The sequence below is a fragment of the Choloepus didactylus genome, chromosome 16, assembly GCF_015220235.1.
Source record: "Choloepus didactylus isolate mChoDid1 chromosome 16, mChoDid1.pri, whole genome shotgun sequence".
Classification (NCBI taxonomy): Eukaryota; Metazoa; Chordata; class Mammalia; order Pilosa; family Megalonychidae; genus Choloepus; species Choloepus didactylus.
In genome coordinates, this window is record NC_051322.1 from 53,236,819 (window position 1) to 53,380,997 (window position 144,179).

The 144,179-nt window shown below is 39.3% G+C and overlaps 1 protein-coding gene across 4 annotated transcripts; it reads left to right on the top strand.

Annotated features, from left to right (window-relative positions):
• The first annotated feature begins 4,403 nt into the window (after positions 1-4,403).
• On the top strand, positions 4,404-81,233 carry AQP4 (aquaporin 4). 4 transcript variants are annotated; one of them, XM_037805591.1, is made up of 7 exons: positions 4,404-4,554; positions 7,023-7,449; positions 8,384-8,548; positions 8,857-8,937; positions 12,348-12,512; positions 71,865-71,997; positions 81,175-81,233. In XM_037805591.1, exons 1-7 carry the CDS (start codon positions 4,523-4,525, stop codon positions 81,216-81,218), a joined length of 1,047 nt encoding a protein of 348 aa, XP_037661519.1. In that variant the 5' UTR covers positions 4,404-4,522; the 3' UTR covers positions 81,219-81,233. The 4 variants fall into 4 exon arrangements, with proteins under 4 accessions (XP_037661519.1, XP_037661520.1, XP_037661522.1 ...); XM_037805592.1 differs by lacking the exon at positions 81,175-81,233 and adding an exon at positions 79,219-79,247; XM_037805594.1 differs by lacking the exons at positions 71,865-71,997; positions 81,175-81,233 and adding an exon at positions 48,048-48,220.
• Positions 81,234-144,179: the final 62,946 nt, after the last annotated feature.

Below are 144,179 nucleotides of genomic sequence, written 5' to 3' on the forward strand. Positions count from 1 at the left end.
ACACAATCTATGCACTTGAGGTCCGCTTAAAGAATCATCTCAATTGACTCAGAGGTGGGAGATAGCAAGGTGTGGCCATGGCTTGATCCTCTGCAGCAGAAATAGAGACCAAGGTGAGTCAGAGATAAAAACAATTAGATGAGGTGAAACCAACGATGACGAGACTTGATGCCTCTGACAGACCCTGTGAATTTACTCAGTGATGTCTTTCTGATTCCATGAATGTGGAAAGAAGGAAGTGTAGAGATTAAAGAGAATGAAGGATAGTCATTTAGAAAAGAAACAAGAGCAAGTTTTGCTGAATTGTTAGAAAGGTCATCCAAGGAAATTCCTAAATAACTTGCCTGTTGATGGTCAGTCATATTCATTTGTGGTCACAGGTTATGGGCATTTCTACTTCATTCTTAGAAAATGTTTTGCTTCTAATGTTATTCTAAACACATTTTAAGACTGCCTAGTTATTTGTCTAATCTTCCAGTCATAGTAACATTGCCCAAAGAATTATGAACACCCTGCTCTGTCCTTGAAATTGGGAATATTTTTATTATTAGTCTGTTGAGGCCATGAGAATGCTGAGCCTTTCTGTTTTATAGATGGTAATGATCAACAAAATGTTGCTTTAGCTCTTAATATGTCAGTGTTTAACTTAAATTTTAAAACAATCACTGGTAGAGATTACACTTAGATTATTGAACATTTCAAACATTTTGGCCCAACCTATTAGATCCCAAAGTTCCTTGCTTCCCAGAGAACTAGTTTTCTATCTGTGGATGTCTCAGCTGCCTTTAAAATGCTCAACCAAACTCGGAACTGTCATATCAGCTGGGTAACAGATAAAGGGTAGGAAAAGTATCCAGTCATCCAACCACATTTCTGGGTTTTTGTACAAGCATCAGATGAAATACAGTCACTCAATAAAGTCCTTCTCTCTCTCTTTCCCTCCCTCCCTTTCTCTCTCCCTATTTGCCTAGAGAGGGGAACCCTAAACCCTTTGGAGCCCTGCCAGCAGTACCAAAAGACTCTCTTGACTATTTTCCCAGGAAATTCCTGCCTTAAATGTCAGCAGAGTGCAACTCTCCAGCCAAAGCAGAGTCTGCCTGGATCTGGATCAGGGAAAATGTGCCTGCTAGACCAAACGGGAAAACCTGCACCAGAGGGGCATGGCAGCAAAGGAGAGAGTTTTATTTGTGAAAGGTTCAACATCCATTGGAAAGACCCAGGTTTTCCCAAATTCACCTCTTGGAGGAATAGAACGCTAAGTCAAACATTTTAGTTTCCTGCTGTTGATGGATCTTATCTTTATTTTACTCTTTTGGTGGCTGAACTATATTTCTGGAAATCACTCTGGATTATAACAAGAAGGCTGCAGCTCCTTGAAAAGGGAAAAAAACTCCATTAGAGCCTGCCTGTTGTTGTTGCTGCCGCTGCTGCTGTTGTTACTTTGCTTATGTGTTTGTTTTAATGAACATACTGATATATATGAGTGCTCTGGGGGGAATCCAGGATTCTGAGATTCATGAAAAGCAAAATAAGATTTATGAGTTGCGATCGAATCTGCCCCTACCAGCCTGAAGACACTTCCCATTTGGTATTGAGGCATTACTGGCATTTTTAGTGCTTTTGTTTTAGTCTTCAATCTCTGAACTTATGAAGAAAAATCAAAAGTTCTGAGGGCAAGGGTGGGAGGAACCAGAGATAAACATCAGCACAAAAGAAAAACAGTATGGAGGTGTAGGTTAAAAATTAAGAAACAAAGTGTGTCAATAAACTAGTTTTTGCTAGGTACTCTTGTAACTTTCATTTACCCTTTTCTCAGTTTCCTGTCATGCTGCTGACCTGCAAGTTCATAAGGCTACTCATTCAAAAATTAACATGGTTGGCTGGTATATAAGATGACTTTAATCAATGTGCCTTGCAACTACCCTTCCTCCCCCCCCCAAAAAGATCATAGCACTATAAAATAAGGAAGTCAAGAAAATTTAATTAATAAACTATTCCTCCATTTTTGAATGAATTTAGTCCCTTTTAAAGTTACCAATGGAGGGAAAAAAGATTCCAAATCCCATTTGGATCTAGGCCCAGATCAAAACAGTTCAGTTTAGAATATATTACTTATATTAGCAGGGGATCCCCCACCTCATATTGTCCCCCACTACCACAGCAGTATTAGTTGCTTTCTGCCATCATATTATGCATGCCTCATCTTAGGCAATCATATCAGAAATTTCTGTCCCTATCCAAAGAAAAACCAGGCAAGTGGCTGGTTACTGCACAGGACTAAAAGTGAAGGCAGGATCAATAAAACCATGTCAAATATAAAAAGAATAATGCGTAATACCTAATAAGATAAACCACCTCTGGTAGGTGAAGGGTTAACCCTGGTTGATCTTATTGTGCACTGCTGAGAGTACTAATAAGTGGATGAGTTTTTGCCAGCTGGGGTGACCCTTCCTTTGATGGGAATAGTCATCCCTTAGGAACCGGACTGTCAACACATTCTACCAGGGCAGTGATCAGCCATCCAGAAGAAAGGGAAAGGGGCTGAGAAACTGCGGTAACCAAGTTTTGCTGGCACTTTGTAAAATGGTGACGGGAACTGCTGAGGGGCACAGTAAATGCTAATGAAGCCTAAGGCAACTTGCAAAGAGTGGACCTGGATAATGTGCCCCAAACTACTAGCAGCCCTCCTGGGCACCCCTCTTTGTGGGTTAATGTTGGATATGACCATGGGGCTGCATCAAAGAAGGAACCTAAACACTACAGCATTGTCCCACAGGTTATAGACTTCACAAACACTTCACACTCAATTTTCTTAAGGCCAGAAGTAATTATATTCAGCACTTCTGTCCAAAATACCAGCTTTTAGGTTTTTAAAAAGCATTTGCACCTTCTTTGGCTCATTCTAATATCTAAATGGTAAACAGCTCTAAGAATCAATATAAAATGTTTAAGGTGTTCTCTGTGGATTCAAATAAATTCCTCCTTCCCCGTTCATCAGAATTTATTCTGACTTTCAGGGAGCCTATTTTTAAAAAGGCAAAATCCACTAATGTACAATAACCAGTGTGCAATCACATTCTTAAGAATATAAATCCAATCTTTCTTATCTGAGAATGCTTTGAAATAGTAATAAAGTGTTTCTCCCAAATTCACACTCAAAATTTTAAATCTTCTTTCTAATGAGAGCTTTTCATACATTCCCATGTCTCAAGTATCCAAATAAGAAGGCAAAACAAAGAATTCTTCATAGTGATTTGAAGGTATGATGGCTTTTCTTCCTCTCTCTTCTGTATTGTTTCTAGTCATACTTTATTCCAGAAAAAAAAAAATCCAATTGAATTGAGATGGTATGTGAGGAAGCAAGACAAGAGATGGGGAGGATCCGATAAGCAGATGTGAGTTATTGTCACAGTTCTAGTTGTTGCGTTGAGTGGCGGTTTCACGGTGTTCAAATGCATTATTAAAAAGTAATGAATTAATGTAAATAAAAAGGTTCATGTATGTACCAGAGATGATAAATAGTCACAAACCAAGGATTATGATAATTCCAATCTATGTACCTGAGGTCCATTTAAAGAAAAACAATTAATGAGATGGTGATGCAGGCACCTAATTCTGAGAACCGCCTTCCAGAGTTCACCTAACTCCCTGGGCACGGGTAGCTTCATGGGTGCTCACCTGTGCAGCTGCAGAGGGCTCCACATTTACAAGAGTCTCACCCATGACCTAACATTCTGCTATTGCCATCTTGAAACCCTTAATAATTTTTGAACAAAGTGCCCTGCATTCATTTTGCACTGGGTCCCACAAATAATGCAGTCAGCCCTGTTCCTATGTTTCTAGGCTTAAAATTACCTGCAGTTCCTAAAAATTTTGTCCCTGCCAACCTCTATATTTTTAAAATTTGCTACTTCTTACCCAACAGTTATTATTAATATAAGTCAGGTAAGCACCCTGGAATAGTCTCATTTCCTATATTTCCCATTTTTCCTTATTTTTTATTGTCCCAATAGATGCTGCCTATATTGAGCTTCTAATGCTGCTTCTCACATCAAAAATACCAAATATCACTAGAAGACACTGGATATTTTGCAACTCAAAAACAAATGCACTGCAGCCTATATCTTAATTCATCTCCATTGCTGGATAACACAAATCCATTTTCTAATAATTGCCCAATGTCAACTATAATACATAGCCAAACAAGATAAATCCCAAGCAATACTTTGTGGCAGGAAGAAATAAAACAAAGATTTGTGGAAGTCCTCATTTGAAAGATCACTAGCTAAAGAAACACAGTGTAAGCGAATGTTTCATGTTCCTGAAATGCCGAGTGTCTCTGGTGATCAGGTAGGGGAAAGTCACTTCAAGTTCAAATATAACCTAGCGATTGCCACATGGTGCAGAATCTTTCCACCCCTGCACTCCAAAAACCCAATCAGACAAGTGGCCGTAATCTGACTCCCAGTGCACAGGGAACCGCGGGGCAGGCAATGAGAGCCTCACTCTGCCCAGGGAAGGAATGAGTGACAGACCCGCAGCAAGGCGGTGGGGGTAAGTCCTTCTTCACCTTAAGGTAGCAATGCTCAGGGCCCAAAGATGAAACTTTCTCTTTTATCACAGATACATGTTACTTATGCCTTCGCAGGCAGAATCTACAAGGCAACTATATGCAGGTGGGAGGTTCTTTTAGATCTGGGTATACTGGCCACATTCAGCAGAGAGACACAGAGAAGGTAGGAGAAAAGAGATGCTTTTTAAAATGCAAATCTTCTGTAGATCCTGGATCTGGGAAAGCACAGGATTATTGCCCTATAGAGGTATTTTTCATCAGAAAAATTACTCACCCAGGAGCTCAGCTGTCCAAGAGCAGATCGGGCTGGGTGTTCGGCTAGAAAGCACTGTGCGTGATTCAGTGCAACCCAGCCATATCAACAAACCTCCTTTGTTCTGGGGCAAATGAAGCAAAACAAATCGTGTTGATCCATTTCCAGTGAGTGTGAAGATGTAAGGAAAGACTGGTGATAATACTAGGGGGCTACAGAGACGCTGGAGAGAGCACCTGTAAGGCCGGAGGATATTCTGCCAGAGGACTTTGGGGTTCACAGGCAAACAGAGACTGGTCACTCTGCCCTGGAAGGAGATCAGACCGTGTGGATTTTCAAAGAGAAGCTAATAGCACACTTAAGGAGTATAATTGTTTGGTTTTTATTGTGTTGTTTTTTGTGGTTGTTTTTGTTTTATTTCTCTGGCTGAGGAAAATTTGGAGCAGAAAGAACAACTGCATTTCTTAAATTTGATCTCTAGAGAGGGAGACAGGTGTGTGAGAGAATGAGAAGGGAGAGAGAACCTAGGGGACTGGGGAAAGTGAGAGGAGAAGGGGGGCACCCCGGGAGGCTGGCCCTTTCCTGGGCCCTGCCTCTCCCAGGTGCTCTCCTGTGCTGACTGAAAAGGCACCATTTCCTGCCCACCCTGCTTCCTTGGCTTTGTCCTTTTCCTTTTTCCCACTAAATGCAGCCACAGACAGCCAGCACCTTGTCCCTCTGCCATCCCAGCTACAGCCATGAGCAATTAGTGAGTTTAGAAGAGACCCTCAGGACTCCTTTTTCAATTTGAGAGTTTGAGTTTTCCCCCTTGGGGGATATTCTGAATGTCTCTCCAGGACGCACTGCTCCGTGCCCCACTGCAAGGGCTGTTATTGCTTCTTTATTTCCTATTCCTCTAGGGAATATGATGCCACTATCCTCCCAGATGGGGGTTTTCATAATTACCTGATTCACTTAGGAGAATGCACTTGGGCAGGAGACGTTTAGCCAAAGGCTGGCTGTTCCCGCCCAGGAGCCAGTCCTCCCTTTACCCTGTCTTTCCGGCTTGCAAAGTTCAGAATCAGACCAAAGGCTGAGCTGAGACCCTAAAGGTCAAGGGAGTGGCTGGCACTGGAAGCCTCCAGGATCCCCTGGGGGAGATTTTTCTGAGGGTCAACATCGAGGATCAAGAGAAGGAAGGGCACGAGGGAGGGTGGGGGGCGGCTAGCACTTCCAAAGCCCCCGCCTCCGAGGGGCTGGGATGTGGATTTCCCCCGCGAGTTCGTGGAGACGCGCCCCCCGCGCCGAGCTAGGCACGGGACCCGCGGGTTCCCGGGGCCGGCAGCGCGCGCGGGCCGCAGCGATGGGCCGCTCTGCTTGTTCGCCTGCCCGCTGCCCCGGAGCCTGGCACCTGCCCGGCAGTGGCTGCTCCCTCGCCCTCTGGGAGACGCTCTAGGCTCCCCCTGGGCCTGAGGCTGGCACGTCCCTGCGCCGCGCACCCAGATCTGTCCCTCGGCGGGGCCAACTCGCGAATCCTCCTGGGGGTCACCCACTCCCTCCTGGCGCAGAGCGAGAGAGAGAGAGAGTGTCGGGGCCCAGAACCTGCCCGATCCCACCGCTGATGCCACACTCACCATGAGCATCACTGCCCCCAGCGAATTTACCTATTCAAAAGACAGTCTTCTGGGCCTCCGGGCTTCCCAGCAGGCCTCCTCTCAAACCGGGGTTTCTCCTGGCAGGGGGTGAAGGGCTTGGTCCTCTACAAATCCATTGTCAGAATGCCATTTTGAAGCAACGAGGAAGAAAACTGACAAAGACTATCCCTATTGCTTTCTGTTCAAAATATAAATGGCATATAAAAAATACATTGGAAATAAAAAAAATTGCTCTGAGAGTAGTAACTACAAAATAAGTGTATTTTATCGCTAATTTTTTAAGGAACATGATTTAGATATTTTCCTTGCCAGGGACAATTCAGAAAATTTTCCACTGAGCCTGGATGATCCCTGAATGTTAAGTCAAAAGAGAGTCTGAGAACAACCTCTGGACTATTGATTAAGAAGCATTCTTTATTAGTATGCAAGTAATGTTTGGCAGTCTCTTCCCACAGTAGCCAGCAGGAGTGCAGGCCTGACCTTCTTCACTCAAATTCATAAACCCTTCCAAATGAACAGGCTGGTTTGGTAGCTTCTGATGCCATTTTGTTTTTCTTTTCAGTAATTGTGGACCTTTGTGTGGACCTTTGTGTCGAAGAGAGAAAATCATGGTGGCCTTCAAAGGGGTCTGGACACAAGCTTTCTGGAAAGCGGTCACTGCAGAATTTCTGGCTATGCTTCTTTTTGTTCTCCTCAGCCTGGGATCCACCATCAACTGGGGTGGAACGGAAAACCCCTTACCGGTAGACATGGTCCTCATCTCCCTCTGCTTTGGACTCAGCATTGCCACCATGGTGCAGTGCTTCGGCCACATCAGTGGGGGTCACATCAACCCTGCAGTGACCGTGGCCATGGTGTGCACCAGGAAGATCAGCCTCGCCAAGTCCCTCTTCTACATCGCAGCCCAGTGCCTGGGAGCCATCATTGGGGCAGGAATTCTCTACCTGGTCACACCGCCCAGCGTGGTGGGAGGCTTGGGAGTTACCACGGTAGCATCTTTAGCCCTTATTTTCCAACTAGGATGCCAAGCTTCTTGCACAGTCTACTAAATGACACCCAAGTAGCATGAGAGACCTTCCTAAATTTGTTAATTTATTCCCAGGGAATTTATATGCCCAGGGGGATATGCAGATGATTCTTCATAAGGGTGAAAACTGATTCTGGGAATATTGAATGTATCAATATGAAATTATTTGCTTTTGAGTGATTTGACTAGAACGCAGTCTGAGAGGCCCAAAAACTGTGTTAGTTTTTTCCTACCTCCCTTCCCAGTTACTATATTGACTATATATTTAAAGGCATTTTTATTACATTCAATAACATTATATAAAGTAAAATGAATTAACAACTATTTGTCATTTCACTAGCAGAAGCAGTTTTGTTTCCTGTCATGTTCTTGAGACTTAAAATGATTCATGTAAAGGGTCACACATACAAAAATGGGTGTTTGATCCTACTTTGGTTCTTAGCTGAATAGGAATATCATTTGTTAGCTCAGCACCAGAGTTGATTAAAAAAGCCACACACTTTAAATTTTAATTAAAATATATATTAATTAATATAAACCTAATTAATGGATTTAATCATGCCTTATAAAATTACAAGACTCTCAAGAAACTCTTTAAATAAGTTAAGTGCAGCAGTGACAGATTTTGCTTCCTTTGTAGAAAAGGCCATTCAGCAGAACTACACTTGGCCAGTGTAAAAGCAATTATTTGTAATGGCTCAAAACGAGTAGAAATTAATTATTATCTATTATTATTATTATTATTTGGCCTCAATTAGGGGAGGCAGGGGGAAAGACACAAATTCACAAATTAACCATCACTTTGCACAGGGATAAAACCTGCCTTTCACAATGATACAATGTCATAGAAAATGTACTCTTGCATCAACTCAGATGGAGCATTTTCCTCTTTCTAGGTTCATGGAAATCTTACTGCCGGTCACGGTCTCCTGGTGGAGTTGATAATCACATTTCAGTTGGTGTTTACTATTTTTGCCAGCTGTGATTCCAAACGGACTGATGTCACTGGTTCAATAGCTTTAGCAATTGGATTCTCTGTTGCAATTGGACATTTATTTGCAGTAAGTTTCCAAGTCCATTTAAATAATTGATCCATTTCATTTCTCCTCACCCTAGAGCTGGTCTGAAGTTGTGTTTTACAGTTGTAGCTCTTTAGTATTTAACCACGTCTGGCCAGTTTAGGTTTTTTTTTTTGTTGTTTTTTTTTTTTTTTTTTTTTGCTAACTATCTGATGAGAATGTTGATATGGTTGCTAACATCTTGCTAGTTCCTCTAAATGACTTGGCAAATGGTAGCAAATTTCAATGAATGATGCCTATTAGTAGCCCCATTTTAGCGACATCTAAAGTTGTTTTCTTTTTTCCTATAGATCAATTATACTGGTGCCAGCATGAACCCTGCCCGATCCTTTGGACCTGCAGTTATCATGGGAAATTGGGAAAACCATTGGGTAACCATCATGTTGAGAGCTCCTATCTTCCTAGAGTTGAAGACAATTTCCCATAGGGCTCTTTTTTTCCCCCTTATTTTGCTCACTAGCTTCTCTTGCCTCCTCCCAACCTTAACCCCCACTTTATTACATCTTTCATAAAGGCTCAAGCTAGCACAGATCTGCTGCAAAACATCTCATCTTATATATCTGTTTGCGGCCTTCAGGAGTAGTCTCTTGTTTTTAAAATGCTGCTCTGGGCACTGTATCTGACCGATTACAGCAGAATATATTGTAAATGGAGTTGCCTATGAGAAACAAGTTAAAATCAGGATGGTGTAGTGAATATAGTGCTTAAATAATTGAAAGTAAAGCTTTCCCAGCAATAACAGAAAACATACTTGCAAAAGACAAAAATAGAATAAAATAAAATAGAAAGAAAGAAAAAGAAATGCTTATTTTGCCCATAGCAAAAATATTTACCTTTTGTTTACAAAAGCATGAACCCAATTAATAGCATGCAAGTTGGAAGCATCTGAACTGCACATGGTGCAGAATAAATGGTGCAAATGTTTACACTATTACCACTATAACCATAGCTGAAAAAATAAATGACTCTCTGAAAAGGCACATTTTTCAATCTATGCCTAATCGACTTAAGAATGTTGGGACAATGCTTCAAGACAGTAGTGTTATCTATTTTTTAAAATCACAATCAATTTTATTTCAATTGTTTCTTGCAACAAAAGGATTTAAATCTCTTAAGTAACGTGGCAGTTTTGAAGGTCACTTACACACTAGCTTAAAATAATCAATAAAAATATAAGCAATATGCAAGCCAGCTTCAAATGGGGCTAACTTTTATGGTCATTTATTTTACAACTTTTACTTTCAATTCATGAATATAACAGAATATGTCACCTGTGTTTTAAGTTTATGCATATGGCATTTATTGATGGAGTTACACCCACCTAACTACGGTGTTCATTGCAAATGAGAAGAAATGGCATCACTGCTATATGCATCCCTGTCTAAGTAGAGTGTTCCATAATTGAAAAGTAATCAATACCATTAAAAAACACTGTGAGAGTCAGTGCTGAGAAACAAAATTTGGGACTAGGACATGCCAAGACTTGGCCAACAATGTCATCCATGAGATTGGTCAATTTGCCACTGATATTTCCATTTCCATTGCAAAAGATTTGTCAACTAACTGTAATGGAAATTTTTAAAGTTTCCTCAGTAAATGGCCAGTAAGTCTATGATAAAATTATAACTTTTAATTCAACTTATTTAATTCAAACTTTTGTAATTAAAATATAGAAAAAATGACCTCTTTTAATTTAATCTGAGGAGTTGAAAATGTGGATAAAATATGTTTATATTAATTGTTAGCTGTGGTAAACTAAAGATTTAAGCAATAGGAAAAGTCTTAGCTTGTTCATTAAATCAAATAAAAATCTTGTTTTTATTATATAATAAATTTAATTCTACTGAAAATGAATGTTTATTTTGTAGGAATGGTTTTGTGAAATTTAAAATGAATTTAATATATCTTCATAGATGCATAGATAGATAAACTAGAAATAACATGAAAAAATCAATGATGACTTTTTGTTTATGGTGGAATGACATTCTTTTAGTTTTCTTCCTTATACTTTTCTGTATTTTCTAGATTCCCAGCAATAAAATTTCTTTATCTTTATAATTTTTAAAAGTTACTTGAAAGTATATCGTGACTTGGTTTTGGAATAGCAACTTCAAATTGACATTTGTTTTATTTTTCAGAACCTGCAGCTAGATGTCTTTTTCATAAGTGTTCTGGGGATGTGTAGTAATTACTTAGCGGTCCCTGTGGGATTTGTAGCATGTGGATCTTATCAAGCAAACAAAGAGCAAAGACATTTAGAGGAGGGCTCTGGTTTCTCCTTTGAAAGGGCATAAAGAAGATAAACTCTCATATGGTTTCTTTCGTGTTGAGATAAGGAACTTTGTTCTTGCAGCCATTCTACTGACAGTTTCCCTATTCAGTGTATTGTGTTCAGCTTCAGCTTAAAGTTTGATTTTTCTTTAGCTTTTCCAGTGAAGATGCTAGTTGAGATTAATTTCCAGAAGCTGTTTTACGCAAGAAGCATTAGCCATGTGTCTTTCAAAGGAGAGAAGTGTAATGTACTGGAAAACAGTATAATGGTTCAAAAGAGGGGCTTGAAGTTAGGCAAGCCTGAGATCACAGCACAAGCTCTTAATAAGCATGAAATCTTAAGCAAGCTTTCTGTCCTCTCAGAGTCTCAATTTTCTTACCCATAAAATGGGGATAAGAATAATACCTACCTCAAGGGCTATTGTTAGAATAAAATGAGGTAATACAAGATAAGTACAGCCAGCTTAGAAAGAGTGCTCAATAAATAGGTTTCTCTTGCCCAAGTGAATCTGTCGAATGAATAAATATTCTACAGCACACACATGCTCTAAAGCAAATGTTGCTGTTTATCCAGGCACATGGTGATGTAATAAAAACTTCCTTTTATTGAACTATAAATCCTATGGAATTGTTAATCTTCAACAAGACATTATCCATAAACTCAGTTCAGGTTTTTTTACCAAGCCACCATCATAAGAGCCATGAGGATTAAAGCACTCTGCTAGAAGAGTAATAAACAAAACATAGAGTTTTTTATTAAATCAAATCATCAAAGTGTAGAGAAGAAGAACACGTGACATGAGGAAAGCCATGACTAACTACAGCCAACCTACTCACGTACATCTTCGAATTGTCTAGGAAACATGGAATAGAGTAGATTATTATTAGCTAGAACTATTAAGTACTTTCCAAATATTATTTCATTTAATCCTTATACCCCATGAGGTATGTGTTTTTATAATCCCTACTTTGCAGATGAGGAAATTAAGTCCTAGAAAGTTTAATAACTGACCCAAGTACACCCAAAATTGCTAAGTGGTGGAGCTGGGATCCATTATGCCATACTGAATAACTACACCCCCAAATAATAAAATCTGTACTGTGATCATGATTATGCAGAAAACCAATGTAAGATGGCAACATTGAGAAAATAAGGAAAGTTCTCTCCAGAAATTCTTTTCTATTTACGTTGAAGAATTCTTAGTGTCTGCTTAATTTGCAGTACCAGCAAAGAGGCATTGTCCTTATGTTAAAAATTATCAGAAAATGGAAAGAAAGTAATTAATGAACACAGAAAAGGAGAAGAGGGACCAGTCCTTTCTTGTTTTCTCTTCCAATGTTACTTAGCAAGACATGATTTAGTATATTTTCTTGTTTTCTTCCCAGTTCTCTTTTTTATGCATGACACAATTGACCTCTTAATTAACCCAGCTAAGTTCAATATTTATGAGTTGTTATGATGGAATAGTTTTTTCTACTTACAGACCACACTCTTCCTTCTTTCCTCCAGATATATTGGGTTGGACCAATAATAGGAGCTGTCCTTGCCGGTGGCCTTTATGAGTATGTCTTCTGTCCGGATGTTGAACTCAAACGTCGTTTTAAAGAAGCCTTTGGCAAAGCTGCCCAGCAAACAAAAGGGAGCTACATGGAGGTGGAGGACAACAGAAGTCAGGTAGAGACTGATGACCTGATTCTAAAACCTGGGGTGGTGCACGTGATTGACATTGACCGAGGTGAGGAGAAGGGGAAGGCCCCATCAGGAGAGGTGCTGTCTTCAGTATGACTAGAAGATAGCACTGAAAGCAGACGAGAACCCTTAGAACGATCCACAGATTACCTTCCACCCATTAAGGAAACAGATTTGTTATGAATTAGACATGAGCAGGTTTTTACAATATGAAAATTGGAAGCAACTTATTTGTTGTTTCATGTCATATTCCTCAGTCTAAACATTAAATATTTCATTATTTACCAAGGAGGAAAGGAAGAAACATATTGTGAATTCCAAATTATAAAAAAAAGTTAAGTATATCCATAGCATGTATGTATAACAGTTTTTATCCAGTTGTCTTTCATTAATAACCAATTTAAAATGCATATCAAGATTTGGTTAAGTCTTGCCTGAGAGAATTTATAGGCAAACCTATCAGCTTATCCTTCCTCTACCATGAAACTGGTATTGCCAATCTTCATTTGAATATTTATTCCATAAATTAAGTTTATCTGTGGCAAAGTACAATAGGTCACAGAGTCATTCACATTCAAGAGAGGAATTATAGCATTTTTTTTTTAATGGGCAATACCTTATTTTAAAACTACCTCGGCAAAACAATATTAACAAAGGTCATTGCTAATGGGTTGTTTCCATTTATACTGCAAGTGTCCTGCTTTCAATCCCATCTCCAATTCATAATATTCCTCTCTCCTCCTCAGCGTCCAAGGTAAGGTGGGACTAAAGCCTAGAAATTTGGAAAGAATGCTCAGAAACCAGGTACATTTATTAGGCCTATCTAACAAAACATCCAAATCACATCCAAATCAGTGTAAGCAGAATTGTTAAGTCTCTTGGAGGTGGGGAAAACTTACCAATGCACAAAAGTCACAAGGGACAGGAAATCTGTATTCTATCAAATGGCTGTTCTGTTTTCAGTGCAACTTCTCAAATATATCACACTAGGTTAACAGTCTAAGCTTTTAACCACTTAACCATCTTGCTTATTTTTTTTTTTTAATTTATTGGCAAAACTGGGGGGAGGGGGTGTTTGTTTGTAACTTGGGTTATCTCTGTTTAAACTTAGCTGAAACATACTTTTGATAACAAGGACATAACTAGTAAGTCCTGAATTTTTGTTGATTATATAGCTCTGCTCATTCTAGAAGGTGTAAGTTGGTCCTGCCCAGTCCCATTCTCTGCTGAGTTCTCACTTCTTGTGACATATGTTGATAGTCTTCACTGAGAATGTAATGATATTTGAGCGAATTGAAATGCTTGATAGTCATGGAACGACATCATTGCAGAATAAAAGGCTAGACCATCAGAACGCTATATTCAAAGCTAACTAGGTGACCAGTCCCTTATTTGTAGAGATGTTGTACATAACCCAAAACCTATTTAAAGTATTTTCATTACTGACTCATTTATTTGTGAAAACAGTTTGTTTTTCCTGTACTGCTTTGCCTTATGTCAGTAGTATGTTCTCTGGAAACCCCAGTTTTCTAGTACCTTAACTGTCTAGGCTTTATTTTAGACAAAGAGCTGCAAATGTCAATTTCATTGGACAAAAGCTAGTATTGGTGAAGCAAAAACATATGACAGCAAGTAAAGGCTTGTAGATAGTTGATAATCAAGGGCTTTCTTCTTTTGAGCATAGCTCCATCTGTGTGCCATATTTTACTGTTAACGGCAGTTAAATGTCTGTGGCAATGAAATAATGGACCACTGTTAGACCTGATTCACTTCGGTGCTAGGAAAGAGTGATGTGGGAGGTTCCCAGAGAATCATCAGGACAGTTTGTGGCTGGGAGTGCCCCTTGCATTTCCTAAGGCAGGTGCCTAAATCCCAGGCCCTATTTTCAGGGGTGTGGCCATACCACACACTGCACCAGGGACACACAGTTACTTCCAGAGAAACACAGGTGCAAATCTTGCAAGGATGAAATATGTCCATCATTTCGAATATTTGCATGATATACTATTAAAGGTTTAAAACCAGGGGTGGTTCAGCTCAAAAGGTAATGCTATCAACCATTTCCAAACATATCAGTTCAAAAATAAGTTAGGTTAACAGGGAGGAGGAAAAAGACTTTCCAAATAACCTTATAAAATACTGGCTTATAATCATTTTTATTCTGCCATAAGTTTTGCTTCTGATACACTGACACTTCCAACTACAGCATTCAATAAATCAGTAGTAAAAAGAACGATATTTTTGTCATTTGTTTTCCAGCAACAAGCAGAGTGCCTGGCACACAGTAGGTATTCAAAACAAGTTTGTTGTTCATGAAATTATATAAACTTCATTTGGGGTGTAAGAATATAAGTAAGTTTCTTTTCATCTTTGTTTTGCTTGATATTTAATAAAAGCATGATTTCAAAGACTACTAAAAGAAGGCAATATAAATGTGAAAACCATAAAATACATTTTTGCATTCTACTATTTTTAGAGGCATGAAGTGAAGGAAAGCTTTAATGCTTTTTTTTCCCTGCTTATGAGACAACTTATTTTGTATTTCACTCAAGGCTCTGCCAGTAAAAAGTAATGAAATTGTACCTTTCTAATGACGTCTATGCAGCAGGGGTCTATTGCCTTGTGGGTGGCACCAAATTATCCAAGTGTATTAGGAGACTAGGGCTTTTTCCTTTAATCCCTTCTTATTAATGAAGTGCAGAGTGCTACTCCCAGGAGAGCACTGCTGACGGATATACAGAAAAGCCATCAGAGACGAAAAACTGGGAGGGACATAAATGAATTATATCCAGCCATGAAAACAATGCCAACCATCTCTTCCCTAAGGAAGAGTACAACATGCATCCCCAAATTGTGAGGTGGTCCCTAAACTGAAAATGCATCTGCAGATTGCCAAAGAGTACAAAGGATAAGAGTGGTTTTTTAAGTTTACAGGGCTTTCATAGATTTTAGGATTCAGAGTTTGAATGTATATTTTCATTGTCTTAGGAAGACAACATTTTATTCAGAATCCTGACCTTTTAAACCAGAAGGAAATACTTTCTGGTAGCTAAATAGTTGGCAAAAATTTAAGATTCCTACCCTTGGTTTCTGTCATTTGACTCGTTTCATAAATCCCTATACTTTCTTTCTATAGTTTGACCATTTTCATAATGCAGCTCATAGGAGCAAGCTAGACCTTCTGCCCAGTCTTGAAGATTTTACAGAGACTAGACATACATGGATAACATCTATGAAGGAATTGAGTTATCTGATTTAAAAAAGATCTGATTCCAAATAGCAGAGAACAGTCTCCTCAGACCGTGAAACAAGGCAAAACACTTATTGATTTAAATTCAGTAAGGACAGGAAAATTCAAAAGTAGAATAACAAATTCAAATGCTAAAATAAATCCTGGTGAGGGATTTTGCTGCAGCACGTTGACACCAGCCCCACGTGTTGGGAACATTTGACAGAGAAATTGCCCTTGTGACAAGTGAAGACGACACTGTGAGCTGAGAGAAAACTATATCAAACAATATATAAGCCAATATAAATTCTCAACATAAGCACCATAGAATATCAAATTACTAACATTTTACACCTGAAAGTAATTATGCTTTTCTTAATGTGTTTATAGCTGGAAAATTATTAGGAAGATATGGTGACTCTCTAGAAAGTGTAATGTGACAAAACTTACCCTCTCTACCACAAATGTTCTGTTTGCATTTGAATATTAGTAGTTTACAGAATGCCCCAGAACAGCAGTAACTTTTGAAACCCATAATTCTCTAAAATAAATGGAAGGCATTTAATTCAGGAATAAATATATGGCAGCTCACTTTCACAAAGGATTGTCTATAGCCCGTAAAACTACATCTGAAACAACATGTACAATGCACATTAAATTTAAGAGCAATTGTACTGTTACCCATTCATGTTAAAAATCAATGAGCTGAAAAAATACACCTAATTTATATAATCACTGGGATGTGTTGCTAGATTCTCTTCAGGATTAATTAAATAAACATGTGATTCATGGAAATACATAAACAATTGTTCACCATGTTTATGACCCAAATCACAATAAAATTGTAATACATGATAAACTGGGGAGTAGAAATTGAACATATGGCTATCTTTGCAGTTATTTGTTAACTGAAATGTTATGCCAACATTCAAGCTAATGTTAAAAAGATTTAAATTGTAATGTCTAATATTTGAAATAATCTATTAAAATATTAGCATTGTAGTTGATTTCCATGAATTATGTTCAACTCATACTACTAAGTTTTTGCAAATAAACTTTTGTTTTAAAAGGTAAGCATTGTGTTTCATGGTGTTCAAAATTTCATTCATAGTTTTTGCAAGCTGGATCTCAAGATCTAACTTTAGAATAAGCAGGAGGTTGAGATAGTTCAGTATAATCAACACCAAATGAAATGGTGGTGAAACCCATATAATCAAATGTATTTTTTTTAAGAGCCTACAGAGTATACCCTATGGTAGGCCCAGATGTCATCAGTGAAAGTTGTATCTTCACAGTCTTAATTCAAAATGTCCACATATATGCAAAACAGATCACTGGATATCAAGTATAATTGTGTAAGTCTAAACGTGAAAAATTAAACAACTGTGACTCAAATGAGATTGGTACTGCTAAATGGATGATCCATCCTCAGGGCATTTGGCAGATTCTGCCTACCCAGATGGATAATGTAGGCTCAACGACTACTTGCTTACTCCCTTGGGTTACTGGCTTGAGGAGCTCCCTCAATTTTGAGAGGTTATAGACCCTCAGTGAAGGATTGAGGACAATCATTTATGCAGTATGCAACCCATCAGATGAGTGGTGAGTGATGCCTTAGGAGCCATGCGAACGTGTACCTCTCTTACTGCATTTATCACATTGGAGTGAAATCATTTGTGTAGGCGTCTGTCTCCCCCACTAGATTCTAAACTCCTTAAGGGCTAAGATTGTATTTTATTTATTCTATATCTTTCATTTCACTCAATAAATGCTTGTTGCATGAATGAAGAAAGGAATTAATGATTATCTTACAGTCAAAAAACACCACCAAGTGGTATCATTCAGTCTACTTGTTTTATGTTATATAGATCTGTGCTAAATATGTGAATTCTTATACAATTAGGAGTTCCAAATTAAGTCAAGCACTAAAGAAAGATAAAAGGAAAAATTTACAGAGAGAATGAAAGAAACACTAATTGGATTTCTAAAATTTATACCTAATGAGTAGGCAACAAGACATGTTTTCATTGCTATATTTATATAATAGCCAGATGTTAGATGAAATTTAGCTCAATAAGTGTTTCAGAAAAAAAAAAAAGACGAAGAAGCATTTTAACAAGCTTGGGAAGTTAGAGATATAAATGTCAGCCTGATTTTAGATAACTATTCTGCTTGGAAAATGTCCAAAACTATGTCACCTGAATTAATGCTTATTATTTTTTAGTTTTTCCACCTCTTCACACCTCAGGTTTAAGGAGACATTAGGACCCTAAAAGACTTGGTTGAATGTTTCTACCTCCAGGTAGTCAGGAATCTCTGAGAAACCAAGACACTGATGTTTGTAACTTTTTTTGCACAGCGTAGTGACAGCACATTGCTGGTGCTCAATAATTGCAAGATGAATGAGTGAATGAATGAATGAATGAATGAAACACTCCAATCTGTAGGCATTAAGTTAATCTGTGAGCAGATGGAAAGCATAACCTATACTCTTTCTTATGTTTCAAGAACCACCTTTCATAAAAGAGTTCTGTATTTACAAAAGTGTTGGCCAAGGGTCAGAATGGAAGAGGAGGAATGAATGGATTAGAATGGCTTTCAATCATGAGCACACAGATAGGGCATTAGCATTTACAAATCATTTAACTTTCAAGGCACATGATGGGGTAAGCAGTACTATCGTTCCCACTTCCAAAGAAGAGGAAACCAAGAATCAAAGAGATTAAGAAAACTAGGTTAATTACCTAAGATTGCACCCAGAGGTAAAGCAAAAACTGGAACCAAGATCCCAATTAATATCAATCCCCTATGTTATATCCCTACATCACATAAATTCCTCCCATTCTTTCATCAACCTAATAATCATAAGACAAGAGCTATATTCTATCCACATGAAGTAATTCCTCATGTTCAATACCAAAAGGGGCAATGAATTAAGTACTACAGACCTGGAGTGTTAGAAAAGGTCTCAAATAAGAGAATAGGGTTGACTGTTGCAATGAATTTACTTTAGGATACTTAGAAAATCTGGGTATATTTTCCCTTAGAAAGGAAAGGACCACTATTTAAGATATTTCTATTTGGTCCAGAAAAGAGTTGAGAATTTATTGCAAAGTTACTAATAAGGTCTTCCATGTTTCAATAATAATACTAGTAGTGATAATAACAACAGCACCTTTTAATTATTGAACACTTAGTTTGCACCAGGCATGTTGTGTACCTGCATGTAATCATTCCTCATAACAATCTAATGAGGTAGGTGTTGCTATTACCCCCATTGCACAGGTGAGAAAACTGAGGTGTAAGGAGGGGGTAAGTAACTTGTTCAAAGTCAAACAGTGACTAAGGGTAGAAGGGGGATTTGAACTAAGCAGTCTGTCCATAGAGCCTGTACACTCTTACCCACTACACTTTCAGCCACTACCCAATGCTGTCTCTTCTACCTGTGGTGGTTTAGGGTTTCAGTAGTTCCCACTTTTAAATCTGCTTTGAAAAGCCTTTGATTTTTCATATCCAATAGAGATTGCGGTGTGTTTGAACCTCTCAGTTGTGCCCAACTTAACCTCTGATTATCATTTTGACCACCTTTGAAGGAAGATTTAAACACCCAAGTGCAAATGCCACAAAGATAAATCAGCTAAACTTACAAAGAATTTTTGATAGGTACTTTGAAAGGCCAAGACAACTCTTTCTTTAGTGAACAGGAGCATAACAGAAACTTCTTATATAGTATACCTTTCTCTTTTTAGCTCAAATTTTCTAGGTGGTCAATATTTTCACCTAATTTCACAATTTATTTTTGCCCTTAATTGAGACTACTAATATGTATTTTAATCCTTATTTACCTATAAACCAACAAATCAATATATGCTTAAGAACCTACTTTTTCCAGGCTCCATAAGAATTTTAATTAATTTATTAGGTATTTGTTTATGTAAATTAAATTTTAATAAGGGAATCAATAAAATCAGGTTTGGCAATAATCTGAGCTACTGTGTGATCACTTGCCCCAGCCCAGTCTATAAAATTAAAATGCTCTGGGTTTTTTGAAAGAGTTTTTTAAAAAGGCAATTTTCAGTAGGTTGAGTTGTAACATTGTCACAATGGCGAATGCTTTGGAAAATAATTGAATAGAATGAACTCCTTATTGTTCCTCTTCTTCAGTTATAAGAGGGCAGAGATCTACATTTATAAAATAGAACTGACCTCACCCAGTACTGCTCTGTTTCCAAACTACAGGATTGTAGCTTAAGTCCCCAAATATTTTGACTCAAGACTCTCAGAAGACAAAGAAATCCTTTAAAACGTAGAATTTACTACCAATGATGGTGAAAAAAAACACTTGTTAAAATGTGGGCATCCAGACAGGAAAGAAAGGAATAGAAAAGAAGAGTGAATGAAGGAGAGAGGGGAGGAGAGAGGGAGGGAGAGAGGGCCGGTGAGCACTAATCTGTCACTAACAGCAAAGGAAGTGAAGAGGGGCCCTTTGTTCTGCTTATCTCCCAGTGCAGGGGCTGCCCTGCACAGGAAAAACGTCCCTGTGCTAGGTCAGCACGTCCTTTTCATCTCACATTGTAATTAGTGTCCCAAAGAGAACTGGACTATGCAATGTCTTTCAACAAACTTAAGTCCTCATCTCAATTTTAATTGTCACAATGTCAGGCTAAAGGGAAATGGACTCTTCCATGGAATAAAAGGATTCATTGAATCTTGATTTTCAGCAATGAATACAGGATGAAATCAGGATCTCCCCATTTCTTTCAAGCAATCTAGCTTCTAAAATTTATTTCTTAAACAAAATATATTACTTCTTTTATATCTCCTAAATATCAACACACAGTTCCTGGAAATAATTCTCCACATTAAGCTACTCCAGGATTTCAATGTCAAAACTTATCATAAAGGACTTGAGGCTTATCTTGTTGTTCCAAAGACCATATATGGAAAGAGTCACAAAAGAACTGAAGAACAAGAATGGTTGGGATTTCTCTAGTGACCTGCAGTAAGGAAGATTTGAAAAATACTAATATAGATTATTCAGCCCCGTGGTGTCAGTACATTGTGGTTAAATCATTCATATTCTTTGAACTCTAATAAAAAATTCTCATCAAACAATGATGACATTTTCATCTCATCAAAGTTTAATCACAAGAGTATTATAATTCAGAGTTTCTTCACCTCGGTTCAAATTGAAAGTAATTGTCAGATGTCATTTTAATTTTAACCACTACATCCATTCTTACATGTTCTCCCTAACGTTACTATGGCCCATTTTGTTCTCTAAGAGGTATACCACTTTTTCTATTATTCAAGCAGTTTTAAAAGAACTCTGTCACCAACTTACAAATGTTACATTTAACATTCCTTTTCAAAAGCTTTTGATAATAGATTGATGTGAATGGGAAATGTTTCCTTGAGACATTGAGAGACGCAAAGATTAATAAATTCTGACTACTGAATCGTATGATATTGGAAAACCACTTAATTGTCTGAACTCTTGATTGTTTCAAAAAATTTTTTCTTAGCAAATCCCAGAAAAGGGGACTTAAAATACACAAAAGCAAAGAGATAAAAACAAACTTGTTTAACTTTTTTCCCTCGTAGTTTTGGGAAAAATAACTCAGCTTTAGTCATAAAACATTATGGGATCTGGGCTAAGAAGTAGGAATAAATTTATCCCAACTGAGATGGCACATACATACTTATCACCATGTCCAAGAATATATGGAAAGCTAGCAACAAAATCCAACAGGATTGCAGAATATGGGATGATCTGTAGACCGATTTTTCTGTTTTTCACAATGAACATGTATTACTTTCAGAATCAGAAGTGGAAAAAATGAATAACATATTCAAAGATATCTAAGAGGTCTGATCTAAATATATGGGTCAGAGGGGGATATACAGAGATCTTTTAGATGGTAATGGCTCTCATGTCGGCGCCTATGTCAAAAAAACAGAGAGATCAAAACAAAGCAGGAGTTCTAAACTCAAATTCTTACAGAGCCCGGTGGGCAAGGAATGAAAAAGAATCAAGAAAGCTATGGAGAGAGATCAGCAAGGGGGTCTTCTGAGGAAGATGGCAGGGTAGGGAGCTCAAAGATTCAGTACTTCTCCCAAAACACCTAGTAAACAGGCTGGAACTGTCTGAAACAACTGTTCTGGGGCTTCAGAAGCCGGAAGAACACTGTACAGAATCCAGGAAAAGAGTGGGAGGAAGAGGCCAATAAACCACAGTAAAAAAAAGACTCAGTAACTCTCTCCAAGCAGTGGCTGCTGTGCCCGTCTACAACTCTCATGGCCGTCCACCTTGGGACTCTGTCCCTGGCTAGTTGCTGCTGACAGTAAAGGACATAAAAAATTCTCTTCCCCAAGAATAGAGGTGGGCATGGCAGAGCAATGATCATGGCTTTTAATTTACAAATTCTGATTACTGGATTCCCAACTCTGAGCTAGTGTTTCAACCCACCTGGGGTAAAAGCAGTGGCAGCCATTGTTTCAACCAGCCCCAGAAAGAAGCAAAGGTGGTAGAGATCTAAAGGCACAGGGCCCCCTCAGGGAGTTGCTGAAGGGTGCCATCTGCTGGGCAAGCCTGAAAAGCACAGCCTCAAGGAGCAATCAAACAGGCTGTTAGCGTCCATCCTGAGCCCTTCTCCAGGGCACCTGGGAGCTGGTCAATTCCCCTTTTGTGGGTCCCTCCCTGGCCATGTTTTGGCTGAATAATACTAACTTGGGAAGTCCTCTTCAGGGTGACCCTTCTCCCAGAATTTGCCCTCCAAGCAAAAGCAGCCAGAGACAATGAAAGGAGTGAAAAAACTCTATAAAGGTAAATCAAAAACAGAACAGATCAAGATTCTCAGAGAAAAGAACAGAGGAAAGGAAGCCTTCTCCTGGTGGGGGGTGGGGGTGAAACAACTGCACAAAAACTGCAATCTTAAAAATTGTACCACATATCCAGGTCAAGAATCAGATGAAGAGCTGAAAAAAATCTCATCAGTTAAACACAGGCTAGTCTAAAGATTTAGAAAAGGTTTAACCAAGTGTCAAGCAAGTGCCTTAACACAAAGCCAACAAATATAAAATTCTAGGCACAAGAAAGAAACTGACCTTCAGAGTAAACGCATCAAGAAAATCAGATGCCTAGACATTAGCAAAAAGTTATAAGCCATACTAAGAAACAGGGAGATATAACCAAGTCAAGGGAAGAAATTAAAATTTGGAAAAACTAATCAAAGATGTTCAAACAAATCTTCTAAGTCAATTCAAGAAGATGAAGAAAATATATTTAAAGAGATAAAGGATATTAAGGAGACTGGGTGACCATAAGTAAGAATTTGAAAGTATGTGTTTAGAAAAGTCCAAAAAAATCTACAACAAAGCTACTAGAGCTAATAAACAAGTTCAGCAAAGTCGCAGGATACAAGAGCAACACACAAAAATCAGTTGTGTTTCTATACACTAGTAATGAGCAAGCTGAGGAGGAAATAAAGAAAAATTCCATTTACAATAGCAACTAAAAGAATCATATCTAGGAAAAAATTTAAGAATGTGAAGGACTTGTACACAGAAAACTACAAAACATTGCTAAAAAATATCAAAGAAGACCTAAATAAATGGAAGGACATTTTGCATTCAAGAGTTGGAAAATGAAATATCAGGAAGATGTCACTTCTATCCAAATTAATTTATGCAATTGCAATAAACATTCCAACAGCCTTCTTTTCAGATATGTAAAAGCCAATGATCAAATTTATTTGGATGGGTAAAGGGTCCTGAATAGCCAAAAACATCTTGAAAAAGAAGAAAGAAATTGAAGGACTCACATTCCCTGACTTTAAAGCATATTAAATAAAGCTACAATGGTCAAAACAGCATAGCACTGGCATAAGGAAAGATATTGACCAATGGAATAAAATTGAGAGTTCAGAACAGACCTTCACATCTATGACAATTGATATTCAACAAGGCTGCCAACTTCAGTCAAATGGGAAAGAATAGTGCTGTGAGAACTGGAAATCCATATGAAAAAAGATTGAAAGAGGACCCTGTGCCAGTTTGAATGTATTCTATCCCCCAAAATGCCATGTTCTTTAATGCAATCTTGTGGGGGCAGAGGTATTAGTGTCAATTAGGTTGGAACCTTTCGATTAGGTTGTTTCCATGGAGATGTGACCCAACCAATTGTAATACCAATTGGTTGATTTCCATGGAGGTGTGGCCCAGCCCATTCAGCATGGGTCTTGATTTAATCATTGGAGTCCTATATAAGAGCTCAGACAGAAGGAGCTTGCTGCTGCAGTTTAGAGAGACATTTTGGAGACGGCCGTTGAAAGCAGACTTTTGCTAATGCTTTGGAGATACTAGCCCAGAGTTCGCTCTGAAAGCTAAGCCTAGAGACATTCTGGAGAATGCCATTTTGATACGCAACCTGAGAGCAAGCAGATGCCAGCCACATGCCTTCCCAGCTAACAGAGGTTTTCCAGATGCCATTGGCCATCCTTCAGTGATGGTAGCCTCTTGTTGATGCCTTAGTTTGGACACTTTTATGGCTGTAGAACTGTAAATTTGTGACTTAATAAATCCCCTTTATAAAAGCCAATCCACTTCTGGTATTTTGCAGCATTAGCAAACCAGAACAGATTTCTGTCTCACACCATGTATTAGTTGGGGTTCCCTAGGGAAACAGAACCAACAGGAGATATCTGTAAATACGAGATTTTATAAAAATGTCTTACACAGCTGCCTGAAGGGCAGGCTGCAAGCTGGCAACTATGATAAAGGTATTTGATGAATTCTCCAGGAGAGAGTAAATCCTCTCTTCTGACTGCTGATATCATCACTTCTCCTTTTAAAGCCTTCAACTGATTGGATTAAACATCTCTCATTGAGGAAGACACTCCCCTTAGCTGATTGTAGAAGTAATAAGCCATAGATGCAATCAACTCACTGACGATTTAAGGTCATGAAATGCCCTCACAGTAGCAGTTAGGCCAGTGCTTGCTTGACCAGACACCTGGCCAAGTTGACACATGAACCTAGCCATCACAAACCATATACAAAAATTAACTCAAAATGGATCAAAGACCTGAATATAAGAACCAGGACTATTAAAATCCTAGAAGAAAATGTAGGGAAGCATCTTCAAGACCTTATGGTAGTTAATGGTTTCTTAGACTTTACGCCCAAAGCACAAGCAGTGCAAGATAAAATAGATAAATGGGACCTCCTCAAAATTAAAACTTTTGTATATCAAAGGACTTTGTCAAGAAAGTAAAAAGACAACCTACTCAATGGGAGAAATTATTTGGAAACCACATATCTTAAAAGGGCTTAACATCCAGAATATATAAAGAAATCCCACAACTCAACAATATAAAGGCAAACAACCTAATTTAAAAATGGGCAAAAGACTCAAATAGACATTTCTCCAAAGAGGAAGTAAAAATGCCTAAAAAGCACATGAAAAAATGCTCAATATCACTAGCTATTGGGAAATGCAAATTAAAGCCACGAAACAGAAAACTACAAGGATATGAAGAAAACTCTTTCATTGCTGGTGGGAATGTGAAATGGTGCAGTGTTTTGCTTCTCCAGGAAGCTAAGTATAGAATTATCATATGATCTGGTAATCCTGCTAACTAGATATAAATCCAGAAGGATCAAAAGCACGGACTTGAACAGATTATTTACACACCGATGCTCATAGCAGCATTATCCACAATTGCCAAAAGATGGAACAAACCCAAATGTCCATGACTGATGAACTGATGGTATATACATATGATGGATTATTATTCAGCTGTGGAAAGGAACAATGTCCTGATGCATGTGACAACATGGATGAACCTTGAGGATATTATGTCAAGTGAAATAAGCCAGACACAAAAGGACAAATATTGTATGATTTTACTGTTGTGAACTAATTGTAATATTTAAACTCATAGAGTTAGAATCTAGAATATAGATTACCAGGATATAGATTGGGGTTAGAGAATGGGGAGGTGATGCTTAATTTGTACAGATTTTCGATTTGGGCTGATAGTAAAAGTTTGGATGGAGGTAATGGTAACACATTATTGTGAGTGCAATCAACAACAATGAACTGGAGAGGTGAATGTGGTTAAAAGAGGAAACTTTAGGATATATATATTACTAGAATAAAAATTTAAAGGTAAAACAGATCTGTACAACACAGTGAACACTATTTTAGACAATGGTCTACAGTTAATAGTACAAGTGTATGTTCTTTCATGAATTCTAACAAATGTAGAATACTAATACAAGGTGATAATAACAGGGTAGTTTATGGGGACAAATACACCTAATATAAATAATGGACAATAGAACTATTTTAATAAGCATTATTAGAAGTATATATTATATAGAAATGTCTATATAGTGAGTCAGTAGTCACAGTCATTTGTTAAATCCTAATCTCTCAGTTACACCTCCTCCCTCTCATTTGATCTTTCTCTCAATCTTCAGGGATATCTGGGCAATGACCATTTTAATTTCTTTATGCTGGAAAGGGGTGTTGACCTTACGAGGTAGAGGAATGAAACTAATTGATGTTCTTGAAGAGATTGTTATCTCTGGGCTTTAGGGTTTATCTGGCATAGGATCAATCTGGAGGCCTTAAGTTTCTGAAAAAATAAACTTACTAAGAAAAACTTTGATAAAGACTTAGATAGAGCCCAGAGCACTCACTAGGGTTTTCAGGAATAGTGTTGGTTGGGGCTTGGCATACTGTGGTAGTTTGCAATATCTGGCTAAAGCTTGCGTAAGATTAACCTCCAGAATGACCTCTTGACTCTATTTGAAATCTCTTAGGCACTAAAATTTTATTTTGTTCCATTTCTTTTCCCCCTTTTTGTCAAGAAGATATTCTCAATGCCATGATGCCAGGGCCAGGCTCGTCCCTGGGAGTCATGTCCCACATTGCCAGAGAGACTTACACCCCTGGGAGTCATGTTCCATGGTGGGGGGGGGGGGGGGGGAACAGTGTAGTGAGTTTATCAAATGTATTTTTTTCTCCCTTTTTGTTATTCATTTTATTGAGATATATTCACATATCATGCAGTCACACAAAACAAAGCGTACAATCAATTGTTTACAGTACCACTATATAGTTGTGCATTCATCACCAAAATTAATTTTTGACATTTTCATTACCACACACACAAAAATAATAAGAATAAAAATTAAAGTGAAAAACAGCAATTAAAGTAAAAAAGAACACTGGGTGCCTTTTTTGTTGTTGTTGTTTTGCTTTGTTTTTTGTTTTTTTTCCTTTCCCCATTTTTCTACTCATCCATCCATAAACTAGACAAAGGGGAGTGTGGTCCATATGGCTCAAATGTATTTTTAATACCAAAAAGAAAAACAAAATAATTCTGTGGTTGAACTAAACTCAAGGACCACCAGTTTGAGACCTCTTCTCTGATGTCTCATGAGCAGTACAGGAAACTAGTCGAACCCAATCAAAGGAGCCAGCAAGGATTAACGTCAGGGACAAGTCCACAGTCAACTGGCCTGGGAAGCAAGACCAGGGGCCCAAGGAGAAAACTAGCCATGCATACCAGTCAGGTCAGTGTTCACTCTGGATACTGGTGGGATGAAGGTACCCAAGACCCACCAGTCCTATGGAATGGATGACGTTCATTGGTGGAGAAGAGGTCCTAATAACCATAGTACCTGCTCTCAGTTAATCTGATTCTAGAAGGAGCTGAACCTATGGTTCAAAGCGAGGGTGGACAGCAATGGATGGACACACCATAAAACTCAGCATATGCCTTAAAGACACTTATTAAGTTTTCTCAATAAGTTGAAATATTTTTATTTTCCTGGAGTTACATAGAAATATGTGTCTGTGAAAGCATCTGGGATGTTTGACTATGGATAAACACTAACATATGACAAAAAAAGAGACCATATTGTGCATGATTTTTGCTATAGGGATATTTTGCTTATTGAATGGTTAGTGTAATTGTAGAAACTGTAGTAGTGTACTGTTGAATCTGTAAAGGGCTAGCCCTTCTCTGTAAGCAAACAATAAAGCTTTATTACTGACTGAAGTATTTTCTTGTGGCTGTAATCAAGGTAACTGTTACCACACCTCCTAAACTAAAAAGTGAATGTCAGGCAGAATCATGCTCTTGGCCTTGACAGTAAAGAGTCAATGTGTCTAAAACAAGAGCTCCTATGTGGTGCGGAAGTTAGATGGTGTCCTCCAAAAAGACTGGGAACTAGAATCAAGGAATCCAAATGTGGTAATCAAGAGTGTTTTTAGCCAAATATTTCCAGTTCTCACCTCCTACCAAGTATGGCCTCCCTGTTGTTGGATGGGGCCATGAGACTAGTCCTGCCCAGTGAGTTATGAGCAAACTGATTTGCATCCTTTCCAGGCCAACCAACCAAAGGCTAATGCGAGACTTCAGAGTTCTCCCGCCCTTTGACATCGTGACCAGCACTATGATGAATGGGGTTCCTCTATCAGTTGGGGTTCCTGAGTAACTACAAGGAGCAGAGCCCTCTCCTGACCTGAAATAGGCATATACCTTAAGCAGGAAATAACTTGTTAAGTCTCTGAGGTTTGGAGGTTGCCATAGCATAACCTGGCCAATCCTGACTGATACAAGAAGTAAGTCCCCAGGATTCAGAACCAAAGTATGGCCATCTTCTGGGACAGGAGTTAGTCAAGAGACTTATAGGTTTCACTCTCTTACCCTCTTAGACTGCATTGAGGCTGTAACATAAAGAAATCCAGTCTGGTCAAGTAGGGATAAGAGACCACTTGGAGCTGGGAGGCCAGCTGTCCCAGACATCCTACTGGGGCTCATGAAATGTAGGTGAGGCTGTCTTGTACCATCCAGGCTCAGCTAAGTAACCAGCTGACCGACTGCAGGTGAATGAGTGAGTCAGGAGAGAGCAGAAGCAGAACTGTGTAGCTGAGCCCAATACAAATTGCTGATGTTTTGGATATTATGTGGAAGTTCTTTGGGTGATGAGGCACAAGCAGATAACCAGCCAATCGAGAATGCAGGAAAGGACAGCTTTGTTAGATCAAAAGGCTTGAGTGGGAAGGGGTAGAAAAAGGACAGCAGAGGGGCCTGTTGGGCTTACCTAACCTAGACCCCTGTGGGGGTCTGTGGAGCGGGTGGAGGGGGGAACACATATGGTTCCAGGCTCTTGCCTTTATTGTGACCCAGAGGGAAGGAATAGGACTTTCTTGTGGATACTGGGGATTGGAAGTTTCAATATATGGCCCAAAAAGCAGAAGCAACAAGGGCCTTTCAGAGAAGCTGAGAGAAGCTTCTCATCATCCAAGCCATCTGAAGACACAGGCCTTGCTAGTAAGTTATTCAGCACTAAAGGGCAAGTGGCCCTTAGGAGAAGCAGCAGCAAGGGCCATTCAGAGAAGCTAAGGGTGACTCTTATCATCCAAACTGTATGGAGGTACAGGCCCTGCTAGTTGAGGTTATGCCCAGGGCAGCGCTAACTGGGGTGATCACTCAAAGGGAAACTTACGAATAAGCTAGGCAGGATGACGAGGCACCCAATATAATTTATTTTATGCCATTATAGCTGACTCAGAATCATGTGCAAATATAATGGTTGTTGATTTAAGCCATTAAATTGTGAAACTGGTTTGTAATGCAGCAATAAATAACTGATACCAAGACATAAAGAAGGCGCATGCTTTCCCCACCCTTCTACCTTTTGGCAATTTTGTGTGAAGAAGCAGTATCTGGCGCTTTTGCAGCTATTCTGAAAGGCATAGCTGGCACACAGAGAATAGCAGAGTGGAAAGGTGAAAAGAGACTGATCCTTGAATGAAATTAGTGGGCTGCTGAATTATCCACCCTATCTCTGGGTTTCCTGTTATCTGATGAAGCATATTAAAAGATAAGACTTCCTAAACCCCTGCATGGATAGTAAAGGGGCTGTTCAACATCTGGAAGTGAATGTGAGAATAAGAGCAGGAGTGGTCTCAATATGTAGGATTGTATACCTCACTTAACTCCCCATTTTCAGTGTAGTATTTTTATCCTCAGCTGAGCCCAGTTTCTCTCTCTAGGAAAAATAAGTACCCTATCTTTTGCCAGGGTTTGAAGGATCTGTTGCCTGGCTACATAGAACTGGAAAGGTGATCTGAAGATCTAACTACTTCAAAAATTAACTTTTAATCAGTCCTTATCATTGTAGTCCCTCTATTTACCCTAATTCTAGAAGTACCAACTGCTCAACTGCTACCTATTTGTGAGCTGTTGTATTCTGAGAGGTAAATCGACTCAGATTCTGCCTTTCCCTAATTCATCTTAGCCTTCAGTTCTTGCAGGTCCTTTACCATCATGCATCTGCTTTCCAGGATACAAAATTTTGTAGTTACTCTCTCCTTTCTGTTCTTCTCATCCTTTGGGGTTTAAAGCTTTCTAAAAAAAAATTTACTTCAGAGTAGTTTTATGGGGATCTTGGGAAGCAGTAAAAGTGTTTAATCTGGCATCTTCACAGAGAAATCCTCTAATCTCTCCCACTCTTTGTTTAATGTTACTTCCTTTGAGAACCCCCTTGAGCCTATGTTGAGTGCCTGTTATGGGTTGAACTGTGTCTCCCAAAAAAGAGATGTCAGAGTCCTAACCCCAGAACCTCAGAATGTAATCTTATTTGGAAATAGGGTCATTGCAGATGGAATTAGCTAAAATAAGGTCAAACTGGAATAGGGTGGCCCTGTAATCTAATATGACCAGTGTCCTCCTAAGAAGAGAGGAGACAGATACATGAGGGAATAAGGCAACGTGATGACCATGGCAGAGAATAAAGTGGTGTAACCACAAGCCAAGGAAAACCATGGGTGGCTGCCATACTCCAGAAGCTAGAAGAGTTGAGGAAGGATTCTCACCTACAGGTTTCAGAGGGAGCATGGCCCTGCCAACACCTTGATTTGGGACTTCTACCCTCCAGAACTGTAAGACAATAAATGTCTGTTGTTTTAAGCCACCTAGTGTGTGGCGCTTTGCTCTGGCAGCCCCAGCAAACTAAGAGAGTGCTTCTCCCGTGTCGTTTTTAACACACTGAGCTTCTCCTGTCAGACATGTGGATGTGGGTGTGGCTGTGACCAAAACACAAATTTTTTTAACTCTTTCTGTTCCCTTAAATTTTAATTCAATGGAGATGAGGTTCCTCTTCCTCCCTGGAAGGAAACTTGGCAGATCCCATGATTTTCTGCTAACTCACAAAAAAGACAGTCCCATAATGAATTTAATTCACGAAACCATATTCACTAACTAGAATGTGTCTAGCCCAAAATATTAAGCAACTCATTTTCTTTTTCAAATTTATGAATTCTCTCACACGCGCTTGCTAATGCCTGGAGTTGAAGCTGCCTGACTTCCAGGAAGGGAGGGTGACCAGTTTCTGCTCTCTCTCTCCCTGTTCTCCAACTCTCCCTCAATCAGTTGTGGGCAGGGAGGGTAAGCAGACAGCATTGCCAGATTTATCAAATAAAAATATTAGTTAGGTGCTTTTGAGAATTCTGGGTCTGGCAAATGATTGAAGCTGACTCTTAACTCTACAGAGTTTTGGATTATTTTATGGTGTTTTTTTTTTTAATTCCCTTCCCTAGGGACTCCTCACCTGCAACTCTCAAGATGCACTAACCATAATGCACTCCATCCCCCAGACATGCCATCAGCCCTCTGCCCCTAGTTAATGGCAGGAATTTGGATGACCCAGCCTGGCCCTCCTCCCACCAGAAACACTGACACATCTTCTATTCTAGTGAATTCTCAGCATGAAGGCTGATCCCAAGAAGCACCAAAAGAACTCATTGGCCTTTCTCTCATCCTATTGATTTCCCAAGTAAAAATTATACCCAAGTCTAGGGTGACCCCATTCCCAAAGCACACAGCAAGTTCTCCAAGTTAAACCACTGAAATTCATTCTCTCTAGACTGACGGCAAAGGGTGTGATATTCCCTTCCCATCCCACTGCTTGGGGTAAAAATTGGGGATTCATAACACCACTTCCTCTGAAGATATCCTTCTCAAATTCTTCTTCCTGCTCTGTAGACTTGTATAGCCTTCATCTGAGTGAGGAGGAGTTCAAAAATTAAGGAACCATTCCTAGAGTATTATGTTATAAATTCTGTGTCAAGGAGAACCTCTTTCACATTGACTTTGATATCTTTTGTCTATTATATCAATATCTTGGTTAAAATGGAGGGAGGGGGAATTACATTTCAAAATTCCTTTTCACTTCATTATTTGTCTCCACTCATTTTTAAAACTCACTGAGGATAAAGAGTCATCAGAGAGTCTCTAGAACCTGCCACAGGCATAGCACATAGGCAGCGGTCAATAAATATTTATTGATTGATGAATGAATGAATGAACAAATGACCATTACTTGTTATCTGCAATGGGCTATGTTCTAGTTTGCTAACGCTGTCAGGATGCAAAACACCAGAGATGGATTGGCTTTTATAAAGGAGATTTATTTGGTTACAAAGTTACAGTCATAAGGCCATAAAATATCCAAGGTTTAAACATCAACAATCAGGTACCTTCACTGGAGGATGGCCAATGGCATCCAGAAAACCTCCATTAGCTGGGAAGACACGTGGCTGGTGTCTGCTCCGGAGTTCTGGTTTCAAAATGGCTTTTTCCCAGGATGTTTCTCTCTAGGCTTCAGCTTCTCTCCAAAATGTCACTCTCAGTTGCTCTTGGGACATTTGTCCTCTCTTAAATTCTCTAGAGCAAAAGTCTGCTTTCAATAGCCATCTTCAAATTGTCTCTCATCTGCAGCTCTTCTCTCAGCTACTGTGCGTTCTTCAAAGTGTCCCTCTTGGCTGTAGCAAGCTCACTCCTTCTGTCTGAGCTTATATAGTGCTATAATAAACCAATCAAGGCCCATGCTGAATGGACAGGGCGACACCTCTATGGAAACTATCCAATGAGAGTTATCACCTACAGCTGGGTGGGTTGTATCGCCATGGAAACACTCAAAGAATTACAATCTAATCAACACTGATACATCTGCCCAGACAAGATTACATCAAAGATAATGGCATTTTAGGGGACATAATACATTCAAACGGGCACAGGCTGTTACACAAGAAATGGTCACAAATTATTTCTTCTCTCCTTCCCCAGTAGAAAAAAAGTATAGATTTAAACTTCAATTAGCAGGTATAAATTAAACAGAACAGTAATGCTAGGTCTTGAAACAAATTACCAGTGAAGATTTTTTTAAAGCTCTCTGTCAACAGATTTTAATGTGGGATCAGTATCTTCCTATTTCAAGTGGTTCAGGTGTTTTCCTACCTACAGAGAAAGACAGGGAGTTAAATGAAAAAGCCTACTGGGAAGATGTTCCAATGCCATACGTTTTATGAAAATACAATAGCTTTGTGTCATTTCTAAGAACAAATGAAACTAGATTAGCAGAAAATTAGGTTGGTCAGGCCTCTTTTTATTGTTCAAGCCAAGGGAAACATGAAAAGTAAACAAATTATATCTTATTCTAAAATTCTCTGATTCTATTATATGAATAGTGGAAAATAATTTGGACCTTTCAACTACTTCCAGCAATAATTTTGCAATTTCTAGTTATAAGCATTTGGAACATATTATATTAGAATTTCTGTACTGAGTCATTCCCACAGTAACATTGAATTTGCTTGTAGTTACTCAAAAAGGGAGTGAAGAAGTCTATAGAGGATTATAGAGAAGATTTTGGATCACATAAAATTTACCTGATGTAAACATTCACCTAAAATGTATCTTTTCTCTAACCCATTTTTATGGAATTCACAAATTTATCACCTGTACCTCCATATCCTTCCCAAAAGGATTTGAGGTGGCTTTCAATTAAAAAAAGAAAAATATATCCAACAGTGCAAGATATTTAAAAATAAGAAATCATAAAGGTTATATAGAGAGTGACAATTGTATACAGAGAGTCAAAGATGAGATGCTGAATTTAAGCACTGAATTTAGCTTTAAAATTCCTGATATTCAGTCAAAAGAGAAAATGTAATGCCTAAATTATTTCTGCCATCAAATAAAAAGAAAAATACAGGCTCTTCAAGAATGATTTTTTGTACTAAATTCCAGGAATAATCTATCTTGTGGGTCTTTACAAAATAATAGCTAACATATATTAAATGTCTATTATGTGTCCCGCATTCTTCCAAGCCATTAACATTTCTAAATTCATTTAATCCTCATAACAGCACTGCAAGGAAAATTATTATCCCTCCTTTACAGATTTGAAAATAAAGGCACAGAGAGATAAGTAAGTTGCTCATGTTTATAGCTAGAAAGAGGCAGCCATAATCTGGACCTAAACAGTTGACTTCCAAAGCTCCTGCTTCAAACTGCTATACTGTGAGCAAAATCTTCAGCAATAGTTTCCCAGATAACACAGAAGGTCTCTGTTTCTTAAATCAACCTCAGTCAAAGCCCAGGTGGAAAGCTTGTCCAGTTTTTAAAATTTAGCTAATGACATATAAAATATTCAATACTCAGTGTTCTATGGGAGTAATTATTACAATACGCATTTATTGAATGCTTACTATATACCAGGCACTGTGCTAAGTGGCTTAGATGCATTACACAATATAATCCTTAAACAGTCTTATGAAGGATATATTTATCTCTTAACTCAAAAATGTTGATCACATACCTCCTAGGTCACAGACACTATGCTAAATGCTGGAGCTACAGTGGCAAGCAAAACATTCTGGTGTTGGAAGCGTACTGGAATTAAATTATCGCACAAATGAACACAGAGAAATGCTGTGAGGAAAAGGTGCAGCATAAATGACATCATTTCTGGACCAAGTCAGGGAGGGTTTCTCTATAGAAGTGGCATTTGAAATGAGATCTGAAGGCTCAGTTATTAGATGTTAATTAGGTGAAAAGGGAGGAGGAAAAGGCTCTGGGACAAAGGAAGCAAGAGAAAAATCAGAGCAAGCCAGAGAGCGAGAGAGAGAGAGAGAGAGAGAGAGAGAGAGAGAGAGAGAGAGAGAGGTTAAATTTGCCCAATGTCAAGAGCTATTAATAAGAGAGAGAACCTGGATTCATGTATCGAGGTGTCTGATGCATCTGAGCTCATGCTATAGACCCCTACATTATAACGTCCCCAGCACCCACGGGTTTTTCTGTTAGATACGCACTGACAGCTAAAATAATAGTCAGCTCAAAATGGAGTTTCTGTGTAAATATTCTGTGGGTGTTCTGAAGGTATTTGTAAAAGATCTCTCCGTTGAAGTTGCCTCCTTCTTTCACTTAATTTCCCCAAATTCAACTCTATGTACTTGGCATTTTAAAAAGAGAGAAAGATACATTTAATAGTACAGATAATTGCACCCAGCATTCCTCACCGTGAGTGCATGCCCTAGAAAGAGAGTGAAACAGCGGCCGTGAATCAGCTCGTCCTCAGTCAGCTTTCCTCCCTCGAGCCTCTCTAAGTGAGAGCAAGACACATTTTGCAACAACAGTCAGCTTCCTTTCCTCATCCAGAAAAGACTCCAGTATTGGAAGGAATTGTCTGTTCATTAACAACAGTCTCTGGTCAGAAGGCACACAGGTCAGTCCCCAGGCGCTGGTCAAGAGGACAAGAGGACGCCCACTTATCCAGAATAAGGGCCCTGGGCCCCACCGAGACAACTCCACCCCTGCCCCCTCCGTGTCGTTAGCAGGCCGCTGTTGTGGGAAAGACAGACCCCAGAGACGACCCTGAGGCAGAGATCTGGGGGGTTGTGTTGGGGATGGGCACTTTGTGGTGAATTCTACAATGAAGGAGAGCCCCATGCGGATCCTCCAGAAATCAAGGTTTAAACCACAAATAAGAGAAAGAATAAAGGCCAATAACCCTAATAGGCCCCACAAGTCCTTCTCACAGTTGGCCAAGACCCGGAGGGAGCGAGGCCATCTTTCCCAGCAACTGGAAGATGAAGGTGGTGAGGAGCAGATCCTGGCCCTGGGGGTGGAGAAAGTGTGGCAGAAAATCCAGACTGGGAGTGGTGCTTGCTTTTGATTTACCCTCAAACCCTGATGCTGCTGAGTTAGAATCAAAGAGCTGACTAGTCCTGGAAGCCTAAGCTCCTTTGAAGCCTCTCCTAATGCAGAGGATGCCCCAACCTGGCTGGAATATGGGGGGGCTGGCATCACAGACGGGAGGGGAAAGCCTGTAACTAACTGACACCCAGTTTCCTGCCTGGTGCCCAGTGAGCTGCAGGCTATGCCTGTCCCTCACATGGCTGGTTTAGCCAACAAAACATTGTCTTGCACAGGGTTTATTTCCTTTTAAAATAACTGTCAATATTTAAATTTGATGGAAATTTTATATAAAAATTCATAGCTCCAAGTTGTCCTTAAAAATTGGGAGACAAGGCAACACTGGCCCCCCATTCTCGTAAGCAGCATGTCTTAGTGCTAAGCAGCTTATCAAACCTTTAGATGAAACATGTCCCTGCACAGGTCCACTCTGTCTCACTCCAGACTGTCTCTTCCAGCAGATCCTTTTGGTTCAGGTATGCCACCTGACAGGCTCCCCAAGGCATCTGAGATTGTAATTCCCCACAGCAAGGAAGAGGCAGTGGGGCAGGGCTTTGGGCAATGAGCTGAAGCAAGCTGTGGTGCCACCAAAAAGTTACTTAATGTTGGGTTGTGTCTTTATCCCCTATGTGGGAGAGAGTATTTGCAGCAGGTGCTACAAATATTGAAGTGCAAAATGAAACCGAGTAAAGAAAACTAGGTTCCTTTCAGGGATTGCTGCCCTAAATGAAATAATGAGAAGAGATTTATGCATGTGCTTGGAGGAGAGGTGGAAGGCAGAGCTGATAGGTAGATGGTGGAAGGCTGTACCCCTATCCATGATAGGATACCTCCCTATGACCCTCCAAATCCTCAGTCACCCTGCAAAAAAGATGAAGAAAGGGGGGTAGTAAAGGAGGGGGAAAAAGAAGGAAGGAAGAAAGGAATAGAGACAGAGAGGGAGAGAGAATGGAGGGAAGAAGGGAAACAGAGCCATATAAATTAATGTAAGTGTTTCTTCTAGAAACAGGCAAAGAGGCTGAATTCCACATTCAGGGTTTCACTCAACCCAATAGAGCAGCCAGCATCAATGCAGAAGTCCAAAGCTAGAAAGACACAAAAAAGATAGCTGTGGGAAACTACCAGAATTGAAAGGAGGGCTCTGGACTCTTGCGGCCAGGTAGGATTTCTAGCCAGGTTTAAGCAGCTCTCAATGGTACGAGGCATCCAGCTGGCATCTGGCTTACACAAACTTATATGTCACCTCAAAGGAAGCCTATTATCCCACCTTGGCCTTGAGGAGGGTCACAGGGTTGGCTGCAGGTATGGTAAGATCAGGAAATCATTTTCTATTGAAACTCAGTTTCTAAAGAACATTTAGTGAATATCTCCTTTGGAAATATTTGTAAGCTTTGGACACATAATCCACCCTCCACACAAATGCACACATGGGCACCCAGGCACGTTTCTTCTCTAAAAACAAAACAACAGTAGCAACAACCATGTATAACTTGGTATTGTGACAAACTTATCCACACATATTCTGGAAGGATTTCAATGAGTTGGTTAGGGAAAAAAAAAGGAAAGGGGGAGGGGGGAAAAAAAAACCTGATGTAGGATAATTGCACCACAGGTAATCTCTCGGGATTCATATTATTATTATTCTTTTTTTTTTTAACTTTTAAACTGTTTTTGAAAAGACGTTCCCCCAGAGGCCAGGTGTTCAGGATCAGGATATGATCAACCCACAGTCCAAAGGATGTTGATGACAATAAGCAACAATAGTAATCAGAAGAAAGAACTGTGATGATAGTAATAATCCTAGAGGTGCCATCAGAGCAAAATGTTGCCATGGAAACTGCAAAAATGAGGTGGGGGAAGGGAGAAGTGTTAGCAAATCCTTTACAATGGAATACTGCGTTTCTGCTACTTCTGGGAATGAGCTTGTGTACTGTATCCTAAAGAAGAGTCAGATAAATAGTAATCTTTTGTGATTATACACAACAGAGTTGAGGCCAAAATGGCTTGCCAGAATCAGAAAGGATTGCTGGGGTGATGGGCTGTGCCATTTGCCTTCAGGTGCTGCCTTAGAGAAACAGCTGCACAACATCTTTTTAGAGAGAATTCAGACCAGCTGTGCTGTAAAGAATATATACAGCACAATAAAAATGTTCGGAGCCTGGTATTTCTTTTCCATCTTCACAGCTGTCCAGAGCAGTTCAAGTTTAATAGTGGCACACGATGCTCTTTAAGACACACTATAGAAACTTTCTGAGCCCCAGGATTGAAATGTGAATGGATATAAAAATCTCCCCAGCTATTTCCAAGAGCATAAAGGAAATGCTGGTGCAGACACAGGTCAGAAAATCCATCTGGGTCACTTTTGAGCTTGGCCATTCTATCTCCAGGGTGTTTTTTTGTTTAAAAACATTCGTCAAAATGTTGTACAATTATATATAAAATTGTTCTTCATGTTAGGCCACACCCTGGCAAACACCTGCAAAGAAAATCGCTCTTGTTTCTTGGGATAGCTAGACTGAATGTGCACTATTAGACTGCTTTGGAAAGCAAACCCATGGAGAAGCTGGGCCACGGAAGGTGTGCTGCCCCTTCCAGCCAAGAAGTCCATTACAAAGGTTACCAAAGAACAACAGCAGGCGATATGTCACCTTCACCAAGCATGGCTAACAACAAGCACCCAGAGGTTGACAGCTGGAATGAGACAGTGAGCTGGCAGTTATTACACAAGCAAGAACCAGTCTTCCCTTCTTAAGGGCTTATGCTTTGTTAGTAAACATTCTCCATTCTCAGTCCTTCATGTTGGACAAATGGCATAAGATTCCTCATCAGTTAGAAGCTGGAAGACTTCTTATGCCATGGCTCTGTCTTTGAAGAAATTTTTCCTTCAGTTTGTTCCTTGTCTATAAAGATCTCGCAAAAATTCTGTTGGCTTTGCATGAAGCACACAGGGGTCAAAGCCATCAGACAACAGAACTTTCCACACATCCTTTCTGGATAACTCCATTTCCAATCTTGGCTTGTACTGAAATGGTGGTTGGGTTCCATGTTTGGTTAAATCTTCACATGGGGCTGTAACTTCTGTGGTTCCACCCCCTGCAAGCCTGGAATTTTCCAACCCATCAGTTTCTGGTTTCTTTGAACCCAAGAGTTCATTTCTCAGTTTATCTCTGTCCTCTTGCATTTTACTATAAGCTGGGTCGCTTATAGTACTTATAGAAGACTACTACTTCTATATTTTGCTTGGAGATCTTATCAGCTAAATATTCTGGGTTGTTGCTTTCAAATTCTGCCTTCCATCTGACACCAGGATTCCATTTTGCCAAATTCTCTGCCACTTTAAAACAAGGATTGCCTTCCTTCCGGTTTGCAACAACACATTCATCATTTCTGCTCAAGTCCTCATCAGAAGTATCTTTAGAGTCCATATTTCCACAAACAGTCTCCTCAAAGCAGTTTAGGCCTTTTCTACCAAGCTCCTCACAGTTCTTCCAGAACCTTCCCCTTATCCATTTAAAAAGCCACTCCAACATGTTTGGCATTTGCAAACACAGCAGCACCAGCACCCCACTTCTCCGGTGCCAAAATCTGTTCTAGTTTGCTAATGCTGCTAGACTGCAAAACACCAGAAATGGATCGGCTTTTATAAAAGGGGGTTTATTTGGTTACAGAGTTACAGTCTTAAGGCCATAAAGTGTCCAAGGTAACGCATCAACAATTGGGTACCTTCACTGGAGGATGGCCAATGGTGTCCGAAAAACCTCCGTTAGCTGGGAAGGCATGTGGCTGGCCTTTGCTCCGTAGTTCTGGTTTCAAAATGGCTTTCTCCCAGGACATTCCTCTCTAGGCCTCAGCTCCTCCTCAAAATGTCACTCTTAGTTGCTCTTGGGTGTTTGTCCTCTCTTAGCTTCTCTAGAGCAAGAGTCTGCCTTCAACGGCCATCTTCAAACCGTCTCTCATCTGCAGCTACACTCTCAGCTTCTGTGCATTCTTCAAAGTGTCCTTCTTGGCTGTAGCTCCTCTTCAAAATGTCACTCTCAGCTGCACTGAGTTTCTTCTGTTTGTCAGCTCATTTATATGGCTCCAGTGATTTAATTTAGACCCACCCTGAATGGGTGGGGTAACACCTCCATGGAAATTATCTAATCAGAGTCATCACCCACAGTTGGGTGGGGCACATCTCCACAGAAACACTCAAAGAATTACAATCTAATCAACATTGGTACATCTGCCCACACAAGACCACATCAAAATAATGGAGTTTTGGGGGACATAATACATTCAAACCAGCACAGCTATCTCTACCTTTCCCTTTTGCCAAATAAATATATTGTGAAGAATGAAGTATGGTATCTGTTTAGCAGCATGCAAGCTGATGTGTTGAGAATACAAAAATTAAAAGCATCCATCTCTTCATTTTGCTCTCTTTTCCAGTAATTTCAGAGGTTGGATGGAATAATTTGTGCCTATGTTTCTTGGGCTCAAAAAAGTACCCAGTGACTAATACTGAAAAAATCTTCACAATGATACTCTGGGAGAGCCGTAAAAATGTCTCCTAGTTAAAACCACAGTTTTGGGAGCCAGATAGAACTACATTTAAATCCTGGCTTCACCACTTAACAGTTGTGGGACCTTTATCTTTCTAAACCTCATATACCCCCTTCATAAAACAATGATGACAAAATTACAAAAGATACAGACTGAAGGAAAATATATATGTGACATGCCCTGGCCATAATAAATCTCTGAGTTATTACTATAAGCATCAAGTAGACACTGTTGACTTTTGCTAGTGTAAGTCTCTGGGAGATATTTGTTCATTCTAATGTGAAGAATACTGAAACAGCATCAGTCTATAGTTTTGTGCTAAAATTCCTTTCCTTTCCAAGAGGAGGCACTTCCATTAGAACCAGATCACCTGCTCCACAGGGCTTGCAGATAGAGGAAGGAGATTCCTTCCCAGGAGCCAGCCCAGTGTGGAGGGGAGGGGTTTTCCACTCTTCCTACAGAAATCTCCCAAAAGACACCGCCACTTCAAAATGTTCCCCAAATGCAAGTGATTAAAAACAAACAAACAAAAAAAAAAACCCTCTAAGGAAAGAAGCCACTCTCATCTGCTGCAGCCCTGGGGCATCTGGCATCAACAACAACAAAGAATTCTCCCCAGCCCAATTTGGAAGCATTCTTGAATCATAAAACTACCTCCAGGTTACTTCTGAGGTCTCACAAAATGGCCACTTCCAATAAGCACCTTCCTGGTCGTAGTAGGAATTCTGCAAACAATCTAGAATGCAGGGCCTTGTCCTCTTCAACCCTAATGATTCCGTTTTCCCACCCATCCAACCAGTTTGCAAAAGAAATACTGCAGTAGTGTAAAACACACAGTATTCAGTTATCAGAGTTTTTGGTTCTAAAGTCACTTTGATGTCACTAAAAGCAATCATTCAAAGGACATGTTTTAAACTGGTATCCCAAACAAACAGGCTAACATGGAGCAGGGGTAAGTCATTGAATTCTAAGAGATTTTCCCTTGAAACGAGCTTTGCAGCAGAGGTTGTGACGCCAGGAAAAGATAAAAGGGAACAGAGTTGCAGAGAGAGTTCAGAATGACTTAAAAATCAAATATAATCATGAAATGTTAGGAGTTTAGCCAGATGAGCACACAGCACAATCTCAGCCCTCCCTTCTTTCATTAAGATTTCTATTTCTCATACTCTGAAGGCTGATGCCAAGGAGTGAACAAGCACAGAAGGTCCCCTGCGGAAGGTTCAGAGGGCTCCCAGTCAAGGCTGGCCCTATCATTAGGCAGAACAGGCAGTTGCCCAGAGCTGCAAAATATTAGGAGCAATGAAAATACGTGGTGACTGGCTATTCTGTGACTGACTGCAGGCTCGCAGGCACATTCTCCAGTCCACCTGAGGCCATAAAAGCCTCATCTACACCTCTCAATTCAATCAGGGACACAGTATTGATATCCAACATTAAATTACTCTGAAGCTTTTTAATGATTTTTATTGTTAAATACAGATATTCCCCATGGTTTATAATGAATATGTCTTAAGGAAGGAAGGGAGGGAGGGAGGGAAGGAAGGAGGGAGGGAGGGAGAAAGAAAAGAACTCAAAGGAGCAACATAGCTTGAACTACTCTGCACTCAGAAGTGTTTTAGTACACATATCTCATTGACTTATACATTTCTAGGGTCTGAATAAAGACTCACTGACTCCCTAAAGCAAAACTAGATTGTAAAGGTCTCTAAATTGCATTTATTTAAAGACAAGAGGCATTCGCTAAGGGCTGCCATTCTGTATGTTGATGCAATCAAAGAATATGGAAGAGTTGCTCATTGACCTACAAGGACCTTCGTACTTGATGGCAATGACTCAAAAACCTTCTCAGTAAACGGCACTGTTTGGTGCCCATGGAATGCAGAATTGTCACCACTAGCAGGCCATGCACTAGTGCACCAACACCCTTCTGCTCTAGCCTGTGCTGATGCTTAGCAAGAGGTGGGGACACTTGTTCCTAAATCCAGGGATGCCAGTTGTACGTGTAACTGTGATGTAATTTAATTAAATCATTACTAAAAATAATTAGCATGAAAATGAAGAGCCAGAGATCTACTGTTTCTATGAAAGCCACATCAAATGCATTGGAGAGAGGCAATAAAGATAGGTTGCTTTTTTTAAAAAATGCTGTCAACTGTAAAGGATTGAGAGGAAAATCATAAAATCTACAAGAATGCTGATTTCAGATTGCTTTGTAAGTTTCTGTACGTTCTCCCTTCACTTAAGAAACCAACATTGAACATCGTAAAGGGTCATATGGGTGTCACTCATCTGCCAAGGAAGAGCCAAGGAAGAACGTTAATCAGCAAATGCTCACTCAAGAGCACAGTCTTGACCTACTTCACAAGGTTTGTGAATTAGTATATAATTATCTGTTTCAAGTTTAAATACAATGTATAAGATTTTCGTAAGTTATTTTTTAAGAGTCCCTCCTTTAACTGGCTTTTAGTTGATGGGTCAACTAAGGCTTCTATTTTGGTTAAATAAGAGGGATTTTATGGTATTATATGTAAAAATGATATTTGGGGATTATGATGAGGTAATTTCTCCTTTCTTTTATCCTCAGCTCAAATGATAGAGAAATCTCTTTATATCCTTCCTTGTGATCTTTCCAATCAGTTGACATTAGCATCTATTTCCAGCTTAGATGGTACACAATTCCCTTCCCTACTACGAGTTACTGTTTTTGTTTCTCTTCCAAATGATACAATAAAATAACATGAAATGGCCTTTTAATCTTGCAATCATAAAAGAAATGTCCAAGGTTGGGGGCTCAAACCACTCCCAGATGGGACATCACAACTTGAGAAGAGACAGAACACATGGTTTTCCACATGTAAGACTTCCTCTGGGAGAACAATAAAGGCAAATCACAGGGCCAGGAATATTTATTCCTGCTTTTGTTTAATCTTTTATATCTTAGATTCTGGGAAAGAAAAACATGGCAATATGCTTCACTCTCTTTGTCCAGAAAAGCTATGATTGTTTATATACAGACGATCAGAGATAGTTAGGATGACTGTTCTGAGATGGTCTCTCCATCACAGTCAACAATGACCAAGCCACAAATTGATTTCCACGTTGCCAGCCCTAATGGGACACCTTTAATGATTGAACAACTGAACCCAATCTAGTTACTTTGTAGTTAAGTTGACTGGATCATCAACTATATATGATCTGAACAGTCTACTCAGAAGAAAAAGTTGATTTGTTTGCTCTAAAATATGTACCTGTGTCACTTATATGTTCTAGTGACACATCAGAAAAAATTTTAACTAGCTAATTATTTGTAACATTTTCCCACGAATATAATAAAATTCTATTATGATCTGTTTTGACATATCCAGACAAGGAAATATCCAGGTTAAATCATGGCCCTGCAAACATCTGCTAAATGTGGATTCTATTATGCAACTTTATTTTTTCTTGCTCCCCATCTCAGGACTTATCCCTTGTTTATATATCTATAGTCTCTCACATTGTATTTAATGGGTAATGATTACTACAAAACTTTTTTTAACTGTACGGTTTTACTCAAAGTGTTCTCCCCATAAATTCTAAAAGCATCCACCGTGAAAGTTGTCACCCTGAAACCAAACCATTATGGTAATTCCCAAGATCACCCTGAAACCAACCCATTATGGTAATTCCCAAGATCACCACAGCTTCCTACCACCAGATACAGTCATCTTGGCATTAACAGAGTTCTAAGAGGAAATCTTAGAATCACCTTGGACTACTGTTAATTGCTGACAACTGGTAACCTCCTAGAGCTCCAGTGATCATTACCTACCAAAATGGAGATATCAAAGAAATTGCATATTGGCTGTCTGTTTATATTGATTTTAGACTGAGAAGTTCCTTGGTAAAATGTAATTCCAATGTGAGCATTCCAAAGGCAAAAGCCTATTTGATAAAGTTGTATTCTCAATGTTGAGGAATGAAGGAAATGGAAGGAAGGAAAGAAGGGAGGGAGGGAGGGAGGGAAGGAATATGAAGAAAAAAAAGAAAGTTGACACTTTCCATAAATAAATTAAATACTTATAACAAAGTGAATAAGAAGAAAAGAGGTGGGGGAGGTCACTGACTGAACAGCTGTAGTTTTCTTGAAGTAATGACTATATAATATAACACTCCCAGAGAAAACTCTAAGAGGTGAAGGGGAATGTTAAATAGAGGGAACTATGGACTAACTCCCCCACTATACTCCACTGACAGGTTTTTAACTGGTGTATTCAAATTGTGGCTTAGATCAGGGGCACCACCAAAGATCTGCAAAGATCTGCAACTGGTGTATTCAAAGTGTAGCAATTGGTGTATTCAAATTTAAGCTTAGATCAGGGGCACCACCAAAGATCTGTGGTTGTAGACAACCACAAAGGGTAGCCTACAAAGTAATGTTGGTAAACACTTAAATGTTAGGGAGGTTTGAATGTTAGGTTCTATACCACATTATTTTCCTCATATACAGTATCTCCAATTTAAAGAAGTTCATAGAGTGCAAAGATAGATGCATTTTTGATGTTAACTGTATTAGCACTTATAAAAGCAAAAAAGGTGACCATCACAAAAATTAACATCAATATAAAAATGGTGAAATAAATTGTGATACATCAGTAAAATGGAATACTCTACCACCATTTTTTTTGATTAAAGAAAAGAAAGAAAAGAATTGTGTGTGTGCTAAACATGCAGAGAAAGAGAGACAAAGATTTTTATAGAATTATAGGAAATTAGGAAGCAGACAGAAGGATACACACCATACTTAACAATCGCAACTTCTGATGAAGAATGAAATCAGAGGAATAGACAAAGAATGCATTTTACTTCTTATTTACAGAATTCAAAATTTGCAGTATTGTGTATTTCCTGTTTTGTTTTGTTTTGTTTTTCTCAAATTAAAAATGTAAAGACATTTTGTGACAAGACCTATGCATTCTCTGAGTGGGAAATACAATTTCCACTATCCCAAAAGTTCCTACGATGGAACCTGAAGAACCATGGAACCAAGAGGTGTTCCCTTTGTAGTGTGGACAAGCCCTAGCAGAAGGAGATGCAAGAATCTGATTGTGCCCAATCTCCCAGGACCTCCAGGAGGAGAAGTTGCCTAAGGCCATACCTGGTCTATGACCACATAAGGTTAAAATGCCTAGCATGTGAATGGCAAAATTGAGAGCTAAAATATCAAAGTATGCATTTCCTTCCAAGACAATACCACCTGGAGAAGATTCTAGAAGCTAGCCACAAAACATCTTGGAGTTACATCGCTTATTAAATTAAAATTTGTAGATTTCAGAGGTAAATAAAACTGCTATCCAAAAAGGTAAGAGAAACTGCATATACTGCTTTTATTAACTTTTTATCCTGCCTGAACCCCAAAATCATTTGGGATGATTAAAAAGTAGTATGTCATATGTAGCAATATGTAATGGAAAACAACATCTCTAATCTTCAATTAAGAAGTCATCTGGAAACAAGAAGTCGTACTTAATTAAAACAAAACTTTTCTTTCAATTTACTGCTAACAAAGTAACTTCTGTCTAACATCTGATAAAGTAAACATATGATTTTATATGTTGTATTTATCAATAACCACACATGCTGTCCCATAGAAAATTCAACCTCTTTTCATAAATTAACTGATCAAAAGTCGAGGTAGAATCAGCTAATTATCTCTACATATAGTACTTTATTTATTCATTCAACGATTCTCTGGCAAGGACTTACCTACTCTACACCAGGAACTCTGCAAAAGTTCTCTGTAAGGTGGAACGTGCTATTCAAATATCAATGGTTGTTTTTCAGTCTGAGGGGCCATTTCCCAGTCTCTGCTTCCTTACAGCAGTTACTGACTACTCCTGCAAAAATAAGAAAGAGAATCTGATAAGTTTCACAGGGGTGATAGAGAAATTTCAGCTACTTCTACCTTTTTAAAGAGGATTGTATATTATTCTCCATTGTACCCACACTAAAGGCAAAAGGATTAACCTAGGTGGCTTAAAAAAGTGGGGAATGTTGGGTAGGCAGCACCACCTAATGGCTGCTGGACAGAACCTGTATCCTCCACCTTGGGAATGTGTGCAACTCTGTCACTTTTTCCTAGATGGACTTTAGACTCGGGCAGAATAGGCAGTGACCCTATTATGTTTGTCAAGGTCAAAAGAGGCACATTGCATGGACCACCTCCTTAAATGCTGGTAGAAATACAGTTAGACAACATCAGACTTATTTAGAATCAAGGGTAGCCACTTATCCTACTCAAAGCTAATAAATTTAGGGTACCACAACTTGTAAGACTGCATTGGTCTGTTTAAACGCACCTCTTCTGATTCCTGCTGTAGCCGAGGAAATAGAAATTTCCTCAAATAAACCCTGCTATAACTTAGCATATATCTGAAAATGAATTCTAGGAGAAATTGAGCAGATTCTATTTCTCAGGATTAACTTCAAAGAATAGGATTGAGAAGATGGATAATGCCCCTTCCTTCTCATTGCAAAACATACATCTAGAAGAAATGCTTTCTTCAGCTCTTTCTACTCTAACCATACATTGTTATTATACAGAAACAATAATGCATACTTTTGTGTCAGAAAGTAAAAAAGGGTGTCATTTACTGGATTAATCCATGAAAACTTCCAGCTTCTTTAATTCCACATTTTTTCCTGGGGGAAGAAAAAGAATAACTAAATCTGATGAACAGATTCTATTTCTCCCATCTTCTCACTGCTACATAATCTGGTCTTTGTCTTCAAGGCTTTCAATTCCTTGATCTTTACCTCCTCACACAGTCTCCTACTACTCTTGCCACATTTTTTCAAACATATTTACAATGGAATCCTAGTTTTCTTAAGCCCATTCAACCCTTTCATACCCTTTCTTCCAATTTTTAATCTCACATTATGCCAGCCGGCAATTTTGTGCTTGATCCCCATTTTCAACACTAAGCATTGTTGGGGGGGGAGGGCAGGGAGGAGAAAATAACACAACTGAGTGGACTGGATCTACAACATGTTCATTCTATCTCATTCCACCTCGCCTTAGTCCACTGAGTAACCCTGCCATTCTTCTAATTTGATTGACCCTTTTTGAGTTTCCCTCCACAGCTCTTCCCATTCTTTTCCACCCTTCTCAGATCCCCAACACACCACAGTTTACCTTGGTACCTACTTCACTGAGATGGTAGGTGACTTCCAATTGGAACTGCCTCGACATCTTCCCCTAGCTATCAACTTTTTTCTACTTCTTATCATTTTCATATTTTATCCTCATACAACCACAGGTGTCTTCCAAATCTACCTTCTTCTCTCAGGGTTTAACCTTTTTCTTCCCTCTTCATGTATTTAATGGATCATTGTCTCTCCTCACATCTTCCAACCCCCTCTGACTGAACATCTTCCTTCAGTGATATAAAAATACAAACCTTCCTTTGGACCTTTTTGGCCATCAAGATAAAGTCCCATCCTGCTCTTCTTTGCCTAACTTCTAGAAAGAGTAGTTGTAACTCACTATCACCACATCTTTCCATCTCTTTAACACTCTAACCACTTACTATAATCTTTTGCTGCCATTATCCAATGGCATTCAGGCTCTCAAGTGGCACCAATATCGTCCTAATTAGCAATCCAATTACCTCTCCTTGGGTCTCACCTTCTTCTGTCTCTCCTCAGGATCCAGTCCTGTTTTACCATCTCCTGTATGAAACCTCTTTCTACATTGGTGTGGTGGTTTGAAGCCCATCTCACAGGAAAAAAAACAACAAACATGTTCTTAAATCTAATCCATCCCTATGGATGCAAACCCATTGTAAGAAGGACCTTTGATAAGACTACTTCAGTGAAGGTATGACCCACCTCATTCAGGATGGGTCTGAATCCTATTACTGGAGTCCTTTATAAACAGCATGAATACAGAGAGAGAGAGAGAAAGTCACAGAAGCAAGAAGTTGAAATCAATGAAACCCAAATGAGAAGGGAGAGACCCAGCAGACAACATGTGGCAGAGGTGCCATGGATCACCAGCAGCCGGTCTTCAGGAGGAAAGCATTGCCTTGATAATGCATTGATTTGGACATTTTCTCAGCCTCAAAATTGTACTAATAAATTCCCATTGTTCAAGCCAAATCATTTCATGGTATTGCTTTGAGCAGCCTAAGAAACAACAACAATTGGCTTCCAAGACCATATGCCCATTTTATTCTCCTCCTACCTCCCTAATCATTCTGGACCACTGTCCCCACACCCCTTGCCTTGTTGTTACCTCCATGGTAACCATGTACCCAGCACATGGGATACATCAGGGAATGATGCAAATCAAAATTCCTGCCCCCGCGAAGCTTACATTCTAGGAGGGGGAGACAGAAAATATCATAGTAATTAGGAAAATAATTTAGCATGTTCAAAGGTAAAATAAGCAGATTATTATCTCTCTCTTATAGATGAGAAGATGGAAGGTAGTAAATAATTTAGGTTTACTCCAATCCAGAGCTCTGACCACTGAACACACACTCTTTTCCCCATTCTTTACAAAATTCCCAATACCAAAGCAAAGACCTCTGAAAGAGGAACCCACAGGTAAAACAGGTTTTCTTTATAACCACTGGCTTTCCCCTTCCTCTCTTAAGTGCTTATCCCCTTTCTGTACTCTCTTACCACCATGCTTAGCCCCTGGATTGTTTACTCTCCATATAAAACTCCAACCCAAAGAAAGAAAAAAAAAATCAAAAATTTATCTTGTATTCCTTCATGCACTTAACAAAGATAGGCTAGAATTTTGAAAAGTTCAACTTGGAAGTACAAAGAAAATACAAGAGGCATAAATTTGGTTGATCTTCTAAAGTACAGGTTTCTGATCTAAAAATACATAAGTGACTCCCCCAGCTCACTCCACCATTTGGAAAATGTCCATATATAAGATATTGAAGGCTCTTGATTTCACTGTCCATTTCCAGGCTGAGGGACCCAGCAGGGTGGATTCCCATTGCACCCCCATGACCTGCTCTTTACAGCTGGAGGTTATTAGCTCCACCCTCCTGTGGAACAGATCTTATGTCTCCACCCTTTCACCCCATCCCCATCAAACTAATGGTCTTTCTAAAATCTACCAATTAGACTTCTTCAATATAACGACAAATTATTTGGAAATCCATAAAAGTTAGTTTAGTTCAGTTAAACAAAGCTCATATTGAGCTCCTTCTATATGCCAGCCCCATGCCTGGTACAGAGCGTTTAATCAATATTTGCGGAATAAACAAATAAACAAACAATAAATAAATGAATCACTGTGACCTGAGGCTACACAGATGAATGCAACATATCCCAGCCCTCCAGGAGCAAGTTTAGCTCACTTGCGGAACATGTATACACACAAAATTCAACATATTCAAAAATCAATTCTTCATCTTCTCATTAAAAGAAAACCTCTTTGTCTCCTCCCTCAACCCCCATTAAGTTCCCTCACTTATTTACCTGCAGAGTCAATAACTTCCCTCTCTCTGTGCATATGTGCAGGCCATTCCTTCCTCCTGTAAAAATCCTTCCCTGAGTCTGCGCCTGCTATGGCTCCACACCTCCTCCAAGGCCTCAAGCAAATCTCTTCTTGCCCCGAAACATCCTCACCCTCCTTTGTTTCTCTTAATGAACTCAGTCGTGTTATAGCATGTTTCACAATCTTTCTTGTGTCCAAATAATTCCTATTTGTCTCCCTGGCAGAATTTTGAGCCCTGGTTAATCTCTGACTCTATTTAACCCATCTTTGGAGTCGCCATGGTACTCAGGCCAATGGTGATCAATTTGGCTTGGAATTAAAATGGTTTGTCAGTAACTAAAATGAGCAGAGTATGGTGTTAATTAAGAATGACTGAGGTTTAAATTCTAATAAAAAAAATGAAGAAGAAAAGAAACAGCTTTATAAGAACAGAAGACAGTACCCTAATCATCAACTGTGTCTCAGTCTCATCAATCCTCCAGCAAATGCATAATCTTCCAGGAAATCCCACTAATTTCTCCAACAAATGCAAAGCCATATTCACAGAGGAAACAGGTGAGAAAGTTTCACTAACTCAAGCTTAATTCATCATTGCTACTATAAACACAACTCAAAGTATATGCCCTGCAGATAGTAGGTCAATAACATCAACCCTCATATGAAGGATGATCCTACCAACGAAAGAACTAGGCTGGAAAAAAATATAAAAACAAACTTTTAACTTGTTCAGTGTCAGTTTCTGAACCAGTCCCAGAATAGAGCCCCCTGGAAGCCTAGAAGGCAATGGGAGAGAGAGTAGGGAAAGGGGAACTGAAACTTTAGGGAGACCAAGACAATAGAGAGTACTTGCTACCTTCTGCTGGTCCCCAACCAAAACTTTCCATGTTCTGCACCCTGATTTTTGCTCTGCAGATACTGATGAAGCCCCTTCATGTTCTCCTGACATGAACTTCAATTTCTCCATCTCGTCCTTGGCCACACACACCTGGTTGGTTTGCTCCTTTCTTGAACAACATCATGAGATGCCGTGCCCCCTGATGGTCTCTGACTCTGGCTATCAGTCATATCCCTGGTAAGACAAAAAGGAATGATGTTCCTGATCCCAGACATATAATCTTCTACAGCTTATTGCTCTAGTGATAAAAAGAAACTAGAAAAGACAAGCCTAGAGAGAAGACTGCCAAGGACAATATATATTTGCTTGATGGGTTCCCTCTATGTCTACCTCTCTACATAACCAACCACAGTGGCCACAGTCCAGGAAATGGGAATATCTGAAAATGCAGGGCCACCTCTGCAATATAGGCATGATAAAAATTGACCATAATTCCTATTTGCCAGATGTCGTGGCACTGACATCCAGGTTGAATTCATAGTTACCAGTCAGCTTGGGTCATTTCTGAGGCTCTTCACAATCAAACCTAAACCCCAATATAACCTCCTCATCAAAACTCATAATGTCAATGTCAGGCACCCTTCTTTCATATTTTCCCTAATGTACATCTCCAATCTCTCCCCATATTAACCATTTTACTGTGCAATTACCAATGCGAGGGTTAAATGGTTTACCAAAAAACATAAAGTCTTCTCTAACCAGAATCCAGCTGATGAAAATACCTGATTAAACTTTTTCTGCACTTTTTTTTAAGTCAAAAGACCATGAAAATGAATAGAAAACAGATTATTTAGGGGATAAAAAACTTATAGAGAATATCCCAGGCCCAATCCATAGTTAGCCCAATCTCCTGCAACTTCTCCATCTACAGAGTTATACAATGAGAATTTATAGCTGACTGATAACCCTGAGGCACTGTAAAATTCTTAATCATCAAAAATGCAATTATGTTCACTATACTGTAATTACAAAGGAAAGAAAGTGCACTCATACATTTTACAAAGATATTCTGAAGAGAAAAAATCATGGGTGCATGTGGGAGAGAAGTTTCTAATTAACTTTCAATTAATCAGAAATTCAAGTAACCAGATAACTCCATTTCTTAAACATTCTGTAATTCCATGAGCACTTGCTATGTGCTGAGTATTGAATTACTTTATGTTGGTAAAATGCAAGAAAGGTCAATTCCTAATTGACAAATGGAGCACCTTTCTGGAAATCCAATTTAACAAATGACTCCACTCTGGATTTGCATATCAAGAGAGGTCATTATGTAAATATGCCAAGCTTTGAAATTTGTAGATATTTTATACCTCTGAGTACAAATGAGATACCAATAATAGCTTTCAAGTTTTATCTTATGAAACCATGAAGTATTTCTCCCTGCCATAGGAATGTTTTAAATGTAATGCAGAGCATTAGTAGGGATGAATAGATGGACCCTTTATGTTGCAAGTGATAAAAGTCTCAACTCAGACTGATTTAATAAAAAATTTGTTGAGTTGTAGCTGAAAAGGCAGGAGGAAGCCATGGTAAGGCTGGATCCAGCAGCCGGAAAGATGTCACCCAGGACCCGGTTCTCTCTTTTCTACCTGGCACTGACTTCCTCCTCAGGTTGCCAAATTCTAGATTTCATATCCTCATGCCTTGACACTCAGAAGAAGAAAAAAGACTCTTCCTATAGTGTTGGAGAAGTAGTGGTGCATTTTCTTTCTGATTTGAAATTCCAGCAGATGTTTCCTTGGGTCTCTTTGATCCTGACTGGTTTAAATATCCTTGACTGAGTCAAGCTCAGTAGCCAGAGAAGAAAGGGCAGCTTGATGGCATAGGCCAATGGAGGGCCATCCCTGGAACAGGGTTAGTTTAGTTCTATTCAATGCCACAAGGCTGAGAATGAAGGAATGTTGTTTCCCAAAGGAAATTCATGGTACTCTTAGGAAGGAGAGAGGGAGATGTGGTGGCTTTACCAGTCCAAGTTTTCCAGAGAAACAGAATCAATGGACAATAGATAGATGATATAGATAGATAGATACATACATACATAGATAGATAGACAGACAGGTTTATTTTAAGGAATTGGCTCATATGATTTTGGGAGCTGGCAAGTCTGAATTCTGTTAAGGCAGGGAAATTCCGATAGGAGTGATATTGAAGCCTTGAATCCAAATATCTTAAAGGAAGCTGGCAGGTTGGAAATTCCAACGAGAGTTGATGTTGTAGTCTTGAGTCTAAAATCTGTAGAAGAGGCTGGAAAAATTGGAGAGCAGTAGAGATGTAGCCTTGAAGCAGAATTTCTTCTCTCTGTAACCCCCAGTTCTTTGCTCTTAAGGCTTCCAACAGACTGGATAAGGCCCAACCACACAATTGAGGGTAATCTCCTTCACTTAAAGTATACTGACTGTGGATGCTAATGCCATCTGCAAAATACCTCCACAGCAACATCTAGGCCAGTGTTTGACCAAACAACTAGACAACATAGCCTAGCCAAGCTGACACATAAAATTAACCATCAAGGTGGCCAAAACATACACAAATGAATGTCTCACTGTACCCATAAGTACAAAGCAACCTCTGAGGATTTTGCTCTTATTTCTCAGTCCTTGGAACTGGATCAATAGTGATTTTTCCTATCAGTAGTTTTTTTAACATGTTTACTTCAAGGGACTTGCATGAATGAGGGGTGGGAGGATGGAGACAGCAACATAAAGTTTTCCACATTCCTTTGGTGAAGTCTCACTTGGCCCTTGGGAAAAATAGTCAGATCCTGGAAGATAAAGATCAAAACTTTCTGATAATAGTAATAGCTAACATTGGTTGTGTACTTACTTACTATGTGCCACAGACTGTTGTAAGCCCTTTCCAAGTAGTAAATCACTTAATCTTCATAACAACTCTAGGAAATTGATCCTATCATGATCTCCATATTACATATGGGGAGAAAACTGAGGCAGAGAGTGGTAAAGTAACTTATCCAAGGACACACTGCTAGTAAGTGGAAAGGCCATGATTTGAACTCAGGACATACAACTGAAGGAAGGGTAGATCATGACTCAAGAGCTAGAACTTTATTCTGGAGTATGGCTTGCCTGATTGTGCCAAGGAATACTTTGGGGTTTGATGACTGATGATGCCACTTAAGTCTTCTCTAACCCAGCTTCAGAGGAATACATTCCAAGTTCCCTAAGTGAGAGCACTGCAAAATACTGACGTCCAAGGTCAATTCTTGTGGAAGCAGAGCAAGAGTACCTTCAGCTACAGGAGTAACGAGGTCAAAAGAGTAGTGATGGGAGTGGCAAGGTCAGCGTGGGCAGCACTCTTTGAATGAGAAATCGGAATGAAGAGTGCCAGGTAAAAAAAGAGAATGGTAATGGCCTCCAAGGAGAAGAGCCTGTGCAGCCAGAAACTCCAGGAGTAAGGTGGGGAGTTCACAGAGCCCTGAGATTCTGCTGGGTGGAGAACCTGAAGCCAAAGACGATTAGAGCCACCCTTATAATTGTTAACTGCACTTTGGGTTTTCTCCCTCTAGCCAGCATGACCCAGGAAAGTAAAGGTTACACATTATAGAAGATGATTAAAAGAAAAGTATTACATTAGCAGATGCTGAGAATCCTAGTAATTACCATGATTTCATTTTTTAAATATTCTTTTCTACTTTTGCTCAAACATTGGAGGACAGGTATGGGATTCTAGAATAGCATTTGCCACAAAACACAGAGTCCCATTAGACTAAAGCTCTTGACCCACTGAAAATGGAGCAAATAATAAAAATTAGAAACTTCCATCCAAATTGAGTGCAGGATTTGACATGTACATTGCAGCTGCCAAAAAAAAAAAATATCCTACAACCGAAAGAAGAGTGAAAGCAGCAGGGGGCAGCCCACTCTGAAACCACAGGAGGGCAAAGAGAATCTGAAAGAGCAGTAGATGCAGCTAAAGACCAAATGTTAAAACACAGAGTGTGAGCAGGCGTACATAAATGCCGGCTCTCGATTTCAGTATACTGTCTTCTACAATTTTAATGTTTAAAAGAAAGGTCAAGGGAAGGGAATTTCTGCCTTAGTGGCACAGCTTGTCTCCATCCATCCTAAAGGATATGGCTGTCTTGTGCCACCTAATGGTGACACCAGTTGCTCCTGATTTAAGTGTGGGATTAGATTGCACCCAAGCACTCTCCAAATCTAAGTTTCTCTTCTCCAATTTAAGTGAAATGAGTATAAATAGCTTCATTACAAAGAGTAGTCTTGCTTTAATTTTTTTGTAACTCTAATGAAGAACTTGAGTATGCTTTTAAATATTAAAATTCAGATTAAATATCAACTACATGTGATAACTGCTAAAAATGCTTGAGTACATATTTAATGAATATAACCCCCCCCCCAAAAAAGGCTGGGCTTAATTTACTGTGTTCCTCCTAATCCAGGAATTTCAGCCTAAATTTCCTGACACTTTTATTTTGTCCATTAGGCTATATTTTAACTGTTAGTGACAGTCCTGTGCAGAGTTAAAAGGCTCTAAAGAACCGAGTCTGTTAACAGCCCTGCCCTAAGAAACACATTTTCTGCACCATCATCTTCTCTGGGCATTATTTTCTTCTCTCCATTTCATGCTCATATCTTATCACAATATGTTCTCCAGGGGCTGTGCCCCTGAGCAGGCTCCCCCCACTCAGATCTTGCTGACACACTGGGGTGAATGGTGAAGGAATGTGTGTCATATTTATAATCAAGGGTAAAATTACAAGAAAAAAGAAAAAGGACTAAGAAGCCAATTTTAAATAAGGTAAAGTGATCATACACGTGTCTGCCTAAATCTACACAAGGCACTGTTGGCAGGATGGAAAACACAGCAGCGCAGCCGGTCTGTGATTCTGCAGCTCCACCCCTTGGCAGGTGTTGAAAGTAGATGATTTCTGCAATGACCATCCTTTCTTTCTTTCCACATTAGATTTGTGTGATGTGTGTGTGTGTGTGTGTGTGTGTGTGTGTGTGTGTGTGTGTGTGAGTGTTTGGGTAAAACTTTAAGTTTGGGGAAGCAGAGGACAAATAAAAGGTGATGATGCTGTTTAGGGGTAAAGGAATCATCATAGCAAAACTGAAAGGAGACACAATGATTTCTTCCTTTCATTATGTGGCTTCCTATACAGTTGCTTTAATAGCAACTGCAGTGACATTAAATTTGGTGCCTCAAAGTGCTGACAGGATCATATCAAAGGAAACAAAAACAAGCGATTTAGCCATAAGTTGGCTTTTTACCCTTGTACTTCCGGCTATCTCTGCTAACTACACCAATGAGTGCTAAAATGCTCAGATCACCGCCGGTCTCTTTTTCCATCTCGGATGTCTTGGTTTTTAACCAAAGTGAATCATCCAACATATGCAAGATCCACAGCAACATCACACAGCAGTCATAGATAAATATTTCCGCGGCATTGGGGCAAGAGAAATAATATGTAAGAATAATAACGGCTGGGTTTAGAAGAATGCTTGGTAGGGACAATAAATAAGGTAACCGAGGCCGTGTGGGGAGTGGGAGGGGAGCAGGGGCGGGGCTGGGGCAGCAGTGCGCAACCCCTGTCACGTTTGTTACCCACCTTCCAGAAACAGCGGAGGCTGGGGCGAGAACGTGCTGTGAACAGCAGTTTTCTCCAAGTCAGAGCTTGTTCTGTCCCACCAGATGTGAAGAGTAGGCTATTGGGGTCTAAGGTGTGTCTTCTGTGAGCCCAAGTCTCCTTTGTCTATGGCGCTGAGCTTAATGATTAGGCTGCAACCCGGATTTACCTGGGACATTATTGCATAAAGAAATTTTTATAAAAGTTTAAGAATGGTCAACCACTTCAAAGGTTGCTCTTGGGGCTCCCTTGGGCATACTGCCTTTCCAACATTTAGTTGTTTGTAGCTTAGACTTCAGGCCTATTTGGCCCTTAGTATACACTCACTTTTATATTATAATTTTTGTCAATAAAAGAGCTTATCCTAATGGACAATAGATAATGACAACACAAGGGGGATAGTCCAGTGGAATCTCTACAACCCCAGTAAAGAGGTTTCAAAGTGTTGGGACCGGTGTTACTTGCTCAAAGTCTCCTAAGCATCTTCCACAGGGAGACCCATACCTTCCTCTTGATATAAAAGAGTGTCCTTTGATTGTAGGTACCAGGTCTGAATTTAAAATCATAGCCCCCAAAAACACGGGAAAGCCCTGTGTCTGGCCCATCGATTTTTCGGGGCTACTTTTAGCTGTGCACCCTCTCACTCACTTATCACTTCACTCTGAGAAGGTGTTGACAAAGTTAAAGAAGTAGGTCTCAACCCTATCTGCACATTAGAATCACTTGGAAGCCTCTACATGCTCTTGATTCTTGGGTCCCACCCCAGAGATTCTTTCTGATTTTATTTACATAAGGTGGAGCCCGATGTCAGTATTTTTTTTAAATCTCCCCAGGTATAGCTAATGTGCAGCCAGGGTTGAAACCACTAATTTTAAGTGTTTGGATCCAATTAACATACTCACTTGACATCTTTCAAGCTTAATGTGAGAGTTCAATAAGGTGCTATTAATGGTGAACTCCAAGAGGGACCCGGGAGCAAGCCCCCCAAGTGTAGATACACTTGGGGGGCTTGCTCCCGGGGAGATGATTCATCTACCCTGATGTTTACAAGTGACTGATGGAAGAAGGGTACATTTCTTAAAATGTTAGAGACCTGTTTATGCTAGCCTACCTCCATAATAGTTTTGTAAAATTTTGCTCCCTTTTCTATTAAGACAAAGCTTTAAAAAGATCTTTTTAACTGTTTTGCTACATTCCTATTCTTGCCTCGCACTCTGAAAGCAAAGAAAAAGCTAGCAGGTGCCACAGTAATTCCCCAAAGTGTTTTTGAGATGAAAGCCACAGCTCCTACTGCCACAATAAAAACCTTACTGAGTTAAAAATAATAATAAATCAAGTCCCTTGAGTCTCCTAATAGTAGAAAATTGGCCACCCACCTAAAAAGATTGGCCTTCCATGTGGCTAAACTTTTTTTCTGAAGGAATTTTTTTCTTGAGAAGAAGGTGCCCGTGGAAGAGGGTCTTGGGCTCTTTCACAGGTGTTCTAGGAACACACAGGCCAGAACAGCTAGCTGATTTGCTATGAGCCCAAGGCACTGGAGCCAAATACTGCCTCCTAATGTACAAGTTATGTGATGCTGGACAAATCACTTAACCTTTCTGTGCTCCAGTAATTATCATCAGCTAAGAAAGGGCACTAAAAGTACCTAATTTATAGAATTGTTCAGAGCATAAAATGAGCTATTACCTGTAAGAACACATATATATGGCAAACACCAGTACATGGCAATGTACAAGCTCAATAAATGTCCATGATGGCAATGCCGATAAAACACTCCAATCCATGTACAGAGTCTAGATCATAATAGCTGCCCTCCTCTAACAGAGCCACTCCAAAAACGAATCATTCTACCCATGACTTTGCTCAGCCTTTGGCTCTGCCCACAATTTCTCTGAGCTTATCCAAGCTGGGAATTTTGCCTAAATATCACTACCAGTGAAACACTACCCAATGAAATTCAATCCAACTTAAAACGCTAATCTATTCACTGCCCTTGAATAATTTTCTCTCAAAATCTCCCACGACCCTGCTTTTTTTTTTTTTTTTTTTTTCCTCCTGAAGGAATGTCTTGAGGAGTAGGAGCCAATAAAAGAGGGTCTCAAGTTCTGCATGTGTTCTAGAAACAAGCAGGCAAGATTAGGCTTCAGATCTTTGGGTTGAAGCTCAACCTCACAAACTGAGTCTCCTTTCTTCTTCTGTAACATGAGAAAATACTGGCCCTACTGGCTTCACAGAGTTGTTGTATGGACCAAACTGATCTAATGAGTGTAGGAGGGTTCATCATTTACGGAGCCCATTACAAATAAAATGCTTTAACCAGCAGATACCACTGATTTATCAGAGGCAACACAAGGCACTCTTCCAGCTCCCTCACATGTGTAATACAAACCATCACTTCTGTATCATATAAAATAATCTATAATATAGGTATTAGAAGACAAGTTTATTCTAAGTATCCAAAAAGAATCTTGATAAATCTTCCAGATAATATCTAATAATTCCTCTTTTATTAGATAAATAATAAAAAATGTACAGTTTTATATCTTTTAATTTATTCATCAAATATTTATTGAGTGCCCTACTACATGATATATACTGTTTATAAACAGATAATGCTTATGATACCAAAAATATGGAAGCAATTAAAGCAGGAATAATTAGGAATACTATAATATACATTCATGGACATACCTAAATTATAGAATATTATGCTATCACTAGAAAAATGTTTTGAAGAATATTAAAGATGTAGGGAAATGTTCACAAGTTAATGTAAGTAAAAAGACAACATGCCAAGTGAAATATACATAAACAACCTCAACTTTGTTCACTAGCCAAATGATTAAAGAAATATATAGAGAGACATAATAGAAAAGTTTTTAAGTGCCTTTGGTTGGTAGGGCTATTTTTTAATTCCCCTATATTTTCTGCATTTTCCAATTTTTCAACACTAAGCATGTATTAACATCATAATCCCTGAAAACACAATAAATTAATTAAAAAAAAAACAATGAACATAAATTGTTCTTATTAGTGAAGCTTCACTAATGTTTTCATTTGGCATTTTCTCACATTATACTGTTTCCAAACGATATTCACCCAGAAGAGTTTTAGTAGATTCTCATGTGTTTAAAAAAAAAATCTTTATAAAATTAGCTATTTCTTTGCATGTATTTAGGCTCTTTTAAGTTGGAGTACAGTCATTCCAACCAAGGTCTTCTGGTTGCTATGACAATTTAATTTCTTATCTCTGCTACCCTGTGATCCCATCATTTTAGCGTTTGGCAGCATCTTACTTGAATTGTTTGTGTAGTGATGCAGAGAAGCTTTGAACATTCTTGCCTTTATATAATATTCTTTAGTAAAGAACTAGTCCTTTGCAGTGTGCCATCTGAAGAAAGTTCAGAGGGAGGAAGAAAAATAATTCATAAAAAATAACAAGAGAACCATCACGCCTAGGTAGTTCTGAGCAGAGACATATATGCCTGTACAGCTGAGTTGTAAATGGAATTCACGTAGCAGAGTTGGTGCACATTCTAGCGAAGAATCAAGCCTGGGTCTGTCTTTTGGAATGTATAAAAAAATAATTCTACCAGCCCATCATTCATGTATTCATTCATTCATGAAATATTTAAAGAATATCTATTCTGCACAAGGCCTGAGCTGTTTGTATCATGGGGGATACAAAGAGGGGTAAGATAGTCCTTACCCAGAAGAAGCTAACATTTGTGGCAAGGTGGAGGGTTAAGCATGTTCACAGACAACCTCCCAGGTACCACAATGTTTAGCACTTTTAGGTACCCAATAAATATTTGTTGAAGAATATGTGAAGAAAACAAAAAAAAAACAAAAAAAACAAGTGCCCTAAAAGACATAAACACCAAGGACAAGAGACACTCAGAGGATTGAGAATTTGTCTCTATTTGAAAGGACAGGATATTTTGCATTGAATTAGTGCCATGTGAACGATGTGTTGGAAGGAAAGCATTTTGAGAGAGAGCACTCGGGAGAGGGTTTTCCAGCCATCATAACAGCATCGTAAGAACAGGCACAGAATAAAGAAAAAGTGGAGTCAACTTGAGGGCTAATGGATTATCTAATTTGTTTAAAGCATTGAGTAGGTGATAAGGAGCTCTCAAAGTCAAGATTAAAAGTATAACCTGGGATCACACACAGAAGACCTCAAATGCAAAGGAACTGGGATTTAATTTCAGAGCCACTCATGGAAGCGGCATGCATAGAGCTACACCTGTCCTTGGTGTGCAAGAGTATTAAGGTGGGAAGGGACTAAAAACACGGAGAATATTAGAAGACAGCTGAAGTAAGCAGTGAAAGGTAACGAGGGTCTCTCCTCCCAGGATGGAAAGAAGGAATGGGTGTGAGAAACACAGGAATTCATCAGCTGTTCTCTTGAGGCAGAGAAATGGGCCCCAGTAGAATATACCATATTGTTCCTAGAAAGAAAATCAGGCTTACATTTGGCCCAGCTAACAGAGGTGATCTCTTTTTCTCAAATAAGCAAGCTGGAATTCCTGTAGAAAAGGGGGGAATGCAGCAGGCAAGATGGGAAAAAGTCATCACAGGGTTAAAGGAATCTTCAGGCCTCTTCAAACAAAAACCCTCCCTCAAACATTCTCTCTGCCTCTGGCTTTCCATTCAAAGTCTTTCTCTCCCCTCTTCTGACCTTTGCTAACTTTTACTGGCATATGTGGTCATTTCCTGGGATGAACCTTCTGCTAAAACTTTGGTCTTTCTAGAAGATGGACTAATTCAGTTCAGCAAAGCTTCCCTCCCTCCCTGTGTCTGTCATAAAGAATTACTAACCAGGCCTCTTTCATCTCTCTTTTGGGGCAGAAGCCTCCAGAACCCACACTTACAGATCATATGCAGCACAAAGAAGAAGATGGGAAAGTTACTGGTGTATTTCAGCTTGCTTCATTAAAAACAACTCTAGGCACTACAAAGGGTGTGTTATTAATATGCATATGTGATAACTCTGAGGCAGAGCTGCCTCTAAGGTGTATTTTCAGCAGGACAACATTCTCCCACATGAGGCGGGGAACAACAGTGAATCATATGTGTGGGAGGGAAAAGCCTGTGGGCTATGTACAATACTTATTCCCTTTGTGTCTCGCTTCCTTCTCCCCCCTCGCCCCCTCCCACCCCCTTTATTAATGGTTTCTGCAATTACTGGTAACAGCACATTGCCAGAGAAGAAAAATCGGTGACTGTCTGACAGATTGTCGGAAGGAAGGGCAAGGAATATTGTATATGAAGAGAAAAGAAGGAATTGCTACTGCAAAATGACGTTCCTGAGGAGGTCAGAAATCCAGTTGGGATAGTATTCTCTGTGTTCTAGCACCTGACATTTTATACATAAAAAGGGAGATCTCCAAATAGGAAAGGTCACCCTGAGAGCACATCCGGCATTATCTAAAATGATGCTTTGAAGGGATTCCAAGTGGGATTGACATTGGAGGTCCAGAGAAATTTGATGGAGCATATATTTATTATAGGTCAAAAGAAAGACACATTAAGTGGGATGCGGTGGTTAAAGTGCCCAAAGAAGAGATTTTATTTTTCTTCTTTGTTGTTAATGACTCGATGTACAAAGGAAGGATTTCATATTAAGGCCAGAAACTAAAAGAGTAGCCTCTTGAAGCAGTGGAACAATAAATAGGTAAACAAATAAATACACAGTCCCTAAGTAAAGAGGGGAGTACAAAAACTGCAGTTAAAGCAGCTTGGCCTTTGCTTGGTGGATTTAACCAGGGAACTATAGCCCTGCTATATACAAGCGTGTTCTTATTCACGCAGTACAGCAGAATGCCAAAATTGCACACAGGTTACAACAGGTTTGAAGGTTTTGTCCATCAGAATAACTATATTGCATCTGAAACCATAATACTGATACTCAATTGAAGGAAAAACAGTTCTACTTATTGTCTTTTATTCATTTAAAAACATCAGGTGTTCAGTGGATATTATGTTTTTATATTTTTATAAAGTTTTGAAAGGGAACTATTGGGCATAGGGAGATACCTGCATTAAAAAGGCCAATCTCCATTATACTTTGTGCATACAGCATTTTTGCCCTATTCTTTATTATATTTCAATGATATGATTGGTAATGATTCTCAATAACGTTTGATATGTTTCTATAAAATACGGTGCTTAAGAGTCTTTAGGATCTATGTGCACACATACATACTAAAATGTTATGGACTCAAAGTCCCACTTGGTTCCATTGCAAAGTTTCTTCAAGTTAAATAAAAAAAATGAATAAGTCTCCAACAGGATTTTAGCGATGACTCGAATCCTTTATTTTATTTCTTGGTGAACTTTAAAAGAGGATCTAAATGCCTAAGTCATGAAATACTGCCAGAATCTTCTTTCCTCTCCTCAATTCTCTAACTTCCCAAATCTGTGATTACTGACTCCACAAACTCCAGAAAATTCTTTCATCCATACTCTTCCTTCAGAGACACCTCTTCTTCACACACACACACACACACACACACACACACACACACACACACAGAGACAGAGAGACAGAGACAGAGACAAAGAGAGACAGAAAGAGAGAGAGGAAAAGAGACAGAGACAGAGACAGAGAGAGAGAGGGAGAGAGACAGAGAGCTGCTCCTGCATAATGCTTTCCATTAATGTTGATGATCCCCACAGCCCACAGCCCCTTCAGCACTGCAGTTATTCGCACCATTTATCTCAGAGCCACACTGTCGCTCTGCACAGCACTCATCCTTTCCTTTCCTGTCCCTCTCCTCTTCTGCATGGGACTGTGCTAATATTAACCTTAATGTTAACATCTCTGTGTGTGTATATATATAACGAGAGACAGAGAGAGAGAAAGAGAGAGAGAGCACAAGCCTGCTGCCTTCTGGCCCTTAGCTTTCTCAGGTGATCCTCTCTATACAACCCCACCCAGGGCTAACATTCTGTTGATCCAAGTTCTATGGTATCTCTAGTAAACTCAGTTCAACAAGCACATGTTACAAAACCCACCTCAGCCCCACTCTAAAGCAGAGAAATTGAAAATGAATCACCATTTTATATCCATTAGATCATTTAAAAAGAAAAGTGAAGTCTGACAGTACAAGGGCTGTAGAGAAAAAAGATCAATAGGGAACCTCACAGACGGCTGGTGGGAGAACAGACTGGGAGATTCACTTTGGCAAACACTTTGACATTATCTTGCTGAGTTGAATGAAAACTTGCAGACTCTATTCCTATGTATATATACCCACAAGTAAGTGCCAACATATGGGCTTGGTTCATAGCAAAATATAATAGCAAAAACTATAAACAAGTCAAATGTCAATCAAAGAAAAATGAATAAATAATTGTGGTATTTTCACACCGAGGAAAATTTAATAAACTACACCTCTATACAACAACATGGATGAATTTTGGAAATTTAGTTTTGAATAAAAAAGCAAGTTCTAGAAACCTACAAGTAGATGAAAGGATTTTTTTCTATAACTCAAAAACAAAACAAAACAGCCCATTGTTTAAGCACATATACATTGAGATAAAACTGTATTTAAAAGAAAAAGTAATAGACTGATAAATACAGAAGTTAGGAGATTAGTTACCTCTGGATCAGAAGCAGGGCTTGGGGTAGGAGAAAACACAGCAAGATGCGAGGTCTAGTTTATTCTAGCTCTTGGGTTGGGTGGAAGTTCAAGGTGGTTCCCTTTATTTTTATGCTTTGAAACTCTCATCTTTACATAATAACATTTTATGTATCAAATAGGATACAATAAAAATAAAACTATTTTTCTAATAAACTGAAAAAATAAAAATTAAATGTCAATTTTTAAAAAAAACTTAGTACAAAAAAATTAAGGCATTTAAGAAATAGTTTTGTTGAAAACGTATTATTGATGTTCTTAAAAAACAAAACAACGCTTATTCTGTATAAGTCATTGTACCTAGGTACTGCTGGGATTCAAAAACAAGAGTCTCTGTCCTTGAAGAGCCTACAGTCTAATGGGAGGACGGGGACATCAAATTGGAAGATAGGTCACCGAAGCAAGAATCATATGAGGGTAGACAGATTTGTGAACTAAGCTTGTATTCAGTGTCTCCCTATGTCAGGCACCCAGCAAACCTTCCAGGATGAATGAGATAAAACCCCTCTACTGGAGGACTCCACAGACCAGTGTGGTTAAAGTGGTTTCAGAAATAAAGAAAAGAGAGAGAATTTCACCCGTGAGGTCTGGAGAGGCTTTCCTTAGAAGAGGGTGTCACGGCACCAGACACACAAGATGCCCAGTCAGAATTCTGACTTATTTTCCCGGCACTCTGAGCTGGCCTCATCCCCCAGAACTTTTCCTTCCTTACTCTTGGCAACTTGAGGTTAAATGCTTACTAATGACCCAGCAAAACCACCTTTCTCCCTCACAGCCCAGTGGTGACCATGAGCACTGAAGATCCTGGAAGACATAAGCTCAAAAATGTCCTCGGCAGGGTTTCACCGGAGCCCCGCCATTAAAAAGGCAGCTTCAGCACCTCATGACAGTGGGCCAGTTCCTTCCCCAGGAGGGCCTCCAAAATGTATCTGCAGCTCTTTGAAAATGCAAGAACAGAAGCTTTAAGCCTGCGTGCTTCTCTCACTCTTTCAAGTTCCAGTCCTGCCAAGTCTACTCAAGCATTTGGAGAGTGCCTTCTGCACTAAGTGATTTGGTGGATGCAGGATGATTCAAATTCAGCCCGCCCTCAGGGAGCACACAGATCATAAGTGATACGAAGAGGACACAAGCAACAATGTCTAAGGCAACAGGAGGCACTGAAAGCTGTGGGAGCTCCAGCGAGTCCTACTTAGTGGGAATCGGAGAAAACTCTGGGGAAAATATGACATCGGAAATAGGCCCTGAAATAAGACCCTTGGCTGGCCCCCAAACTCATCTAAGTCTACATGCGAAAATTCAAGAACATCTGGATTTCACCACATGTCATACTCCACCATAGGCAACGAGCCTCCACCATGAAATGTGATCAAAATGAGAGAGAAAATGTTTTGTTGATTTTATCTAAAAACCTCAGATCTCTGCTTTCCAAACGTATCTCTCTTTTCTCCTAAACAATTATACATTCCACCCATCTTTTGTTTAATCTACCCTTTTACTCTCTTTCCTTCCACTCACACGTGCAAATACCTCAGCATCTAGATGCCTGCCATCTTCAGATCTGACCTTTCATTGAAATGGTTGGAAAAGTTATCCCTTAACAAAAGGGTTAAAGGGAAAGGGGAAGAGGGTTCAGGCACTTTGCAACTGGTTTTGTTTCTAAGCATTGACCTTCCAGTGAAATTAACAGCCCTCCAATTTACAGAGGGAGCACTAAAATATCCACTAAATGCCAACCCAAAACTTGAAAAAACATGTCAAATTTTATTTGTACATAAAACTACCATAGTTAATGTACATAAATGCCTTACTTAAAAAACCCAAAAGGAACAATCATTAAGTAGATTGACAGACTGGCTGCTGAGAACAGAGAGGGTTCCAAATTCAAATTCACACCAGCAAAGTGATACCCACATGGACTGCCTGTCTAGGTGAAAGTAATGGAGCTGGAAGTGATAAGGGCATTTCTTAAAATGTAGAGAACATGTTTATTATTTATATGGGTCTCACCTCATGTCATACTATATATAAGCTTATGTAAGAGGAATCAGGAAAATTACCCTGAAAAACTTCATGAAAAATAAAAATCATTTGTGATACATTTGTATAGCTCTTTGGCACTGTGGACAAGAATAAGACGTTAATTTCCAGATGAACAAATTTGGCAGAAAGCAGTCATCCCAGATATTCTGCAGTCTCAGAAGAACTAGGATAAAGGATACAAGCATTTTGGATATTTGAGATATTGAACTGTAGGAATTTCTGCTCCTCTGTGGAACATTCTACTCTAGATTCATGACCTGCTTTGTGTACTAATTATCCTATTTTTCCTTTTTGTATTACCAATTTCAAAAAAATATTTTTCAAATAACTTCTAAAAGAATTACCAACTTATACTTTCAAGGAAGTGCTGCAGAATTTAAATATACTTCATAGAGGTAGAAATTGTCAAAAGATGTTTGTCTTGTAAGTTTGAAAGTTTTTAAAAATGAAAAGTTAAATTAGAAAAAATTTTTAAAAAATATGTTGCTCTTGTTTTCTCTAGAGGAACCCCACCTCTACCCCAAAAGAAAAAGTACATTCAGAGAAAAGAGGGGAAACCAGTTGAACTGGAGTCCATTCAATTCAACTGAGCAAGAATTTATCAGATGCTCCCTTGTGGCTAGTATAGTGCTCTGCTATCTAGAAAAAAATACTTAGCATGATCCTTTCCTTAAGATAATGATTTAAAAAAAAAAGTCTGAGATTTGGATGCAAATAGACCTCTTTAACTGATAACTGATAACACTTCTGATAGCTCAGACACCAGCCAAAGCTCACCACTGAAGAAAGTGAAGCCTTTGCTTTCACACCATAGACTGGCTCCTTTCCTTAGGTCCAGGAAAGATGAATGGAAGACCTTGCACAGAAAGACATTTGTCAAGGAGCCATAAAACGTAATTCAATTCAGGGAAACTACTAAAAGTAACTAAGTAGTAAACTCTGTTAAGATTAATGAGCAAACAAAGTTACCAATGTTGTACTGATATAAATGACTTTTTAAAGGGGTGAAGGGCCTCAAATGGGCCTGGGCATCATCCCAAGGAATCTGAGTACATAAGCTGTGGTTTTTATTTTTAGTTTTTTTCTTATTTTCATTTCATAAAGCATTTGATGACTCCAATAGTAGAGTACAGATTCAATAGTTAATAGAGAAAGAGCTTGAGGAGGAAGGAGGAATCTAAACGAGGTAAGAACTAGGACCAGGTGCAAGATGGAGGCTACAGAAAGGAAGAATTTGACACATGGGGAAAACTTCCTAAAGGTTGTAAGATCACTCAAAAACGGAATGGGCTACCTTATTAGGTGATGAACTAAATGTACAAGACAAGGCAACCCTTTCCAGGCATGCTGCGAGGCAATTCCTCTGTAGGGGCGGGAGGTTACACCAGATGATCTCTAAAGGCCAGAAGACCCCGGGGTTCCATTGGAATGGATCCCTCCTTGCCCTCAGAAACATGGCTGCATGTGCTTGGATAAGCAAAGATATGCCAAACCAGAAGGTGTTAAACCCTTATTCCAGAGAGCATGTTAATTCTAAATAGCACAGAACTCTGGAAATTAGTGAATAATAAACAAAGCATTTCTTCTTTGGTTGGTAGTGCCTGTCCCTGTTCATTAACTCTCTATTTCTGGGCAATCAAGGGGAATTCTGGGGGCACCTCTGGGTATTCCCACTGCAGAGCAGGGTGGTGAGACAGGTTGAAACACGCTGCCTGCACACCCCAAAGGGAAACCCAGAACCCGTTCCCTTTTTGCATCCTCAACACCTCACTTGCCCTCTGTCTTCTGATCTGTATATCAAATATGATACAGATAATCTATGTGTTCACACACACACACACACCCCACTCTCCAGTGGTATTCATGTGTAAGTGATTTAGACTTCAGTACTGGAAAGACAATTGATTTCGGCCTTACTTTTTATCTAGTTTATTTTTTCAAAGTCATATTATGGAATAACATTTTTTTTCACTGATTTCCTTTAAAATTGGAGGCTTTGCTCCTCCTCAGAAAGCAATATAGTCTATCAGTTTTTCACCACAACCTTTTTGTGTTTTGATAGATAAAAAATGACAGCATAGAACTGGAGAAGAGCTGTCCAGCATATGAAGAGCTTCCCAGTAACTTCCTCAGTGGCCACTCATTTCATAAGCCCTGGCAGCCCATCTCCCACCCTCCACCACCCACCCAGCACAAAAGGATATCCCCTTACATACAAGCCACATGCCCAAGGGTCTCTCGTGCCCACCCTCTCTGTGGCATTTTGCATGTAGACCAATGTTCCAGAGAGAAGGTAATTCTGAATAGCACAGGGACCCTGGAGATTAGTCAATACTAAATAAAGCATTTTTCTTGACACTCTCTTTCTTGGCTTCTGTGCCACCAAATTATTCTGATTCTCCTCTTCTTTCTCTGATGCTAATTCTATGCCTCTTTTATTGGTTTCAAATTCTCTTTTCTTCTAAATATAGCTCTCTCTTCTCTTTCTATATTCCTCCTGGCCCTCAAGTCCTTTTTACCTCGTGGAAATTTATTCTAATACCTCTCTCTCTGACCTATCTCCTAAGCTTCAGACCTGTTTTGTAAACTGCCTGCTGTACATCTCCACCTGGATTCACACACACACACACACACACACTGACTTGTGAATCAACATCCCATTAACTAGTCATATAACTGTCCAGGAGTCAGTTCCTTCTAGAGCTTTCTCAACTGTAAAACAAAGAAACTTAACCAAATAGCTCTATAACAGGGTGAGTTTGTCAAATATTGAACTCATCTTCTTCTCCCATAAATAAACTCTTTTCCTTGTCTTCCCATCTGCTTCACTCCTCCCAATCATCACTAGGCTCAAAACCTCAAAGATCGTGTGCTCGGCTGCAATCGGAAAATCAAACTTGCACCCAGTCCTGCCTCCAGCTCAGAGTTCTTGGCACCTTACCCTACCTCATTTATTTCTCAACCTGCATTTTCAGTTCCTTTCTCCTACCATGATACTCCATACTTACATTGAGGTGGTGGCCCACTCACTGTTTCACTGTTTCCCAAATACCCAGCTCCAGTTTCATGCCTCTGTGATTGTTCTTATTTTTAGCTCTACCTCAAACACCTCTTTTCAGCACAGTTTCCTCCATCCTTCCAAGGCCTTTCTCAAAAGTGACCCCAAAGTAAGCCTTTTCTGATCCCAACCAACCAAAATGAAACCCTGGACCCTCGTTACCAGTGGTTTTCAACCTTGGCCGTGCATTTGACCCACCCGGAAAGCTTTTCAAAAATCCCATACCCCAGGCTGTACCCCAGATCAATTAAATCAAAATCTCTGGGGAGGAACTCTGGCACTGGTGTTGTAAAGCTCCTCAGGTGATTCCAATATGTAGCCTAGATCAATAACCACTGCTTATATCATTTATCATTTTCTTCCTTGTAGCTGTAATTATGTTGTATTTGTCTTATTCCCACTGCTAAATTCGAAACTCCTTGAGGGCACAGACCATCACACCGCATCTGGTTATTCCCTGCAGTTCTTAGTGAATCAGAGATGCAATAAATAGTGTTGAATTGAATTTGGAAACTTGAAATTAAGCATAAACTTCAATTTGGGATCTTGCATATAATTTTAGAAGAAGAATCATATTAGTGGAGGAGTAATCTGAATTTAAAAAAAAAAAGCAGGTTTCTGTTTGTCATTACCAAAATTATTCTAAGATGACTTTGAAATCAGAATAGCTCCCATTAAAGACAGATGACCTGCAAATATATGTATGGCTGATGTTGTACTTAATTGGCTTCTACGTTTTCATTTCTGAACTGTTCACAAATAAAATTAACATTCTATAATTCTTTGGAAACCAACTACAAAATGTGGCTGTGTATATGTGCTCATTTCTAATTGAAATAACTGAAAGCAGCCAATGACAAGCCTAATGATCTGCATTCCCTGGTTCTGATACAAAGGTATGACAAACAAAAACTGCAATGTGAACTTAGCACAGAGCATCTGACCTCCTTTCAGGAGCTGCAGAAAATGAAATGAAAAATGAGACAAGGAAGACTTGCCAGCTTTTCACATGGATGCAGTTGCTAAGGAAACTGCCTTCTTAGTTTCAACCTATTTGGTTTAGCCTGTCTTACACATTCTTCTGAGTTTTTGAAAATAAGGATATCAAAGCGCGAAAAGATGGCATAGAATAGAATTCAGGGTTGTGCTGGTCCAAACACAGCCTTGCGCTATTTCTCCCTACTTCAACTCTGTTCTCTCCCAGTCATCTAGAATATTTGCCACCTGGTAAAACCCTCCTGGAATTAAACTCATAGAATTAGCCAATAGGGTAAACAAAACAATAGGAAGCCCTATTTGACATGCAGCAGTAGCTAAAAAAATCTGCATCTTCACCCCCAACCAGCTCTTTCTTTCCTGCTGGGGAAGTAAGAGGCAACTCTTAACTCAGCAGGAGGAGTGCCTCAGCCCTCTCGTGCCCCACATCTCTGGAGAAAGTGCTCTAAGTTTCTCAGCTCCATGAATGCAACCTGGAGCTCAGAGTTAGCACTGGTGAACCCAAATTATACACATGGGAGAGGGGTATGCAGGGATATTCGAAGTCTCTAGATCAAGGGGGCATAACAGTCTGGACAGGGGAAACCAGGAAAATCAATGGTGAGAAGGCCAAAGTCAACTACTTCTAGAGACTCATAGAGGATGTAGAAACAGCACAGAGGAGCATATGACAAGTAAGGAAGGTAATTCTTGCATCGACAGCCAATTAAATGAGCAAATCTTTCTTCAGCACCTATTGAGGAGGAAAACTACACTAGGGCAGTGATTAATAGTGATGGGTTTTGAAAAGTAATTTGGTGGTAAATATTTCTGTACTTCAAGTTCAAAGATGGTACCAATTTCTTCCTTCATTTTTCATCAAAAAAAAAGTATTGCTTTCATTAAGTATAATCTATATTCCCCTCCAATGTCACTTCAATATAGAATAAATACAAGTTCTCTCTACAATAGATGGGTAGCACTGCTTGACTTGAGGAAAGGACACAGTTGGGAGGAAGGCTTTTCACAGCTAACCTTTAGCAACTTTTGAATTTTGAACTAAATGAATATATGAACTATTTTTAAATAAACCAGTAACATTTTAAAATAAAATGAAAGACTCTACACCTAGGCCAAAATGTCTGAACTGAACTGTCTGGATGCCTTGGGAAAATATGTGTTGATTTTTTCTAAATTGATAGGATTGTCATAGGATCCAGGTAATACATTAGCATCTGGTTACTAATCCTATGAAAGGCAGTTTTAAAAATTGTTCTATACATATACATATATAAATATATATTCATCCACTATTTACATTTAATATATATGTATGTTTGTATGTATATGTATATACACACTACATATACTTTTTCAATGTGGACTCTTACTATATTATGTAACATAGCTTAACAAATTCTATCTACTCAGACTCCCGGGATAGTACCAGTGATCCAGCAATAATGTCCTAAGATGTGAAGATATTTGGGGTTTTCTCAAGCCTTAAGTCAAATTGCATCTCTCCCCAAGGCTTCAACAGAGAGCCGGGTTGTACGAGGTATGCAAATGATGAAACTATGCACTGGCTTGTCCAATCACAGCTACAGAACTCTGATCAAGTTATTCAAGCACTTTCACTTCCTCAGCTGAAAAAACAGGAAGCACAATATAATTATGGTAATTTGAATAGACTAATGACCAGTGGGATTCTCTTGGAAGGAGCTGTAATCCATCCAAACATTGATCATATTTGTTTTGTTCTTAATTTTACAGGTGAATGAAAAGATGCCAATGTGTTCTCTCAGATGCACGTCTCCTGACAGGGGAGCTCTCGGTGGACATTTCAGCCAGAGGCTAGCAGAGCCTGCTAAACCCGGAGATTACCATGTTGGTCACACAGGACCGCGTGAGTGTTTTCAACACTTCTGGAGCCCTGCCCCAGCAAAATCAATAGGTCAAAAGGATTTCCTGTATCTAAAAAGCATGACAGTTAAAATACACAAGAAATCCACTTGAAATACAATATTAAGGACATATTATAATCTGGCTTAAACTCAATGAGCTCTGCACCTCTTTCCCTCCTCAATGCATACCAGGAGTGATATATGAAACAGGTGAGGGATGATCCATAGTGCTTCTCCACTGATGTCAGAGGTTTGCAGCCCTCACTGCACATAAGAACCACACGCAGCAAGCCGGTGAAACAACACCTAAGCCCCGCAGCCGCTCCAGACCAGCTGAATCAAAATCTCTAAGTGTGAGGTTCTGGTACTTCCCAAGTTGAGTAACTTGGTGAACACTTTTCAAAATATGTTTGGTCAAAGATAAAGATATTTCTGAAGGCAAGGACCATCATTAGTTCTTGGGACTGCAGATCTGAGTTGTATGCACGTGTGTGTGTGTTTTATACAATAGCCTATTGCCTCAGTGTTCTTTTTTCTGTTCATTGCTTGTTTTTACAAAATTGCCTCAACTAATAAAAATGTGGGGCAACATGGATAGAGAAAGGCATACATCAAAGAAGTAAAAGATGTAGCTTCCCGCTCAGGAATGCTTTTGTTGCATAGATGCCAACTACTTTGCCTGCCTGAAGAATGCAAATTCCCATATAAAACCTTGGCCAGCCCTTCTAGAGCTGGCTGAAGGATTCTACTCCTTGGGCCATGGAGCACTTTCTGTTCCCCATAGCACCAGTTGGCAAACACTTTGTTCATACAGTGCAGTTTTGCTCTCTCTTGGCCAGGAGCTTTTTGGGCTCTCAAAGCAAAACTTCTCCTCTAAGGCTTCCTCAACTCCAGAACGTACACATATATGCTCTACACACACTCATACACACACACACACACACAAATGCACATATATTGGCAGGGGAAAGATTTCCTCTAGTGTTCCTCTTGAGGTGAATTTAAAGCACTGACTTCATGCAGGGCCAAAACGACCTGTGGACAGCCACTTCCACAGGCAGCATATGTATTCTTTCCACCTAACATGAAATTCGATAGAGCTTCTTTGGTCTCAGGAAAAGAAGATGGGTGGAGAGCTGAGGAATGTCTTCATTTCCTTTCCTATCACTAAGCCCCACGAGCCTGAGCTTTCTCAGCTCCAGGCAGACTCCCATCTCCAACATGAGGCCGAGCTGTTTTGATTTCTCTTCCTTTAGTATCTAACTCAACCTTATAAATGCCAAATACCCTCAAGTGTGCCCTACTTTTCTGGATCTTCTCCTGTTTCAGAGCTCCTGTAGCTCTGTCTTTCTATCCTAGAGAAGAAGAGCACCTACCCTCACCCCTACCCTTTCCAGGAAAAGAACTCTGAGGCTGGTTTGCCTGCTATTTTTAAAAATTATGCAAAAACATTTTTCAGCTTAAGTAATGTTCCAGTTTGCTAATGCTGCCATTATGCAAAATACCAGAAATGGATTGGCCTTTATAAAAGGGATTTATTAAGTTACAAATTTACAGTTCTAAGGCCATAAAAGTTTCCAAACTAAGGCAAGAACAGATGATACCTTCACTGAAGGATGGCCGATGGTGTCCAGAAAATCTCTGTTAGCTGGAAAGACACGTGGCTGGCTTCTGTTGATTCCAGGTTGTGTTCCAGCTCCTCTCTCATCTCCTGTGCATTCTTGGTTCTTTCTCCCAAGATGTTTCTCTCTAAGAGCCTGGGGGTCCTGTCTCAGCATATCTCAGGGCAAACTCTGGGCTTCACCTCGTAGACAAATGTCCTTTTGTCTGCATCTCCAAGCATGTCTAAGTGTCTGCATCAGCAAGCATCTGGACCTGTATGGCTCTTTTTAAAGGACTCCAGTAAACTAATCAAGACCCATGCTGAATGGGTGGGGCCACATCTCCATGGAAATAATTCAACCAGAGTTATTACCTACAGTTGGGTGAGTCACATCTCTATGGAAACAGTCAATCAAAAGATTTCAACCTAATCAACACTAATACGTCTGCCCCAACAAGACTGCATTAAAGAACATGCTTTTTCTGGGGGACATATTTCCAAACCAGCACAAGAAAGGATCATAAAATGTGAATTATTATAACAAAATTATACCATCAAGATTTGTAAAGGAATGGAGTATGTTCTGCATTTGATTGGAAGAAAGAAATGATCCAAAAATCATTTGCTAGGGAAAAAAGTCCCCTTTCTTTGTACCTGCCCTGATTTTGCTTGATCCCTTTTCTTCCCTTCTGATTCAAACCCAAATTATCTCCATTTCTAATAATTTCCCAAGTCTGAGAAACTAATGGAGGTAGAATTAGGTTTGTTTTGAGAAGTCAAGAATATCTCAAATCATTCTGGCTCCATAAGGAAGTATGTTGCAGTGGAATTTCATGGGCTTTGGGTTGGAATCTCGATCTGCCAAATAATAGTCATGCACCCTGAGCAATTCTCTTAACCTCTTTTGGCCTCAGTTTGCTCCTTAGTAAAATGGAAACAATATCTCAGAGAGTTATGATGAGTCTTGAATGAGAGAGCATGACATATTGGTGTTCCCTAAATACTGTCTTTAGAAAATGAAAATTGGTAAGATTGAGGGTTTTAAAGTTCATGTCCTGAACCTTTTGAAATTACTGGTTGTGCAGCCTTGGAGAAGTCCCAGTTTTTTCAAGTATTAAATATGAATTTAAAATTTAGCTTGGGGTATATGACACACTCTAAGTGCTCAATAACCGGTAATTTTAGAAGAGCATTATTTTAAACCAATTTCAGATTTTAGAAGATAATTATAACATTCTTCTATTAACATGTCTCAAGATATTTGCTTTACTGGTTTATGGAAATTTGCTAAAGAACATGGTTACCTCCCCTCACATGCTAAATACTTTTATGTTTAGTTTTCAAGTTCTTTTTTAAAGCCAGTGTTCTGAGCATGTGAATCAAGAATAACTTTACACTGGTCAACAGGACATGGCCACGAAAATGTTTCATTACAGTCACCAAGGATCACAAAACCTTGTGACACTACTCAAGATAATCAGCAGCACCATTATTGATTAGGCCTTTGGTGAGGCGTGTATAAGTAAAAGAGTCAACAAGAAAGAAGCCCCCATGCCAACTAAGAATTTTGGTGGACTAGAGGGAAGCTTGTCCTGTTCTCATAGATGGGAACCTGAGAATTGGACCAAGGAAGGAGGGGATAATGGGAACTGTAGGAAGACTGCTTTCCCATCCAGAGACCAAGACCAGACTCCACAGCTGGTGCAGCCTTCCTGATCATGCAACATCCTGAGACCCCCTCTGACACCATGACTTTCTGTTAGTGGACATACAATAGTGAAAGGATCCACTATTGGTGTCATCCTTTTTGGGTGTCAATGATCCAATTCTGCCTTTATCAGGCATGCCTCATTTAATTGCACTTCACTTTATTGCATTTTGCATATTTTCTGTTTTTTTACAAATTGAAGTTTTGGGGCAACCCTGCACTGAGCAAACTTCTCTCTCTCTCAGCTCCCGTGCATCTTTGCTTGTTCTCCCAAGATGCTTCCCTTTAAGCATCTGGAGGTTCTCTTTTAGCTTCTCCATGGCAAACTCTCTGGGCTTCATCTCTTAGCTTAGCATCTCCAAATGTTTTTCTATCTGCATCCCAAGCATCTCCAATCATCTGGGTCTGTGTCAGCTCTTAACTTCTCCCAGGGGCAAACTCCGGATTACATATCTTAGCTTCTTTCCAAAATGTCTCTTTCAGCTCCTCTGAGCTCCTTCTCTCTGTGAGCTCTCTTAAGGAACTCCGGTGATCTAATTAAGACCCACATAGAATGGGTGGGGTCACAGCTCGATGGAAATGATCTAATCAAAAGGTCTCACCTACAGATGGATGGGTCACATCTCCATGAAAACAACCTAATCAAAAAGTCCCACCCTAATCAAAAGACTAATAAGTCTGCCCCCACAAGACTGCATTAGAGAAGATGGCTTTTGTGGGGGACATAATAGATTCAAATAGCACAGCATTATTTTCCCAACAGCATGTGCTCACTTCATGTCTGTGTCATTCTCACAATATTCAAATGTTTTCATTATTATTATATCTATTATGATGATTTATGATCAGTGATCTTTGATGTCACCATCATAATTGCTTTGGGGCACCACAAATCACACCCATATAAGATGGTGAATTTAATCAATGACTGCTTCATCAACCAGCTGTTCTGCCTTCTCTCTCCCTTTCCTTGGGACTCCCTATTCCCTGAGACACAAAAATATTGAAATTAGGTCAATTAGTAACCCTACAAAGGCCTCTAAATGTTCAAGTAAAACGAAGAGTCGCACATCTCTCACTTTAAATTGAAAGCTAGAAATGATTAACCTTAGTGATGAAGGCATGTTAAAAACCAAGATAGGTCAAAAGCTAGGTCTCTTGTACCAAAAAGTTAGCCAAGTTGTGAATGCAAAGGAAAAGTTCTTGAAGGAAGTGAAAAGTGCTATTCCAGTGAACACACAAATAATAAGAAAGCAAAACAGGTTTATTGCTGATATGGAGAAAGTTTGAGCGGTCTGAAGAGAAGATCAAACCAGCCATATTCCCTTAAGCCAAAGCCTAATCCAACTTTCTTCAATTCTGTGAAGGCTAAGAGAGGTGAGGGAGCTGCAGAAGAAAAGAGTGAAGCTGTCAGAGGCTGGCTGATGAAGTTTAAAGAAAGAAGCCATCTCCATAACATAGAAGTGCAAGATGAAGCAGCAAATCCTGATGTAAGCAACAAGTTATCCAGAAGAACTAGCTGAGATAAATGATGACAGTAGCTACACTAAACAACAGATTTCCAGTGTAAGCAAAACATCCTTCTACTGGAAAAAGATGCCATCTAGGACTTTCATAGCTAGAGAGAAGAAGCCAAATGCCTGCCTTCAAAGCTTCAAAGGACAGGCGGTCTCTCTTGTTAGGGGCTAATGCAGTGGTGACTTTAAGTTGAAACCAATGCTCATTTACCACTCTGAAAATCCTATGGCCCTTAAGATTTATGCCCAATCTATTCTGCCTGTGCTCTAGGAAAGGAACACCACCACCTGGCTGATGGCACATCTGTTTATAACATGATTTACTAAATATTTTAAGTCTACTGTTGAGACCTACTGCTCAGAAAAAAAAAGATGACTCCTTTCAAAATATGACTGTTCATTGACAAAGCACCTGGCCACCCAAGAACTCTGACGGAGACGTACAATTGAGATGAATGTTTTTTTTTCATGCCTCTAACACAACATCCATTCTGCATTCCATGGATCAAGGAAGAATTTCTACTTTCAGGTTTTATTATTTAAGAAATATGTATTGACAAACAAGGGAAAAAAAAAAAAAAAAGATGTAGTGCCCCCTTGAGGAGCCTGTGGAGAATGCAGGGGTATTCGCCTACCCCACCTCCATGGTTGCTAACATGACCACAGACATAGGGGACTGGTGGTTTGATGGGTTGAGCCCTCTACCATAAGTTTTACCCTTGGGAAGACGGTTGCTGCAAAGGAGAGGCTAGGCCTCCCTGTATTTGTGCCTAAGAGTCTCCTCCTGAATGCCTCTTTGTTGCTCAGATGTGGCCCTCTCTCTCTGGCTAAGCCAACTTGAAAGGTGAAATCACTGCCCTCCCCCCTACGTGGGATCAGACACCCAGGGAAGTGAATCTCCCTGGCAACGTGGAATATGACTCCCAGGGAGGAATGTAGACCTGGCACCGTGGGACGGAGAACATCTTCTTGACCATAAGGGGGATGTGAAAGGAAATGAAATAAGCTTCAGTGGCAGAGAGATTCCAAAAGGAGCCGAGAGGTCACTCTGGTGGGCACTCTTATGCACACTTTAGACAACCCTTTTTAGGTTCTAAAGAATTGGGGTAGCTGGTGGTGGATACCTGAAACTATCAAACTACAACCCAGAACCCATGAATCTCGAAGACAGTTGTATAAAAATGTAGCTTATGAGGGGTGACAATGGGATTGGGAAAGCCATAAGGACCAAACACCACTTTGTCTAGTTTATGGATGGATGTGTAGAAAAGTAGGGGAAGGAAACAAACAGACAAAGGTACCCAGTGTTCTTTTTTACTTCAATTGCTCTTTTTCACTCTAATTATTATTCTTGTTATTTTTGTGTGTGTGCTAATGAAGGTGTCAGGGATTGATTTAGGTGATGAATGTACAACTATGTAATGGTACTGTAAACAATCGAAAGTACAATTTGTTTTGTATGACTGCGTGGTATGTGAATATATCTCAATAAAATGATGATAAAAAAAAAAAAAAAAAAAAAAAAAGAAATATGTATCATAAGGCTATAGCTGCCATAGATAATAATTCCTCTGATGGATTTAGGCAAAGTAAATTGAAAACCTTCTGGAAAAGATTCACCATTCTAGATGCCACTAAGAACATTCATGATTCATGGGAGGAGGTCAAAATATCAACCTTTACAGGAGTTTGAAGTTGATTCCAACCTTCATATATGACTTTGAAATGTTCAAGACTTCACCTGAGGAAGTAACTACAGATGTGGAAAACCAGATTTAGAATTGAAGCCTGAAGATGTGCTGAATTGCTGCAATCTCACGATAAACTTGAACTAATGAGGAACTGCTACTTATAGATGAGCAAAGAACATGGTTTCTTAAAATGCAATCTACTCCTGGTGAAGATGCTGTGAACATTGTTGAAATTTAAAAAAAGTAATTAGAACATTACATAAACTTAGCAGTGACAGCATTTGAGAGGACTGACTCCAATTTTTAAAAAAGTTCTGCTGTGCATAAAAGCTATCAAATAGCATTGCATGCCACAGAGAAATCATTCATGAAAGGAAGAGTCAATCAGTGTGGCAAACTTCATCGTTGCCTTATTTTAAGAAATTGCCACAATCACCCCCACTTCCAGCAAACACTTCCTGATTAATCAGCAGTCACCTACATCAAGGCAATACCCTCCACAAGCAAAAAGATTATGACTTGCTGAAGACTTAGCATTTTTTAGCAATCAAGTATTTTTTAATTAAGCTATGTACATTGTTTTTTCAGCATAATGCTATTGCACACTTAATAGACTCAGTATAGCATAAACATAACTTTCATATGCACTGTGAAACCAAAAAACTCGTGTCACTCACTTTATTGCAATATTCACTTTATTGCAGTGATCTGGAACTGAACCTGCAAAATCTCTGAAGTGTGCCTGTACATCGGCTCCATCCATTCCAAGAGCAAGCACACCCAAGGGAGAGGAATATCTTGTTCTGGGTACAGCTAGTGGCAAGTCTTATTCTTTTTCTTTCATTTAATTGTCTGATATTAAGAGTTTAATACACATGGATAAATGAGAAAAAATGTATGCGACATTGTGCCAGTTTGAATGTATTGTGTCCCCCAAACGCCATTATCTTTGATGTAGTCTTCTGGGGGAGATGTTTTGGTGCTGATTAGATTTGCTTGGAATGTGCCCCACCCAGCTGTGGGTGATAACTCTGATGAGATATTCCCAGGGAGGCATGGCCCCACCCATTCAGCGTGGGCCTTGATCAGTGGAACCATATAAATGAGCTGACTCAAAGAGAAGGAACTCAGTGCAGCTGTGAGTGATGTTTGAAGAGAAGCAAGCTTGCTAGAGAGAAATGTCCTGGGAGAAAGCCATTTTGAAACCAGAACTTTGGAGCAGATGCCAGCCACATGCCTTCCCAGCTAACAGAGGTTTTCTGGACACCACTGGCCATCCTCCAGTGAAGGTACCCGATTACTGATGTGTTACCTTGGACACTTTATGGCCTTAAGACTGTAACTGTGCAGCCATCTAAACCCCCTTTTTATAAAAGCCAATCCATCTCTGGTTGTTTTGCATTCCGCAGCATTAGCAGACTAGAACAGACACTATGCAACATCTTGATGCAAGAATGAATTTAATGAATTTAATGTGACTGTAAAGTCACCCTTAATTTCTGCAAAGTAGGAATTTTATGTTATTATTATTTTCAGGTGTGAACTGAGAAATAAAGCACCAAGTCTCTCCCAAGTTCATGAATGAAGGGCACTCAATTCACCCAAACTCCTCTCTGCTACATGCCCTTGGCCACCCATGAAAAATGCACACACACACACACACACACACACACACACACACACTTCCGGTCAGCCATTCCCTATTTTGCCTTTCCTACAAGGCTAATAATCCCAGGTGCCACTAGCTCCTCCATTCTCCCCGCCACCAGCTAGACACCCTGCAGCCACCCCCTCTGTTAGGTGTTTGTTAATGCAGAGGCCACCACTTGTTTATTGCTGTTCCATGGACTTGCACTATGCCTGCATGTAATAGGCATCCATTAGAGAGAAGGAGGGAGGGAGGGAGGAGGTTTTACAGTTTAATATTGATTATTGATTTGCCCCACCTTTAGTCATTATCTTATATCCTTTTCTCGTTTTGTTTTTTTTAATCTTATTTCCATGCTCCCAGGGGGAAAGAATGATTTGAAATTAAGATAAAATGTTTTAAAACTGATCAAAATAAATTTATTTCCAAAAGAAAGATGATGGATATAAAAATAGACCCTATATCATGTATATGTATAAGAACTATAAATGTTAGAATTCTGTTAAAATTCCACCATTAGGAAATTGGTTAAGTTAATATGGTTCCTCTATACAACAGAAAGCTGTGCTCCCTTTAAAAACTGGATTTTAGAAAAATATTTAATTACATGGAGAAATTCTCACAATATATCTTTCAGTGAAATAAAAAAAAGATTGCATAAGAAAATGGATAGTAGATCCCAATTTTGAAATTATATATATTCATAGATAAAAGAATAGAAAAGTATACCCCAGGATATTAACTATGGTTTATTTCTGGGAAGTGAATTGTAAGTTACTTTTATTTTATCTTTATAGTTTTCCACATTTTCCAAAATATTGCATAATTTGCACATATTAAATTTATAATCAGAAAGGAAATTATTACAAGAAAATAAAAGTCACAGTGAATACTGAATGGGAAAGAAATGCTTAAAGAAAATCTCCTCATTTGAGTCAGGAATCCCAGAATGTGTTGGTCAGCATCAAATGCCATAAAAACATGCAGGGTTGTTATGATTTTTGTTTTCCAGATCAAGATTCCCAGAAACCTCCAGTGCTGTGTCAGTGTCTGTGATTACTCTATCCACCAAACCAAGCTCTTATTTTTTTTGCTCATTTTCCAAGCAAAGCTGACCACGATTTCAAGGGAAATTCATATGAGCTTATATTTAAATGCTCCTGAAAACTCTTTAACACCCCCACAGCCAGTTTTGTCATTGTGACTGCTGCTATTGTTTGTTTGCTGGTTTATGGGGGTCATAAAAATGCAGACCCACTCAGACAGAAAATCATAGATAGCCATCTCACTGTTTGGAACTTCAGGAAGACACGCCTCCATGTATATACCATGATAACATCTGCTTCTAATTGAGATGATTTATCATAGTGGCCATCAGGGGGAAAGGGTCAGCAAGCACGTAAATCTAGTATAAAAAATTTCAGCTCTGAGCCTGGAAACGTGAAATCTGGTCTAGTTGCTTACATTAAGTAGCTAAGTGGCTGAGCTGATGTAAATCAATTAATCTCTCAGTAACTCTGTTTCTCCATCTACAAAATGGAATTCATATTAGACACTGGCTGCCAATTTCTATCTCTGGCCACAGGGACGTTGCTCCTTCACGCATTTATTCTTCTGGTAACTACATATTGGGGACCTTCAATGTGCCAGGCATTGATTTTCCAGTTCCTCTATGCCCCCGTCACTCTGTCCCCACAGATGGGCTGCCTAAGCACACGTGGGTCTCCACTTGCCTGTCCCTTAGGTCACCAAGGTGAAAATGGAGGAGGAAGAGGGAATGCAGGAGAAAAGCACTGTGGATATCTGGCACTTGCTAGGTGGGTTAAAACAATGACAGATGACCCTATAAGTTATATAGAACACAGCTGGTTTCTCACATAAAATCACTATATATATAAGCCAGAGCCACATTACCAAGCAGGGTGGTCTAGCCTGGAAATGATTAAAGTCTTTATATTGTTTTGATTTGTTCTGCATCCGTTTATTTTATTTCCCAGTCTTTGCTTTAGCTATGCTACAGGATCTACTCACTGGAGGTTAAAAGCAAAGACTCAGTGAACAAATAGATGACACCTCCACATGCACACTCACAAACACACACATGCACACAAACAGGAGCAAAAAGAAGAAAGATTTTGCTTCATTGCAAAAGTGTTACAAACACTTCTCTGGTCTCACCAGCAGGAGGAGAGAAAGCACTCTACTCAGAGGTTCAGCTGCAAAAGAAAATGCAGACATCCCTGCTTTTCCCTGAGCAGCCAGGCGTCCCCCAAACACTGGTGCATGATTTAATACCTCGAAGGAACCTGGTCTTCAGGTTTTTTTTAAAAAAAATTGCTTTTGGGACCTCTGGATGCTTTGTAAAAGCCCTGGATTTGCCATATGAACTCTGAATCATAGCACTGGAGCCGCCAGAGCCATTCCTTGTAAACAACGGGAAAGTCTGACACCAGCTCAGATGGGAGAGTGAGCCTGGCACAGGGTGGAGGAAGCCACAATCCCAGGACGTGTCTGAAATGAGTAGTGGTGTGGCTTGTTTGAAGTCCATCTCATTTTTCAATTTTTTTTTTGGGGGGGGGGTGATTCCAACCCAAACAGGCAATTCTCTGGCTTTAATTTTAAGCAGTAAGGACTCCTCTCAAATGTTCCCCTGAATAAAGGAAACTGGAATAACAGAGGTGAAACTGCAGCATCCTCACATGTAGTAGACACCAGTCCACATAAGCACAACCTGGTTCACGTGGCCTTGCATGTAGAAAACAAAAACATATCACTGCAGGACAGGGACCACCAAGCACATTATAATATTCCACATTATCATACAAAGAAAAAAGCTTAGCATTCGTAGAGCATCTTTTCCAAAAGTTAAAGTAATGAAGTCTTTGGGCTACAAAGACCTCTAAACCAAGACAGTCACTGGGAGTTGTGTTGCCAGGAGTGATGATGGTCTGCCTGCTTTCATAAATGAGTGTCCCGCTTGAAGGGTGACGTCCCAGCCATAAAGAAAACGTGAGTCCTTTTCTCCTGCAAACTCAAGGCCTCCTAATGCACAGGAGGGCTGAATCCCTGATCTTAGTTGGCTTCACTGCATGACACACTATTATTCACTCACCATTAGCACCAAATGCAATGAGTGTCCACCAGGTGCAAACCACCAGCGGTCAGAGTGGCAACTATAAAGAGATGTAACAGTACTTGAGACGTGAGGCACATGTGCAAAGATAAATACCGGTAAGTACTGAGTCAACGTATCAACCCCGAGAAACAAGCAAATGAGAAACTTAGAAAATGGAGATAAAAAGCTAAATAATTTCTCCAAGATAACATAGCAAGATTACAGGCTGTGATGGTTTGAAGGTGTATGTACCTCAGAAAAGATCATGTTCTTTTTATCCATTCCTGTGGGTGGAGACCTATTGTATGTGGGACCTTTTCATCAGGTCTCTTCAATTGAGATGTGACCCACCTCATTCAAGGTGGGTCTTCAACCTCATACTGGAGTCCTTTATAAGAGGATAAAACAAAAAAAAGGGGGGGGGCGGGGTGCAGAGAAGATAAGCGAGCCAGAGAAGTTGAGAGACAAGGACACACACAGAAGCTCAGAGAGGAAGCCACTGAAGCCAGAAGCTGGAAGCAAAGAAACCCAGGAGTGAAGGGAGAGACCAGTAGATGCCGCCATGTGCCTGGCCATGTGACAGAGCTGCTGAGGATTCCAGTAGCCAGTCTTCGGGGAGAAAGTATCATCTGGTTGATGCCTTAATCTGGACATTTTCACAGCCCCAGACTTGTAAACTTGTAAGTTAATAAATCCCCATTGTAGAAGTCAACCCAGTTCTGTATGTTTCATTTAATCAGTTTAAGCAAACCAAAACACAGGCACTACGTATATTCTTGCTGTGGTAATGTCTATATTTATTGAGTCCATCCTATGCCAGGAACTGTGCCAAGCCTTTTATATGGATTATCTTTATCCGGTCCTCATAAGACCCTGACAAAATAGTTTTTCTCATTATCCCAATATGACAGATGAGGAATAGAAATTTAGTGAGGTTAAAAACTATTTAAGCCATTCAGCCACCAAATGGTAAAACTGGGTTCTCACCCTAGTCTCTACAGGTTGTGCTCTTAGATCTCAAACTCTGTTGAACCTGTGGTGTCATGCATTATATCAGATTTCCTTTTTGCATCCTTTAAATGTGACTCTGAATTGTGAACGGCTACACAAAAACACAAGATACATGGCAGTTATAATTGCTGGTTTTATAGACTAAGTTAAGCATCTAGAGCAAACGAAAATGCCATTTGGTATCCAGAGTCCCATACAAATTTTTTTCTAAAAAATTAACCCCCAGGTTGTGATTTTGTACCATAAAGTAACAACTAGCATTCCAGGAATCACTCATGCACTAATTATTCAGGGGTTTCACTGATTGCTCTAGGACACATGGATCACAAACTGCTTTTCATATCCAATTCCATATTAAGGATAGTACTTTTCATGATTCTAAGAGGAAAATAGGTATCATAATATCTTTATAATGACATCAGTTTGTAATAGCACACAGAGATAGCCAAAGATTCAAAAGTCTGAATGCTGACACTAAAAAGAAGTCTGGATATGGCCTCTTGCTTTTAAAAAGCCAAATCAAAGGTCTCTGGATTCCTAAATCACAATCACCAATAAAAGCATTCTTCCACTGCAGTTCTCTGCTCTTAATATATTACCATCAACAATGATTATTAGAATACATGATTTTGGTCTTTTTTTGTAACAGTGAGCTGTTCATCCACAGATTTTCCGGCCAGATGCCCCATTGGCAAAGCCCTGGGGCCTTTCCTTCATTAGTTCTCTGCTCCAACCATCCGAGGTAATTCCTCCTCCCTTCTCCTGATCTGCCAGTAACAAACAGAATCTATCCAAGTAATAAACAAACCTTCCTGAATGAGTGAGCTATGACTGCCCTGAAGAATATGTGGGAAGAGTCTGCAGAGGTTAGAGCTAGAACTTGGGAGGGGGTTGCCCTTCTTTAGCCCTAAAGCCTTCTCCTGGGCAAGGTCAAGGGACAGGAGGAAAGGACAGGGATACCAGAGAGAGGAAGAAAATAAGGGAAACCCTTGCTGCTGTGGAGAAGCCATCTGTATTTGTTTCACAATTTTCTATTTTTGTTCAAATTTGTTTTAAGTACTTTGTACTGGTTACTTTTTGTTGTAACAGGACTCAAAAGAGGTTTGCCTTTAAATTTTATTGTATACCATATATATAACATAATTTGCAATCTTAACCATTTTAAATGTACAGAGTAGCATTAATTACATGTACAAAATTGTGCTATCACCACCATCCCTCACCAAAACTTTTTATCAAATGGAGACTCTGTACTCATTAAGCATTAACTTGCCATTCCTCCAGGCCCTGGTAACCTCGAATCTACTTCCTCTATAAATTTACTTATACTAGATATTTCATATAAGCAGAATCATACAATATTTGTCCTCTTCTGCCTGTTTTATTTCACCTAGCATAATCTTTTCAAAGTTCACTTATATTGTAGCACATATCAGAACTTCATTCCTTTTATTGCTGAATAACATTCTGTTTTATGTATATACTACATTTTGTTTATCTGTTCACCTGTTGATGGACACTTGGATTGTTCCACTTTTTGGCTATTATGAGTAATGCTACTATGAACATTGGCATACAAATATCTGTTTGAGTCCCTGTTTTCAATTCTTTGGGGGTATATACCCAGGAATGGAATTGACAAGTCATATGATAATTCTAGGTTTCACTTGTTGAGGAACCACCAAACTGTTTTCCACAGTGGCTGCTGTACCTTTTTACATTCCAACCAGCAACACACCAGGGTTGCAGTTTCTCCACATCCTCACCAGCACTCATTATTTTCCATTTTTTAAAATAATAACCATCTTATCCTAGAGGGTATGAAGTGATCGCTGTGGTTTTGATTGGAGAAAGATTTTTAGGTGAGGTAGACATTGAATCTCACTGATAAGTGAGCAAAGAGACAAATAATATAAATAAATACATATTTTAAATCAACAACAGGTTTTAACCCTAAAGCTTTCAAAGGTAGTCAAGGATTAGGAGGAAAGAGTGAAGTGAAGACTGGTGAAAATATAATATACAGTTCTCTTGAAAATGTTGCCTTAAGGTAAGAAAGACACAAATTGGTCAGAGACTGGAGAAGAGAAAAGAAACAACTTTTATTGAGTACTTGCTGGATGCTCAGGTGATATTCACTTCAAGTGGTTGATTAAATCCTCCATACCTTTCAAGTTAGTACTGTTAGCTGCATTTTATGGTCATAGAAAGTGAAGTTCAGAAAGGCTAATTTACCCAATAACCCACGGGGAGTACTGAGATGAAATTCAAACCTAGGTGTTTCCACCTTCACCCACCAAGGGGAAGCTAATCAAGCAGGAAGGGTAGGCAAGCCAAAAATGACGTCTACTGATTAGTTAACAACCAAGCAACATAAGCGTGTTTTTTCTAAATATGCCTTTGACAATCACTGATAGTCAAATAAAGCACTTCAAAGGGCTCTGGACATAAAGTTGATTATGCTTTTCTAGGATCATATAATATCCCCAAATAAGATTCAGAACTTAATAATGATAGAGCAAGGAACTACTGATTTTTAAAATGTAAACATACAGAATCCATATCTAATCTTATATTCATATTTGATACATTGCTCTTTATGCTTAGTTACTGTAAAAAGAGGTTGTTTTTAAAGAAAAATGTATAATCAAGGAAAGAAATATGATAATCCACCAATTAAAATCCTCATGAGTTGGTCAGACCATAAGCTCATAGCTAAGCCAGCAACTATAAACCAATGTCAACATATCCTAATTATACAAAAAATCTGCAGGCAAAAACAAACCCCCTCTAAGGCACTAGCCTTAAGGATAGAAACTTATGAAATGACAGCTTGGGGTGGATTAAAGATGGCCACAAATGTTTTGACATTCTTCCCATCAAGAGTTGAGACTACAATCCCTTGAATCCAAGTGGGCTCTCTGATTGCTTGACCAATAGAACATGGCAAAAGTAATTGTGTTGTTACTGGGGCTGAGCCTTAAAGAAACAGACAACTTTGCTTCCTGTCTGTTGGAACTTAGCCACCATGCTGTTGGGAAGCCCAAGCAGTCCCATGAAGAGGCTCAAGTCGAGAGGAAATGAAGCCCCAGCCAACAACCCCAGATGAGCTCCCAAGTAACAACAAGAATCAACTTGCCAGCTATGTGAGTGGACAGACTTGGAAGTAGACCCTTTGACCCTAGTCCAGCCCACCTCAGTTGGTGCTATGTGAAGGAGAGAGAAGCTATTTCCACAGAGACCTGCTTAAATGGAAGACTTGTGAGCAAACTAAGTAACTGTGGTTGTTTTAAGTCACTAAATTTCAGGGTAATTTATAATACAGCAATAGATTTAAAAAAACACATTGTTGCTTCCTTAGCATTTAATAAAATATGTAACTGCATGAATTTATATCTGTTTTTGTTTGTCTTTCCCACAAGAATGTAAGCTGCACAGGGGCAGGAACTGTAGCTGTTTCATTCATCTCTCTACATGTAGCACCAAGCAACAGGTCTTGCCCATGAAAGGAGTTCCGTAAAATATTTATTAATTGAATGAATAAACGACAGCAGCATTATGCTTGCATATGCTACACTCCTTCTTCCCTCACTAATTTAAGATCCAAAACCCTAAACTGGATGGACTGATAACCGTTTTAAACATTCTTTCAGGACACTGAGGTTTTCATGAAGCAAAAGATCAGTAACAACTGAAAAAATCAATGACTCTGCTAATATTAGACCCTGCCCAGTGTGGAGTGAAGACTCTTAAGGGTCTCTGGTCAGGGACTCTGGGTCACTGAATAGAACGAGGGGAGGCAACTACCAGCACCATGCATTGCATATTTAACCATAGCCACGGCGTCCACTCTAAGATTTATCTTTTCCAGGTTAAGCATTTCCTGTTCCTTCAGTTATTACTCAAATAAAAAATGGTGGTAAGAGTGAAAATAGCACAGGATTTGGTCCTTGGGCAAGTCATTAAATCTCTCTGAGCTTCAGGTTCATGGTCTGTAAAATCACTATGTTAAAGAGCTCTATTTAATATGATATTTTTATGTTTCAAATGAAATAATAGGGGTGATAGAATTTTTTAACTGTAAAATGCAACTGGAATATTATTATTACTCAAATTTTCATGAAAATGGATGCACTAATATTCGTGAGGCACTTAGAACAGTGCCTGGCACATACTAAGGGCTATTCATGACAGCTTCATAAAATACTATAAATGGGAACATTTTGCCTCCCCTCACCACCGTCCTCGCCACAAACCCTGCCGTTCCTACTTCACTTCCTGCTACTCTCACCATTGCTCACTATTTCCCAGACCAACCCTCCTTCTAGTCTCCAAACTTTGTACCACTTCAGGGCCTTTGCACTTGTTCTGGATCTTTCTATGCTTGCCTTGTACTCAAGTCTCAGGTCTTTAGACAGCCCTTCCCTGACAACCCTATATAAACAAATTACCCCATCCCCACCCCAATTAAGATACTTCCTAGCATTACTATATACAGTTATGTTGATTATTTGTTGGCTACTTTCTATCTATCTCCCTCCACTATAACATAAACCTACTGGGAGAAAGGATCATGTCTGTCTTGTTTGTGGCTAAATCTCCAGTGTCTAGAAAAGTAGCTGGCACTTAATAGATTTTTGAGAAATATTTGGGGACTAATTCAATGAACAAAGTCTCTCTGGCTATCTTGAGGCCATCAATGACCCTTGTAAAATGTGACACCCAGTACTGGACTCAGTATACTAGGTGATATCAGAACACGACAGAAGCAAACTGGACCTCTCTCACTGAAAATACTATTGACACATGTCAATACAGCCTGAAATTAAATTAGCTTTTATGGCAACCATACCAATATTGACTTATATTATGCTTCCAACTCAAATTCTTAAGACTTTTATTTCTATATGCTACTCCTGGACATAGTTCCCCCTTTCTGTATTTGTTCTTGTGCACACCTGGCTTTACTGTTCCCTCTCCACCCATGCCTAAGGCCGTCATAACAGATTTTAAAGAAACAAAAACAAAAAAACAGTACAGCAACCACCAATGCACAGGAACTGCCCCAGGTTCTGCCTACACCCTGCCTCTCCTCACCCTCTAAAGATTTCCCTGTCAACAGGTCTCTATCTGCCTGCCTTTGTATCCAGATGCTCTCTCCCTCCCTAACCTCTTTGGATTTAACTCAGCTGAATGGCCTGGCAATGCCACCCTGACCCCTAAATCTCCATGCACCAAATCCCCCACTCCTGAACACTATGCTCAAGTCCAGGCTTCAAAATCCAATCCTCCCTTGTTGGGACACATGAACAGATAGTGTGTGTGTGAGTGTGTGTGTGTGTGTGTGTGTGTGTGTCTGTGTGTCTGTGTGTGATATATTAGACCCAAAAGCAGGACTTTACATTTATCTCTGTTGAAGTCTATCTTGTTAGATTTCACCCATTGTTCTAGGATTTTTATTCTGTCATTCAGTGTATTTGCTAAACTCAAGCTGCTTCATATAATCAACAAATGTGATCAGTGTGTCATGAATGATCCCAGTCCTATATAACAAATATCATCAATTTAGAATAAAGACAGACTCTTCAAACATCCTCCAGGTTGACAATGATACATTAGTCAGCACACTCCAGGAATTAGTGGTTCTACCAGTTTACAACACAACCTTTACAGAAGCTCATCCAATCCACATGCCCCTAGAAATTCATACAAGGCTTCAACTAAAAGCCATGCTGAAATTCTGTGCCTTATTTGCCCACACTAATAGGCTGCACCCCCTAAGAACTGGAAACTCTCGTGTGAGGGTGGTTACCACTGTTAACTTTACTCACGTCTACCCACTAGGACAGAATGTGGCCAAGAGCCAAGACTCAGGATAGTGTGTCCCAAGCCACGTAGACTAGAGAAGGATCTTAACGACACCTGGAGGCAATTACTGCCTGCTCGGTCTTGAAGGGCTTTCTCCCACCTCCCAGGGAGCAGCAGAGCATCCAGATGGAATCCCCTCATGCCCTGGTCAGACTTCTGGAGGAGGACAGATTGGTCACATACCCGTATGGCTGAAGTTCAAAGCACTGCGTTATGCGGCACAGTGCCTGAGGGACAGGATGTCTTTCCTCCGTTGTGAGAACACAAGGCAGCTCTAAACTTTAGGTCCAAACTCAAAAACACTACTGCAGTGGAGGAGGAATGGGGAAGCCATTTGGGGAAGTCACTGATTTCTTGTGACAGCCTCTTTTGCTATAAAGAAAATAAAAAGATCAAGACAAGGATTACTTCCTCTAGAGAAGAGTGGGAGGGTGCCTTTAATCTGACCTGTCTCAGGCTTTCAATATGATTATCATCACTGGTCTAAAAGAGATGTACCAAAAGGCTGACGATGAGGAAAAAGCGAACTAATTATTAATTATATGGCACATTTTTATTGATGTTTTCATTGATTTTTCCCCATTGAGTAGGACTAAACCAGGAAATGATTGATACATGACTTTCTTTTCACAGACCTCAGCAGCCAAAAGGAAGTATTAGAACTTTCTTCTCCTGTTTGTGGAGTTAAGGATTTAACTTACTTCAGATGTGCTTAGGTGGCCACTTAAATGGTGACTATTTGGGATGAGTTGTTTGGGAAATGTAGGTAAAGGGAGCCTGAAAATGATCAGGATCCAGAATTTGTAGCCCAAATATCTTTTACCCCACTTTCTAAAGTACATCCAAATACTCATTAAACCTGAAAAAAACTAAGACTCTCCAAATTCCTTGAGAAAATAACTGTAATCTTTTGTAGAAAAAATCATTTTTTCTTTATTAACTGAGAAGAAATAAGCGTGAACCTTTTGACAACACAAACATAACAGAATTAGAGATGGCAATATATCAGAAGGCATGAATCCAAATTACTCTTTGAAAGTATGAAGAACAAACATACCTTTGTTCATTCATTCAGTACATATTTAATTGGCATTTAATATATGCAAAGTCCTTTGCTAAATACTTTGAAGGAGACGCCAAGGAGCATAAGAAACTATACCTACTCCCCAGAATTTTATAATGTTTTTATCAAGGTAAGACTAACTTGAACATCTATAATTATGGCAGAATTGGCTGTGATAGTACAATGTCATTAAACAATTAGTATGAGTTACCTGTGGCTATATACCAAACTACCACAAATTTAGCAGCTTAAACAATGCACATTTATTATCTCATAGTTTCTGTGGGCCAGGAATCTGGGCACAGCTTGACTGGGTCCTCTGATTCAAGCCTTTCACAATGCTGCAATCAAGGTGTCACCCAGGGCTGGGGTCTTACTTGAAAGTTCAACTCGGGAAGAATCACTGACATGGTTGTTGGCAAATTCAATTCCTTCTGGGCTGTTGGACTGATCGCGTCTCAATCTCATTCACTGCTTTGAAGTGTTCTAATGCTTATGCAGTGAATATGGGTAGGGTTGGATGGGTATGACAAGCCATATCCACAAGTAGCAAGTTGAAAACCAGCTGTACCTCATCTACGTCCATTAAAGGAAAGTATAAAGGGAAGTATTTGTGTATTCCCCTCCTTTCCTACTCCAAGCAGACTATGGAGAGTTCTATGAGACAAACTAGGAATAAGGCATCATTACTATGACTCTACTAATGAACTAATAGGGCCTGGTTGCCACCTGACCATCTCATCTGGGTACCAGAGGAGAAAGCCTCCCTTTGGTTCCTCTTCCTCCACCAGATTTCCCAATGGAGAAAAATTTAAACTACAAAAGAGTAAGCCTTGGCTATACCTTTAAACTATGACAAATATTATCAAATGCAAAGATCAGTAGCCAAAAAGAATGAAGTGAAAGCAATTTTCCATGAGTTATATGTGTGTCAGTGAGTAGAACCTAAAGCTGTTGTTGATGATATTCCCATTAAGTGTCATATGTACTTTCTCTCTCCCTCCCAGTATTTGTCTCTTTCTTTCTCTCCTGATAATCTTTAAGACAAAATACTCCTCACAGAGTGATGATGGCCTGTGGAGGCTGCCATCCAGAGTGATGTAGAAAAGGTAATGTGTTCTTTAAGCTCTGGGGTCAAGATCCAGTTACTGGTACTTTTTAAGTTTCCTAGGTAATGATTTTACTCTATAGCCTGGCTCAGGAGCTTCTCCCATGCTTGGCCCAATTCTGTAACCGTATTGAGTTCCTATATTTGCAGAATTGAAAAGCTTTTGTTTGAGGAGTAAAAAAGGAAGAACTTACAAAGCATGCCAAAAAGACATATCAGCTGGGAAAACACCAAGTATTTATTCTTAACATGGTAGATTCAATTAGAACTCTGAGTCTCAAACTTAGTGCATGTTAGGATCACCTCAGGAACTTTTAAAAATATGAAGTCCCAGCCACACCCCAGACCAATTACATCAGAATCTCTAGACATGGGACTCAGGATGCTCTTGCAAGAAGGTTCCCAGACAGACAGGCTCCTCTCCCACTCAACAAGCTTCCCCTCAGTACTTCATAAAGATCTCTGGGTGATTATGAAGGGTAGCAAGATTAGGAACTACCAAGTTAGAATAATTTCATTTTACAACCTAACGAAGCTTGGTATTTTGAATCAACTTTATCCACCTGAACATAGATGCTAACAATTACCTAGTCTTTAGTTCTGTGCACTTCAACAAATTTCTATGGCACTGAATAAGACATCTCCATCTTCTAGGATCTTATAGTCTAGGAAAGGAAACAGACATAAACAAATGCTTCTGGTACAATGTGGTAAATGCTTTACACAGCTTGAGGGAGCCAAGGGGTATGAAAGTTCATGATGCATAAAATTCCAGTGTGTGGTATAAGGCGAGAGAGAATGGAAATGGTCCTGAGGTGGAAGAAAAAGCCCTAGTTAGGAAGTTAATTGCAGATAGTATCCAAGGGCTGGACTTTATCCATCAAAAGAGGTACACTGAACATACCCAAGAGTACTGGGATCAGATCTGCATTTTAGCAGGTTCTGGCAGCAACCTGCATGAACTTGAGGTCCACGAAGACTAGCTAGAAGCAATCGAAGAGAGAAAGTACAAGGTCAAACTAAGCCAATGGCAGCAGGACTAGAAAGGAGAAGGATAACTGGAGAGTTTAGAAAATAGGATATGGTGACTGACTCAGCGTGTCTTGACTTTCTGGATTGAGCATCAAGGTGAATGAATGTTGGTGTGTTAACCAAAGAAGGGAACATATGAGGGGATGCTGCTTCCAGAAAAAGATGAAGACTGGAAGCCTTCTTGGAAGAACATCTTAATTCTTATATTTATAACATGTGACTGATTTTCAGAGACATTCTAGTGTCCAAGACTCAGCCTATTACTATGGAGAGTTCAGCTGAGTGCCTCCCTCATCTCCTTGACTCACAAGCTATACAACCTATTGGGTGGCTGCTGGAATTCTAGATTACGTTTTAGGATGATCATCCTTTTTTAACCAGGACTCACAAGAGCCCAAGGAAAATCCATCCTTCAGTGTTGCTTTACATCCCAGCCCCAACTTCAGAGTTCCAAGACCCAGGGCTCCTCTGGTTCTAACCCAAAGCAAGGCCTTGGATTCACAATGATCCCCAGCCCAAAGGACAAGCAGGAGACCAATTAAGCTCTGGGTCATGAGTCCACATTATTTCTACTGCAGTACTTGGTGGCTTTGGCAGAAGGAGAAGGAGAAGGAAATTGGTGAGACTGAGGGTCCTAAACTAAACTTTTAGATCATTCTCCAAAGACTGGGTCTCTAGAGGCGAGAACCTTGAACTGGATCAGATTACCCTAGGCCAAGCAGTAACATTACATCCCCCACAGGGAGACGCCACCCTCTCTTCTAGGAAAACAATGGGAATAGTGATTTAAAATGCTAACAAATGAATTAACTGCTCCAAAAATTCCATGCTATTTTAACATTCTGTGGATATGTTGGTTTCTTAAAATTCTGAAAAATGCTCAAAACTTTAGCAAAACAGAGTGAACCGCAATCATGCCTTATTCCTCTGACATTGTTCACACTTGCTAATGATTAACTCCCTTTGACACTGTGGCGTCGTATACTGCAGAGTTGAACAAACAGCTTCAGGGGGCCCAAAAATGAGTTACACTAGACTGGGCCAACTGACTTGGAAGAGCTCCAGTGCTATTTCCCTAGTTTAGACTTGTCCTAAGGGGCATTTCCATTTGGGGACCTGAAGTTCTGGAATTCCTTCCTCTTCCTAGTTCAACTAAACTCTGATGTATTGACCTGCAGGGCACAGTGTAAGACATCTTTTAAGTTTGGCATTTCCTTGACCTGTACAGAGAATTCTATTTAGTTAAAAATGTTTGCCTTTTTAAATTTATGTTTTTGTATTTACAATGAACATGTTTCTAGACTCCGGTCTAAGGGGGTACCTGATTATAAACCCAGGAAACAAAAGCATTTTTCTTATTTGTGTCAAACCTGCTCCCCCTTGTAGTCCCCTCTTTCATTTTATTATTTTAAATAATCAAAAAATCATCTTTTACTGTACAGGGAGAGGAGAGGAAAGTTTATTGAATAGCAAAATTTTTGTGCTTTATATGGAGAAAAATAGTCCTGCAAGAATGTGGGAAAATTCCTGTATACAAGCCATACAATTGTCTATGAGCACTGCCTAATAGCTCCTGTTCACCTTGGATGAAAAAGATAATGAAACACAAACAGGCTTTGGAACCAAGGAAAAGGAACAGAAATGCTTACAAAGCTCCCAGCCTGCACATGCTCCAGCCAGCAACTGACAACCCAGGCAATAGTTGGCAGGTCTCAGAGATGGAGGAAAGAGAGGCTAAAGGTGATACGTGCTTCACTCCAAATGAGAAGTCCCCTGGGTAGCACTTAATATGGCTTCATCTCTGGCTTCCTATCGGCTGCTTTTCTCATAATGGGAGCTATCCATGGGATTTAAGCTGAAAAGAAGCCTGGGGTTAGGTTTCTATAGTCCTTCTGTCAGCTAAGGTGAGAGAGATGGGAAGCTTGCACAAGGGCTGATGGGCTCCCAATCCTTCTGTTTTATAGGAACAAGTCTAATTTAAACTTAAAAAAAAAAAAGAAGAAAAAGGAGGAAAACAGCTTTTATCCCAAAAGAGTTCTTTTTTCTTTTTTCTTTCTTTCTTTTTTTTTTTTTTTTTTTTCAGTGTATCCAGATCAAACAGAAAATAATTCCAATTTGTATATAGGGAATGTAGACATGCCCAGGGGGTGTGATAAATTGAGATCTAGACTTCAGGTGGGATTTGAGCCTGCTCATCTTACAATAATACTATATACTCTTCACAGTGTCTTTAAAACAGACAATGTACCCAGACCTTTCAAAGCTAGAATAATTGAAAATAGTAGGCCAGAGAAGATTAAGCTGTTTGATCAAGAATAGAAGGAGACACTTTTTCGATGAAGTTTAAGAGTAGCCAGGGAAGTTGAAGGTGATGGTTAAAAGCAGACATATCTATACATAAGAATTTTGGGAATGAACACATAGCACTCTTCATGTAACTTGTTAATTATCTAATCATCTAAAATCTGGATTACATCTTATTATTTGAACAAAAAGGAAGTTATTTTCTGCTTTTCTTCTATATAAGTATGAAAAGAAAACACAAGTATATATTCTTAAACAAAACATGATTATACATTTTTTGCATGTTTTCTTAAAGTTCTAGAAAGAGTCCATCAACAAAGAAGCAAAGGGACCCATTGTGGTCCACATTAAATTACTAAAATAATAAAAAGTATTATATTTGGTAGAGGGTCAAAGATTCTGCCCCAGTGGGGTATTTTTCTTTTAGGTTTCCAGCAGTAGCAGTGAAATCATGTTAACTTGCACATACTACTTTTTCTAAGAACACCTGCAAAGACAGGGGTGCAATCTATTGACAAAGAGCACAGCTAATCAATTGATCCTCACCCAGATCTGAGCCATCAGATTGGTTATCATAGGCACCCTTAATAGCACCAGAATCATCAAGTGCAAGCATGGCATGCCCTCTGTCTCATGTGGTTTTTACTGATTGAAAGCAAACTAACACCAGTTATTTCTTAAATAATTTAGCCTAAACCCAGTCACTAAGGTTTGTAAGAAAAGGTTTGGAGCCAAGATATGTCTGACTTTAGGAGGTGTAGCAATTTTTTATGCTCTGTTGCAAACAGCAGGTTTCACCAGGGCACTTAATGGAGTACCCAGGAGGGCTCAAGTTTTGTATGCAAAAGGAGTGAAAACCATGGAGAATTTGATTGTGATAGGAACCGCTGTACATGAAAAATCCACAATGAAATATGCTTGAATCCCCAACACAAAGAAGAAAGAGAATCCCTGAAAGAAACATGAAGCACTGAAGGTGATCTCTTTAAAACATTTCAATCTGCCATGCATGGAGCTGTGAAAATGGAATGATAAATAAGTTTACTAACCATCTCGATTTGCTTGAGCTTTCATTTTACCCAGGGGACTATGAAGAAGAAAAGGGAGCTAACCAAACTAAGCTGACATACCAGTGATCCTTTGCAGTGGCAACAGAGACCTCTGCCCTTGTGAAAAAGAAAAACTGTAGCAAACAAACCAAAGCCAGTAATAGAGAATCTGCTGACAGTCACCTGACAGCCAGATCTTGCACAGACACCCTGTTCCTGCAGGTTGTTGATTAACCAAACATCACCCAAGGACACTCCACCCTGATAAACCCATGCACTCCCTCACCCCCCTCTCCCCCAAACAGCCATATAAGCTGTTTACCTCAGCCTAGCCTTTTGATCAGAAACTCCATTTGGTCCTGCTCCACGTACATGCTGCTTTTGCTCAATAAAATTTTCCTTCTTGCTTTACAGACGGTCTCCTAGTTATTTGTTTCATTAACATTTCTGGTGTCAGAAGCAGGATCCAGCTGAGAGCTCTGTCTTCTGTCTGCCACTGCCTCAGAGATGAGCACGGTACCTGCAGGAGCCCACTGAATTCCTTCCTCCCTCAGACTGTTGGTAGGGTGAGTTTGAAGATTCAACTCGGATCTTCGAACTCCTGTCTCTTTCGATTGAGGTCAAAATCTGTTTTATTGAACAAATAGTCTGGTAAGGCCTTTGCGGATTCATTACAGAACCACCAGATAAGAACTCTGTTTTGTTGACTCTGTTTTATTACCTGTGGGGTATTGGGTAATAAACAGTCAATTGAAGCCCCTTAAGGGAAACGCCTGTCCCAACAGTCACTTGTTATATGTATAAGAATTCTGTATAAGAACCTAAATTTGCATGGCCACAATGGGGCCATTTTGATCAGGCCAAACTTAACAACCCCAAATTAAAAACTAAGATTGCTGAATGGGATCCCTTTAAAAAATGGCTCCTAGAAACTACTGACAGGGAACATAAGGCTCATTTAAGGGAACATAGAATTAGTTAAAGAAACAATGAAAAACTTAAAAACACAGACTCACAATTTAGTTTGGCAAACTGAAAGTAAAATCTGTGCCCTCACTACTACCTCTGTCCCTCCTGCTCCCGCTTTAACTCCTTTCTCCACCGCACCACCCAGACCTCTCTACCCACCCCTCCCCAAACCCGAGCATCCCTCCACACCTCCTCAACCGTGTCCTCAGACTCCGTCATGCTCAATTTGGCCACAATGTTTCCCTTTAATATCAAGTCCCAGACAATAGAAAATTGGACCAAAGGTGGGTCCACTGTTTCCCGATATTCTTTTATTCCCTGGACCCAGAGTGAACTCATCATCGCTTTTGCCAAAAATCTTTCCAATCCCCAGGAAGATCCTGCGGCTTTCCAGAGCCAATCTGAAATTCTTTACCTCATATATAAGCCAGGTATCCCCAATCTGTTCCAATTAGCACAGTTAGCTGTGGAGCAAAGACACACTGAACACTGGTTTGTGTCCACAGGCATGCCAGGCTTTAACTGATAACTTAAATACAATTGGACACCTGAGAAGCACTGGGAAATGGCTCAGCATATTTCTGATGTCCATCTCAATGCCATAAAAACTACTTTCCTCCAATCCATCGAACTCTCAAAGGTTCAAGCAATTAAGCAAAAAGAAGGAGAATCTATCCATAAATTTTGCTCCAGTTTCACTGCAAGTTATGATGCCAACTCTGAGCTACTCATGACCACCCTGAAGTCTTGATCAATTACCACTCTATACTGTTAGAAGGGATCCACCCTGAAGTCTCTGTCCTAGACATGGGAAAAGTTCTAAATGGGCAGACCTTAGACGCCCATAAGCCATAGCCAGATTTCAAGATTCTCTTAAAGTAGAACATAAAGAAAAGAAAAATAAGGTCCTAAGTTTGCAACTAAGCCAATTCCATGGCAGACAAACTAGAACTCCCCAGATGTCTATGCCATCACCCTGGAGAGCCAAAAAAGCCATCTGCCCCCAAGGCAAGCCTCTGACACTATTGCAGATGCCCCAGGCATTGGAAAAATGAATGCCTGAAAAGGACCAAAATTACAGATCCCTCCCACTTTACTGTCAAAATTCTAAAACTACCCCACCTTGCAGTCCCCTTATAACCCTAACCATGCTGCATGAAGATGCTCTAGGGAAACAGGGTTCTACCAAATTAGTACAGTCTCTGTTACATCTCTCGGAGATGTTCCAATAACTGTCTGCGGCTACCCCCTTTCCATCCTCGTAGACTCCAGGACTGCTCTATCCCTCTAAACTCCACTTTGTGGCCCCATGAGCCCCCTCAGAGTACATAAACCATTACTATAGTGGGGAATGCCAACTGCCCTTTCTCTGTACTACTTTCCCAACCCCTCCCCTTTATACTTGGAGGACTTAAAGGAACTCATCCTTTTCTACTCTCTCCTAATTCTGACTTCTGCCTCCTAGGTCATGACTTATTTTTTTTTTTTTTCCTATGGAGAAACAAGATACTACTTCACACATGTGTAGAGTTTATAGATATAATTCCCAAGGTGGACACCAGGAAAGAGCTATTCTCTCCTGCTTGGGCGTTTGCATGAAGCTGCTGCCCTTCCCTGGAGAAGAGCCCGAGTGAAAAATAACTGCTTTTGCTAGGCTCAGGACTCTCTCTCAATACGGCTTTTCTCAAATCACGGTCTTTTTCTTGCAGAAACGAAAAAGGGGATGGTGCTGAGTCCTGGAGTGCTGGAAAATTTTCCAGGAATGGCAAAAAGCCTAGGCTGAAGAATAACACAGATGTGCGTTCCAGACCCAGCTCTGAGGCTCACTGACTGGCTCTGGGCATGATATCTGAATCTCTGACCCCCAAGGCCCTCACCTGTGAAATGGGGGCAATGCATGCATGCCAGGGGCAGCGGGGAAGATGAAAGCAAATGTAGGTCATGACTTTTTATCCCAATTTCATGTGTTCATGGAGTTTCAAACCAAAGGCCAAATTGTTCTCGCTGCCTCTAATAACGCTTACAACTTGTCCTTATATCCCCTTATGTGTGTGCAGACATCAGCCCAAACATCTCCACCACCTGATGCCCTTTTCTCTGTCCCATCTAAACTATGGGCCCTCAATTCTACTGACATTGGTGTAGTATCCATTGCTCCCCCTATCACAGTAGAAGTTAAACCCAATAAAACCCCTTCCCTCCCTTCCCCAATACCCTCTCAGCTCATCAGCCATTGAAGGGGCTTGACATATCATTCAGAATTGCCTCCCCAAAGGTCTTATCATCCCTTGTACTAGTCCCTGTAGTTCCCCTATTTTTCCTGTTCGAAAGCCTAATGGCTGCGGGTGGCAGCTCATTCATGAACTACTAGCTATTAACTCTTTGTAATTCCCCAAACACCCATTGTGCCTAATCCCCACACCCTTCTTAACCCTGCTTTAACTGCTTTCCAGAATCTTCAACATGCCCTCATTAACCCACCTTCTCTTGGACTTCCAAATTATTCTCTTCCCTTTTTCCTTTTTGTGACTGAAAAAGGAAGAAATGCATTTGGGTTTTAACCCAAAAACATGCAGGACATCTTCAGCCCACTGGCCACTACAGTAAGATCTTAGAAGCTGTTATAGAAGACCTTCTTCCTTGCCTTCAAGCTGTAGTGGTGAACTGATGAATGCAGTATCTAAAGTCAACCTGGACTCTCACTTAGCGTTTGTTCTCCATGCTGTAAAAGTCTTGCTCAACAGCCATCACATCCAACATTTTTCCGCCAGTCGCCTTACAAACCTTGAAACAGTCCTTCTCAGTAACCCAAATCTTTCAACTGAGCAGGTTAAAACATTCAACCCTGCCACCTTCTTCCTGAAACCGTTCGTGATGACTGTTTCGAACATGACTGCGTAACCTTGCTTGATAGTGTTTTCTCCCCTAGGCTAGACCTAAGAGAAACACTATTAGAAGATCCTGATCTAGTGTGGTACATGGATGGCTCCTGCCTCAGAAACGACAAAGGTGAATTAGTAGCTGGGTATGGGATAACAACTTCTTCAGAAATTATTGAAAAAGAACGTTTATCTAAAGCCAGCTCAGCCCAACAAGCCAAACTAGAAGCAGTATACTGAGCTTGCGAATTGGCCCAGGTTAAGGCAATTACCTTTTACACAGACAGCCAATAAGCCTTCACTGTAGCTCATGATTTTGGAATGTTATGGAAATACTGGGTCTCCTGACTTCTTCTGCGCAACCTATAAAGAATAAACACTGGTTTGATAGGTTGCTAACTTGCCTACTGTCATCAAAAGCAGTAGCAATAGTAAAAACAGATAGCCACACTAAAGAAAATACTGAGCAAGCTAAAGGAAACACCCTAGCAGATGAGGCTGCTCAGTCTGCAGCCCTAAAAGATGAAGTCCACATCCTCACAGCCACAGTAAAAACTAACAGCCCAACAACCCTCTCCATGGAGGACATTTAAAAAGCCCAACATGCCATGCTGCAGCCGACCGTAGACAAATTATGGGCAGAAGGAGGAATCTAAGACTCCCAAACAGGGCTATGGAAAGGATCAAATGGACTCACAGTCTTACTAGAAGTGCTTAGATTTCCAGTGATGAGATTCCTACATTACTTTACTCACTGAGTGCCAGAAAAATGCAAAGAACTAGCCCAAAAATACTGGTGGGGAGATTCAGGAAAGCTGCCCAGCAAGCAGTAAATTTATGCACAATTTGTCACCGTCACAACTCTTCCAAGCCTTTCCACCCTTCAGGCCTGCCCCCTCAGGATTGCTTTCTTCCTTCTCAATCTTCCAGCAACTCCACTGCTCTTACCACCCACAGTCCTCAGGGTTGGTAGAATGCACCAATGGTGTCAATAAGACTCAATTAGGAAAACTTACTGAATAATACACCCTGCCCTGGACAAAAGTCCTGCCTCTAGTCCTCATGAACCTCTGAGGAAGGCCTTCTGGCTCACATAAGCCTGTGTCCCCTTATGAAATAGTGACTGAAAGATCAATGCCACTTTTTCCATGGGCCCAAAAAGTAGAGACCCAAGCCACCCTGTCCTCTTACTGCCAAAAATTATCTCAACTTTATCCGGGTTGCACAAAACTGTTTCTGAGTCTGTCTCTACAGGTCCACCAGTGATGCCAGACCTCCCAGTATACCCCAGAGACTGGATATATTAGAAACATCATCTAAGAAAACACTCCCTTGAGCCATGGTGAGAGAACACCACCTAGTTCTCCTGACCACCCCTACTGCTGCAAAGCTGGAAAGCATTGACTCTTGGATACATCCGTCACACCTGAAGAAAGCTCCATTCCCTGCCTGGATGTCCAACTCACTGGAGACCTCACCTTATGACTTAATAAGGTCAAGACCTGCTGGCATCAGACACAGACTGCTGTTCCAAGACCTCAGATAACTGCTGAAAGAAGCTGCTGTTATTGGGAACAGACAGATCCCAGACATGGGCTGAGTACATTTAAAATTCTTTTGCCAAATAGTTGAACTAATGCATAATCCCCCTCCAGAAGATCAAGAAGACCCTTGCTGGCCCCTGCTACATTTTCATCACTGTGCTTAGCATTACCACTCTTATTTGGGTCCTAGTAAACTTTGTTATCCCATATCTGTTCTCCCTATTGTCCTTGTCCAATTAACCTGTTCTGTCTCTCTGTTACCCTTTATCATTCTAATTATGAACCAGTTTATCTCCATCCTATTCTTCATTGTTCTCCTAATCATTCCCTGTTCATTTTGTTCCTGGGAAGAGAACGCTATTCGTCGCCTATCTTCTGCAGCTGCCACTGGGGACCAGCTAAATTCCTGCTCAATTTGTCACCACAGTCTTTATCTCCAGACCCACGTGCTCTCACCATCCCCCTCAGTAATAACTCTCTCTGGCTTCAACCAAACATAACCAACATATCCCTACCCTGTCCAAATCCCTCAACCATGCCCTGACAATCTCTCCTGCTTATCCTTCAACCTTCTGCAAAGAAACCCAGGAAACAGTAACCCAGCCCCAAATCTAGCACTTACTGAATGGCACACTTGCAACTTCACTCTTCCCTTCCCCTCTGCCTTCTAGCCCGTAGCCCACATTTCATGTATACCCAACAACCCAACTGTCTATGTTTCCTTTTCAAACAAAACAGCTAGAACTGTGTTCCTTCCTAAAAGCTATGCCTTTCTCTGTACCTCAACCCAAGAACTCACAGGGCTCCAGTGCATCTCCACCCTGGTTACTACTGGGCAACGTGCAATAGGTTATCTGCGCTATCCCACTTATCACATCCATGGGTTCAACATTACTTGACACAAATGAGCACTAGGATTAATCCTGGCCAGAAGAGGAATCCTAGCAGACCTTAGAGTGCCCTGGATAGGGTATGCAGTCCATGAAAACACCTTTCACAACCTGACCACTGCTCTAGAAACTCATTGTCCAAAACTGGACAAGCACACTCAGGACTTACAATGTCTCTCAATTCCCTCACAACTGTAGTTATGGATAACAGACTGCCTTTAGATTACCTTTTAGCTGAAGAAGGAGGTGTCTGTGCCATAGCTCACATGTCCTGCTGCACCTGGATTAATACCACTGGACAAGTTGAAACCAACATCCAAGGAATCTTCAAACAAGTCAATGACTTCATGGCATGAAACAGCAACCAGGAGACATTTGAGACTCAGTCAAGAGGTTTCTGCTGAATGCCTCTCGGTGGTATTCCCTAGTCTTACCGATGACATGTTAATCATCCTCCTGCTCTCCAGACCTGTCTTCATCCAAACAATCACCAGCTTCATTGCACAACACCTCAAAGCTACCAGACTTTTTCCTTTGTCTCCTATAGATCTAGGGTATCAACCCATAAACTCCTAAAGTCATACTAGGTCTTCAGGGAGTCAAAAGACTCCCTTGACCAAAAGGAGGGAATGTGAAAATGGAATGATAAATAACTTTACTAACCATCTTGATTTGCTTGAGCTGCCATTTTACCCAGGGGGTTACGAAGAAGGAAAGGGGGCTAACTGAGCTAAGCTGATATACTAATGATCCTTAGCAGTGGCAACAGAGACCTCTGCCCCTGTAAAGAAGAGAAACTGTAGCCAACAAGCCATGGCCAGTGATAGAGAATCTGCTGACAGACACCCAATGGCCAGATCTTGCACAGACACCCTGTTCCTGTGGGTTGCCAATTAACCAATCGTCACCAAAGGACACTCTGCCCTGACAAACCCATGCACTCCCTCACCCCCCTCTCCCCTAAACAGCCATATAAGCTGTTTACCTCACCCTAGCCTTTTGAGCAGAAACCTCCATTTCGTCCTGCTCCACATACATGCTGCTTTTGCTCAATAAAACTTTCCTTCTTGCTCTGCAGAAGATCTCCCCATTACTTATTCTGTCAACAGAGCTAAATGTCACCTGCATTTGAGGGGGAAAAACTCAAGAGTACTGTTTCTCCCACTGCCACCCCACAAAAAAAAGCCTTAAATTAGTCTCTGAAATTATGTTACATGGTTTCAAAGTTAAACAGGACCACAAAGAATCAGGACCCAACCTTTGTCCAGGAAAAAGAGGAAAGAGTTTGTTCATCAATGTTGATCCCTTCTCACAGCCATGAGAATATGGATGGAACCTTGTACAGTACAGGCACATCCTAGGCCCCTCAGTAAATGTTAGTCATATCACACATTTCTGATTTGAAACAGTTATAGGCTTCATAATCACAAATATTGCAAATAAAATTCTTTAAGAACTCAGAAACTCTATCCCTTCTCAGCATCAGATGACAGGTACGCATAGTAGTTTCCTTCTGGCTCCCCCTTTTACTATTAATTTATTAAACAAACATCTATCCAGCACCTACTAAATTCCAGCAACCATGCTTGACACTGAAAACAGTGTTACCAATCAAAAGCAGTGGGTTCTCTGCTCGATGCGCATAACAGCCAATCCATGACACCAGGGTTCTAAAAAGAGAGAGTTTATTGCTAGGCACAAAGCAGTAGAGCAGATGGCCATTTGGCCTAAAAATCTATCTCCTGGAACTGCAGTAACTCTGATAGTTTTATAGCATCAAAGATGGGCAGATTTTAAGATAATGAGCACAATGGCTAGAGATGACAAGTTAGAGATTATCTAATTATTGAGCATGTGCAGACTGATTACATGCTTAGTCACAGAAGGTATATAAGAAAATGGTGGCCTTAAGATAACAATGGGCATGATTTTTATTATTATAATGAGGTATAGGTCACTTACAGATCAAAGTTTAAGCTACGTGCATGTCAGCTGGGCCTATTTTGGTTAGATTCATCTATCAAAATAGTACATTAAGCTGTACAGAATATCAAGATTTTATTCCCTATTCTAGGTTGCATGTCAAATAAAACTGAATTAGGTTGTTTAAATAAACTGGCCAGATAGGTTAAATTAGATAGCATGCTACAGATAATTTAAATTTTGGGCAAAATAAACCTCTCTTCCTTTGGTCTCACACAGAAGTTAAAGTCTTAAAATAAAGACAATATCATCTTTTACCCTATATTCTGATTTACCTATCCTTACCAGATTAGCTTCATTCACATCTGTAATTGAAGTCTGATCTCTTTTTCAGCTGCTTTAACAGTTGCTCCATGGAGTAATGCTGACTTTCAGAGCTGGAGAATTTTGAGTCTCAGGTGTCATGTAGATACCCAAAGTTTCAGGGAACCACCAGGTTATACACAAAGAGTAAAGCATCTCAGCATTTAGAAATATTGGTTAAAGCTCAGAAATAAATGTGACTGCTGTAAGAGCTTACAATCTAGGCCCTAATTTTCTTATAAGCATCTTCTAAATCAAGCTATTTTCATAAATAAAAACATTTGACAATTGACTTATATTGGGGTCATCAACCCAAACCATAGCAGAAGTTTTGTCCTGTCTCACCTTTACACATATACCAGGGTCATGTTAATTAAAAGGTAGAACATAATGTATATACTTGCTTTGCTTCTCTTTTTAAAGTCCCTTTTTGTTGAAGATGAAGTTCTGACTTATAGCTGACCACATGTACTTTTAGAGAAGCATTAGAGCAAAGTAGTATAACTGAGCAGTAAATTTGGTTTTTTCCATGATCTGTAACTTTGTTCTAAGAATAACTAAAACCATGACTAACAACATCATACTGTTGTCTGACATCATGCAGGTCAGTATCAGGATATAACCTGGACAATGAGAGCACTATCAAGTCTTTAAGAATTTTATACAATCTCTAAATACATGCGTAACATTTCACCCATACAAATTTAGCTAACAGAAGGATAGAAAATCCCTTTTAATTACTGTATTACTTCCCAAACACTTCCTAGGTAATATGTTAAACTATTTTAGCACCTCCCTTCTCAGTTACAACAGTGTCTACCCCTGAAGTGGTCAAAGACAAGGTAACCAGAAAAACACATGGTACATGAAGGAGATTCTCCACTGTTAGTTTTGAAGAGGGAGGGGGCCACATGGCAAGGAATATGGGGACCTCTAGAAGCTGAGAGCAACTCCCAGATGACAACCAACAAGGATATGGGGATCTCAGTCCTACAACCATAAGGAAGTAAAACCTGCCACAAGTACCTGAGCTTGGGAGAGGAGCCTGAGCCTCAGATGAACTGAGTGTTTTCACACAGGTTTAGCTTCTGCAATTGCATTTCTGTCTGCAATAAATTTTGCAAGAAATGGCACTAAAACAGTCTACAGATGACATGATGAGAGAATTTAGATATCATACGACACACCTAGTGGAGTGATAATCTAATATGTACAGATATGATAATGAGGGTGATCATAATGGTATAGGAATGGCCAGGTGTGATTATGGTTCATTAATGGGATTCTAAGTATCAGCAACACACTGAAGGTGAACATGTTTGTAACTGGTTGTTTAAAGGCATGTAACCCACAGAGTAGCACCACAAACCTAAATAAGTGTTAGCATGATATACTTATAAGGTATGACACTTCTACAAAGGGTTAACAACAGAGTGGTATGGAAAAACTACCCATTATGTATTAAAGACCATATTTAATAGGAATATCTTACCAACTCTACACTAATACTAGGGATGAATAATTAGCGTCTGATAGGAGTTCGGGGATGTATTGTGTTATGATCATTGTTTAAAGTTGAGAGTGATGATGATTGTACAACTAAATGAAGATAATATAAGAAACTGACCATTTATCTTGGAATAGAATATATATTAAGTGAAGTTCAGAACCTACTACTTAATAAATCAAGCCCTCGACTTGAGGCTTGCTCTTGTGAAATTTAGGGTTGTAAATAGGAGGCTGAGCCCTCCTATAATTATGCCTAAGAGGCACCTCCAGGGAACTTCTTTTGTTGCTCAGATGTGGCCTTCCTCTAAGCCGAACTTGGCAAATAAATTCATTAACCTCCTCCCACAAGGGACATGACTCCCAAGGGAATGAATCTCCCTGGTAACAATGGGACATAATTCCCAGGAATGAGCCTGGCCTTGGCAGCAAGGGATTGAAAATGCCTACTTGACCAAAAGTAGGAAAAAAGAAAGGTAACAAGCTGAGGTCACAGTGGCTGCGAGATCCCAAACAGAGTTGAGAGTCTATCCTGTAAGTTTCTCTTATGCAAGTTTCAACTAGACATCTCAAATGGCTACAGTATACCATGCCCTTACCAAAAGTATTCCCCAAATACCTAGGTCCCTACGTGAGATTCTACAAAAGATTCACTCACTAAGTTTGATGTTTCACAAACTTAAATACACCAGAGTGTTCCCATACCAGACAAGTCCTAAAACCCAGAGGCAATAGCCTCTTTAAGATCAACAATCAGATGCATCCCCCTTCCCTATACTGTTGACACTCCCTTTCAGTATGAACAAATTAGGGTGCACACTGCCTAGACACACCTGATGATGGAGAAAGAGATTCAGTGAGAGGAAGGGGTAGCAACAAACAAGATAAGATTTAACAAAGGTCTACGAATACTGAAACTTTATATAATTACATATATATTTTTGGATGCTAGAGTGTTGGAATGGCTGGAAGGAGGTAAATGACACAGTGGAACTGTAGCCTATAGCACCCTTTGAGATTTGCTCTATAGCTGCTTGTTGAATTGTGCCTTGAAGGTCTTCACCTTTCTGTATATACCTTGTACTGCACAATAGAGAAGGGACTGATTAAAAAAAAAAAAAAGACACACCTAGTGCTTGGTTGTCCAGTAGTCATTTTTATTAAAGAAAGCAGAGATATATGCATATAAACTCAAACAAAGAGATTTACTCACATGTTTTTTTAAGATTTTGTTATTTCAAGAAGTCGAGAAAGTCAGAAACCATTTACAACCAGACACCTGGAAATGCTGCATGTAAAGTGAATAGTTGAGTTTTGGAAGGGAGGGAGAAGGGGAGGGGAGGGTAAGGGAAGGGAAGGGAAGGGAAGGGAAGGGAAGGGAAGGGAAAGGGCGGGACATCTCTTTTTTCTGTGTGTGAATCCATTTGCAATTTTAACCTTTTATTGTAGCAATCAATATAGAGCATATTTCCCCCTTTTAAACCACATTCAAGTGTACAATTCAGTAGTATTAATTATATTCATACCATTGTGCTACTACCACCAATATCCATTACCCCTCCTTTTTCATTACCTCAAACAGAAACTACTTTCCCATTAAGCTATATCTCCCTCTTCCTGCTCCACTGCTGGTAAACTATAAACCACTATCAGTCTCTATGAAGCTTGCATCTTCTCAGTATTTCATAAAAGTGCAATCACATAATATTTATCTTTGTGTTTCTGGCTTATTTCACTCAACATGATATCTTCAGGATTCATCCATTTTAAACAAAAATGTCATTTCTTTTTATGGCTGAAAAATATTCCACATGTATAGACTACATTTTGTTTATCTATTCATCTGTTCATGAACACTTGGGTTGGTGCCACCTTTTGTGAATAATGCTGTTATAAACGTTGGTGTATAAGCATCTGTTCGAGTCTCTGCTTTCAAGTATTTGTGGTATTTACCAAAAGGTGGGAATGCTGAGTCATATGGTAATTTCATTTTCAATTTTTTTGAGGAAACACCAAGCATTTCCACAGTGGCTGCACCATTCTAATAGTGCCACCAGCAATGTATAAGAGTTCCTATCTCTCCTCATTCTTGCCATCATTTATTATTTTCTGTTTGTAAATAATAGCCATCCTAGTGCTTGTGAAATGATATCTCATTGTGGTTTTGATTTGCTTTCAGAATAAAGAGAAACTGAAGCCACACTTTTAGCAAGCTCTTATGCTGATGATGCATGGTAGGAGAGGTGTAACTGAACCCAGTGAAGGCTATAGGCTTGGGTATTATAATGAATAGCCATAAAATGTGGGAATGTGGAAGTGCAACTCATACATAAAGTCAGAACACCTACAGCGCTGCAACTCTGGTGAAAGGGATCTAGAAAATCTGCCAGCTGGTACCGAAACTTGACAGAGGATGTCCCTGCCTTGGCTCCATGTAGGAGAAAACAATTAAGAGAAAGCAAAAGACTAGGGCTCAGTCTCTAGGGGTTTGAAGTCTGAACGTTGCTTTTCACAAGGATTGGGAAAATCCGATAAATTAAGTTGGGGCAACTTGCAGAAGAAACATACATCCATTGGTAGAGACATTGGCACAAAATTAGTCACAAAGAATCTCCACTTAAAAATATGCAAGTCTAAACGAACTCACAATAAAAAAATTACTAAATACATGAGGAAATGATCCACCATAAGAAAAAGTCAGCAAACACAACAGGAGGATTAGGAGCCCAAGAACTAGAGCTAATAAAATAGGTGTATTTAAAGTGATTAAAGAAATTTTTAAAACACAACATAAACAAAAGAATATGTTACAAAATTAAGACAGATTTGAAAATGAACTAAATGGACATGCTTGAAAAGAAAAATATAAAAAATGAAATTAAAAAATCAACAGAGAACTTAAAACCCAGTTAGATGTAATTAGAAAGAAAAAGTAATGAGTGATATGAATAAGGTAATCAGTATAAGTTCCCAAAATACAAAAGATTGTAAAAGATATACAAGAAAATTTAATATACATTTGGAAGGGAATAAAAACTGTTCAGTAAACATCTATTAGTAAGTCAGAAGAAAAGAACAGAGAATCAGGAAGCAGCTATATTTTAAAAGAAAATAATGGCTTACTATTTCCCAAAATGGATTAAAGGCATGAATCCTCAGATGAAGAAGTATTATGAATATTAAGTAGAATAAGTAAACACAAAAATACCCCTTGATACATCATTGTGAAACTGGAAAGAGAAAATTTTATAAGCAACCAGAAGGAAAGAGATACACCTAAAAGTACAGCAATTAGGCTGGCAAATGAATTCCCAGCAACAAAAATAGAGGCCAGAAGACAATGGAAAAAGTTCTAAAGAAATCTATAATTTTATACCCAGATTAACTACCATTCAGTAGTGAGGATATTAAAACAAATAAGATTTTAGAAAAATACTGAAAAGGTTTACCCCTCACAAATCCTCAGTAAAAGAATTACTAAAGGACATAATTTTAAAAGGACTATGAAACCCCCAAAAATCAATGAAATTAAAAGAAATAAGGAGAGAAGTAATGTGTAAGAATGTGCATAAATTTAAATAACATTGACTATATATAATATTGGAAAACAATAACATGTAATAAGACAGTGTGATTTTAAAGCACTCTAAAATCCTTTTATTGTAAAGAAAAAGTGAAAGATATAGATTACTTTTAGATTTGATTGGCTGAAGTGGACATGTTAAAAAATTTAAGAATAGCTGCTAAAAGAATAGAAATCAAAATTTTAACTTCCAAACCACAGAGGAAAAAGGAAGGGATAAAGAAAAATATGAGAGATGGTAAAAAGAAACAAAAAAAAAGTAGGCAATTAGAGAGGTGGGGCAATATGGTAGCATAGGAAGGTGTGGAATTTAGTTAGTCCCCTAAAGCAACTAGTTAATAGCCAGGAATAACTAGAAAATAGTCTGGAAAAACTGATGGGAGGACATCCATGACCAAACACACATCATAAACCAACCTGGATTGGGTGTAACAGCTGAGATTGCAACATAGAACTGTAAGTAAAGTTCCCCAAACTGTGGAACAGGCATCCCTCCCCCACCAGCATGGCAGGCTGAATTGAAAAACTCCCTATGGGAAAAAGAAGCAGTCCTTGCTGGGAGCAAGGGAATGTAGCTCAACAAACTCCAACTGTGGTTTTAATGAACAAATTTGGGCTACTGAATACATGCTACAAGCACAGATAAACCCAGAACAAGCAGGAAAGGAACCCAGAGATATCCCCTGACAGAGAGGAGGTGGAGTTGACAGGAAAAAAAAATACATAAATAAATAAAAACAGACTTTTGGAGTCCACAGAACTCAGAACACTAGAAAAGGACTGAGTCCCAAGAAAAGGGGCACACAGAACTGGGTACCAACTCTGGTTCTTGCCTGGTGAACTGGAGGGCTGGGGACTGGCTCTAAAAAGGGGACATCTTTCCTTGTTTCTTTTTTTCTCTCATTCTAAGTAGCTCATTAGAGAAAGCCTTGGGCATTTTCAATTGTCAGCACTGACCCAGGCAAGGGTGGAGTTAAGAGAGTCAGCAAGTCAAAGGAAAAACTCAAGTGTAGGAAATATTTCCCTAAAGAGCGTATGTTCCCTAAGAAAAGGGGGGAGTGGGGCCCAGTTCCAAGGGGTGGCCTTTCCTCAGAGAACTCAGATCCCAGGGCCTATGGGGGGAAAAAAAAAAGAAACAGCTTAAGCTTAGCTTCTGACATCCTCAGCCCCTGGCCAGGACAGAGTTCACTGAGAATTAAATGCACAACTTATTTTTACACCAGTGGGGAGCAGCAAACTGACAAACACCACCTGCTGGGCAAGATAGGAAAAGCACAGAGTCAAGAGGCCTCACAGGAAAGACTGAAAATCTGCTGGGTCTCACCTTCAGGGAAACCTGATTCTGAATACAGCCTCCTCCTGAGACCTGGGCCCATCTGGTCTTAGAAAATCTGATTGGGGTAATCAAGGAAACCAGATGCCCAGACAAAAAAAAAATTATGAATCACACTAGGAAAAATGAAGATATGGCACAGTTGAAGGAACAAACTTACACTTAAAATAAGATACAGAAGTTCAAACAACTAATTAAAGATCTTCAAACATGATAAATCAATTCAAAAATCAAATAAATGAGTTGAGGGAAGATATGGCAAAATAGATGAAGGCTATAAAGAAGACAATGGACAAACATAACAAAGAACTTGAAAGTTTGAAAAAAAAACAATTGACAGAACTTATGGGAATGAAAGGCACAACAGAAGTGATGCAAAACACAATGGAGACATACAACAGCAGATTTGAAGATGCAGAAGACAGGATTCATGAACTAGAGGACAGCATCTGAAACCCTACACACAAAAGAACAGATAGGGAAAAGAACGGAAAAAGATGAGCAGTGTCTCAGGGAATTGAATGACAACATGAAGCACACAAATATACATGCCAGGGGTGTCCCAGAAGGAGAAGAGAAGGGAAGAGGCAGCAAAATAATAATGGAGGAAATAATCACTGAAAATTTCCCATCTCTTATGAAAGACAAAAAATAACAGATCCAAGAAGCGCAACGTACCCTAAACAGAATAGATCTAAGTAGACTGACTCCAAGACACTTAATAATCAGATTATCAAATGTCAAAGACAAAGACAGAATTCTGAAAGCAGCAAAAGAAAACTGATCCATCACATACAAAGGAAGCTCGATAAGACTATGTGCAGATTTCTCAATAGAAACCATGGAGGCAAGAAGGCAGTGGTATGATATATTTAAGATACTGAAAGAGAAAAACTGCCAACCCAGAATTCTACATCCAGCAAAACTGTCCTTCAAAAATGAAGGAGAGTTTAAAATATTTTCAGACAAACAGACACTGAGAGAGTTTGTAAACAAGATTCCTACTCTATAAGAAATACTAAAGGGAGGACAGGAGGCAGACAGGAAAAGACAGGAGAGAGTTTGGAGAAGAGTGTAGAAATGAAGACTTTCAGTAAGGGTAAAAAGAGAGAGAGAGGAACAAAATTAAAATAAGATATGACATGTAAAATCCAAAAGACAAAATGGTAGACAGTAGACATTACATTGAGTGAAATTAGCCAGAAACAAAAGGACAAATAATATACGGTCTCACTAATATGGACTAATACTGATGAGCAAAATTTGAGAGTTGAGAGCACAGGGTATCAGGAGATAGAAAGAGGTTAGAAATCGGGCATTTGATGCTGAAGGAGTACAGGTTCAACAGGACTGATTGAATAGATCCAGAAATGGAATGGATAGCACAATATTGAAGTACTCTGAACAAAGGTAAGTGTGAGTATGGTTGAAAGAGGAAGGCTAAGGGCATGTATAATACCAGAAGAAAAGATAGAAGATAAAGACTTGGATTGTATAACTTAGCGAACCTTGAGTGGTCAATGATGGTGATTAAGTGTACAAATGTAAGAATGTTTTTAAATGAGGGAGAACAAATGAATGTCAACATTGCAAGGTGTTGAAAATTAGATGGTATAGGGAAAAAATACAATGAATGGAAACTACAGTCTATAGTTAATGGTAACATTGTTAGAAGCTTCCATTAATTGTAACAAAGGCAATATACTTAAGCTAAATGTCTATAAGAGGGAGATAAAAGGGAGTGATATGGGATTCTTGGTGGTAGTGGTGTTGTCCGACCTTTTCATTGTATTTTATTTTTATTTTTCTTCTATCTTTTGTATTTTTACTCTTCATTGTTGTTTTGTTTTGTTTTTTTTCTCCCCCTTTTCCTCTTTCTTTGGGGAAGAGATAGAAACATCCTCTTATAGACTGTGGTGGTGAATGCATAATTATGTGATTGTACTGGGAATCACGGATTGTTAGCTTGGGGTGGATTGTATGGTGTGTGAATAAAATTGTTTGAAAAATAAACAAAGGGAGACAGGTGCTAGAGGGAATGTGGAGAGAGGGATGTGCCTGTTCCCTGTTAGTGGAGAAGTGGAGTGGCATGGCCCAGCTGGGGGACAGTGTGGTGGTTCCACAGGAAGCTAACTATGGGGTTGCCATTGGTCCTGCAATCCCATTATCGGGTGTATACTTGGAGGAGCTAAGAGTAGGGACATGAGTGGACATTGGCCACTAATGTTTAAGGCAGCAGTATACACAATTCACAGTGGATGGGTGTGGCCTGGAGGGTGCATCAACTGACAGACAGAATGATGAACTGTGGTGTATACATACAATGGAATACTGAGTGGTGGCAAGAAGAAATGAAGTTGTGAGGTGTACAACTAGGTGAATGGTCCTTAAGGACAGTATATTGAATGAAATAGGCCACAGTCAAAAAGACAAACATTATAACACCTCACTAATATGGACTAACTATAATGTTCAAACCCTGAATATTGAATCTGAGAGCATAGGTTATCAGGGGAAGGCTTATGGTAAAAGTTCCTAGATTTTAAGTTCTTATAGCAGTTACATCCCTTCATAACTTGAAATGGTTATCTCTAAAGTCTGAGATGCTGAACTGTTTGTGTATAACCTGGTTGGTTTCTGGAACTTCAGGTATCTGTTTGACACCTGAGACTCATAGCCAGAGTTTGGCAGCTATGAATGTCAGTATTACCCCATACAGCAACTGTTAAAAAAGCTGAAAAAGAGTTCAGGCATCAATTAGAGATATGAATGAAGTGGATCTGGTTAGGACTAAGGTAAATTAGACTAAAGTGTAAAGGATGATATTGACTGTGTTTTAAAACCTGAACTTCTGTGTGAGACCAAAGGAAGAGATGTTTATTTGGTGCAAAATCTATATTATCTGTAGCACATATAAATAACAACTTGTATGGTCAGTTTATTCAAACACCATAATTACATGGAACCTTGAATATGGTTAGAGATTTGGTTGTTTTGTAGAGGTTGGTGTGAGGCTCCAATGCATCCCAGAGTGATTTGTGCAGAGAGTGAAGAATGTTTGCAAATTCCCCTTGAGAGCCTGGGGGAAAATGTGGAAACATTAAACTTCCCCACCTGGGGAATTCCTGGTGTTCCCGCAAGCATTGGGGAATACCATTGTACTGGGCCAAGCCCTCGATCTTGGGGCTTGCCCTTATGAAGCTTGTTACTGTAAAGGAGAGGCTAAGCCTACTTGTGATTGTGCCTGAGAATCACCCCCAGAGAATGTCTTTCGTTGCTCAGGTGTGGCCTGTCTCTCTCTAAGCCCACTCAGCAGGAAAACTCAATGTCCTACCCCCTACATGGGACATGACTCCCAGGGGTGCAAATCTCCCTAGCAGTGTGGGACATGACTCCTGGTGATGAGCCTGGGCCCAGCATCGTGGGATTGAGAAAGCCTTTCTGACCAAAAGGGGGATGAGGAATTAAACAAAATAAAGTTTCTGTGGCTGAGAGATCTCAAATGGGGTTGAGAGGTCATTCTGGAGGTTATTCTTATGCATTATATACGTATCTTTTTGTAGTTTCTAGTGTATTAGAATAGCTAGAAGGAACTACCTGAAACTGTTGAATGGCAATCCAGTATCCTTGATTCTTGAAGACAGTAATATGACTCTATAGCTTATACAGTGTGACTGTGTGATCGTGAAAAACTTGTGGCTCACACTCCCTTTATTCAGTGTATGGACAGATGAGTAGAAAAAAAGGGGGACAAAAAGTAAATGAATAATGGGGGGAAGGAGTATGAGATGTTTTGGGTGTTCTTTTTTACTTTTATTTTTATTCTTATTTTTATTTTTATTCTTTGGAGTAATGAAAATATTCAAAAAATTGTGGTATGGGTGATGAATGCACAACTATATGATGATACTATGATCAACTGTACACTTTGGAAGATTGTATGGTATGTGAATAAATCTCAATAAAATTGCATAAAAAGTAGACAATTAGAAAACACAAAATGAGATAGTAGAAATAAATTTTAAGTATCAGTAATCTCAGTCAGTATAAATGGATCTTACCAGTTAAAAGACAGAAATTCTCAGATTGGATAACATCGATATAAAGGAAATACAGGGGATCAAAGAACAAGATAAATACCATGAAAGAACATATAGACATCAAAAATCCAGAGTACAGAGCATTCAATGTGACAACTAATTTTGTTTCTAATGTAAGTCAATAGCATAAAATTTTTTTTAAAAAAGGGAAGCTGCTCTCACTAAAAGAGGCTTAAGAAACATAACAACCAAATTAAAAACATGGACCTTGTTTGGATCCTGATTCAAATTATCAGCTGTAAGAATGCACTAGACAATTGGGGGAAATAATTACCTACTAAGTGTGCTGGTTTGTATATATTACACCCCCCAGAAAAAGCTGTATTCTTTAAGGCAATCTTGTGGAGGCAGATGTATTAGTGTTGATTAGATTGGAATTCTTTGAGTGTTTCCATGGAGATGTGACCTACCCAACTGTGAGTAACAACTTTGGTTAGGGTGTGACCTCTGATTGTTTCCATGGAGGTGTGGGCCCACCCACTCAATGAGGGCCTTGATTAGTTCACTGGAATCTTACAAAGAGGCTTACAAACAGGACTTCAGAGCAATTGAGAGTGACATTTTGAAGAAGAGCTGCAGCTAAGAGAGGACAAAATGCCCCAAGAGCAACATTTTGGAGAATGCCACATTTTGAAATGCAGTCTGGGAGAAAGCAGACGCCAGCCACGTACTTTCCAAGCTAACAGAGGTTTTCCGGATGCCAATGGCCATCCTTCAGTGAAGGTATGCTATTGTTGATGCCTTACCTTGGACACTTCATGGCCTTAAGACTCCAAATAAACCCCCTTTTATAAAAGCCAAACCATTTCTGGTATTTTGCATAATGGCAGCATTAGCAAACCAGAACACTAAGTATTATGTAATACTAAAGAATTATTATTCATTTTGTTAGATGTGATAATGGCATTTATTTTGTTATATAAGAAAGAAATTGTCCATATTATTTAGAGATGCATATTAGGTATGGAGGATGAAATGACATGATGTCTGGAAAGTGCTTCAAAATATTTCCACTAAAGTTAACAAAATAGAAACAAAAAGGAAACATTTTTAAAGGGATAGAGGAAGCACATGTGATAAAATCTTGATAACGGATGGATCTGATAATGTGAATATGAGGAATTATTGTACTGTATTCTCTACTTTTGAATAGTTTTAAAAAATATTTTAGTCCAACTATGAGTTGTTTCCAAAAGGCACTTCTAAAAACAATAAAACACAGATATTTAAAATAAAAGGATAGGGCATACAAACACCAACCCAAAGAAAGCTGGTACAGCTATATTCATATCAGAGAGCTTAAAGCAAAATTCAAACAAACAAAAGACATTTGCAGTGGATGAAGAAGGTTGTTACATAATGATAAAACGAACAATTAACCAGGAAAAAAAAAATCCTGAAATGCAGGTACCTAATAGCATCACCTCCAAAATATATAAAACAAAAATTGGCAGAAGTATGAGAAAAAAAATCCACAGACATAGTGGGAAATTTTAATATACCTCTCTCAAGAGTTGGAAGATCAGGTAGACAAAAAAATAATATAAATATATAGAAGATTTGAACAATATAATCAATAATTTTTATCTACAGGGCATTTATGCAATTCTGCACTCAATTTTTTTAAAATTAAATAATTTTTTAAAATTAATTTAAATTTTAAATTTAAAAATTATAAAAAAGAAATTTTAATACATTCTTTCGAATCACACAGACTGCCTTATAAATTTAAGTAATACCGAAATGGAAAATAATTCAAATCAATATTGTAGGGCTAAAGCATTTTTGCTCTCTAAACGAGTAGTCACATTGCCTAAGTTTAAAAAAAACTGGCCTAGAACTTTCTAACCCTTTAGTATACTAGACTGCTTGTCTTCTTTCTGCCTGGAAGAAAATGTAGTTCACTAATTAGCCACAAATAAACAGCTACACCCAGGCTCTTAGCTTTATCTATTTTGGACGACTCTTACAGGAATTAAAATTTTCAAGACAGGCAGATTCCATTGTCATTTCAAAGTAAGCACTCATGCTAGAGTTGTTGTTATTACTAGCAAAATAATTACTTTTAAAGTAAAAGTCCCCGGAAGCAAAAAGGGCTTTTTTTTCCCCCAGGTATTGCTGATCAGCCCTGAAGCTTCACAAGTAAATACACACAAAGTTAACATGCTTAAATAAATTTTGCATGAATCAGATCATACATTTTATATGCTTCTCACAAAAGGAAGTAGGTTAACAAGTGTAACACATTGGACAACTAGAAGAACAAAAAAGTAAAGGAAATTTTCAGAAGCTAGCAAAACCTATCATTCTTCACTAGTACACCAACACAGAACAATAATCAAAATACACCAACACAATGGCACACTCCTGATAATACGAGCTGCCTTTTCCTTTCCCCTTGAATTGCGTCATTCATACCGTTACCTCCTCAGGGCAAGGACAAGGTTATTATTTTTGGGCACAGCTCTATTTAACCATGCAATGCGTGTACACTTCCAGCTTGTAGAAATATTAGATAATAATTTTAGTGAAAGAAAAAATATCCTTTGCTACTTCTGCAATCTATTTTGCCTCCTAGTCCAGAGTGAGGGAAAAATTCGTTAAAACTGAATCCAGTTTGGAATGAGAGATGTTTGTCCAGTGAAGCATAAAATATGTCCTAAGCTTTCTGGGAGAAAGGTCACTGTGCCAGGGTTTCCATTTCATCAACTGTACACTGTCATGGCATTTCCTCGAGGGATTATGTAATGTGTTTGGACAAAGACCTCTCTGGTTGCCCACAACTAGTGAAAAGCAAGCTTTGGAAGAAACAGTTAAGGCATAAAAAGACTATTCCTTAGGGCAGCTCTGCAGATACAGCCGAAAAGTCTCATGACCCATAAAATACTTTCAAGTTCTAACCAGCTTTTGCCACAGAAGAGTGTTAGAATCACATCGACAAGCGAGAGCTGCAGCCACCCACAAAACTACAGGAGTCACGTGATGGGTTCCAAATTTCTGCTTAATTCTCATTCTTCCTCATATCGCGGCTTCGTTTAGAACTAGATTTATTTCTTTTGAGGTCTCAACCTAGGGCTATGCTAATTTGCATGGCTGCCTTAAAGGGGTGAAATACCTTCTGAGAAGTCACCTAAAATGTTAGTTAAAATGAAATTCCTTGTGCCAAATTTTCAGAGCAAAAATGCAGTGCTCTAATTACTCTTTCTGAAAACAGTGATTTTTTTTTTCTTTTTTAGGTAATTGTCTCAGGCAATAACTGAATAGGTGATTATGAGCTGATATGTAAATGCTATTCCTTGATTTTCTGGAACAGAGCAGTTAGACCCAAAATAGTGAATTCATTACAGCATGTAAACGTCTCATGGATATATAGAAGCACCTGTCTTTCTGGAGGTAGACGTCATAAGACAGGTGATGTTAACAGGTAAGGAGTAATGTTTAGAGCTTGTGCTGGGAGATCCAAGTCCTTCAGTAAAGACTGTCCCCACCCTCTAGTGTTCTATAGATGGGCAGCTGCAGAGTTTCTTTTTGGTTGCCCCTGTTTCTGGATTTACAACTTTCTTCTCCAGCAGATTCTCAATATTACTGCCAAAGGATGTCTTTTTCCCACTGTTTTCAACTACCCACACTTTTCTGAGGACCCTATGGTCATTTCCCATTGGCCTAGGAATCATCTCTAGGTCTCTTCTTCAAGAAATTCATTCTACAAAGACTTCACAACCAAATTACCCTATCATTCAAAGCCTCTCAAGAACCCTCCTAAGGGTTTTCCTTCCCTTGCTTCCTCCTTTTCTTTGCAAACTCTGTTATCTCTGCCCCTTCTCCCTGACCTGTGAGAGAGAGAGAAAGGGGGAGAGAGAGAAAGAGAGAGAATAAGAATGCAATGCTCACCAGTCATGTTTAAGTCACACTAACCCCATGACACCAACTTTCTGGCTCCTCTGTCAACCCCTAAGAGCCCACTCTTTGAGACTTCAGTTGCCCAACTACATAGTTCAGGAAGCATTCCCTATTTTGCAGCCATCCCAGCACCTCCCACCCCAACTCTATTTCCCTTCTCCTCTGCCTTTTAGAGGATGCCCAGTGTGGAGTCATGCAGAATGAACCCTCATGAGATAAACGTGGCATATCTCCCAGGGGTGACCTTTTTTTTTTCCCCTCAAATTAAGGCTGGGCAGAATGAGGGGGGAGAAATTAAGTAATTTATCTAAGTAGTTTTAAACATGATTTTTGTATTAAAACAAACACAGACGCGTTATGGAGTAGAATGCAAAATCCACATTAATTTTTAAAATGAAAACGAGACTTCAAAGAAGTTCAGCATCTGTGAAGGGTGGCTTCTGGCTACCCCAGTATCCCTCCGCTTACACGTTCTCACTTTCCTCTACCTTGGGGGTGAGCAGAAACCTGGGAAAAGCTTGCAAAAATCCTAGACTGTTCTTGACTTATTTATCAATGTCTTCATTCATTCAATTGAGCTCCTACTGTGTGCCAAGCTCTGTGAATATGTGAATATGATCTAAATCAGCTCCTATCTTCAAGCCTCTCACAATTTAGAGAATAACCTCAATAAGTAGCTATAATAGGATGTAAGAACTTTTATAAATTTGCAAAATGTTATTGTACAAAAAAGGTAGCAGTTAATCTTTTCAGAGCCAAAGAAGAATTCAAAGTGTGGTAATCAAACTGTATTTCCTAAATTGTGTATATTTTTCTACCATATCCTCTACTATCAACAAAACTTGCCTTAGGCATTACATTTCTGTGTCTAATTAATTTACTTTGCATAGTACCAAATGCATATAGACCCTAATACACTATTTTGATGCTGGGAAATCGCAACAGTTAAACACATGTTGTCCATTTTATTGCAAGCGCATAACCTCTTTTCTAAAAGTAAACCTCACCTTCGTCTTTCTCAACAATATCCTCTGCTTAAAGCTAGCTTCAAAGTGATCTCTCAACTGCAGTGGTTCTCAAAGTGTGGTCCCAGGACCAGCAGCATCAGCAGGGAATTTGTTAGAAATACACATACTCCAGTCCCACCCCAGAGGCACTAAAATCAGAAAGGTTTGAGCAAGCCCTTAAGCTGATTCTGGTTTGAGAACCACTGCTGTACAGCATGCACCAGCCAGGCTCACTTTGCCTGGGAACCCTATTCTGTTCCAAGATACTAGTTTTCATCTTCAGAAAACTCGCAACAATAAACATAAGCTACAGTTCTCATATTATTGTCTCCCTAGTAAACCCGCAAAGACCTACAAAGAGTTTCTTTGGAAAGGCCTTTAACTCTATGATAGACAAGACTGGCAAGTAAATTAAGTATAGAGATGCTTTGGGTTTTCTCCCATCTTGGGCACTGCTCCCCTGTCCCCCAGATGTCCTGGTGCCCAGTGATCTCATTTCATGCTACAGATGTCCACCCATGCACACTACCATGCCCCATCCATGCCTTTCTTTTCCTCTGATAAACCCTCCTCCAAAACTACCCCCTCTCTCTCTTCAATTAAATGTCCATTTGCCCAGTAAGATTCATTTCAGTGAAGTATTCAGAGAAAGCTATTGATTGATAATTAAAATATTAATTACTAACAGCCTTCCCTCCTTAATTGGCACAGGTTGTGTGATTTTTTAAAAGGTACTTTTTAACCCAAAAGAATTTTTTTTAACCCAAAAATATTCTACTTGGGAAGGCTTCAAGCACAGTGTCAAAACAAAGTAAAGGGCTTCTTTTTGTATATTTTTATTTTTGATGGTGGGTTTGAGGGGTAGGTGGCCAGTACACTTTAAATTACAAGTTCAGTGTACAAATACTCTGCCCACATGAGGCCAGTCCTGTTTGGCAACTCTTGCCCATTCCTGGGTCACCAGCCTGCCAGTTTGTTGATCTTGAAGAAATTGGCACCAGGTCTAGCCTTCCACTTTTGCTGCATTCCTTATTGGGTGTTTTTTTGATATTTCAGTTTCTTAATAGGAAATTTTAGCTGCTAGTTTGAATTTAATTGAGGTATTTTATATGCATACCCTGAGACCCTTAGGCTAGGGTGTATTTTTAATAAATCAAACAAATAAATTCCAAGCTTTCTGCTAACTGAAACTTCCTCATGCCTTCAATGGTGACCTCTAAAGGAGAATACTGAGAAACGCAAGAATAATGACTCCTTAGTGACAAACAGATCTGATGAAAGAAAAAAAAAAAATTCCAGGTTGTAAAACAGAATGATATTCATGTTACAAATTATCCTGGAAATTGGCTCCAGCTCCCAACTACCAGAGATTATTCTGAACTTAAGCCTGTGGATAGGGAGGAAAGGGAAATTAATATTTTATGAACATGGTGCCAGGTGCTTTATCTCTACTATGGGATAGTTGGGTTAAGTACCTTCAGCCAATTGTATATAGCCCACTAAAGAGCAAAACCAAATCTTGGTCAAATTTTAGGACTGATTTAGGGTTACCTATATTAAGGATCAAAGTTAAATCATGACCAGATTCATCTCCAAACTTACTCCTTACCTTCAATCCCAAATGGAAACCAAACTAGCCTTCAGAGGAATGGAATTTAGGCCATTGTATGAGTTAGGATATTTTTTAAATAATCAGGGGAATTTATTGATTCTTATCATTGGAAAGCCCAGTTGGAAAACGGCTTTCAAGGTGCTTGACTGAGCAACTCAAAAGGTCATTAAGAAAGGATCCAGTTTCTTTCTTTCACTCTGCCTTCCACAGGTCAGTCGACTTCAATCCAAGTTTACGTCAACGGTGGCAAAATGGTTGCAGCAGTTCCAGCCTTCACACTCATGTGCCATGGCAGCCAGAAGAGACAGTCTTTTCTGATATCTCTCTGAAGAGTGAGGAGACTTTTTCCCCCAAGACTGCCCCACAAAAACTCTTTTTTATTTATTCATTCAGCTAATATTTGTTCAGGGCATGCTACATGCCCATCAGTAGTCTAAGGACTTGGGATTCATCAGAAAACAAAATTAAAACTCCTGCTCCCTGGAGCTTAAGTTCTAGCAGAAGCTTACATTTCAAAGTCTCTTGAGTCTTCCTTGAGCAGTCCCAAGTGTATATGTTCTGGTAACCTCGCTTCTTCTCTTCTGTTCCACCAGCCTTAGGTGTGGTAGCTGCTTTCAGCAATTAGTGATCTCTGGTTACCTGTGTCCCCTTTTGCTGTTTCAACCTTTGAACAACTCCATAATCAATTCTGTATATTAAATACCCCTCTGTTTAGAGTAACAAGTATGTATCTCCTTTCCTGATGGGATCCTGACTGATACAGGATGAAATCCGAACAAAAGATGGACTTCCTACTGGAAAAAGTTGTGGAGGGGAGATTGAATCCTGGGTAGTAGGCGATCACTTCCTATAATCACCAGATTACTGATCACCAATTGGGACACTTCTGAGCAAGAGGCCATCAGTCAGCAATACTAAAAGGAATTTAAGACTGATTTCTATAAAGATGGGATATGTCTGGGCATAACTGGTGAAGTGACCTCTAGGCATCTATCTGCATGAATTGATTTGTGTTGAATGGAAGGAAACTTCTAGAAGTTTTCTGAATAGGCACAGAAGGTAGCAGAAGAAGGAAGGAAGTGGGATGGAAGGTTGTAGAAAGATGTCATGGTGACACCTCCTCAGCCTAGCCTCATGCACTAGGTCTGTGCCCTGTGAAAAGACGAGGTAAAGGCTGCCACAGGGGATGAGTAATGCTACCTGAAGCCCAGGTAACAACTGACTGGAGCACTTTCTGACTCTGTGTAGAACTCAGAGAGTTCTGGATCATTCTTTCTTGGGTCCCACTCTAATCAGGCTTTGGCCCCCATCATTCCACCAAAATTGCTGAAGGCCACAGAAGGCCTCCATGTTGCCAAATCCATTGCTCAAAGGTAAGTTCTTATCGTACTTCATTATCACTGCATCTGATATCACTAATCTTTTGTGTTCTTCCAAAAGCTTATATTTTAGAGGCAGCCAACCACTCTGAATGAATGCCAAATAGCTAAAGGAAAAGAAATCCATCCAATAATGTGACTAATAATGATGATGAAAACAATCATAACTAATATTGTTGGGCATTTACCGTGTGCCAGGCACTATCTAAGCACCTTATGTGGATTGTCTCATTTAATCCTTGCAACAACCCTGTGAGATGAATGCTGTCATTATCTTCATTTTACAGATGAGGACTGTCTGTCAGGTACAGAAAGTTTAAGTAACTTGCCTAAGGTCACACAGCCAGTAAGTGGTAGAGCCAGGCAGTCAGCAATTTCCATTATTTGACCTGAAGCAAATCGAGCTCTATATCTCAGTGCTTAATATGTCATCCAGATATATCAGAAGGACAGAGAACTGAGCTTCAGAAGGTCAAGCTCCTGGAAAGACCCCCACTCTATTTTGTCCTCTCCATATTACTGTCATAGTTCAGGTCATGGCTGGCCATGGGGTACTGAATTGCAGCCCACAGTGTCTGGAGTTATAGGAGCTGGGAGGTCTATGGATGGCCATCAACAAAGAAGAGACCCAGGGATCACATAGCAGGTCAAAAGGATATCTCAGGAGTGGATGATGTTCTGATCAAAAGGCAATTGAGGAAAAAAAAAAAAAAAAAGGGGGCAATTGAGAAATCCTTTGGCAGGTCCCAGAGATCCAGACACAAGGTTGAAGCTCCAGGGTAGAACTCTTATCCCTGAAAAAGAACTGGCAGAAAAGAGCAACACAGTTGCCCTAGAGAGAAATATTTTTGAGCAGATTATAAAAATTGGGAATCAGAAGCAATGAATAATACACAAAACCTTAAGTTTTAGGAAGGCAGGGTAGTATTCTGCATTATACTATTGGTGCACCATTGTATTCTCCACTGTTTCGGTTTGCTAAAGCTGCCAGAATGCAATATACCAGAAATGAGGGTTATTAATTCACAGATTTACAGTTCTAAGGCCATGAAAATGTCCCAGTTAAGCCATCAAGAGGTAGATACTATCTCTGAAGAAAGGCAGAAGCCATCCAAGGTTCCTTTGTCGCATGGGAAGGCACATGATGACATCTGCTAATCCTTCTTCTTCTGGGCTCTTGTTTCAAAAATGGCTTTTTCCAGGATGTCTCTGGGCTTCTGTCTCTTAGCTTCTCTCAGCTCTGAACTCTCTCCAAAATGTATCTGCAGGGGGTTAAGACCCACCTTGAATGGGGTCACATCTCCACGGAAACAACGTAATCAAAAGGTCCCACTCACAATAGATCTACCCCCACAAGATTGGAATGAAAGAACATGGGCTTTTCTGGGGTACGTAATAGATTCAAACCAGCACATCCACATAACCTGCCACACACCCCAGGCTGATCAATGGGGTTCAGTTATCAGACCTCAAGCCAAAGGCCTGGCACTAATAATATATTCAAATTCATATTCAGTGGACATTGAGCATATACAATGTAACTACTGTGCTAGGTTCTCTCAATCTGAGTTTAAGAGGGCTGGGCTACAACTATTTGAAAGTCTCCAACCCAAGGATGTCTCAGTACTAAAGACCAGGTTGGGGCTGGGTCCAGGCTGGGTCCAGGCTGGGTCTGCAATTTGGGTTAGCAGCCAGAGAAATGTGAAGGACAGAAACCAGACAGGCTGAGCAATTTACTTTTATCTTTCTTTCCATAAGTACTCCTTATATTTCTAAATTTCTTTGTAACTGTTCATTCAAGTCATACTACTGATGCATGCTGAAATGTATCACCACACACTCTCAAAGTCTGATAAAAACTGATGCGATAGTCTGATATTTTTTTAAATAATGTTAGTAACAGAATCAATTAAGATCAGAAGGAGATTGTTCCAAAAATTCCCTTTTTCCTTTGTAACTATCCTTTATTTATTGATTTCAACCTGGCTAAAAAGTTATTTATACAGTTTTGACCCTTGTTGGACTACCCCAAACAAATGACTAAATACTAAAACTAAATGAGATCAAGGCTCAGAACAAAACCAACCAATTGAAAAAGTGCTCATTCACTTGGGCATGAAGGGATTTTTTGTTTTTATTAACACATTGATTTCCTATTATCCAAAAATGAAGAACTGAACAAATCTGTGAATGTTATAACACAACTCTCCAGGGCTTTTAAAATATATTTCATTTCCTTGTGGCTGTGTATTTTCCCTTCTTGTTGTTTTGTTGCCATGAACCATAAAGCCTCAATTCCTGAAACTTTATTTAATTCCATGAAACCCATGCATCATCAGAAACGTCATATCATCCAAAGGATGGTATGTAAACTATCCTTGCTCATATATATTCCATTTTAATTTTCTGCCATCCACTTCCATCTTACCAAAAGACTTTTTATCATAAAGAATGATGAAAGAAGGGAATAGATCAAAGAGGTTGAGTGAAAACACTAGTCCTAAATTTGAATTAGAAGTAACAGCATAAACTCATTATAAATTATTAAAAATTACAAGGCTGTAAAAAAAGGTGAACACTGGCTGGAAATTTGTTAATATTAAGGAATTTAAAATTTCTTGGGTATTATAATGGAATCATGGTTGTGTTTTGAAAATAGTCTTTATCTTTTAGAAAATCATACAAAAATTATTTTCAGTGAAATGATAATGGTGTCTTGGATCTGCTTAACAAGACTAGACATGTGGGGGTAAGAAGTATTGAAGTTGGATGACGGAAACATGGTATGTTCATGATACTAACTGGTCTGATTTGTATATATTCGAAATAGCTTCTATAAATTACAAGAGAGTCATACCTAACTTGTCTTGCAGCTCAACGATGTTTTCCTCCAGAAAACTCTTTCATATTTTGTAAGTTAAGGTAATTATTTCTCTTGCCTTCAAGTGAATTATCACAGGGCTTCTCTCTATAGATTTACCTCAGCTTCCTCTTCCACCCACAAGGAAGAGTATCAGATTGAATACGAATAAAGGAGGGCCAAATAGACAGCAATTGAAAAGGAAGTCAATTAGATAAGGTTTTTTGGTAGATGGAGAGAGTGATAAAACACTAAGTTATTTTTTCCCCCCAAGAAACTTCCTATTACTAGTCTTTTATACTGGAGAAAAACCTTTGACTATGATATGTCGTAAGATAATACTAATTCTTCTGTCCTATTTGGGAAAATGTTAGTTCTGCTATCTCCAATGTGCAAAGAGCTGAGGGGTGTCACTATGTTTTCCAGGGCACTTCCAGAACTTTCCCCTCCATTAAGAAAAGTAAATGCCAGATACAAGATTCTTGGGGCTAACTTCAGTTACTTTGGATGCAAATAATCATAGCAGTAGTAATGGTAGTAGTAGTAGCAGTAGTAGTAGTAGAAATTGCTACCTTTTGTTAATGCTTGCCATCAGTCAGATGATCATATTTTTCTCTATAAAAATCCTATGAGGTAGATATTATTTCCATTTTATATTCAAGAAAACTAATGCTGAGGAAGGTTAAGTAATTAATTAGTTGAGAAACCAAGCCAGGATTTGAACCCATGTCTCACTCAATTTGATGCCCATTCCCTCCACCATGCTGCACTCATCTCCTTCAAACTTAGAGAAGCTGCTTCTCTTTAAATTCATGACCACAAACCCTCTTCAAGGAAATTGTGCTATACTCCCTTATATAGTTCACTCTCTCACTTTCCCAAAACACAACTCACACCTTCTCCTATCTGCTGAAATTTCCAGCAACCCCCTGCCAACTCCTCTCTCCTAAATGCTGACCTTGCCTCCTGCTTTCTTGAGAAATTAAAAGCCATTAGAAGGCAATTCCATTGTCTTCCCCAAACCTGTCAGCTTGCCCACATCTCTGCAAATCCTCTCTACCCTCTATCCTGTTGTGCACTGAATTCACTCTAAATCTCCTTCAGGAGGACTTGGTCCTGTATTAATCCCCTCTCCCCTACATCTCCAAGACTCTGCACTAAGGCAGCCCAGCAGCATACAAACATGCCCTACTTTCTATCATCCATTATAAATAAAATAACATATCCCTCCAACTGCTGCTTCATTTCTTGCTCTCCTTCATAGCAAAACTTCTTGAAAGATTTAAATCTGGTGGCTGCCTCCTCTTCTTCACTCCTTTTCTCTCCTCCACCCACAACAGTGAGGCTCCCATCCCTACCACTGAAAGCACTAATGACTTCCATCTTCCCAAAGTCAGGGTGCAATTCTAACCAACTAGAAGGCCTGACAGCTCTCAGCACAGTTAATTATGCCTTCCTTGAAACACTTCTCTTGAACCCTATGACATCAAACTCCCTGCACAGAAGCCAGAACAAGGTGAGTGCATTCAAGGAACAGAGAGAAAGCCAGAGAGGCTGGAATGTAATGAGTGGAGGGAGAGTAGGGATGACATGAGGTTGTGATGCTAAGAAGACCCAGAATCATGTATGACTTTACAGGTGATGGGAAGAAGTTTGGGAGGCTTTTAGAGAATGTTAGGCAGGTACCAATGTGCTCTTCACTTGCATTTTTAAAGATCACTCTGACTGTCTGTGTGGCAAATGGCCTGGGCAGGCATGATAGGGGGCAAGGAACAACAACTGGAAGGCTTGTAATAAATTTGATATAAGTGTTTGTTGAGTTGAGCTGGGAAGAGGAAAGGATATCTGGGGGATGAAAATAGGACAAAAAGTGAAACTCCAGGTGGCAGATAAAGGGATCTTGGGTTTAGTGAGGTTCACCCATGGAATCTGGCCCAGTTCTCAGCAAACCCTGTCTGGAGGTGGTCATGGAGCACATTGGACCATCTACAGGGTGAACTAACAGCCTTCTCCAGCACCTGCAATTCCTATCAGGCAATGTTCCCCAGCAGGGAGAATTTGACTCATTATCTTCCACTGTATCTGTCATGTCACATTACTCTCCAGGCCCTGACAGAACACTCTGGAGGCATGATGCATTATGACTTGACACCAGTTACCCGGTGCAGTGCCTCATTAGAAGAAACAGTAAAGGCAGGAGTGAGGGGAAACCCACCTTGTACTAGCCTCATCTCTCCGTGACTTCATTAGTCTCTTGATCTTTTTGTGGTTGTCATGAGGTGCTCAGGGTTTTATGTCCTGGTCAATTTCCGAATGACAGCTTTTAGTGTCAAAGTGATCAAGGAGAGCTGCTGTCCCCTCCCCCCAATGACAGCAGTAGACAATCACCGGAAATTGATCATGTTGGATAAACTCACCTGATCCTAAAAATGGTATCAGCTTCGTGCCCCAGGGCAGGGCAAAAACAACTGAAAAATAATTGCCAGTACACCCCAGAGGGAATTCTTTCCTTTCCCCAAATTTGGCAATCAATCTAACCCAGTGCACGTGACTAAAAATCACTGCTGTGAAGAATAGAACTCCATTTACACACCAAAGCACCGTGGCACTTTGGTTTGAATTGGCGGTCACTGTGCCTGAATTTTCATTTTTCTTCATGAAAGACTAATTTGCAAGAGCAGCAAGAAAATACAATACAAAAACAACCACCACATCCAGAACAAATGTATGTTTCCCATCAATCCTGGTTAGATTAACTAGTCTTTAGACATGCTTTAATTATTCCATCTCAGTTTTTAAAACATTACAAAGAAATCAATGTGGCCCACTGCAATGTTCTTTCCCACTTACGGTCTCAGTTAAATGATTTAGCTGCCTTCAGAAACTGCACTATATTTTGTAATACTCTAGTCTTTAACATATGGAAAGTCTCTAGAATAGGTTTATTCATCTCCCTAGAAGTGAAGAGTCCAATCTGAGCTATATGACTCAAATAGAAGCTTTCTGTAACCAGGGACAATAGTTTGCATTGCTTTACATTTAATCTCCAATTGCAATCAGGGCTTTTAGCTTTTGTATCCCTTGGATTCTTAAGGAAGTGCCTCTGGGGAAGGCCCTTTGGTAAAAGAGCCTGCGTGATGCAGTTAGATCTCTGCTTGCATGCCGCCCTTTAAGGATCTTGAAGTAATTATGACATGTCTTCTCACCACTTAGAGTAAACTAACCTCTACAGCAAAATCACCTGGTGCTCATTTGTACATTATTTTGAGTATGTTCAACTTTTAGTTTTCCTTCTGAAGTCTCTGCTTTCTCCTCAAGGCCCTCAAAGGCTAGAGGTCCTCAGCCACCATGCCTTCCCCCACAGAGCCACCTGCTATGCCAGCTTGGCTTTACACATCCCACCTGGATTTCTTTCAACTAGGAAAATGGCCCTGATTAGTATGCAAGAAACCAAGGCATTTAGAAAATAAAGCTAACTTAGTCCTCATGAGCAAACTGAGATCAAATTCCAGAACAATGTTTCCTAGATACTACATTATTCTAATAGCTGGAAGGAGATTCAGTAGCCAGTAAATGCAAGAAAATCTAAAACTGTGCAGCAATACAATTATTTGATAAAGTGCAAGGGAGATGTTCTAGTTTGCTAATGCTGCGGAATGCAAAACACCAGAGATGGATTGGCTTTTATAAAAAAGGGGGTTTATTTGGCTACACAGTTACAGTCTTAAGGCCATAAAGTGTCCAAGGTAACACATCAGTAATCGGGTACCTTTACTGGAGGATGGCCAATGGTGTCCAGAAAACCTCTGTTAGCTGGGAAGGCACGTGGCTGGCATCTGCTCCAAAGTTCTGGTTTCAAAATGGCTTTCTCCCAGGACGTTCCTCTCTAGCAAGCTTGCTCCTCTTCAAAACGTCACTCAGCTGCACTGAGTTTCTTCTCTTTGAGTCAGCTCATTTATATGGCTCCACTGATCAAGGCCCACCCTAAATAGGTGGGGCCACGCCTCCATGGAAATAGCCCATCAGTTATCATCTACAGTTGGGTGGGGCACATCTCCATGCAAACAACCTAATCCAAATGTTCCAACTTAATCCCCACTATTATGTCTGCCCCACAAGATTGCATCAAAGAATATGGCTTTTTCTGGGGGACATAATACATTCAAACCAGCACAGGAGACATTAGAAAGCAAATTACAAGTATGTCCAATGTCATCCAATGACAGCATCTAGCTTAAGTTCTGTGTCCTCTATATATCCTACCCACAAAAATAGTCTATTTTTTTAATCTATGTATCCATGTATCTGTTTATTTATTAATTTATTTTTTTACAAGATAGAGGTCTGTTTTTCTTCAAAGCTTTTCTTGGATGTGTATCAAAAGTCATAAAACTTAGAAAGTAAAAACTGCAATTGGAAATAATATGTTATATATAGTTTCTTGATTTGAAATGGGGGCCTAATGGTCAAGTATTTTTGGAAAATCTAAGGTTAAACTAATTGGGTATAAGGTGGTCTAAAATCTCAAGACGAAGGAAGCTATTATCAATTAGTTGGGCAGTGTGAGCTCAGTTAGAATCCCAGGTCCACTACTGATTCTATAACTGTATTTCTTTGGGAAGCCTTCCTAATGCCTGTACCTCTCAGTTTCTTTACCTATCAATGAGGCCAGTATGACACTCATAAGGTGTTGTAAGGATTTAATGAACTAATTTGTGCAAAGCATCTAGCCTAGCTCCTTGGGCATTTGAAGTAATCTATAGACAATAGTTCTTTTTCCTTTCACCTCCAGTTAGATTTCCAGAGATATACAATGATCCAGGTTTATAAAGTACTTAGAAGTCCATACTTTCATATGATCTGCAATAAACTTGAACATAACTATGAAGTGTTTTACCTTTATTCTAGATCAAAGTTTACATCTTCCCCTTGCCTACTTGAGGACTAAAGTCAAAATATCTGTCCCGTGGTATATGGTAGTAGTCAGTCAGTCTAATGTGGCTGCTGAGCATTAGAAAAGTAGCTAATCCAAACTGAAATGTGCTGTAAGTATAAAATACACACCAGTTTTCAAAGATTCAGTAAAAAAAAAAAAAAAAGAGAGACAGAGAGAATGTAAAACATCTCATTAATAAATTAACTCCATATGTTTCTTTTACTTTTTGAATATGGCTAGTGAAAATTTTTAAATTATATATGTGATTCACATTATATTTCTATTGGACAGCGTTGGTCTAGAGAGTAAAGATCCAGAGATATCCCAAAGGAATCACAAAAAGTGAGATGTTTGCCAAGTTCACCAATACCCTGAGGGCCATAGTCAAAGAATTCTGGATCCGTATTGTTATTCAGCTCAGTCTCCCTGTTGCACACACACAGATCACAAAAAGTCCTTTACATCTAGCACATCTGACCTCTCCCCTACCATTCCTGCCTTTCCTGAAGATGCCAAGTAAGCCAACACTACTGACAAAAGATCTAACACAGTGCTGTCTGTCAACTTGGAATACCACGTTTCAAGTGCTCAATAGCCACACCTGACTAATGAATGGCTACTGTTTTGGACAGGTTCACTCAAAGGATGAACCCCCATCTCATCGCGAGTGTAATAATATAGGACCTCTGGTGAAACTGAGGTGAACTGCTAAAACAGCAGTAATATAATCTCCCCAAAAGAACCAAGCCATTCCCTTAATCTTAACCAAGCCATTCCCCTAATCTTAACCAAACTCTATGTTTGTATAGGTTACAGTAATAATCCTTATTTAAATAATAGCCCTTATTTAAAAGTTTGGGATTGGCCTGGCAATGAGAAATATTTTCTTTGTTCAAGGCTTACAAAACAGAAAGATCTACAGTCTAAGACGAAGCAATTTATGTTCCCATTTACTACTCATTGCCAGATGTTGCATTTCGACCCGAGAAGAAATCAGAGGCACACACCTTGACTAATTGAAAACTGGGTTTGGGATGTAGTAACACGGAAAAGATTAGCCATGTGAGGAATCTTGCATCAAAGGGTCTTTTTTAGGAATTAGTTGCTATTCCTGCCTCTCATTGAATGACAAAAGACCAAAAATTTTTTAATCATAAAACACCATGCAGCATGCTTCTCAAGTTTCTAAAGTCCCATTAATAGAATTCCATATATGAAATGGTTTATAGCCTACAAAACTACAGCAGTTTATTTTGCACTGAAAATTGTATATATAATTCTTAAAGTGACACCTTTAAAATGCTAGGGAAATAAAAGTTAACCCTTTCCATACAGAATTCTGGTAACTAATTCTTGCAAGGTAATGAATTATTTATTCCACTGGGGTAAATGCACTTTGAGATTTTCCCCCAAAAGAGGAGGCTCAAGTAGAGCTAGTGCCCATGAAGAATGAGGAGGCTGGTCTTCAGGCATTAAAAAATAGACAGTGTGGGACTATGATCCCTTAGAGAATGGTGACTAACTATAATTTAGGAAAGCAGTTTTCACGCTGCAGGAACCAACAGAGCTACTGAGTTGAGGAGACAGAGATCAGAGTTCAGAGAAGCCAAGGCAGCTAAAACATGAGGGTTAAAGAACCAGAGATGAGGAAATTGTGTAATGAGAGAGCTCCAGATATCAATGGAAGGGTTTCCTTGAGGCTTTCACTGAATGCTGATCTGCACTTGCAAGAGGGGAAATTGTCAGAGGTGAGAAAAAGACCCACCAGAAAGAACCTCCAGAAAGCTCACACAGGGCTGAGAATAGTCTGTTTCCCACCAGACAATTAGGGAAAACCTAGTAATATGGAGTATCAGGAAGAATCTACAGAAAGGTATTGCCTTAGTACTGGGATTAAATTAGATCTAGATTAAAGGCTGCTCTGGACCCACCCTAAAAAACTTAATAGCAAAACCCTGAAAAGACCAACTGATTCCAAATCACTTAACCATGCACCAGAACAAAATCCAAAAATATTTAAAGAAATATAACAAAACTCAGCAAGAAAAATGTAAAATTCATGATGTATGGTATCCAATAGAAAATTACAAGGTGTGAATGGAAGCAAGGAAATATATTCTATAACAGGAGAAAAATCAGTAAATAGAAACAAGCCAAGAAATAACAGAGATGATGGAACTAGTAGACAAAGATGTTATATACTTAATAGGTTCAAGGAAGTAGAGGAAAACATGAACATAATAAGAAGAGAAATGACAGATCTAAAAAAAGATCTAACTGGAACTTCTAGAATTGGAAATTATAATATCTAAAACAGAAAGGTCACTGGAAAGGATTAACAGATTAGACATGGCTGAAAAAAAAAAAAAGATCAATGATATTTAAAACAGAAACTATCCAAAATGAAGCCTGGAGGGAAAAATAGCTGAAAAAAAAAAAAATTTAAAAGACCACCAGTGGTCTAAAAGTGTAATTGTAGTGAAGGCAGCCAGAAGAAAACATATTTGAAGAAATAATTGACAAAAATTTTCCAAATTTGATGCAACTCTACTACTCAGCCGAGAAGCTCAACAAACCCCAAGTAGATAAAAACTAAAGAAATGCATGCCAAGGAGCATCATAGTAACAACACTGAAATCCAACCATAAAAAGAAAATTTTAAGAGGCCAGATCAAAAAGACACATTTCATATGAAGCAGCAAATATAATAATTACAGCAGACTTCTTGTTAAAAACTTTGCAAGCCAGAAGACAATGGAGAGGCATTTTTGGATAAGAAAAATGGATAAGAAAAAGCTATCAACTGAGAATTCTTTATCCATTGAAAATATCTTCAAAAATGAAGGTAAAATGGAGACTCTTCCATACAAATAAAACTGACAGAATTTATCATCAATAGATCCATACTACAAGACATTGTAAAAGGAAGTTTTTTAAACAGGAAGGGTACAATACCAATAAAAATTTGGATGTACACAAAGGAATAAAAAGCACCAGAAATGATAACTATTTGTGTAAATATAAAAGATATTTTTCTTCTTTAAATCTCTTTAAAAAACAATCAACTGTTTAAAGTACAATTAGTAACAGTATACTGATGAGTTTATTACAGCTTATGTAAAAGGAAATGGTATCTCAAAGCACAAAGAAAAAGAGAGGGAAATGGAAATATGCTTTTGTAAGGAACTTACATTTTATGTGAAGTGAGATAATATCATTTGAAAATAGAACCAATACTAGGCAGTTTATAAGAAACCTACTTTAAATATAAAGACAGAGATGAGTTAAAAGTAAAAGGACTGATCATCAGGCACTGAAGAAAGTAACCATTGGTTAGTTATGTAGGGAATTCCTATGTTTAAGGGGTTAAAGATGCTCTTTGTTGTATCTTAATTAACATCAGGCTGATTTTTTAAATGATATTTTTTGTTATGCTAACACTAGACAGAAATCAACTGTATTTGTGAAATTTACCTCAAACCATTTAATTTTATTGTGTGATTGATCCCAGAGCATCTGGTATGAACCAAAGTGCTTTCCTTTTCTATGTGCCTGACTCTAGCAAGGATGGCCAGGGACTTTTATAGTTTGGGTGCAAGGCACTTAAGCCACTTTTAAACTTACTGAGTGGTTTGGAGTCATGCTAAATGACTCCATCAGACTGTTAGAAAACCTTTGGGCATCAGTAGCACTGGGCCATATTGGAATCTTAAAAATATGAATTATTTTAAAGAGAGCATTTGTTTTTGTAATTTTTTTCATCAATGATATTTCTGGTAAGCAGAAGAGTTTTAAAAAATTGATTTCATTGGTAAAGATTTTCATATTGCCCAAAAATAATGCTGTGGTAGCATTTAAAAGAAAAGTATTTATGAACTCAGTTTCTTAGGGGCTTGTACATCTCTCTGCTATGAACATGTATCAAATTAATTGTAATTATACTCAGCTCAACTGCTACAGTTATGTCTAGGCAGTGGCTTAGGTTTTTATCAAGCAACAACTTAGACACTTGACTGTAATATGCTACAACTGTGTGTACTGAAAATACGTGAAAATGGTAGAATGTGGACTGTGTATTTATGTGTGCCAGTTTGGATGTATTATGTCCCCCAAAACACCATGTTCTTTAGTACAATCTTGTGGGAGCAGATGTATAAGTGTTGATTAGGTTGGAATTCTTTGATTGTTTCCATGGAGATGGGACTCAATCAACTGTGGACAAGACCTTTCATTGGATAATTTCATGGAGGTCTTACCCCACCCATTCGGGGTGGGTCTTAATTAAATCACTGGAGTCCTATAAAAGAGTTCACAGACAGGAGCTCAGAACAGCTGTGCGTGACATTTTGGAGAGCAACTGAGAGACATTTTTTGAGATGGCCATTGAAAGCAGACTTATGCTAGCCCAGAGTTTACTCCAGAGAAGCTAAGAGAGGACAAAATATCCCAAGAGCAACATTGTGAAGAATGCACAGGAGCTGAGAGAGGAGCTAGAACACAACCTAGGATCAGCAGATGCCAGCCACATGCCTTCCCAGCTAACAGAGGTTTTCTGGACGCCATTGGCCTTTCTTCAGTGAAGGTATACTTGTGTTGACCCCTTAGTTGGGATATTTTCATGGCCTTCACAGTGTAGCTTTGTAAACAAATAAACCCCCTTTATAAAAGCCAATCAGTTTCCGGTATTTTGCATAACAGCAGCAATAGCAAACCGGAACAATATGTATGTAAAAATTTCTGTGAGATGCTGCTGTTGCTACTTAACATTAAATATATTCTAGTGGGTTTTAATCCTAGTGGCCAGTTCTATGATACTGCATGTATTGTACAGGTGATGGCAGGACTAAGACTGTTTAGTGAATAGTTGTTAAATTTTATTGTTGTGGCCAGCGATAATTTCAGGATAAATTTTAATGTCTTTTAAAAAAAAGTAAAAGGACTGAATATTATATACATAAAAATACTTATCAAAAGAAAGCTGGAGTCCTACATCAGATGATATAACATGGGATAAAGAGAGACATTTCATAAAGATCAAGGGCTCAGTTCATCAAGAGGACATAATAACCCTAAATGTATGTACCTAAATAGCAGAGTTCAAAAACATATGGAGCAAAATTGATAAAATTCAAAGAAAAAAATAGATGAATCTGCAAAGAGCCAAAGAAAAATTTATAAGGAAAAAAAAATACTTCAAACTGAGTAAACTAAAAATAAAATGCATTGAGTACTTGAAATGAAAACACAGCATATTCAAAATTTGTGAGATACAGCTAAATAGCATTTAGAGGGAAGTTAAAATGTTTGTAATAAGAAAAAGAAAGATCTGATATCAACATTCTAAGTATCTACCTTAAGAAACTAGGGGAAAACAAATAAAATACATAGAAGAATAGAAAGACATACATATATTCATATGTGTGTGTGTGTGTGTGTGTGTGTGCGTGTGTGTGCAGAAATTAATGAAATTTCAAACAGAAAAACAATGAAAAGAAAAGTTGGTTTTTGATAAGATGCACAAAGTTGATAAACCTCAACTTTGAGAAATAAAGGAGAGAAGACACAAATCACCAACATTAAGAATGAAAGACATGACATCACATAGAGCTATAGCTATTAAAAAGAAAATAAGGGAATATTATGGACTGATGCCAATAAATTTGACAACTTACCATCGAATAGAAAAAAAATTTTGAAAAACACAAATTACCAAAGCTCATTCAAAAAGAAATAGATAAGCTGAAAACCCTATCTTCAATAAAGAAATTTAATCTGTTGTTTAAAACCTTCCTGTGAGGAAAATCCCCGTCCAGAAGGCTTCAACTATGAATCGTTCCAAATATATAAGGAAAAAGTAATTCAAATTCTACACTAATTTTTCCAGAAAAAGAGAGAAGTAAACACTTCCCATCATATTTTATGACACCAGTATTACATTGATACCAAAACCAGATATTACAAGAAAAAAATTACAAATAAATTTCCATCATAAAAATAAACACAAAAATTCTTAAAGAAGTTTTAGCAGATCAAATCCAGCATAAAAAGGATCATACCTTATGATCAAGGCAGGCTCATCCAGGGAATGCAATGTTGATTGAACATTCAAAAATCAATCAATGTCTCTGGATGGACTGTATGGTATGTGAATATATCTCAATAAAATTGTATTTTTAAAAAATCAATCAAATTGACTGTGTTATAAAACTTGAACTTCTGTGTAAGACCAAGGGAAGAGATGTTTATTTGGTGCAGGAACTTGTACAGTCAGTTTATTCAAACATCATTATTACATGGAACTTTGAATAGGAAGTGAGATCTGGTAGGTTTGTACAGGTTAGTGTGAAATCCTGATACATCCCAAAGTAATTTGGGCAGAGAATAAAAATATATTTGCAGCGCCCCCCTGAGGAACTGGGGGAAAATGTGGAAATATTAAACTTCCCCACCTGGGTTATTACTGATGTTCTTGCAAGCACTGAGGACTAACAATTTAGTAGGCTGAGCCCTCAATCTTGGGACTTGCCCTCAGGAAGCTTGTTACTGCAAAGGAGAGGCTAAGCCTACTTATAATTGTGCCTAAGAGTCTCCCTCAGAGAACCTCTTTTTTTTGCTTAGAAGTGGCCTCTCTTTCTCTAAGCCAACACTGCAGGTAAACTCACTGCCCTCCCCCCTACATGGGACATGACTCCATGTAGCGGGGAGAGCCTACTAAATTATTAGTCCCCCTGGAAATGTGAAACATGACTTCCAGGGATGAGCCTGGACCTGGCATCATGGGATTGAGAAAATCTTCTCAACAAAAAGGGGGAAGCAAAATCAAACAAAATAAAGTTTCAGTGGCTGAGAGATTCCAGATGGAGTCAAGACGTCACTCTGGAGGTTATTCTTAAGTGCTTTATAGATATCCCTTTTTAGTCTTTAGTTTATTGGAATAGCTAGAAGGAAATACCTGAAACTGTCGAACTTCAACCCAATAACCTTGATTCTTGAAGACGATTGTATAACTATGTAGGTTACATGGTGTGACTCTGTGATTGAGAAAACCTTGTGGCTCACACTCCCTTTATTCAATATATGGACAAATGAGTACAAAAATGGGGACAAAAATTAAATGAAAAATAGGGTGGGATGGGGGATGGAGTGTTTTGGGTGTTCTATACTTTTATTTTGATCCTTATCTTTTTTTTTGGAGCAATGAAAATGTTTAGAAATTGTGGTGATGAATGCACAACTATATGATGGTACTGTGAACAACTGATTGTACACTGTGGATGACTGTATGGTAAGTGAATATATCTCAATAAAGCTGAATTTAAAAAAATCAATCAATGCAATTCACCATCTTAAACTCAAAAAAGAAAAGGCATAAAATCATCTCAATGATACAGAAAGAGCATTTCACATAACTCAATATCCATTCATGATAAAAAAGAAAAAGACTCTCAGCAAACTACAAACAGAAAAAAAACTTCCTCAACATGATAAAAGGCAACTACAAAACATCTACCTCATATAAATACTAAATGATGAAAGACTAAATGCTTTCACCCTAAGGTCAAGAGCAAGGCAGACTCGTTTCTCTCACAGACTGGGAGAAAATATTTGCAAAATACATATATGCTAAAAGACTTGTATCCTTAAAACTCAATAAGAAGCCTAAGAACACAATTTAAAAACAGGACAAAAAATTAGGATGGACACTTCACTAAAGATGATATGTGAATGGCAAATAAACACAGAAAAGGTGCTCAACATCATTAGTCTTTAGAGAAATGCAGAAACTGGAATATAGGTTACCAGAGGTCAGGGTGGGGGTAGGGAATGAGGAGTTAAAGCTTAAAGTGTACAGAGCTTTTATTTGGGGTGATGGAAAAGTTTTGGTAATGGACGTTAGTAATGGTAGCACAACATTGTGAATGTAATTAACAGCACTGAATGATATACTTGAATGTAAGTGAAAGAGGAAATTTTAGGTTGTATATAAGTTATTAGAATTAAAAAAAAAATTCAAAAAAGAAAACCATAGGACTATACAATAAAAAAGGAAATCCTAATGTAAACCATGGACCGTAGTTAATAGTATAATTATTATAACAATATTTTTTCATCAACTGTAACGAATGTACCACACTAATGTAAGATGTTAATAATAGGGGGGTATATGGGAATACTGTATTTTCTGCATGATTTTTCTGTAAATCTACAACTTCTCTTTAAAACACACACACACACACACACACACACACACGATACCACTGCACACCCCTACAATGGCTAGAATTAAAAAGACTGACAATACCAAGTGCTGATGAGGATGTGGAATAACTGAAATCCTCATTCATTTATGATGAGAATATAAAATGGTAGAACCATTGGAAAACAGTTTAGCATTTTTTTATAACTTTAAACATACACTTACCATATGACTGAACAATCACTCTAGGTATTTACTCAAGAGAAATGAAAATATATGTTCACACAAGTCTAGCATGTAAATGTTCACAGTAATTTTACTCTTAACAACCAAAAACTGGAAACATTCAAATGCCCATCAACTGTTAGATGGATAAACAAATGGTAGTAGGTCCACAAAATGGAATACTATTCAGCAATAAAAATGAACAAACTAATGACACATGAAACAATATGGATTGAATCTCAAAATTTTATGTTAAAAAAACAATCACAAATAATTACATACCATATGATTTCATTTATATGAAACTCTAGAAAAGGCAAAACTAGAGTGACAGACAGCAGATCAGTGATTGCTGTGGACAAGGAGTGAGGGGAAGTGGAGTGCCTAAAAAGGGGAACATGCAGGGTGGTGAAATAGTCAGCGATGGACACCCATGTACAAGTTTTTGCATGAACAGATGTTTTCATTTTCTTAAGTATATCCCTAGTATTGGAACCATTGGACTGCATGGTAACTCTCTTTAACTTTTGGAGGAACCAAATCTATATCATGATTGCAGTAGTCGTTATATACTCTACACATTTGTCAAAACTCATTAAACTGTACAATTAAAATTGGTCAATATTGTTGCATGTATATTATACTTTAATAAAGCTAATTTTATCAAAAGCAAAAAACTGCTGAAACCAAACAAAAAGAAAAATCATGATTGATCTTGAATTATCAATTGAAAATTAACAAGACGCTGCCAAATATCTGCTCGTTTTGGGCTGGGTAGACCCTGCAAAATCCAATGTCTCCTGTGTCTGTGGTGGGAAGTGGGAACACAGGCATCAAAGAGAAAAGGCTGGGTTCAACTCCTGGGTTGGTCACATACAAGATGGGTGTGCGATACTATGTTAGTGGTCTCCAAATCCTCCTCCTTCAGGTGTCTTCCATCTCCACTTGGTACCTGTCCAACCCTTTGCAAGAGTACTTTCTGTGAGCACTTCAGATGGGGTTTCCTTCTTCCATCTGATTCTGTCTGCTTTCCATCTTTCCAGGAGTCCTCACAGATCATGGACCACTGGAAAGATTCCTACTCTTGTCTTTGAATACACACACAACCACATATACCCACAAATATTCTGTTTCTAAGGATGCAGAGCAGCACAGTGCTGTGTGTGCTTAGTCCACCATCTTGCATCTCTCAGAGCCCAGTTCCCTTATCTAAAAATTATAATATATTCTTGTGCCAGTTTGTATATATTATATCCCCCAGAAAAAGCCATATTCTTTAATGCAATCCTGTAGGGACAGATATATTAGTGTTGATTAAGTTGGAACCTTTGGATTAGGTTGTTTCCATGGAGATGTGACCCACCCAACTGTAGGTGGTAACTCTGATTAGATAATTTCCATGGAGGCATGGCCCCACCCATTCAGCACGGGCCTTGATTAGTCCACTGGAGCCCTATAAAAAGAAGGAGCTGAGAGACACATTTTGAGGACAGTTGTTGGAAGCTGATGCTGACATTTTGAAGAATGCCATTTTGAAATGCAACCTGGGAGCAAGCCAACACCAGCCACGTGCCTTCCCAGCTAATAGAGGTTTTTTGGATGCCAATAGCCTTTCTCCAGTGAAGGTACACAATCGTTGATGTCTTACCTCAGTTCATGGCCTTTAGACTGTAACTCTGTAATCAAATAAACCCCCTTTATAAAAGCCAATCCATTTCTGGTATTTTACAAAACAGTAGCATTAGCAAACCAGAACAATTCTCCTCTCAAGTTTATTGAAAGAAATAAAATAATGAATATAAAAGAACTTTGCAAATGGAAAACAAATAAAAGGTTTATAATTAAAGCCAATGTGTTCTTTAAACTGAGTTGAAAGCCAACCACGAGATTTCTCATTAAGGTTTAATTCTTTTCACCCATAAAATTTTTCTTGTTTGCATTATGTCTTACAAGAGGTCTGCCACTCTTCCCAGGAAAATCCTGAAGTGTACTTACCCAGAAAGACAAATTGTGTAAGTACTGGATTTTTTAAATGCTAGAGAGTTAGATGACAGATGATAGACAGATAGAGAGATAAATGACAGATAGATAGATAGATAGATAGATAGATAGATAGATAGATAGATAGATAGATGATAGATAGGAAGGGAGGGAGGCTAAAAGGGAAAGAGGGAAGGAGGTAGGAAAGGAAAAAGAAATGAAAGAGAAAAGAAAGTATCTTACTTTCTAATGTTTTAAAGGAATATTAAATATGCCTGTATGTATCTTTTATTTAAAAGTGATGAAACTGAGTTCTAGCTCTCAAGGATATCCTTTCCCTGGAATCACCTTCTAAAATTCTGCCTCAAAACACAAATGGAAATACATCTTTCATCTTCCCTCAGTCATACAACAGATACAAATTCTTAGAAGCTTTTTTAGCTCCTCTCAGAAAATAGAAGCTACTTCTCTAATTCTCTTTATACAAAATTGCACCACAAACACTCACCTGATGGTGTCTGCTCAGTGGGGCCTGAAGTTTCCCAGCCAGAGGTTTTCTCAGGACAAGACGGAAGTGCCAGAGGAGAATAAAATTGGCAGAGAGTCAAAGTCAGAACCAGCGAACACCTGAGACCAGACTGAGTTACGTGGATGCAGGGGAGCTACACTTGCACCAGGCTAATTTTATGGGCCCCAAAATGATACTGTTTAAAAAGTTAACAAATAAAACTTGTCATGCACAAAAGCATGCAAATATCAGGTCTACGTGCCAACTATAGTTAGCTAACAAAAGAAAGGTTGAACTTGCCAGAATTATCAAAAGCAATCATTTCCACATTCCAGCAACTATTGGGCAGGAGAAAAAACGAGAAGTTTAGTAACTCCCACCACTCCCTGTCAAGCTAAAGAAAGAGGGCAGTTATAAGCAAGGCATTTGCTCACAGGATTTCCAGTGCAACACAGATGCACATGATTTAGAGTAATAGAGAGTGACATTCCTTCTGTTGTGTCAGTTTTTAAATCCAGATAGATGGAGATATAGATGTCAGCTATGAGGACAGGCAGGCTTCGTTGCCCATGGACATCTCACTGTCAGCACCTGTCCACTCAGCAGGTTGAGTGCCTTGAAGTAGAGGAATGCACACAACCTGCTCCCCAGCCTCTCCTCCCCCGGCTGCAGCGGCCGTAAAGGGCACCCTCCCCCAAGTCTGTGTCAGCACATGGAGATCAGTCAGCAGAGACCACTTATAATTATTTGATGCAGATGGTCACTTCATTAGCATGTACGCCAAGCAGCCAGTTACAGGGTGTTGAATTGCCTGCCATCCCCTCTTCCTGAACAACCCCTGGGCTACCAGGCAATATATTTTAAGCAAAGAATAGCCTTCTCACACCATTCTGGAAGTCTATTTTGTGAGACAGGCAGCCTGTGGTTTAGGGAACCCTAAGAGAATGACAAGTTCCTCTGTTTGTGTGACTTAAGGGCCAGATGCAGAGACTCACCAATTCCTAAATGAGGTCATCAGAGTGTGTGGAAATTGTAATTAGAGCTGGCAGGGTTCTCTACTCCCGTTCCATGGGTTTAGACCGTGTGAATCTACAGCAAGCTCTGAATGACAGAAACGGATCCTTGCAACACCAGTGAGGCTGCGATCACAGACTCAGCTTGACAAGCCCCTCAACCTGTCCCAGCACAGAGAAAGGAAACCTGATGGCAGGCTTCAGCTCTCAGAATCTTAAGGTGAGAAGGAAACTTAAGAGACAAACAAGTCCAGTCATTTTTCAAACATTTTTTAGTAGCACATCTCATTTTGCCAGTAAAATATTTGATTGGATTCCAATGAAGGAAACTTTGAGGAGTGTCTTCACAGTGCAATTTGGAAACCACTGACTAGTCAGATGCTTTTATTGTGGAGAAGGAACCGAGTCCCAGGGAAATTAAATGACAGGTTCAAGGTCAAACAACAAGGTGGGCTCTTCCAAAGTGGCAGGGAAAAAAAACGTAGTTGTGTTTAATCTGGTTTCCATTCGTCTGCTAGGCAGACACTCCACACTGAAGACTTGGTGGACTCTGAAGTGTTAAAAGTGCTGTGAACTTCTTGGGCAAAGCCCAAGTTGTTTCACTTTCAGCCGTGAATTCTCGCATGTGGGAAACAGAATCACAACTGAGGGGTTACAGCATATAGACTGTTGGACAGAGCCTGCAAAGCTCCTCAGCAAGACACCCAGTCCTCACTATCAGCCCTCCCTCCCGGCTCAGTCCCACCAGGAGCCCACATGC

Excerpts from the sequence above, each read along its gene's own strand:
- AQP4 (XM_037805591.1), top strand. The coding sequence starts at position 4,523 with ATGAGTGACAGACCCGCAGCAAGGCGGTGGGG. Across the intron at positions 8,938-12,347 it reads GAAATTGGGAAAACCATTGG|ATATATTGGGTTGGACCAAT; the intron begins GTAACCATCATG and ends TCTTTCCTCCAG. Across the intron at positions 12,513-71,864 it reads TGGAGGACAACAGAAGTCAG|GTGAATGAAAAGATGCCAAT; the intron begins GTAGAGACTGAT and ends TTAATTTTACAG.